We start from the raw sequence: 144,179 nt of genomic DNA, 5'->3' as shown, positions 1-144,179 counted from the left end.
CCTTTGTAATAATCAATACCAAAGGTGGAATGAAAAATAGTAAAGATGTAATTAAAAGAACTATAATTACATTTAATTGTGTGTACGTTGTCTGTAAAAGTGCAGGTACAAAATATTCAACTGAAAAATGCATGTTTATATTTTACCAGCCAAACATTTGTGGAAAAGTAGCTATTACTCAGTGTGCCATTACTTATTTCTATTGGAGATATGTGTTGGCATTTACTCCAGGGGTGGGTTCTACTTACCTTTACTACCGGTTTGCAATGGGGCCGCTCGCGTGCTCTTCTGTGCATGTGCAGAAGCATTTTGATTATGTCGGAGTCAGTGGGCAGGGCCTCCCGCCGGTTTTACTACCGGTTCTTTGGAACCAGTGCAAACCGGGGGCAACCCACCACTGATTTATTCGTACTGAAAATATATAGCTGAATAAATATAAGGACATGAACATGAGCAGTTGTCACTACAAGTTTTTCTTCTGAGTAAACATGCCGGTAAATTCCTACTTACCTTTCTTAGGCAGTCTGTCAACTGCACCTGAAATTCTATAACAATTGTGGCTTACTACCAGGAATATTTTGTTTTGTATCTTTTCAGTCTGCATCCAGCTCAAATAATACAATTGCCATATATTTTAGCACAAGTTTACCCACCTAGGATACATTTAAGAGTTTCTCCCCTGAGATGTAAAAGCTAAAATGAGATAGAGGAAAAGGAATTTGGAGGGTGCTCACTGGTTTAGTTACTCTGATACTTGCTATTTTCCCCCCATTCTTCTTTTTGCTTGTACTATTTGTATTTTGCTTTCTGCTCAGAGTTCAGGCTCATTCTGGATGTTGTCCCTCCCATCTCCGCAATGAAATTCTGCACAGACATTTCTTTTTATAGCATCTCTGTCTCTACACCTAATGGGGTATTATGCAACTACCCAGAATTAAATTTAACAAAATTTCATTACTTTCAGAGCTTTCTCTGAATATCATAATTATATGCAGTACACCACTCATGAACATAAGGCATTGAATAGGTACTAAGCATCGAGAACCTAGTCAGGCATGAAGTTCTTAGACGCTTTTGAACTTCAATTCATATCAGCCTTGTTTGCCTTGGCAAATGGTTAGGAATCATGGGAGTCCCCATTCAAAAATAATTAGAAGTCCTAACCAGAAGATGAATCACAATGTATGATTCATCGATAGTGTGACTTTCCGAATCCATTTCAGTCTGGCTTTAGATCTAATTTTGGAATTTTTGGTTACTATAGCAAATATTCCTCTCTAAGTATTGAGCCAAATCCATTTTTTTAAAATGTTCTACAGACTTCTTAGAGGTACTTTGACCGAAACAGCCTTTGGGATCAAGTAGTTTGAGTGGGAATTTAAGATATGATGTTTCAACTCTTCCTGAGCAAGGGACTAAATTTGGTATGTTGCTTATGTCTTTCCTTCCTTATGCATCCAACTGACAGGTCACACAAAGATTTGGAGTTCAGTGTTAGTAAGAAGCAAATGACACTGAATTCCCTATCTTCTTTCCCCTTGTTCTAGACAAGTCAAAAGTGTCATGAACATTTGTACCAGTAACACTGATACACTGCAAACTTTAACAAAACAAGTTTCATGCAGAGAAGAGAAAAGCACACTCATTTGGTACAGCTGATCTGAAAAAGAAATTCTTCAAAATGTGCTTGAAGTTACTCAGGGTTTTCAGTCTTCTCCAACATGAGATAGCTTTAAGAATTGAAAACAGAGAAAGGAAAGAAAAATATCTATCAATAATAATTACCATTTAGAAGTTAATATTACAATCATAAAATTGTTTTTTTTCATCCAAAATTAAAAATAGAAACCATTGCAACTTACATCAAAGTATTGGCCATATGATTAGGGTTTCTATTTTGTATCTTGTATTTACCATACGCTGCATGATGTGACCAGTGATTACTCTGCATGCACTGGTGCCACAAGCTACGTTTTCTCCTGAAGGCTGCAAATCAGGTCAACATGATAACAATGTCTAAAATGGTATAGGGCCATGATGGCGAACCTATGGCATGCGTGTCACAGGTGGCACGCAGTGCCCTCCCTGTGGGCACACAAGCCGTCACCCCAGCTCAGCTCTGCCATGCATGAGCGCATGCCTCCCACTGGTCAGCTGGTCTTCAGGTTTCTGCCGTGCATGAGTGGGGGGCAGGGCGGACGCAGGAGGGCCGTACGTGCATGTGTGGGAATGGGGCGTATGCAGGGGGCCACACACATGCGCAGGGGGCATGAGTGGGAGCCGCACACGCATTGCATTTTGGGGATGCAGGAGCCACACACGCATTGCATTTTGGGGGTGAGGGTGCACATGCATGCATTAGTGCACACATGCGCGGTTTGGACTCTTGATCTGGAAAAGGTTAGCCATCACTGGTATAGGGTATCCTGCTTGAGCCTGGGTTGGACTAGAAGACCTCCAAGGTCCCTTTCAACTCTAATGATGTTCTATGTTCTATGTCTTGTGCATTTTAGGTATTTTAGCTTATGAAGATTGAAAAGCAAGATTGTTTTGAAATGCAATGACACTAGAGCTGCATGGAAGAGCACATGACTCCATTATTAAACAGTTGCAGTTGTTTTCCATTGTCTTCCATTCAGTTCAAGATACTACCAATAGTTTTCAAATCCCTTTTTACAGTTCAATATGCTGCCGGTAATTTTCAAAGCATTTATATTTTCTTCATTAAAGATAAACATAGCCACTCACTGAATTACGTGCACTTGGGAGTTAAGTAAGTTTTAGCCTGATTAATACAATCAAAACTCTGTATACCTTTTAAATCTTACTGATCTCTAGGTTATTAAATTGTTTTCGCTCCTGTGGGGAAAGATGTTTCATGCCTTTTTGTAGTAGGGTTGAATTATTGGTTTAATTTGCTATGAGCCATATTTTCTCCTTTCCAAAGGGAAGCCAGGGAAATAAATATATAATATAAAGTGCTTAAAATCTTGACCTGGAAATAACAGAGGTTGAAATCCCTACATACCGGTAGCTATAATCTTGGCAGAGGATGTTAGTAGATCAATCATAATGATTAGTAATAACACGGCTTTTTTATTTTGGCTTAACAAATTAGGTGAGCGTCATTTGGCTTTTGGTTTAGCACGAAATGGGCACACACATCCATTCTCTCTTAGCCTAACCTATTCCACAGTTCTCTTTTTCATGCCTTTACTTTAATAATTAGCTGACTAGTTCGGCTTAGATAAATACCCTGCTAGGAATACTCTACCTAGAACCGCTCAACAAATCATTTACTCTTGGATTTGAGGTTTTTTTTGTGTGTGTTGCTGCTGCCGCCAAGTGTCCACAATTCAGAGGAGCAGCCTCTTAAATCTCCTGCCTTGCTTCTTCCTCATAGTTCAGTCTACACATGTGCACAACCAGAATGCTCAAAATATAGGCAACTAAATGCATACCTGTAACCCAATGTGTATGAATCAGATATTTTAAAAACATGATTGTTCCATTAGTGAATGGTCTTTTAATATTTGTGCCTATTTTTTGGTGTTGTGAGGCATTCTGAGAGTGGTTACCATGGAAAAGTTGCATACAGATAAAATATTTTGATGATTATATTGTGTATCAAGAGATATTATATCTTCCAAATGTAATCAGTCCAAACATAAATCTCCACTGGCTGAATCTACCAAATTGTTTGTGACATGGCAGCTTTTTTGAAATATTGTTATTCGTTTTTTAAAATACAATTTTAATAATGGTCAATACAATATTCTAAATGAATTATAGAAACCGATCCAATTTTAACTGTGGAAATCATGTTGGTATTTTGTTCATTTTGAAAACATTTTTTTCCTATTTTTAAATATATATTTTTATCAATCTTTAAAATAAGAAAGAGTTTAAGGTCTAAATGAATGCTTTTTTTTTCTATCATGATTTTTTTTTTCAACTATTACAAAAACTTTATATTATTGGGTCAAACAAAATCAGTTTTAAAAAAATGGCTATGAAATAAACATTTCAAAAAACGTTTTGAAAAAAAAGTCTTCCACTAAGTAATGAGTTCCCATGTTGTCTTTTTTTGTTGTTGTTTTCATAGAAAACAAAACAAAATACTTTTCAAATTTGGAGCCTCAGAGGAAAGTTTTCCATAACAATGATCCATTCCTCAAAAGATCAATGCCTTTAGAAACATAACCAGAAACCTTTAGTTTAATAAACAAGGTTGACTTTTCTACAATGCTGTATTTCCTTTGTGGCATATGTTAACCTTTGTTCCTTGCTTATTATTCTAGGCTACTTTCAGCCAAAACTTTTCCTTGGCTTTACTTTGCCTTTCCATATTATTTTACTCAAATGGAATTTTCAAGTTCATCTTCACGCTGTATAATTAAGGCTTGACATATATGAACAATGTATCACACTGTCAGCATGGAAGGTTCAAGCTAGCAACTGCTTTTGTAGTGAGTGCAGCAGTATCTCAGCGACCAAAGCTGCTTGAATGTTATGAATTTTGTGAAGTGGCAAAGTACAAGATGAAAGAGTTATAGGTGATGGACATTTTTAGTAGTATAGTGCATTCCTTTTATTCCAGGTATATTGGGTATTGTTTGATGTTTCAGTAGTGTACGATTTTTCTAGAAAATTATCTTGATATAGCTTTCCAAGTATTGCTAGGGTAATATCTTTTACTTTTCAGATTTTCTGGGGTGCAGCTCTTATTCGCTTTTGCCAGCAACATTTTTGACAAGAGCTGTGGAAGTCGTAAGGCAAAATTTATGAAGCACCTTTGAAGCTTCAAAGGAACAGGGAGATGGAAGTCTGGGAATAGCAATAGTAGCAGAGTGAGAGGGAGGTCAACAGGTATGTTCGCTCACTGCAAAAAGTATGGACTTTAGTTCAAGCTACCAATTGATTTAGTCCCATAGCAAGTATATGAAACAAATCAGTTTATAGCTGTATAAAAAACAATAAAAGGAATAATGGCAGAAATAGGGAGAAAAGAGAAAAGAGACTAAGACCCTGGTAGTGTTTTATTTTTCATTTTAAACTTTTGAACCTTCCTAAATATATTTAAAGCCTCATTATAGAGAGGGTCCGGCCACTATCAAGAACAATTTGTCTCCAGTTGTGGATGCTGCAACACTGGAGGTTTTTAAGAAGACCATTTGTCTGAAATAGTATAGGGCAGTGATGGCTAACCTTTTTGCCATCACGTGCCAAAAGTGGGGGGAGCGCAGGAGAGTCGTGTGCACGTGTGCCCATACCCATAATTCAATGCACCCCACCACCACCACGCATGCGCGCATGAACCCCCCACGCTCCCCTCACTTTTGGCATGCGATGACATGGTGGACCCAGTAGGCCCATTTTTCGCCCTCCCCAGGGTCCAAGAAAGCCTCTGGAGGCCGGAAACGGCCAATTTGCTGACTTCCGGTGGGACAGGAAGTCCCGTTTTTCACACTCCCTAGGCTCCAGAGGCTTTCTAGGAGCCTGGGGAGGGTGAAAATGGGCCTTCCCCCCCTCTGGAGGCCAAAAATAGCCCATTTGCCGGTGGGCCCGGAAGGCTTGAAAATCAGGTGCGTGCGCCAGAGCTGAGCTAGGGCAATGTTTGCGTGCCCACCAATATGGTTCTGTGTGCCACCTGTGGCATGCGTGCCATAGGTTCACCATCACAGGTATAGGGTTTCCTGCCTGAACAGGGGGTTGGATTAAAAGACCTCCAAGGTCCCTTCCAACTCTGTTATTTTGTTAAGAATAATTTCTGCCATAGCTGGATTAATTTGTATAAAGAAGATGGTGGGAACATTGTTTGTCAGATACCCTTTTGCACTTCCTTCATAATATCATTTAAAGCACTAGAGGTTTGTGTGTGTGTGTGCTAAGTGAACTCTGGTGCAGTTATTCTTTAAATCAGCTCTGTGCATGGAGTTGTTCTTTCCTTTCATAATGACCTTATGGCTAATGACACTGACCATGACCCTAGTTAAGATGTTGTCAGAAATGGGCTTAAGATTTGTTTTTTCTTTTCCTTCCATCCCTAAATTTGAGGATTGGCAAGGAAGGCATTTTCTAGGATTTAGGATAATCAAAGCATGTGAGTGAGCCAGATGTCTGCAATTTCTTCCTGTGCGAGACTTGCATCATTTATGTAGCACATGAAGGAGCTAATACCTAAAGTGAATGGAGCAGGGAACTTTGGGAATTTAAGGTGAAAGTTTAAGGCTTTCACTGTGCCTATGATCTTCTCCATTCCAAAAAGTGCAATAAAGAAAATGTAATTTGACGTCTTACACACACACATTCACACACACACTGGAGGATATTGGTGAGCTACATGAGATTCTTTAGTTGTACTTATTTCACCCATGATGAATATTGGCAATATAGTTCTATGGATGGTGAGTTGTATTTGTATGAAGCTTATTCTCAGACAAGAATCACCAAAGTTAAGAAATCTCATCCCACTTTCTAAATGTGCATGTTTAATTAATATATTTATAATACATGTTAACTGCTTATTGGTAGGGAGGAAGATAACTTTGGGAAACCTTCAGCAACTTCACCATGATTCCAAATAATATGGAGGGAGGGGAGGGGGGAGACAGAAAGAGAGAGAGAGAGAAGTGAAGCTTTTCCAGGTAGAATCGACCCCTTTCTTAGAACGTTGCCATCTAACTGGCCTTTCAATTGCAGTGACATTTTCAGCCAATGACTGAAGAAACAATGGCTTTTCATTTACTTTATCTGCTCGTTGGAACAATCTTGTCCCCGTTTTTCCCTTTATCCCTGCCAGTGGGGGAAAAAAAAAACCCAGAAAGCAATCAAGATAAATCATGGCACAGAGGCAAGATATGTACGCAGCAGAGACGGAGAAAGGGAGAGCTTATCTTTTGAGCAGGTGCCTGAGCTGCAGGCTAAAGGTTGTGTTTAACAAGGCCGGCCCTTTAAGACAATATGATGGGCTTTACCCCCTGCGGTTGTTGACAGTTTGATTCTTCTCTTCCAGGGCTTTTTGTGGGAAGTGTCTGCAAAAACAGCGGCAAAGCCAGGTGGCAGGGATAAGATGGGGAAAATCTAAGGCTTTTCAGTGAGACGCCCAGCTGGAAAGAGGAGACCTCCTAAACGGCTGGGTTGGGAAAGGTCTGTGCATGTGAGGAGGAAAGGTTAACTTGCAAGCATCTGAACATCATGGATTTTCTAACGTGCAATGCTTTTTAGCTTTCTGAGATCTTTTCTTCATCATTGCTTAAAATAAAAAAGTGGTCGGCACAGAAGCACAAGTGCACCTTTATGATAATTTTTTTTTAAAACCCAGTATCACTATTACATCTTCCTTCATTGCTGCCTTCTGGGATTTCAGCTTTCATCCTACTCTCAATGGGGAAGGCCACTGGGAATTTCATCTCCTCTCATTGCCACGCATTGTATTCCCTAGTTAAGCTCCCCCCTCCCTTTATCGGCAACCTTGATTTATCCATTTTAGAAAGCATAGCTACAATAAGGCTCTGTATAATAACTTTGGAAAAATGTGATCTGTAGACATTTTGCTTTTGACTGAATACTCTGAAGGTTTCGATAACAATTGAAAATAAAGATGTTAATGCAGGCTATGTCAAGAAGACGCTTTTAAAAAGACTGCACGGGACTGCAATTTTGAGGTAATTGACCAGAGTCAAACAAAACCTTTAGATTAAATTAAAAGGTGCCCCCAGTTAACTGGGCAGCAGGCTTTGTATTAGAATTATTACCAACAATCCGAATGTTAGGGGTAAAAATAGAAAACAGGACCTATATTCCAAGATTTGTTGCTCATCTTTTACTCATAAAATAAATAAGAGCTATTATGACACATACCCTTTCTTTTCTGAAATATTCATAGACCACACCAAGAAAAAATGGAATTGCTTGTTTTTATATCTTATTTATTTTAAAACACATTCCATAGGTTTAACAATCCCTAATTTATAATACGTTTTTGAAAAACTGCAGTTAACTCTACTCAGTGTAATGGGCAACTGCAATTTATGGTTTAGCACTCTATGAGATCCAGACCACTATGGCTTGTTCCACAAACCGGACTCGGTATGATAGGAGAACCTAATCAATAAATTGAAGAGACTACTATCCACAGCTAGTTATTCCTGCCTTGAGATATTAAAGGGGGTCCTATCTTACTGTGATCCTCCATTATTTTCACATGCTGTTGCCATGACAATGTTCTTGGCCCACCAGTAACACAAAAGTTTTGCTTGTCCTATTGACCTCATCCTCAAAAAGACCATGCTGGCAATAATGAAAGGGTGTTTCTAACAACACACGATTGCTTATGGACACCACTATGAGATCCCAAGATTTAGATGTACAGTAAAATCTAAGTCTCCAGTATCTAGATATGAGGCAAGTTAAGAATCAGAAACTAACTCCAAAACATTTACCAGTGAAATGTATGATTCGTGCTGAACTTAAATCTAGTAGTTCAAATATGCTTCTGCCTATGTACTTTATATTCTTTTCCTTGGGCAGAATCACTTCTTATGTGAATAATCTCTGATTTAACATTTTTTATTGGGTTATAAGATAAAATAAGATACAAAATATGAAAGTAAATAGGAAAAAGGTGGGGAGGAAGAGAGGAAAGAAAAGTGAGGGAGGATAAGAAAAAAAGAAAAAGAAACATTAACTTCCAACTCTCTGTTGCAGTAAAATAAGGCATTAGTATCAAATCACAACTTTTTGTTTTTTCCATAATAATATGGACAAGCATTGATAAAAAGATATGTCAATCTAATGAGTAAAACCCAAAATCAAAGTTTCATTCTCTTCCACTTCAAGCACAAAGTTCAGAAAGTGGTCCCCATGTGGAAATAAAAGAACTTATATTCTTTTCTTTAATCAAATAGTCAATTTTGCCATTTCAGCCAACTCCATCAACTTCTGCAGCCATTCATCCATGTTAGGAATCGAAGTGTCCTTCCATTTTTGTGCATACAACAGTCTTGCTGTTGTCAACATATATAGTAACAAAGTTCCAAATTTTTTCTCCAAACTTCAGTTGATATCAGCAAACATGAGGTGGATCTATTACCCTGTTATTATGACAAAATGCACTAGGAAAATATGTGTACAAATGGGTAGAAATGAGCAATAGTTACAGGAGAAACCAAGTAGACCAAGCTGTGCTTCTTTTCCTTCCATGTGGGCAAATTTTCCTGGAATGCTGCCTGCAAATTAAATATCGAAGCAGACATCATGATAAGGGGTAGCTACTTTTCTATGCTCTCTCCTTGGTAATGGTTAATTTTTTTTTTACTGTATTTTGTATGTACTAGAGCAGCTACCACATATTTCAATTTTCTTTCTTTCCACATGACAGTGGTTGATCGTTTTGTTTTGTTTTGTTTTGCTCAGGCTTAATTTCTGGTAAAATACTGATTTTTTATTTTAAAAAATGTTTCCTAGAAGGCACTTTTTAACTATTTTAAATCCACCTTTCCCCCTGCTTTTACCTCAAAGTGACAGGAAAGTGATAGTGTCTTCTACATTTTAAAACTTGTTTAACCATTGAATATGCCCAGAACAGCTGGAAGATTCTCCTCTATTGCCTACATTCATCTATTCCCCCTTTCTGGCTGTCCACTTATATTCACACTTAAAAAAAAAGTTAACTAATGATGTTAAATGCTTTGCCAAAGGTCCTAGCAGGTCAGTTGCAGAAGTACCATTTTGGCCTAATTAGAGCTTTTGTGGTAGCCCGGAGGCCTCCTTCATCCAGTGGCTGACAAGCTGGGAGCTGACAGCTTCAATTGGTCTCAGTGGAAAGATTGGTCTGGTCATGTTTTCTAACTGAGCCAGGTGTTCACTGAATGTGGAGGGTGGGGAGGATGGGGCCAGTCTCAAGCTCCTGTTTGATCTCTTTTGTTTTCTTTATTTTGAGATCTTCCCTTTGGCTGTACCATCTTGTGTCAAGGTCAAGAATGGCCTTCACAAAAACAGCAGTTCTGCTTATGCCTGGGCAGTCATTAGTGGAAATTCCCTTCCTCTGCCCACAAATGCAGAAATATTGGTGCAAAGACAATGTGGAAGCTCCACATTGTTTTATCTCAAGCCAACTGAAATGAATAACTTTGGAAGACAGAAGAGCCAAGCCACCCTTTAAGCCATATTAGAAACCAGGGCTGTTAAATCACATGTATATTTCTCAAAAGCCCTCTATCAATTCTGTCATGCTTCCAGGTGACTAACCAGATTCAGGGCTCCATCGGTAGCTCCTCCAGTAGCCGGGTTCGTTGTAACTGCTCAGAGTCAAAGTATCTGTCACACTGGTCCTGATATTCTTTATGAAGCAACAGAATATTCAAGGATTCTCCAGTCTCATTAATCCATACACACATTTGGGGAAGGAATGAATTGGAAAACATGATTGATTTGATTGTGTATGAGACAATTAATAAAGATTACAAGGATGGTAAAGAATACTCAATATGAGCGTGACCATTATTGCCCAGAATGCATCTGGAGAATAAAAAGCAGGGGGAGAGAGAAAGAGAAAAAAATCCCACCTAGATTGAGAATAACTGCATGAAGAGCAGTTACAGTCCTGTAGAAGTATTAGAGCAGGGGTGAAATTCAGCAGGTTCTGACAGGTTCTGGAGAACCGGTAGCGGAAATTTTGAGTAGTTTGGAGAACTGGCAAATACCACCTCTGGCTGGCTCCAGAGTGGGGTGGGAATGGAGATTTTGCAATATCCTTCCCCCAGGAGTGGGGAAGGAATGGGGATTTTGCAGTATCCTTTCCCTGGGGTGAGGTGGGAATGGAGATTTTGCAGTATGCCACGCCCACCAACCACACCCACCAAACCACAGTATGCCACGCCCACCAACCACACCCACCAAACCACACCACATCCACCAAGCCACACCCACAGTACCAGTAGTAAAAAAAATTGAATTCCACCACTGTTTTAGAGGGATTTAAAGAATCAGTTTAAAAAACTGGATGTAACGGAGAGAAAGTGTAGAAGTTTTTTGAAACAGAATGAAAAAAAAATGTTACAAGATGCTAGAGAACTAATGGGAGTTATGAAAAAGGATGCTTGATGAAGTGAAATGAAAGAGGCTATGGATAAGGGGGAAAAGCAGTGGTGGGATTCAGCCAGTTCGCACCACTTTGGGAGAACCGGTTGTTAACTTTCTGAGCAGTTTGGTGACCTGGTTGTTGGAAGTAATCATTAGGACAGAGAACCGGTTGTTAAATTATTTGAATCCCACCACTGGGGAAAAGCATGTAAAGACAATGATTGCTACAAAACTAAGGATGGGGGTGGGGGTGGGGTGGGGGGAACACTGTAACATGTATATGAAGAAGAAGTTAGCTATGAAAAAGGATTTTCCGAAGTATGTTGCATCAGAGATGGAACACAATTATATTGAAGCACAAATTGGTTTATTGAAGGAAGAATGTGGAGGCCTAAGGAAGAAGGAGGTTATAAGCCCTCTTTGTGGACTTTTGCAAATTATACTTTTATTTAATCCATTACATTACAATTATATAAATTCATTATGTGATAAACCATTGTATTCAATGTGATCAATAATGTCCCTGATTGGATTAGTTCATATGTGTGTTGAAATATATACTGAAGGGTGGAAGGAACAAAATCAGACCTCTTTACATAATGAGCCTAAGATTGTGTAAGTAAATTGTTATTTTAGCTCAGCTGCTATCTAGACACTCTGAGTGCTAATTATTAACCCTTCACAGACGGCTTCTATTGTTTTGGTTAACACTTTCACTGATCCTGTTAGTGCCTTGCTACCTTGATGCTGCTGAGAATTTGAAGTACCTGATTGCTTTGTATTGAATTTGCAATAATGTTTATTTAAGGAATGCATGTGAGTTGGGGGAGGGGGGCGGGATGTCACATTTTCTTCCATGGCTCAAAAGAAGGTAGTGAAAAAGAACAAGGATTCATTAAGATTTTTAAGAGAGGCATAGAAAATGCAGAATGATTCTAATGGATTCTAAAAACCATATTTATATACTGCATGTTCCCAGCAGGAGATAGCCCAGGGTAGTTAAAATTGTTTTGGAAGTGTGTGAAAAGGTCTAAACAGAGAAACTCCTGCAGAATAAATGCTATAAAGAGTAATAAAATTATTTAGGATGAAACCTGAAGTGAAGAGAGTAGTTTAGAGAGTAGTTTAATAGTGTAATCACTATTCAATACACTGAATAGTGGAATTGGAAAGAGTGCTATTCAAGTAGTCCTCAAGTTACAACAGTAATTGGGACTAGAATTTCCATCACTAAGCAATGCAGTCATAAAACATGACATCACATGACTGCACAGGTAGTCCTCGACTTACAACAGATCTTTAATGACTGTTCAAAGTTACAATGGCACTGAAAAATGTGACTTATCACCGTTTTTCACAGTTACAACCTTTGCAGCCTCCCCATGGTCATGTGACCAAAATTCAGACGCTTGGCAATAGGTTCATATTTGTGACGGTTGCAGTGTCCTGGGATCATGTGATTACCTTTTGCAACCTTCGGACAAATGAAGTTAATGGGGAAGCCAGGTTTATTTAACAACCGGGCTACTAACTTATCAACTGCAGTGATTCACCTAACAACTATGGCAAGAAAAGTCATAAAATGGGGCAAAACTCACTTAACAAATGTCTCACTTAACCACAGAAATTTTGGGCTCAATTGTGGTCATAAGTTGAGGGCTACCTGTATTGCTTAGTGACCACAAACTCCGCAATCTCCATTGCCATCGTTAACCAAATCCACTGGTCATTAGCTGAGGACCCACCTGTTGTGGTCCACCAGCAGCCTGCGGACCTGGCAGTGGAGTCGGACAGTGAGGAGGCTGGGGAGGACAAAGGGCCAGTCCTGGAGTCAGGGGAAGGCCCGGTCAAGGGCTCTGCATTGGAGGCAGAGATGGGGCCAGGGCCATCTGGGAGCGATGCGCAGACTACGGAGCCTCCAGAGGTGGACAGCAGAGAGGCAGAGGAACAGGAGGAGCCTGTTCCTAGTGCACGCATGCGAAGAGCTGCCAGAAGGCAAGAGCAGCTGAAGAAAAAAGGACAAATCGGGAGTAAGGCCAGAAGATGATTGGCCACCCCCATAAGGCTTAAAAGAGCAGCAATGAGCCGTTGGGTTCTTCGTAGAAAAGCAACATTGATTCCTATGCTTCTTGTCAGTGTTTCTTGAACTTTGTGGGGGTTTTGCCAAGAAAAGTCTTTGGCAGGTTGCCAAAGACATCAAAGGTTGGTGCTAAGGCCGAAGAATTTGTTTTGGACTAAAGCTGAGAATGAATTAATTCTCAGCTTTTTAATAAAATAAGTTTGTTCAGGACTGAATTGTGTTTGGTAATCACTACATGGGCCTCGGTCACACCACCACCCTAATCCAAGCCATTCTGGGTTTGCTCCCCATCAGCCCTGAGCCTTGGTAAAATAAGGGACTGCCTTCAAATCCCCACACTCACCTAATTGCCCCTGTAGCTATCTTTTTGGCCATCCTGCCTTGTGGAGTGGCAATCAGCCCCAAAATTGCATAGCTCAGCGGCTTCTTGATACACTGCAGCTTGAGGTCTGTCCCTGAACTGCAGTACCTTGGGAAGCCCAACCATTTAGCTGGGTGGTACCAAGACACAGAGTACCCAGGAAGCATCAGCTGTGTAGTAAAAAGCCACAGCTGCCCTGGGAAACCTCAGACACATCTGCCCCATCTCAACTGCAGTCAGTTTTACCACCTTGGACTTGAGATCCCTGCTGCCGTGCATCCAGCGGTGGGTTGCTACCGGTTCACCCCTGATCAGGCGAACCAGTAGCGATGGCAGTGACAGGCTCCAGCCACCTGCCCAGATGTCTCTGCGCACGCGCAGAAGCGTTGTGTGCATACACGTGCCCACAAGTGAACCAGTAGTGACAGGATTTGAAATGCACTACTGTGTGCATCCCACTGCCCTTGCTGATCTTCACCTTCTTCTTCTCACTGCTGAGGAAGCACTGCTGAGGAAGCAACAGCTGCCTTGACTCTTTGCAAGGCAGCTGTTGGCCACACTACACCATATTTGCCCTGCCCAAGCTTGGGAAGAAAGCCTCGCAGTACCTCACAAAGGGCCAGAACAGGCATGCTTGGTCAGAAATGGAAACAAGAAGATAACGGAGATCAGCTAGAATGGCAGGGACTATGGAGTGCAGGAGACCAAAAGGGCATAGATGGAGGGGAGATAAGCAGATGAGGAAAAATGAGGTGCCCCTGCAGTTGTAAATGCAAGCAGACTGCTGAGCGCTCACATTTTGATCATGTGACCATGGGAGCACGGCAATGGCCATAATTTCAGAGGATAATCGTAAGCAGATTTATTCAGCAGCATTGTAGCTTTGACCAATATGCTAAACCGATTGGTCGTAACTTGAATGTCACTGCGTTTTTGTATTTACCAGATGAGCTCTTATTTTTGAACTTTCAGACTTACCGTAGCTTGCCAAGTTCTTATCAGTAAGCTAACTGCTCATGTACACATTCTTTCACCTTTCTTCTATTTTTCTTTGTTCTCCGGCCAGGAGAGGTGGCCGAGAAAGCTTTGCCAAGATGTAATTAATTAGCTAGTAAGATGTTTTATTTTCTTTATAACAAATAAATGAGTTTTTCTTAGAAAATATATCTTCGGGTTTATTTTCTTAAAGTATACTTCAAGGAAATGGTCACGATCCATTCTCTAATCAAGGTGCAATTACCCAAAAGCAGAATGGGATTAATTGCCACCCTGACATTGAAGCCCACCTGTAATGTTAGTGTCAAAAAGTGGATGAAGTCATAAAGGCTGTGAAAATGTTGAAAAGGGGGTAGAGCTGCAGTTGTAGACGGTGTAACCAGATGATAAAATGCAGATGTAGTTTACTTCTGAAATGGCTCTGTGGCAGTAGTGCGTTTCAAATCCCATCGCTACCGGTTCGCTCGTGGATACATGCGCGCTTGTGATGCTTCTACACATGCGCAGAGACATCCAGACGGGTGGGTATAGCCTCCCGCTGTCGCTACTGGTTCACCTGACCCAGGGCGAATTGGTAGCAACCCACCACTGCTCTGTGGCTAGTTTAACATGCGTGGAGACTGCATCGAGACCGACTTCTGCCACCAATAGCCTCCCACCAGCCAGTCCGCTCACACAGAGAGGGACTCCTCAGGATGCTGTCGGCCAAGCAATGTCGGCTGGCGACACCCAGGGGGAGAGCATTCTCTGTGGGAGCTCCTGCCCTTTGGAACGAACTGCCCCCGGAAATACGCAAGATCTCCGACCTCTGTGTGTTTCGCTGTGCCCTTAAGACCCTACTGTTTTGCCAGGCAGGGCTAACTATGTAATTATTTTAAACTGAGAGTTTTAAATTGGGGGTTTTAATCCAGGCCGAAATTGTGTAATATTTTTAATAATTTTAAATTTTGATATTTGTATATTTTTTGTTTTAATAGGCTGTACACCGCCCTGAGTCCACCAGGAGAGGGCGGTATAGAAATAAAATTATTATTATTATTATTATTATTATTATTATTATTATTATTATTATTATTATTATTATCTACTGTGCTGAATGGAAAAATATGTCACTGTTCCCAAATAAATGGAAAGGTCGAAAGAGTGAATGCAGCAGGATTAATTTATTCCTGTGGTTTACAGGGTCTTTGGAAGAATTCTATTTGAAAGCAAATATACATGTTGTATACTTGATCATTTAATCATGAATTTTTGGATAAATTTATTAAAAAAAATAATTGTGATGTTACAAGTATGTTGCTTGAAAAATTTTAATGACTGCACCACTGAAAACTGTATATTTTCTTCACAAATAATCCTTAGTGGCTTGAAAGCAGCCTATCATATTTTTCATTTTCTCCTCAGAACACAGAAAAAACATTCCTGAAAGCAGAATGGGGCCCTGAAAAAGCAGAGGAAAGGATAAAAAAAAGGGCTCTGCTATATATTCCCTTCTTGCCCATCACTCTGCCTAAATCTCTAATAGCTACAGTGATTAAAAAGAACCTCCTTCATTGTTCATCTAGCGTGTCCAAGTTTGTCAATTAGTAGGCCATATGGCGACCAAGCAAATATTTTTCAAGTCTTTGATGTTCTGGAAGGATTTGTTTTTACAAATCTTAGTCTCTCCTCTACTCCCCACCCCCCCTCTCTCTCACACACACTCACACACATACTCACTCACACACACACACACTTTCCTCTCTTCTTTTGGAACCTATTCGTTGGGATCTGGAGACTCGTTTAACTCTGTCCTAGTCAAGCCACATTGAGAGAATGGGATTTTTGCCTCTTTCTTGTAGCTTTGTGGACCCACTGATTTGATAGGCTGTTTTTTCAAATGAGCTTATGTTTCTATTCAGGCTCTTGCATAGCTTGTTGAGCTAGAGTTGCTGGAAAAATACTGCTTATAGAAACTATTAGTGCCATTGTAACCTGGAAGCAGTGTCTACCTGAAACCATGTGAAATCTGCCTCCGAAATCCAGTTCAGCTATGTTTTGCAGCAGGTCTCATCCCCCTCAGGGGGAGAGTACAAGTCAAGAGAAGGGAATATAAGGACTTTTAAAGTCTTTCTATATTAAAAACATGTTAGTTAAAATCTGTTTTGGAGTCCTTTTCTAACATTCATCACCTAACTTCTCGAACCTCAGACAATTTCATCATCCACATGTTTAGATTCCCATTTGTGGAATTTGATTTATTTTGCCTAAGTAAGTAATGAGACAATCCACAAGTGGGCTTTTGAATTAGGCCCTATTTACTTTCCTATAACTGAGTAATTATAACACCTGTAAATGCTAATGTGTTGATTGATTTTGTTCTATTTCCCCAATCAAATTTGCATCAATTTATTTACAAACAAATTATTTTAATAATCTTATACTGGTGTGCATTACCCTTTTAAGAAGTTGCTAGGTATGTCACTTATTGCTAAAATACAAGTGGTCCTGACCAGGAATAAGGTCCATTCAAACTTGTGACAACTTTGAAGAGTGATATGTATCACCAGTCCAGGGGTGGGTTCTAAATTTTTTTACTACCGGTTCTGTGGGCGTGGTTGTGGGTGTGGCTTGGAGGTCATGTGACTAGGTGAGCGTGGCTAGCTGGACAGTCATTTCTGGAAGGTCCTCGCACTTACGACCCGACTCATTTGTTTGCTTTTAGCACTGATCAGCTGTAGGACAACCCTTTGAAGCCCCGCGGCAAGAGTTTAAACAGTTTTTTTCCCTCTAGTCATCAGCTGGGACTCAGGAGGCAGCAATAGATTGGGGGTGGGACCAAATAAAAGGTAAGAATAACGTGGGTGGGGAGTGGGGGATGGGTGGGCGGGGGGGGGAGAACCGGTTCGGTGACATCATATCGTCACCGCTACCGGCTCGGCCGAACCGGACCGAACTGGGAGGAACCCACCACTGCACCAGTCCTTATAACCTATCGTCACATGATTGCATTCCTGGTGCCTGACTTTTAATGATAATGCCCCAGCATCCTACAGTCACAGGGTTGCCATTTGTGATCAGCATGTTTGCGAACTTCTCACAAGGAAAATCTTGGGGAAAGCTGGCAGGAAGTTGCAAATGGTGACCATGTGATGTCCCTGCTTAACAAGGACATGGAAATAGCTTAACAATGGAAACAATGGAAACAACGGTGGCTGGAACCACCATTGTAAACATGTCACAGTTACATGATGCCATGCTTTATGGTCATTTCGCTTAGCGATGAAAATTCTGTTTGCAATTGTGGTCATCAACTAAGGATTTCCTGTATGGCATTGCCAATATTCAAAGTTTAGCATGTGTGCATCATAACGTGGATTAAAGCAGATGCAACCACACTACAAAGAGTTAAAGATAGTCCCAAACATATTTTCTTGACACCAATGAGCGCTGGGTTCATCAAAATCTTGCACAATTTATTGGAAATGATTGTGGGACAAAATAACTGACTTTATACTTCATTGGCAGTTGCACATCCCTCCCCCTCCATAATGGTTACAAAACACTGAGTGTAAAAATGCAGCCAACAGAGTTTGCATGAAAATTGCTAGGGTTAATTTGAAGTGTGATTAAGTTGACATCAAGAGAAGAAACCTCTGTGGTATATATAAAGCAGTGTATGTTTGTTGCCAAGCTGTATCATGCTCTGTTCCCCATTTTCAATAACATTAACTGTACAATGTTCAACTTCTCTTTATTGTGACTTGGGGGGGCATTTCTTTTCTGTTCTATTATTTCATCTAAAGATGCACAATATCTCTAAGCAGCCATGAAAGATTGCACAGAAAATGAAATGGTTTAGAGCAAGGAAGGGAAATCATTGAATGTTTTTCTCCCTAAAGCTACCATATCTATATGTAAGGACCAAAGCTGCGTTAAAGCTGCCTTTAAACTCCCTGCTGATTTAATGGGCACACCAATTACATTTTCTGGATATAGCAGAATAATTTGCTAAGAAAAATCTTCACTAGGAAAGTGGCTGCTTGGTGGCTTAAAAAAAAAAAGAACTTCAAAATAAATGAACAATTGATCTGTATGGGCACTAAGATATGAAATTGTTTTATCTGTCACTTCTTCCAACACTAACTTCTTAAAAGGAAAACAACAATCACAGTCAAAGGTGCTTCACTGCCTTGAAGAAAATAGAGGCAGTAAATGGGCAGTTGAATTATATGCTTCCAGTGAGCTTTTCAAGGGAAGCATTTACTGAGGGAGAAAATTGGTTGCTTTTTTTTTCTTTTATCTTATAACAAGTAAGGAATAGAGTTTGTAAAAATATGGATCACCTTCACAGATGCTTAATTTTTGTTGCATAGGAACACACAACAAATAGGTTTCAAGAAATCTGGTTGAGAAATGGTTTGGTTTTTCATTGTTTGCCACCTTTGTACAGTATAAAGTTCCTTAACAAATCTCAGTGAAACACCTAGGAGACTTAAATGATGTAGAGTTTAGTCCATTACAGAAAAAAATAGTAGTAGTACTACTACTACTAGTAGAATAGTAGTAGCAGAAGATCAAAAACTTGTGGAACAACCTGCTAAAATCTAAATTGTATTAAATAGTTTAATTTTGTTCTATTACTATTTTTTTTTCTTGGTGCTTATATGTGTAGGAAATTTTGTTTATTATATGGATTAGAATAGAAGACAAAATGAATCTAGCCAGAAAGTCACATAGAGTTTCTTCAATAAAAATTTCAGGATCTGGGTTAACAGCAGATTTTGCTTGGCTGAACTCACCACAGTTTGGATAAGTTCACACAACATGTTGGATTTGGGTTGTTTATGGTTCAGGGTTATGCTAAGAAGCATTGTATAGTATCAGGTGGGTTCTACTTACCTTTACTACTGTTTGCATCATGTCCGTGCTATAATACTATACTATAATAGTATGCAATGAAGAGGCCATGTTAAGCCTGTTCAGTATAATAAGTTGTGTGACCACATTTTGTAATTGTAGCTGTAGGATTCAAATAATACATGAAACCAGCCTCTGAGATACAGTAAGGGCTGGAGAATTAGAATGGGTTAATAAATTTCTAGCATTCTACATAATGCTGTAACTCCTGGACCAAACTGGCTCTCTTAGATTAATACACTTACATCAATACAAATTCTGTTGCTTATCCTAGGAGTTCTCGTGTCACCAAGGATAAGTGCAATAAGTAGCACATTAGTCTCAGAAATAGCCTGTTACTCATTTATTCTGCTTGCTGAAAGCTTGCTAAATATCCTGAACCTAAGTCAATGCAGACTATTCTTCATTTTTGACAGCCTATCACGTGTCTATGAGTATATGGGAAAGATTGCGCAGGTGCCTGTAAAGAGGATGAGCAAATTACATAGAGAAAGTTATGACAGGGAAGCACTCTTCTTAAACTGTACATTCCTGACCATTGCAGAACAGCCTGGGCTGACACGTGCATATTTCTATGTAAATTACAGTATAGCTGCTAAAAGATCAATTACAGCGTCTGAGATCCTCAGCTTGCCATTCAGACCAGATGGGAAACAAATGTATTTAGGATAAAGCAATGAGATTTCTCCGGCAGTTAAAACAGGGCGATCATAAATGCATGTACTTAAGATCTAAGAAGTACAATTGGGTAATGTGCATTGTATTCTCATCCTAGAAGATTTGGAGCATTAAACACTTACATCAGCCTGACTGATAAACCTGAAATGATCTTGTAAATGTTAAATCTGGTGTAATATAGCCTGGAGGTAAATAGTTGGTTTCGCAGACTTCTCTGTAGACAGGGAAGCAGCAGAGAAGGAACTCAGTCTAGTCACCTGAGGAATTACTTGTTTTAATTGAGGAACTGGCTCAGTATTTTCCATAAATAGGGGCAAAGTGATTGTGGCTGAAATTCTGCAGAACAGGAAATTGTGGTTCCTCCCTATATAGCACAGATCAAGCTGACAGTTCTCCCTTCCTGCAAGAGTTCAGAACTTGCCCCGTTTCAAAATCAGAGTTTCTACTTCAAAACTTGAAGTACCAATACCAGGGGTGAAATGCTACAGGTTCGGGTCGGTTTGCCCAAACCGATAATAAAAAAATGCTACGGGTTTGCCGAACCAGTAGTAAAAAAGTTTTTTAAAAAAGTTCTGAAGATCAGCTGAGCAATGCGCGATCATCAGAACTTTTTTAAAAAAAACTTTTTAAAGCATTTTTAACTACTGGTTCTCCGGAACTGGTAGTAAAAAATGTTTTAAAAAGGTTTAAAAAAGGTTCCGACGATCACAGCTGGGGCGTGCGAGCTTGAGAACCTTTTAAAAAACTTTTTAAAAGCATTTTTTACTACCGGTTCTCTGGTTTTTAGCCTTTAGGACAGGAGTGTCAAACTCAATTTCACTAAGGGCCACATCAAGGTTGTGTTTGACCTTGGCGGGATGGGGAGGCATGGCCAGGGGGCATGGCCAGCTTGGTGTCACTTGTGTTGGGGAGCGTCTGTGGTGGCCCGAGCACTCTGCCAGTAAAAACGGAGCTTGGGAGGGCTGTGTGTGCTCCATTTTCACTGGCAGAAGGTTGTAGGAGGCCGTCACAGCCGAAAATGAAGCTCAGGAGGGCCATGAGCTCTGTTTTCACTGATAGGGGCACCGCTGGCCAGTCCTTCATTGTTTCCAGGGCAGCCCACGGGCCAGAGCTAAGCAACCTGCGGACCAGATCCGGCCCGCGGGCCTTGAATTTGACACCCCTGCTGTAGGAGATAAAACTGAGATGAGATATGATAGCAACTTTTAGATAGCTAAGAGTTAGCATAGAGCAGAGGGAATAGCTTATTCTTCTTTATGCCGAAAGACTGGACTAGAGCCAGTGGGTTGAAATTAGCATGTTTCTATTTAGTGATGATCTTCAAACAAGCAGGATGTCTATTAGTACAAAATACTTTATTGGCCTAAAAATGCTCAAATTATGATCTGAGCATTTTATTGGTCCAAAATTCTCAAAGTGTAACCTGAGGACATGTGGGACTCCCCCTTGGGACCTGAGGACTCTCAGGGTCACAAAATCAAAATGATTTGTCAGGTCTATGTTGAAAAATAGTACAATATTAAAGTCCTATCATGTAATTGTGAGAAGCGATAGTGGCAGTGAATGTGTCATTTTTAATATGGAAAATAGCAATAAAATGTACTGCATACAAACAAAAATTTTTTTTGGAATTTTCCATAATTTGTAAAGGAGTCATGAGGGGAAAAAAGTTTAAGAACACAGAATAATAGGGTTGGAAGGGATCTTAAGACGTCTTCTAGTCCAACCCCTTGCTTGAACAGGAGATCCTATATCATTGATAGTGTACCTTTTAGACACTGAGTGCCCAAACTGCGTGCGCATGCGCAAAATGAAAGGTGTGCGTGCACAAATGCATGCATGCGCCAACATGTGTGCATACATGGACATGTGCGCTGATGTGCGTATGCGTGGACATGCATGTGTGCATGTGCTGACATGTGTGCATGCACAGCAGACACCTGAAGACCAGCTGGCTGGCAGGAGGCGTGGCATCCCAACACCGGGAGTTTGGCAAGAGGTAAGACCTTTTTCTTTTGTGAGCTTCTGTTTCGTCATTTGCAGGGAAACAGAAGCTCGCAAAAGAATTGCCACAGAGATCTGACCTGGGGCGATGGTGCGCATGCCAGCAAAGAGGGCTCTGTATGCCACCTCTAGCACGCGTGCCATAGGTTCACCATCACGGTCCTATATCATTCCAGACAAATGGATGCCCAATCTCTTCTTGAAAACCTCCACTTATGAACTGTGCTTGAATAGATCTTACATCAAGTATTGCTGACTTTTAACTCTATGATTCTTTAAAAGCATATGAAAGATTAAATATATTTACAAAAAATATATTCCATTTTTCATATCAAAGCAAATTGAAAAAAACACAAAAATCAACGTAGAACAATGTAGTGAAATCAGTGACAGAGAAAATAAACCAGGCAGGAGAATTTTTAAAAAGTAATTGCAGATTTAAAAAAATAAAAAATTAGGTTCATTGGGTCTGAGTTGTGGATGACTGGAGAGCACCAAACAAATGGTGAAAACGATTTAGAAAATTATAGTGTCCGGATATTTGGATATTTAAAATTATAGTGTCCGGATACACTTTCGGTGTGCACAGCCAAACTTAGTCTGATGCAGTGAGGAGAAACAGGTAAGATGCCCTGACCCATGCAAGACTCTTATATGAATGTGACTTACAGATTTCCACAATGGAAGAATGTAGGGTGAAGTTAACGGCACTGCCAGAGATGGCAAAATTAGCTACCCTGATTAAAGAAAAGACTTTATCTAGCCTTGTTTCTACCTGGAAACCATTTTTGAACTTTTTGCTATATTAATTTTAGGATTTCATGATTAGAATTGTTTATGATTTTAGAAAGTATAAAGTATTTTTAGATTTTAGATCAAAAGTTTAATGTATCATATTTGTAGCTGTATCGAAGAAAATTGAATTACCTTTTTCGTAATTCTTTTCTTTTTTCCTTATTTCCTTGCACTTTTATCTTCCATATTTTTTCTCTTTCTTAATTCCTCTTTTTGGTCATTAATATTTTCTTTTAGAGAAATTTAATAAAATGCATTAAAAAAATTAAACTTGTAACATCCTTTCTCAGGCTAATAGTCCTTAGATATACTGTATCATGTTACAAAGCTTACGCTTCCCAATAACATTTTTTTTCTTTCTGATATCTCTTTAGGAACATATGCAGATGCCAATCTTTTCCCAAAGGAAGTTCCATGGGAACTTCCCAGGGACACATGTATGCAGCTGAATCAAAAATTTACAAAGATCTGACTCAGGTGTGTATTTACACCTTAATTTAACTTGTTATTATCTCTTCTTTATTATTTATCAAGATGATTGATATAATTTCTCTCAAATTGCTAAATGGACAATTTATTTATTTGTTTTTATTATTATTTTATTAGTCCAATTTATATGCTGCTCTTCTCTGTAGACTCAGGGCGGCTTACAATGCATTATAGCAATAGCCTGCATACTTTATGTATATACCTGCTTATTAGGGCTTTCGCCCCCCCCAAGCGGTGTTATTATATACAAAGCTGGCTTATTGCCCCCACAATCCGGGTCCTCAATTTAATTGGAATCTTTCAAATATCAAAAAAAGTTTAAACCAGTGTTTCTCAACCTCAGCAAAAATTGAAGTCCACACACACGTCTTAAAGTTGCTGAGGTTGGAAAACACCGGTTTAAATTATTTAACCAACCCAGGAGACAATATGCATCTAGCTGATTCTGGATGACTGCATAGATAAAGGTAAAGATTCCCCTCACACATATGTGCTAGTCGTTCCCAACTCTAGGGGTGGCTGCTCATCTCCATTTCAAAGCCAAAGAGCCAGCACTCTCCGAAGACGTCTCCATGGTCATGTGGCCGGCATGACTAAATGCCAAAGGTGCACGGAACGCTGTTACCTTCCCACCAAAGGTGGTCCCTATTTTTCTACTTGCATTTTTTATGTACTTTCGAACTGCTAGGTTGGCAGAAGTTGGAATAAGTAACGGGAGCTCACCCCGTTATGTGGCACTAGGGATTCGAACCGCTGAACTGCTGACCTTTCGATCGACAAGCTCAGCATCTTAGCCACTGAGCCACTGAGTCCCTTGGATGACTGCATAGCTCTAGTTATAATTTGATGGGAGATCACAAAAAAATTTCAGCTTTGCAGGATAAACTGGAAAATTAAAAACATCCCAGAAAGCAGCAATCAAGTCATTTTCCATACTGTTGTTGGAAAAGCAACATGGACTATATGGACTATATATCTATATAGTCATCACAAGTCAAACTCAACTCAGGGACTTACTTTCAAGCTTCCTGTTAATGTGTGCATTAAAAATTGACTGCATATATTTATGCAATTCTGTAACTTTTAATTAACCAACATTATAATTTCCAGAATCAAGCTTTATTGGAAATTAACTATTATATCTGTGAGCCAATTGATGTAAAGAAACAATGTGGCATGCCTAATTTTGAAGGAACACACTGGGATACATTCTGCAGTGCTAGACAGAGTCATTCTTTCAATAACCACAGGATGGCAGTACATTGTAAAATATATAGTAGCTGGCATATGTTTGATGTTGCAGCCTAATAATATGACCATTTGTAATTTTAGAAAGGGACTACTGTTCAAGAATAATTGCTTGCTGGGAAGTTAGTACATTGGCAATTGCACAAGTTAAAATAAATATCTTTTTAAAAACAGAAAGAAAATTTACCGCATTTTTCAGAGTATAAGACGCACCGGAATATAAGACGCAGCTTAGTTTTTGGGGAGGAAAATAAGAAAAAAAAAAATCTGCCTACCAGGTATTCATCTGGCTAGCGTCCTTAGTCTGGTCAGCTTCAGCACATTAGTTTGCTGGTTTTTTTTATCCCCCTGCTTGGGGATAAAAAACAGCTTCTAAGGCACAGCTGAGAGGAAGCAGCAATGAGAAAAGCAGGCAAAGCACAGGTGGGGGGTGGAGATCGCTTCACTCGGCTAGCACCTAGTTAGGGCTGAAAAAAAGCTTCTAAAGAAAAGCTGAGAGTCGGAGCAAAGCATGGAGATCGCTTCACTTGCTAGCGCCTAGTTAAAGCACAGCAAAGAGACAAGGGAGCAGGCAAAGCTGGGAAGATCGCTCACTACTATCTCGTTAGCGCCTCGTTAGAGCTGAAAAAAAGCTTCGAAAAAACTACATTCAGAGTATAAGACGCACCCAAATTTTCAGCCTCTTTGGGGTGGGGAGGTGCGTCTTATACTCTGAAAAATACGATAGTTGGGCATCTGAATATAGACAAGCACTTAAAGCCTCTTCAGAGAGTTGCTTAAATACTATATATTTAAGATGCCATTAATATTATTCCTCATGGGACCATCAGAAGATCATTGAAATACAATTGAGGCTTGGTTTCTGTGTGTCTCGTGCCCAATTCTTCCTTTACTTACTGCTGTTGTGAACATAAATTCAAAATGCATGAGTCTCTCAAGTGTGAAGGTAATTTGTGGCCCCTGTAAAGTACTTGGAAGCCCATCCATAATTTTCTTAGCACCAGTGGGGGGTTGCTCCCAGTTCTGTCCGGTTCTTTAGAACCGGTAGTAAAAGCAGCGGGAGGCTCCGTCCACCCGCCCGAACATCATAATTGATGATCTCCGCATGTGCAGGAGCTTGCGTGCACACACGTGCTCCCATTACAAACTGGTAGTAAAGATAAGTAGAACCCACCTCTGCTTAGTACTGCAACTTTAAAGAAATAGAGACCCATTCCCAATGTTATACAGTATATGCAAAGGTTGTATACATAAGAATATGGGCATTTATAGTTGTTTTGTCTAATGTAATAAAAATGTAAACATCTCATATATTTTTGCTATGTGCATATTATCTATTGGGTTCTCATAAATTTATTTTACTTGGGAGAAGTGCTACAAGTCTATTTTATTTAAGACACAGAGAGAAAGAGAGAGGGGGGAGGGAGAGAGGGAGAGGGGTAGAGAGAGAGACAGAGGGAGGGAGGGAGGAAGAAAGAGAGAGAGAGAAAGAGAGAGGGGGAGATGCAATGGATCTTAAGACTGCTACCACAGATGTACAAAAATAGAATATACTTCTGTTGAGATTTTTTTAAACCATATTTTCCTTACGAGTTTTGGAGATCAGATATTACTAAGCTTTGCAAACAAAATATTTTGCAGCATTGGCATCTGTTTTTTGGAGTGTTATAGAACCATAGAAGCTGTGCAAAATAAGCATCATCTGATGCATAAATGCCGCTACAATCTGGGAATTACATAAAAACCCATCCATTTAGTGTTTTCTAGTAGTTCTTGGCGGTAAATTATTGTCTGAGTGAGCCTAGTATTTTTTTAATGCCATTAAACAAGCTTAAACGTTCAATAAGAAAAAATATAAGTGCTCAGAGCTTTGAAAGCATCAAGTAATAATCTATTCCTAGGGGAGATCATTTCCTGGCATTAGAATCTAGAATATGACCTTTTAACCTCAGCAACCGTCAAGTGCATTCTCTCTAGAAAATATAAGGTAAGTATAGGTAGTCCTCTAGTTACAACTACAATGGAACCCAAAAATCTATGTTGCTAAGTGAAACATTTGTTAAGGGAGTTTTGCCCCATTTTACGACTTTTCTTGCCACAGTTGTTAAGTGAATCATTGCATTTGTTAAGTTAGTAACACGGTTGTTAAGTGAATCTGGCTTCCCCATTGAATTTGCTTGTCAGGTCACAAAAGGTGATCACATGACACCAGGACACTGCAACCATCATAAATATGAACCACGCATCTGGTTGCCAAGCATCTGAATTTTGATCACATGACCATGGGAATGCTGCAGTGGTCGTAAGTGTGAAAAATGGTCATAAATCATTTTTTTTCAGTGGCTTAACTTTGAACAGTCACTAAATGAACTGGTGTAAATCAAGGACTACCTGTATGATAAATGCACATTCTTATGCATACTTCTTTAGAGGCATGCCCAATTGTTCATTGTTTGATGGGAAACATGAGTTGGGTTAATAATAATAATGTAATTCAGTCAGAACTGAAGAAGCTTCTTCGATGAGAAGTGAAACATCTTCAAGGAAGAACAAAGAAAGTCTAGTTGCCTCTTGAAAAAGCACCTTTGGGACAACCATGACCTGGATGACTGAGAATCTCCTTAGACCATTATGTAATTCAGGGTTCTAAAAAGATAAAATTGTCTACAACTCTTATTCCTCCATTCTCTCAGTATTTTAGATTTGTATCATGTTTCCTATTTTGAAAATTAAGTAGTTAAGGTTTAATCAGTGGGAAAGAATTGTATATGAGATTGTTTTAATCCTTCCTTTGAAGTCGTAAAGTCATAATAGTCCTGCAATGTTTTCTGATAGAATTTGCTAATGATTAATATTATACCCAACACAGATTTATTGCACCTTTTTGCTTAGATGAGACTAAATTTGTCTGATTAAATAAGCATATAGCAATAGTGGGAGGGAAGAAACAAAAGAATGAAAGTGGTTTCCATTTTAGTGTATAGGCAACCATATTGCCATCTTCTTGGGTTTCCCCCCCCACCCCCCGCCCTTAACTTTCCCATCTAGCCTACAGTCCTGGAATTTCTTATAAATCTTTCATGCAGATTTTTTAAAAACATGACACCTTTTTCTTATGCAGTGTTAAGAGGTCTTAGATGTCCTTTTAGGGAGAAATAGAAATGTATTAATTAGGGATTACACTAATCACCATCCTTATTGAGAATTTTCAGATTCCCAATAAAGATTAAACTGATCATGTGGTGCCTCCTAGTGGTCAATGTAACTGAAAATACCACATATAGGCTATATACATTGTTAAAATAGAGAATTTTTCTGCCCCAGGAGGCAGCTTGGAAGTAATTAAAACCTTGTATATGGGAAGATGGGCTGCCTATGTCCTTTTGATTGCCTTATTAATTTTAGCAATTTAGAAAATATAGAGTTTTTCTTAATATGAAACATATATCTTTCTCCATGAAAAAATATATTCTATCTAATAGGCAGACTGATTAGATATACTCTGGCGAAAATCTTCTATGGCCATGATTTTGATGAACACATCTTCAAAATTCATAACAGAATAGGCTTCTTTCAGAGACCATCCAAATTTAACTAGGTATTCTCACCTGTCAAATTTCTGATAAATCCCCAAAATTGAGAACGTCATGGGCTTCAGAAAGGCATCTTTAACGCTAATCAGTGATGAAAACATCATCTTGAAAACACAAATCAATACCCAGATGGATATTTAATTGAGCAAGTCAATTAAAGAAGGGTCTCTTTGAAATATTTCATCTCCCACAATCATATCTAGACTGAGATGTCTCTTCTCACCAAATGAGCTGGACCTCTGCCTGATTCCCAACTCACCTCATAGTGTTGTTGTTGGATATGTTCACTGTCTTGAGTTATTTGTAAAAATAATAAAAGTGGTATACAAACAAACAATGGTGAGAGTTGTATGAGTGAAGTTTGCTCCGGATAATCAGATTAAGCATGTGAACAAATGAATAGCACCATAAACAGCTCTGGCCAGCACAACAATGTGGATTCATAGCCTGCCTTACTTCATACATGATGTGGATCCCTCCATCACATATAGAAGTGTCTACTGATATCTATTTTTTGGGACCCAGCATTATCCTACCATTGCTCTAAGAGGGAGGGGTTCACACATGGCTTCCACCTTTGCTGTTCCAAACACCTGGAAGTCATGCATTGCCTTGTGGTTTACAGTTCTCCTGAGATACTCTGCATGCAATATGCAAAAGGACACACTATATCTTGAAGCCATTATCACCTTTAGAATAGAAAAACTACACCACATTCAGGAACTGAGCATCCAACATCCCTTCTGAATTCCAAGGAATCTCACTTGCTGTTGGATTTTCTGCTCTTTGTCTTGGATTCTTAGCCTTACATAATGCTTTCTGCCTAGGAAGAAGATACTTGGGGGTAGTGTTTGGGGACCTCTTGCATTTACTCATTTACTTTTTGCCTGTAAATGCTCCAGAACGCGGGAATACTTTCTCCTTAGTGCAACATTATGGTTTTTTTTGCTCAAACATTTCACATTGTTGTCCCAGTTAATTCTGCACTCGAAGGTTGCACAGATGACAAGGCAGAGCTAATCTTCAATGTCTTGGAAATGATCTAATGGAGCACTTACATGATTCTTGCATGAAGTTAGGTTCTTTCCATATCCTTGGTGTCATAACAAGCTTCTGAGTAAATGGAAGAAATGGCACTGCTGATGACTGATTTAAAAAAGGACAATTGCTCACAGAGGTAAAATAGATCATGACGTCTTTCTTTCTGCCTTTGGGATGTTATTCTACTCACTAACAAGTACCTGTGCCTCCCTATGTGTCAATGGACTCCTGGCCCTGCTATTGAACTTGAATCTCTTCTCGGATGGAGGTGGGCCAGAAAATGTGGTTTTATCTGCACCACACTGGTCTCTGCTATGGGAGGAAAAAATGGAGAGAGACAAACTATCTTTATGGTATGCAAATCCTACCATTGTTTTTTCCCCTCTGGCCTTGAACCTTGTACCATAACTCATTTTATGAATATTTATTCTAATTAATGTAGTAAGTTTATTATGTACATGAGCAAATTTAAAACATATCTCTTGCAAAATGTGCATTAGTATTATGGTGACTACTCTGTGATAGGAAAAAAAAACATCCTGGGTTCTCAGCATGACCTCATTCATACACTCAAACTAATCCACGCAAAACGCAACAGAATGTTTTTCTTTTCTGTGATGGAAGTGGGGGAAAATAAAGGGGAAGGAGAGAACTGAGAATAGGTAAAGAAAAAACACAGGACAAACAGAAACACAAAGAGGTAATGTAAGGTGATAAGAATTCTGATATAGTTTATTAGTGTGGCATATTTAATTGGCCACTGTCACACTATTCAATCACGTTGTCACTGTTCTCCATATATGAAAATAAAGTTGCTCCACAATATCAATGGACAACCCAAAAGCTGTAACCAAGTCAAACCAAACCTAGAATATTGATAGAATCAATGAAAACTTCTCTCCTTTAACTGTCTTCTATTTTTAATTAACCAGTACTGAACCATACAATTTTCAGATCCATAGAAAGCCTACTTTTTGAGTCAGGCGCCAACAATTTTAATTTCAGTATTATAATTTATTGGACTTCCTAAATTATTTCTTAATCTCCGCAGAGCAAAAATAAGTTTTGGAATAAAATTGGCTTTTAAAAACTATTGTAATAGCATATTTCAGAATGGTAGCATTAACTTATGGAACCATATAGTGTGTTGTTGTCATTCTTTCTAGGTAATTATTTTTCAAATTAAAACCACAGGATCAGCCTCGCTGGCACCTGGCCCTAGAACATGATAAACATCCTCTAACCTAATTGAATCATTAATAATTGTCATTCTGCAGAGTTGGAGCATAGAATCCATATGCTTTCCTGAAAGTTAAGTAATGACCCTAGTAGGGTGTCCTAAAAAGCAATATTAAAAAGTCTTACCTAAACTCACTGAATAATAAAATATATGAATGAGGGTGGGGTGTGGGGGGTGGGATAGAGACCATCCAGTTGAATTCCTGTCTGATTTTCTTACTACTTTCAGATTTTGAATTGTTTATTGGAAATGACTTACAGTGATGCTATTACTGCACACATGTCTGTAAGTTCTTCTCAACTGGCCCGTTACCTATGAGTTCTTTCTCAGAATGGGACAGTATGATTCTTGAAGAAGTATGCAGATCTGGAAAGTCCTATCTATCCATCCAAAATCACTTTTCTCCAGCTTCTCATTTAGCACTTTAATGTTTTGATTTTTGACAATGTTGCTGGACTCTGATACTCTTCCATAACTGTGATACCAAAATACATATATAGCACAGGATTGCCATTTATGGGTTATATATTTCACGAAGCTATTTGTTTCAATTCCACGGGATAATTTGCAATATTCATTTCTGAAGTAGCCAGTCACAGTGATTAAGGCATGATATCAGCCATAAACTCAGCAATGTATTTCCAGGGTACATTTGCTAAGCATGCAAATGATATCTAATCAGAATGCAGAACCAAGTCAATTTGGTTCTCAAAACTGATCAATTCTGCATGCTGAAATAATCTGCATAACTTTTTAATGTCTCATTAAAAGACATTAAAAAGTTTAATGATATGACTGGATGTTACATATCAGTTCTTGATACAATACTGCTTGACAGGTCTTTGTTGTTGTTGTTGTTGTTGTTGTTGTTGTTGTTGTTGTTGTTAAAGACAAAGAATAAATCACCAAGGGAAATATCTTCATCTTCATAATGTACTTTAGGTAAGAATATGTGAAAATTTAAATTTAAATTTAAATTTATTTTCTCATTTCACAGGATAGCAGCTCAGAATTCATGACCGTATTACAAAGCTGAAGCAAGAACTCATTTCTCCTTAAGTTTCTGTTTTACTCGGCTTAAATTAGGCTAATTAAATGGTCCATAAAGATTACAAAGTTGATAGAAAAGCTCTTTGGGTGGAGGCAGAGAGTGAGAAATTATCAACTCAATCTTTTGTAGTTTCTATTATGGGACATGAAATCTGAACTTTTATCTGTGGTGGCTTATTCTAGGAAATCCTTTCCTTATATTTTAGTATATAATCTTGTCTGTGTTGCCATGCCTCACTGTATATTTTCCAGTACATTTTACACCATATAAAATTCTCTTATTCTTATTTGTTTTCCCTTGAATCACTGAGGGCTAAGTTTCATGAGATGCTATGAGGCCATTGATTACATTCCTTTACGATAAATACTATTGATTAATTTTATTTGCCATCCTATTTTTTTGACCTCAGGATAACACACAATGGTTTCTTTCATTTCTAAAAACAATGTGAATTATGGAACAGTTGAGGGAGATGAAATAAGAGAACAGAAAGCCACCGGTGCCTAGCTGAGGATGAACTGACTGAAAACAGGTTACAGTTGTAATTATGGCCTTGTTGTGGTAAGGACAGTGAAATGGCCTCTGCCATTATTGCATCTGCAGATTGCCACCCTGTTGACATGAATCCTCTTGCATAAAGGAGGCCTAGGGACCCTTCTGTGGGGATGCGTGGAGGAATTTGTTCAACATCTGTCAGACAAAAATTGTTTGAAGATTAGGTGGATGGTAATGGGCATCTATTCTGTGGATGAAATTTAAGGTTTCACATCATTCAGATAATTAAGATTGAAAGCAACTTCTGCAGCCTGTGATTTTAAGCAGAAGAGGAGCAACTCAACTCTTCTTCAATTGCTTTTCAAAATGGTTTCCCCAATTTTTCCTTCCCCGCACTTCTTCTCATCATTCATTTGCTTCAAATATTGTTAAGATTGCTTTATACTTAAGTAACTCCCATTTGAGGGAAAAATACATTCTGCTGAATCAGGGATTGTCCCTTTGTGGGTAGAAGCCCCGCAAAAAAAAATGGGGTAGTTTCTGATGGCTGTAGGAATTGTGGCTGAGAACATCATAATGTCACTGAAGTGAAGTAGTATTTTCAGTCCATTTGAATTGGTGGTTTGAGGTGTTTGCATGATTGCCAAGGATCAATCAATCGGTAGTGATTCTGTTTATTTTCTTTCAGCCTTCTGAAATTAGTGCTTTTGTGATATACTAGATTATCAACTAGACCATGGGTGTCAAACCAGATTTCTTCAAAGGCCGAATCAGAATTGTAGTTCTCCTCCATGGGCTGGCTGGGGAGAAGGGGGGTGGGAGATGGGACGGATGTGTCCTGCAGCATCCTGCCAGCCAAAATGGAGGGTGGGGGTGCACGCACCCCCCCGGTGCCCCTTTTTTGGCCCAGACAGCCTCCTGCAGCACTTGGCCAGCCAAAACAGGGAGTGGGGGACACGTGGCTGCCCCATGCTCCATTTTGGCTGCCAGAGGCACCGCAGGCTGGTCCTTTGCTATTTCCAGGCTGGCCCTGCAGGCCAGATTTAAGCACCCCTTCAGTTTGACACCCCTGAGCTAGACTAATGAGAATTACTATACGAAATATCTAGAAAACACCATATTATGGAAGCTTTATTAGAATTGTATGAAAGAAAACCTATGTTTGGTTGGTTGAAAGTAATTTATCTTTTGTACATTTATCATATATATATATATATATATTTGTATATGTGTGTGTGTGTGTGTGTGTGTGTGTACATTTACTTATATAACTGTTGGATATTGTGTCTGTAATAGTAGCTTGAGAATCCTTTGTACAGAGATGCATATATTCAAACTGTTTCAATTTTTAAATGCCCTTGCTGAGATCAGCTGGCTTTTCAGTATTATGAATTCAAATCTTGTCTCCTTTCCAATTTAATTTGTCTCTTTTAATATGTTCTGGAATGGAGTCTCATTTTGAATGTATGTTAAAAGAAAACAGATAAATTAGAAATCTGTCTGCATTTTTTTCAGTAAATCAAATTAATTGCATTATTTGCCATGAAATAAATGCATGACTATATGCAATCTTTTAACATAAGAAGCAATACTGTTACCAACAAACAGAAAATTCAGTCATTTTCTGCCAGCAGTGAAGTATTTATATAATTTCACCACCAGTATTTATAATCCTCAAATATTCCAAACACATACACACACACATACATGCATGTCTTGACATGCTAACTGGGTTCATCGATGTGCATGCATGGTAGGCAACGCACAGAAGCAATTTCTGAGCAGGAGGTTATGCTATGTGCATTGTAATCTATGCACTGCTTTAATTTACAGACTGATTCAAGATAATCAGCATTATGAATGTGTTTTTTTGCTGATCACAAGAGGGAGCCTTGGAGCTTGTCAGTAACCCCAAATTAGTTTAATCAGAGAACATCAGACTGGAGTTACAGAACCATGGACAGCTCCCTGGACAGATCACCTTTGCTAGCATGGACTAATATTGAGCCTTATTATCTCTTCCGTATATCACTCTCCTTTCTTGAAAATTAAAAATATAAGGTGATAAGATCTCTGGCCTATAGTTTAAAATGGCCCCGTCAGGCATAATAATTCCTTTATCCACAAATATGAAAGGCTGCTGGATCTACTGGCTTTGTGCTGGGATGAGTTTGCTCCCTGACATTCTTAGAATCAGAACCAAGATCTGGCATCGCTACAGATAGCTTCTCTTTTGAATCTGGATCCTGCAGAGACTAGACCATGGCTGAATGCTAAATCAGTCATTTCTTTATAACTTGTGTTTGTCTGGAAGAAGCTAGTTGCAAACCACTTCCATACTTTTGTCAAGAAAACATAGATATATCTATGTTGTCTTTAGAAATCATGTTCAAGGGTGGATATGATGTACAATGACAGAAGCCATATGAGAAGAATAGGCATTTGCTTTGTTATGATTTTGCAGAAATATATAGGGTCCCTGACCTACTCCCCTCCCCTTCATGTTTTTTATATTTTGGGCAGTACAAGAGAAAGAATTGAAAAAACAGCAAGGGAAGAGCACTGAAAAACTCCAAAAAATCAATGAATGGGCCTGGCTCAGATAGTAAGATAACCTAAGGGTTTTAAAGGGGAAGAGTTAAGAGCCAGGAGAAAGAAGACATTGGGACGTTGAGGATGAACTGGTCCATTGGTTCTTGTTCTTCCCAGCACTCTTTTACAAACCCAATCCTCTAAGATGTCAATGTGACTTTGCAACAGATGGTGAAAACTATCACGATGCCGAAAACGAGCCGCTACACCTTAGAAACTTTTTAGAGACATTTTCACATGCTTTCCTCACCTTTCTCCTCTCCCTTCCCTCAAATTAGGGTGCTGAGCTCCCTACTTATTTAACAAGCTGTAAGTTTTAAGCTTCGTGCTTAAGAACTTAAAAGGAGTAGAATCCGAGTGTTGTGGCATGGCTGTGCCTGAGAGGGAATGGAATGGATTATTGGAGGGGGTGGGGTGGGAGATAGAACCAGCATGTGACTGTGATACAACAGGGCCACATTTGGTAAGAATACCTGAAACAATATAAGTCTGTAACTTATCTCAATTCTCAGACTGATTATGAAACAGGGTAAAACTGACTCAAAGACTCGGCTGCTAAAGAAACCAAATATTGGCAGTGTTTCTGACCGCTGGGTTTCTGCCAAACCTAGTATGGGACCCACAAAGAACTGGGTGAATTGAAAGGAAAGCAAGTACGTGTCTACCTCAAGCCTAAAGTTGAGTTTACCTTTCCCATTACCTGCCCACTCTGTAATCAAAAATGTACCGTAAGATAAGGGTGCTACTTATTAAATGTTTCTAACACTTTGGTTTTTTTAAACAAGGAAAACACAACAAAACAATAGATGCTGTAAATATATACACAGAACAGGAAAGATAGAAAACATAAAATCCTCTATTCCAGAGCAAACACGGAATGCAAATTTAAAAAAAAAAAAAAAAGCTACAGAAATGCCATTGTCTTAACATGAGTGCCAGGCCTCCCATACAATGTATTACCAGCACTATCGCTATGTATGATGACAATAGTTGATGATGGCAATCATTGGCATCAGGAATAGCACCAGCAATTAGGAATGAGGAGAGTAGGAAACAAATACAGGTGGTCCTCAATTTACAACAATTCATTCAGTGACCATTCAAAGTTACAATGGCACTGAAAAAAGTGACTTATGGCCATTTTTCATACTTACAACTATTTCAACATCCCCATGGTCATGTGATCAAAATTTAGACACTTGGCGACTGACTCATATTTATGATGGTTACATTGCCCTGGGGTCATGTGATCACCTTTTGCGATCTTCTGACAAGCAAAGTCAATGGGGAAGCCAGATTCACTTAACAACCGTGTTACTGACTCAACACACGCAGTGATTCATTTAACAACAGTGGCAAGAAAAGTCGTAAAACGGTACAAAACTCACTTAACAAATGAGCTACAGAAATTTTGGGCTCAATTTAGGTCATAAGTCAAGGACTACCTATAGTCTAATGAAACAGAAACTGAATCTATGTCAGCCACTGTGTATTTTCACATATACAGTAAGTCTGTTCAGCAGTTTATCAGGAAACATAAAAGAAATAAAATAGTAATTTCACACTTCAGTTAATCCCAGTTAGAATTCTTTCACTTATGGCCTGTCTTGAAGATTTGTGGTGGCCCAATGATTAGAATGCAGCATTGCAAGCTAATTCTGCCCACTGTCAGGAGTTCAGTTCTGATTGTCTCAAGATTGACTCAACTTTCCTCCTTTCCAAAGTCAGTAAGATAAGGACCCAGGTTGTTGGGGGCAATATGCTGACTTTGTAAACAGCTTAGAGAGGGCTGTAAAGCAGAAGTGGTATTTAAGTCTAAGTGCTATTAAAACATAACTTTGTATAGAATGGATATAGGATTTTGATTTTGTCAACCATATATTCCATTTACCCAGGTTGTCTACTAAAGATGCTGCTGTGGTTCTGTTGCTTTTGTTTCGAGACAGCATTTAGTTCCATAGTCTCAGGCTGTTTCAATTTACCAGAGTTAGTGGATTCTAGGTTCCACTGATTAAACATTGTCACCTATCAGGTTTCCAGAAGAGTACCTTCTCTGTACTAGCACTTGCCTTCTAGAATGAGGTAACCCCTGAAATACCACCTCACTAATATTTTGAATAGACCCAAAAACCAAGCCTTTGGTAAGGATGATTGACATCTCTTTCTTCCTTTTTTTTGGTTCCCATCTGGGTTTTTTTTCTCTGCCGTTTTTGTTTTGTACTGTTTTCTTATTTTTGTATAGGGTCTTGCTTTTAAATGTTTTAGCAATTAGTAAACTGCCAAGACTTGTGTGGCATATTAATAATAATATAGTAACCTCCCTCCCCCGAAAAGCAAGCAAAGCAAATAAGAACAAGACCTGGCAATAGCTAAGAAAAGAAAAGTTGAAGGGACTACAGTAATTCTAGCTGCACAAGACCAAGCCTTATAATAATGTATATAAAGCCAGAATCAAGAAGATAACAACAGAGAGCAAATGCCCCCCTCTGCAAAAAAGCTGAAGAAACAATGGACCACTTAATTAGCAGCTGCGAGAAAATCACAGAGTTTGACTACAAACAATGACATTACAAAGAAGCAATAATGGTGTGTTGTAATCTCTGCAAAAAATACCATTTGCCTGCAAGTAAGAACTAGTGGGACCACAAAATAGAGAAAGTAATTGAAAATGAGGAAACTCAAATGCTCTGGACTTTATAATTCAAACAGACAAGCATGTGCTACATAACATCCAAGACAAAACAACTGTTGATAAGAAAGACTTAATGATAACGGATGTTACCGTACTTGGAGACAGTATACGAAGATCTGCATATAGAAGTCGAAGGACTGTGGCAAAAGAAAGCAAAGATAGTATGAATAGTAATAGATACTTTTGACTGCAATCCCAAAACATATGGAGCACCACTTGAATACCATCAACAGTGACAAAATCACTGCTAGTCAATTGCAAAAGGCAGCTTTACTTGGAACAGCTTACATCCTGAGACCATTGTCTGTAGAGATTTTCAGTTATCCAGGTCATGGTTGTCCTAAAGGTGCTTTTTCAGGAAGCAACTGGACTTTCTTGGTTTTTGTTTTTCTTTCTTTTTTTTTGAAACCATAGCTTTAACACCATCAAATAACATCTGCTTAGCCCAGTTCCTGGGAAAGACTCAGTAGGTGAAAAAAAAGCCAAATCCAGTCTAAACATCTGGCAACCATAATAATATGTGATGATACCTTTAATATTATTAAACAATAATAATCTGCCTATCCCTCTTGATAGGTGGATAAAATGCCAAAACCAGTCTAAAGACAGTTGGACATGACCAATTAAACTTTTGTCATTGCTGCCATGTTGTTACACTTATCATTCTATTTTGTCAGCATATTGCCATTTGACACAAGAGGATTGGGTTAATATCCTGAACCTCCTGAGTTGGGTAGGATCAGTGTCAATTTCTTAAACAATTGGGGGGGGGGAACCCTTGCTGCTAAGCTTTCTAGAAATGTTTTATTTTTATACCCATTAGTGAGAGATATCCAACTGTGTGTTCCTGCATTATACAAAACACCTACAGTCAGGCCTGTAATTTAGGCAACTTGATTTGGAAGACATTGATTTCATCATATGACAGATAGTCAGAAAGATGCTTTTTATCCTCAGGTTCTATGTTTACATGATTATTTTGAGTCATTTAAGGGAGGAGGAACGGAAATAGCAAAAATGCTTCTACTTCCTATTATACATATTATTGGCATTTCCAAATTATATCATGTTAACATTCTGTGACAAAAGAATAGTACAGAAGAAGGAATATCTGGAAGTTTCAGCAATTAAAATACTAGAACAGAGAGTAAAAAAATTGTCCTGTTTCCTTTGCATTTGCTGTCAGATTCTAAATATATAATTGTAGCAGACTGGAGACCAGATGTTACTTCTTACTACATGGCAGCAAGAGTGAAAGAAAAGACCTGGAGCTCCATAGCGTGGCTGTCCTTATCTCCCTGGGAATTTCTCGCATAATAATGAATAGGAGGATCTCATCACCAGAGCAGCTGATGCCTAATTTAAGTGCTGAGGCTGTGTTCAATACAGAGATATTTTGTTTTGTTTTGTTTAAAGGATGGAACCATTTCTCTGTCTGGCTTCTTGCCCAATAAATCTCTCTCTTCGGTTTTTTGTGCTGCAGTGGTTCCCAGAACTTTATTTGGCAAAGGGCCTCTTTTGAAGTGCCAGGGTCCACTTCTGGAAAACAGAACATCTGAAGCACTAGTAAAGTATCATGGATCATTTGCAGACATGTTCAACTCTGCCCAAATAGCCAAGGAACTTAAGTGATACAGCTAAGTTTTCTAACAATTTGGTTTCCTCTGAGTAGACAGCATGAGCAACTTTTACATTGTTAGTCTCCGGCTGCTGACCATTAAAATAGGAATATAAAACAAAAAGTATTTTTTTTCTTTTGCTGCATAAAAATAATACTATTTTATTGCTCTTTTGTTGCATAACAATAAATACATTTTATTGCTCAGTGAATTGGTTTGTCCAGAGGCGGTATTCAGCAGGTTCTCACCAGTTCTGGAGAACCGGTAGTGGAAATTTTGAGTAGTTCTGAGAACCGGTAAATACCACCTCTGACGGGTCCCACCCCCATCTATTCTCTGCCTCCTGAGTCCCAGCTGATCGGGAGGAAATGGGAATTTTGCAGTAGCCTTCCCCTGCCACGCCCACCAAGCCATGTCACGCCCACAGAACCAGTAGTAAAAGATTTTGAATTCTACCACAGGGTTTGTCCATCACAAAAGTTGTCTCCTGTCAGAATTTAGGGACATTTTCTGATGATTAATGTTAGCATAAAATGTGAATAAACATCTGTTGACTAACTGCATATCTTTTCTACTGAACAGCTACAAACACATGGGAAGTATTTGCGCTGCAGTTATTCGGTGGTTTGATTATAGGTGACAGGAAGAAAAACTAGTGTCAGAATTCATACTTACATTTCATGAAAGTACAGTATGTTCTATATCAAGCCAGCCAACTGAATTTGCAGTATTGATCACAATGTGAACATAAACATTTATCAATGTAGAATTCAATTGTGTGCAACTAATATGCTGGAAGATGTATGGACTCTAAGGTGAGCATCCTTTGCACAGTGGATGAAGAAGCTATGGGGAAGTGGGGCAATTCATTTGAAAGCTTGTTATGGGGATCCAGATATTAATCTAATAAAATTATTCTGTGTGATAATAGTTATTCAGGTTTTTCCAACTTCTGATTACAATTTAGAAATTTCAGTGGTCCACAATAAAACTTTCATCACACTCTTATGGATAAAATAGTTGACATTTGAGGCATTTCAATTACAACAGAGACAAATTCAAATGTATCCAGTAATGTTTGCTTGTCTCTTCAGTGAGATGTTTTCATTCTGCAGAACAAAGAAAATGCATCTTCTCTGTCATGGCACCTTTCTGCTGCAATAGCTTTCCTCTAAGAATATCTATGGCTCCCACCCTTCAAATGGGTTGGCATGTCTCTGAAGACCAGGTTGTGTTCTACTTTGTGGAGCTCCCAATGATTTATTGTGAGTATGATACAGATTTGTCTGGATGGTCATGTTCCTTTTTTTTAAAAAAAAGTATGTATTCTTTTAAAAACTGTAAGCCTCACAGACTCCTTTTGAAGTCAGATGGCTTTGAATTGAACAGACATTTTTTTCCTATTTCTTTAAGCTGTAATATTTCTAAATATACTTATCTTTCTTTCCTGCATTTCATTTTGCCCTACAGCAGTCATAGGTCAGAACATAAGACTTCTATTAATATATATCAAGATTGGGCACTTTGTGTCCTACTGAAGAGTAATTTGCAGGATGCAGGTGTACAATTGCAGGTGTGCACACTGATTAGAAGAGAATCAAGTAATGGTGAATTTGAATCAACCTCTAAGTTGGGAGGGAGAAATTCCCCAGATCAAAGGAAGCTGATTTTATTTTATTTATGACATGTTAAAAATGTAGAGGAAGCAGAGAAAAGTGTAGAAAGGCAGAACCCACATAGTTTCCCCACCTCAAATGTGAATAGTTGGTTGGGCCAGAATAAAAGTGGATGCAGGTATTAGAGACACTGGTGTAGTGGTTAAAGCATCAGGCTGGAACTGGGAGACTCTTGAGTTCTAGTCTCACTGGGTTCAAAGCTAGCTGGGTGACCTTGGGGCAGTCATTGTTCTCTCAGCCCCTAGGAAGGAGGCATTGGCCAATCACTTCTCAAACACCTTGCCAAGAAAACTGCAGGCACTTTTCCAGGAAGTTGCCAGGAGTAGAAAACTGACTTGAAGGCACAAATACTTACTTTTTCTCAGGACTTTTTCCTGTGACACACTGAGCCACACTTTTTTTCCTCTTTCTGATACCTTCTTGTTTCTCTCTGAATCAGCAAGCTATGGAGAAGACAGGGGTTCCTCGACATTTTTGGAGCTGGGATGGTATTTATTCAATACATTTCTTTAAAGGACATTGTGAAATATGCTATATCCATATCTATTTTTAATATTTTTTAAACAATAAATTTGGATTTTCTACTATATTATTAATATACTCAAAGTAAAAGGAGGGAAAATATTGATGTGCCATTGTGCAATCATGATGTGTTCACCAGGAGGGATATTAGCTTTTAAAGCATTCAGAGCAAAATTAGAAATTTGCTCTTATGGTTTGCTCTGCTGGATGCCCAAATATTTGCAATGCAATTAATAAGTATCAGGTTTTACTATTTGGTTTTAATTTGCCCAACACTGTAGTTCCTTGGAGCTGGTAAATATACAGCCATTCGCACATTGGTGCGTTAAGAGTAACCAAAGCCTATGTGGCTGTGCCTTCCCCCCCCAATACCCCAAGGTCACTCTATCTCATAAAAATTGTCACCGTGCCTCTCTTGGGACTAAGTCTTCTGCAGTGGCTCAAATCCATTTGCAACATCTTGGGTGATCTTCAGAAAGGGCCCTAGGAGGTGGTTTATTTATGGCTTGAGTGTTTTTCTGTGTTCTCTTAAGGTAAGAGATCCAACGCCAGTATGTAAATTCGGACTGTTATTTTATGCAGCTATGAATTAAAGCACCATCTCGAAAGGAAATGTCAAATAAGGCGACGTGGTCTGCTGATCCTAACGTCCATACTATTCCTTGCAAGGCTCCTTGCCAAAACCCTCCTTTGTCAAAGGCGTCTTCGATTCCCTCCCAGGCTGAGTGAAAGGGGGTGGGAGGCAGGCCAGTCGCTGGCTTCAAAAGGGGAGGGGCGCTGCAGAACTTTCAGCATCCAGAGCCTTGCAGCAGGGGGGTGGGGGGAGAGAGAGAGAAGCTCGCTAGCAGCGGGGTCAAACGCTAACCTTTCCCTTCGGCTGTCTTGCACGCCAGGCGTGGGTGGAGAAGAGACGGAAAAGCGGATCGGGGCGGCAGGGGGTGGGCAAGGGGGCTTGTCTGGGCTCCTCATCAGCAGATCTGGAAAGGAAGCGATTGCAGCAGAACCGGCTCCTGCCCAATGGCTCAGACTGCTGAGTGAGAGGCGCGCTCGTGGGTTTGCTCCCCTCCCTCCTTCCCTGCTGATCTCGCCTCGCGTAATTGAAGTAGAGAGCGGAGGGCGCAGTAGACGCCTTCAGACATGGCGGGGACCGAAGGCATCGCAGCAGGTAATGGGTTTGAAGGGTCCTGCGGCGGACAGGGACGGTGGGGGGACGACGTTGCATGGGTTGGAGGGAGGCTTTGCCAGCAGGAAAAACCGCCCCGCGAAGCAATGCAGAAGATTCCTTGGAGAGGGATAGGCAAGGGATCCGGGCTTGTGGGGTGGAGCTGGGGCAGGAGCCTCTCGGCTGGCGGGTTACGCCTTGCAGGCTGTCACGAGCCTCGGAAGGAAAGCCCTCCACTCTAATGCTACAAACCCTCATCGCGCATACTAGCGGCGGGTAATCTTGCAAGGTGACTATCGAATAGAAAGGAAAGCCCGCGTGGAAAACCATACTTGGCGTCAGTATCATTTCTGCAAAAACGCCAGTTATAAAGAGATGCCCCCTACCTGGGCTGAAAAAGATACTAACGGTCTTAACTCGCGCGGTTGGCAGCGCAGAGCGCTCACGTGCACCGGCTTCTGTCCACGCACGGGCTGAGCGCACGCAAAACGTTTGGGTCCGATTTCTACATTTTGGGGCGGTTTGCGCAATACGCTTGAAGCAGAACCCAACGGGCCGAATTTACAGAAGGCGCCAAGCCGCAAAAAAACAAAACAAAAAACAAACAAACCCAAAAACCCTGCACTTAATAATGCTCAAGGCTTTATCATTTGCCAATGCGGTCGCTAGATGTGGGACCTGAAATATATTGTGCGGGCACCGGAGCGAAATGAGACGACCTGAGCAGCCCCCGCGTGTGCAATACAGTTAATAAGCGTGGGTGTGGGTGTGTGGAGAGAGACTGCTGGTTTGGGACAAAGGAAGGCCGTGAGGTTTGGTCCTTTTTCCTGAGGTAAACTTTGCCCCCGAGCGGAGAAATATTTCTGCTAGAAGCATCTTGGGGAGCTAATAAGGAAGAGAAAGGAGGTTCCACTTATCGGCAGACCTGATTAAGATTTCCAGGGTTTGGCTCTACGCGTGGTGGGGCCGCCCCCTCTTTAATTGCGGGGTGCGCAGAATTTGTAATAGAACCAATCTAGGGGATGTCCAGGCGTGGGACCCCCCCCCTTTTTAAAGCGCCTGGCGTTGCGTCCCCATTCCTCGTTGTTGGCGAGCTTCGGGCCAGGAGTTGATGCCGAAGCAATCGTCTCTTTCGACTGAGGCTGGTGCCCAGCCGTCACGCGGTCCCCGAAGGCCTGGAAGGCGATTGCAGCAGCAGATCGGGAGGTGAAATGGCTGGCGATAGGATCCAGGTGGAAAAACAATGCGGAGGAATTCGAGCTGCCGCCCCCTCCTCCCTCCCTCCGCGCGGTGGCGCGTCTCTCCAGCGAGGCTGAGCCGCGGGTGTTCCCGGCCTCTGCATCTGCTCTGCGGCTGGGCGGGGTGCGGATCGCCGGTGGCCACGGCTGCCAATGCAGCTCTTCCCGGAACCGGTGACAGCAGAGGCCGGCCGAGGAGGCGTGTCCCCCCTCTCCCTCCCAGCAAGGGCATTTAAACTATAAGGAGAGTAGCAGAGGTAACCACGAATAGGAGGTGAGAGAGGAGACCGAGAAGTAAAAGTCCCCTTTTAAAATCACAATGGAGATGCTTGTCACTATTTTTTTTTTAAACAATAGTAGCAAACAGAAAACTCCAATTCTTTAAATTTCGGAGAGGGGGTTATGAGAGTGGAATCCAAACTATTGCCAGTACTTTCTGACCCTCTTCCCTGATTTCATAGTTGTGATTGGTCAAAATAAGGTGCCGCATAGGACACCTTGGCAGTATTTTCTGAGCTCTGCAGTTTTTAAAGGGAGTAGTTGCAGCTTGGGTTCCTGCTGCTTTCAACTTTTATTTTAGTGGCCCTTAATAAAGTAGTTACAGGACAGGTGCAAATTAGGGTAGTTCATCTCTCCTCTCTCCATCAGATAGGAATAGTTTGAAGAAAAAAGAACATTCAGGAAATAGGACAAACTTGACCCTACTCAACAGTTACTTGTGTATGCAGAATGGGAGGGGGTTGGATTTCCTGGATCACTTTCTGTAGTACTTGCTCTGGGAAGTGCAAGTCAGCCATGGGTGTGGCTGTCCCCATGTTGCTTGTCACATTGGCTATTAAAATATGCCAGTTCTTCAGAACTGTGAAAAGACTAACAGCTTAGCTGTGCAATTTCCTTCACGTTGGGAATGACATGCAAAATTGAATCCTACTGTCAGTGTAGGCGACATCTACATGGGGTTGATAATAGAAGGACATAACATATAATTTAAGAACTTCTTTTCTTGAGGTCTGCAACTGAATGGTGCATTACATATAGGGTATCTGAATCAGAGACAAGAAAGAAGGGAAAAAATATCAGAGGAAAAGTGAAGAAAATACTTTAAATTGTTGCATTTTACACACTAGCACTGTGAGCGTATATTGTACAATAGCCTCTCCATTTTTAAAAAAAAATGAACAATGGCTTCCCCCCCTAAATAAGGACTTTAAAATCTCCTTTTGGTGGTAAATATTTAAAGTATGATAGAGATAGAATTTGAAAAAAATGAAAAAATTGAAAAGCAAATTCCTTTAGTTGTCATATAATGAACGTTGTATATTTTACATAAGTAGGCAACTGGCATAAATCGATGTTAAAATAAATCCCAAGTATTTAGATACATAAGTTGAATTCCTAATTTGCTCTATGAAGAGATTGTGACATCTGTGTCAGTGTGAACAATGCAGATTTTTAATATGTAAAATACCATATTGGATTCCACAAACATTATGTAGTATTACTACAATGACATCTGTGGCAGTAAAATTTGTTACAAAGGCAAACTTGCTTGAGATGAGAGCAGCAAGATGTTGCAGCAAAAATCGGCCATTAATTATGATGATGGGTCCAGGCCCTCAGCACTGCAGCCTTTTCAGCAGAAGCCTTTATAGACAGCGGAACTGATCCCTGAAACATCCAGCCTCCATGAGTTGGACCACCCCTTCTGCCTTCCTAGCCAACAGGGATTTACAGTCTCACATCTGAAGGGTGTGGCATTGGGGAAGGTTACTACCATCAGCTCCCACTGCGTTAGGTTGAATAGTGACCTATGCATGGTGGGGCAGCTGTAAGGGATGATGATGATCATGATAAGCTATTAGGGAGAATCTGTTATAGTGTTATTAAAAAGTGGTGTGATAATTCTAGGGACACATAAGACTTGTAGGTGGTCTTTGAGCAGCTGGGAAGCATCTATTCCAGCTGCAGCTGGCCTCATGGGTAGCAGTGTTCAGTGATAAAATTATTTTTTTTATGCCAAACAAACAAAACTGGTGGTTTTGATAATTTTTTTAATTTTAAGGCAGGGCTCATTTGTAAGATCCTCAAAATCTTAACCCTTGCTATATAATGGTTGTATGAAATAGGACCAAGCAGAGATTATGACATATGAGAGGAATTACACCAGCTGTGCTTAATTAAAGATAGTCAAGTTCCTAGTGACTACTCAGTTTTACTACAAAGTATTAGAAACTTCCTGGGAGTGAGAAAGGCCTGGTTTCCATTAGAACTAAGAAAGGGTTGCACCTTTGCTCTAGTTCAGGAGTGTCAAACTCGTGGCTGGATGCGTCACGTGCTGGCCCCGCCCCCGTCTGGTTTAAGTGAAGGGAAGTCCCAATATGTCACGTGATGCCGCCATGACGATGCGAGTTTGACACCCTTGCTCTAATTCATGCTTTTACTTCAGTTGAAGTAAACGCTGATAGCCAGAATCCCAGATGGTTTTTTTTTTGCTACTGTGCTTATCAAGTCTAAAGATACGGTGAAATTATTCTTGGAATGCTGAAGGGAATCCCTTTCTCCTAGGAATAATAGGGATTTTGATTAGGTGTAGCAAATATAAGATTTAGCCCGACTTACATTTTATGGCTTTGATTAGCTACGTTATTTATACAATTTATTAATTACAACTTATAATTGTAGAAATACAATTAATTTATGTGATTAATAACCTTCATGCAGAACACTCATAGTAGCTCTGTGTAAATATGCTTGGGTTTGTACCTGAAGCAGAGCTCCACTTCAAAAATGCTGAAATTTTGAACAGCTTACATATCCTATACTGTAAGTAAATGGACTTACATGCAATGAACATGTAAGAGAAAATAAAATGGAATTCTAGAAACATAGTTGCCTGTTTTGAGCCTGCCCAATCACAATGAGATCAGTCAAAGTCCTTTGCAAGTTCTTCAGTCTCATGATTAAAAATAAATCATTAAAAAAATCTCCTCTTCCCCTAACCAGGGCTGTCAAATTCGTGGCCCACAGGCCAGATGCATCACACGGTGGCCACGCCCAGTTTAGCGAAAGGGGAAAAGTTGTGATATGACATGTGACACCACCGTGACAATGCAAGTTTGACACCCCTGCTCTAACCTTTTCTTTTATACATAATTTAGGATGAGGTGGAATTTGAAATCATTTTAAATAAACAAGGCTGACTGTGGTCTGCATCCTTTGATTCTATAGGATAGGCTACTCCCAAATCTTCAGATCCAATTAACTTCAAGCTGCTTTGGGAAGAGTTTTTGTTTTGACTCAGGCATAACTTAAATTGCCAAGGCTGCCTGTTGTTTGCCCACCTGTCTGTTCTGGAAACAATATACAGTTGATCCCAGCTAAAACTGCTGACATGCAAGTCTTTGATCACGAGAATATTAAAGAAACCTGATGCTTAATCTTGGCTAGTTCTTTATTAACATGTGAAATTAAAATATTTGTCAAAATCTCATAAAGTTGCTTCAGACTTAACCCAGAACAGGGACAGAAGAGGTGGGGGCTCCACTGGCGCCCATGGGGTGGGGCAAAGGGGACAGAAGCGACATAGAACTGGTATATAACATCATAGCACTGCATGCCCCTCCCATTTTGCAACATATGTAGAGCCCAAAAGGGCAGAGCTTGCAGCTGGATGCCCTTTGGGCTCCATAATCATATACATTTGATGAGCAAATGATTAACAGGTTTGAAGAAGTAGATGTGCTGTATGTTGAGAAGATTCCTTATGTTCAAAGGGTGAGGCAGCAATGCAGTTTTCCCTTATGAGGTTTATGTTGTCTCACCTGATGGTTCTAGTAGGCAAAAGAGGTGCCTGCAGATTTGTGATATGCAGCTTAGTCATAAACATTAGTTTTATGAACAGGAATCTTTTAGCAATGTAAGATATAACTATGTGGCATCATTGACTTTAAGAAGAAGGAAGGCTATATTCTTCGTGAAGCAACTTAGAAGATGCTTTGCAGGGGGATCACATAGAAGTATAGCAACCTTTTAGAAGGTCTGGATGTGCCCAGTGATCAGCAACTTCCCCAAATCCGTGCTGTTCATTCTACCCCTGTTCCTACTGTTGCCAAAATTGACATAATTTCTGTGATGGAAGTTCTTGACCTTGAGTCTCTGTGGAACCCTGGTCATGATCTAAGTCAGGAGTCTCCAACCTTGGCAACTTTAAGCCTGGCAGACTTCAACTCCCAGAATTCCCCAGCCAGCTTTCTGGGAGTTGAAGTCCGCCAGGCTTAAAATTGCCAAAGTTGGAGACCTCTGACCTAAGTAACTTTATTTTTTTTTATACTTACATTTTTTTAGTACTTGACTTACTAAAAATTAGGTGATGGTGTTAACTCTGTTTCATTAAGAAACAAAACACTTGCAATTTCTTCCAAGATGTGTCTTCTCTGAAGAAAGTCTTGTAGTGGTCAGTGGTGGCTACTCACAGGAAAATATGCATTAGGGTGTGTCTTTAAATTTTTCATGTTGGTTTTTCCCCCCTGACAACTCAGATGTAGCTTGTTATGTGGACATCCTTAAATCTGAGTTTGTGATCGTGTGTCTTTAGCTTGGATAAAATAATATTGTGTTTGGTGCTCATAGTGTTAAGTTTCTCAAATACCAGATGCATTTTCCTATATTAAGAAACAGTTGCAGACAAATATCTTTCATCATTGTCCATGATGCAGTAGTTTCAAGAATAGATGTATTGCTGTAATATTTGGAGGAAAGGTAAGATGAAAAGCTAAGAACATTTTAAAGCCGCAACAGCCTATAAAATCTCAAAATGAAAGTGCATTATCATTGTCCATATAACAGTGGGGGAAAAAACCTATGGGTTGTATCAGCCAATTTAAGTTATCTTTAAGAAACAAGAAGATTGTAAAGAGGATAGATAATTGACCTGGAAGCTAACAGACATTAATTGGACTTTACTGTTGTTATTATGGGGGCAGAGCATTCAATCAGGATATTCTAGTCACAACATTTAAATTATCTTTTTCAGTTCACTGGGTATAATCTCATAGGTGTCTTGGAAGTGGTATTCATATATTGTGCTAAATCATGGCTTTAGCCATGGCTTGTTGAGTAAATCTTAATTGGCATATTCAGTTTCATACATTGTAGCTAATTACAAGCAAGCATATCATTTACTACAATGTATGAACTTTGCAAGAGGGAACCTGTTATCTCTACTATGTGCATAGGAGCTAGATTTTTTAAAACTATATTCAAGTAATAATATGTAAGGCGTATATATGGAGTATCTATAAAACTTACTTTTGGGGAGACATGTACAAGAACAAGCTACAAATGTTTTGTTTCTTAGTGAAACAGTGCAACACAACCACCTAAGCTTCAGTCAATCAACATCTAAAGAATTATCAGTTATCATGAAAACAATACTTGCTAGCATTTATTTATTTTATATCCTGGCATTATTATTGTTTTTTATATACGATTCATGATAGAATATTAATTCTTCTGTTCAGTTGTGTCCAATTTTAAGAAACTGGCTGGATATACTCTACAGTATTTTTGGCAAGGTTTTTCAGAAGTGGTTTGCCATTGCCTCCTTCCTAGGGCTGAAAGGAAGTGACTAGTCCAAGGTCACTCAGATAGATTTGTGCCTAAGGCAGGGCTAGAATTCATGGTCCCCTAGTTTTCTAGCCTGATGCCTTAACCACCACACCAAACAGGCCAGTGGTGAAATCTGAACCGGTTTACTACCGGTTCACTGGCTGCACATGCACAGTGCACACCATGCACCAAATGCAAGATGCATGCGTGCAGTGCACGCCAAAAGAAGCATATGGTAAGTAGAACAGCACGCGAGGGGGGGGGTAATCAGCTGTGGCATGCAATCTTTTTTTTACTTTTAAAAGCATTGCTTTTAAAAGTAAAAAAAAAAAAAGCCTCTGACGATTGCGTTGCTCAGCTGGGATCATCAGAGGCTTTTTTTAAACCTTTTAAAAGCATTTTTTCTACAACCTGAAGAGGTTGTAGAAAAAATGCTTTTAAAAGTAAAAAAAAAAAGCCTCTGATGATCACGCGGCTCAGCTGGGCGGGGGGGGGGGCAGGGATTTTTGCTACCGGTTCTCCGAACCACCCGCCACCATCGCTACCAGATCAGGTGATCCAGTCCGAACCGGGAGCATTTCACCCCTGAAACAGACTATGTGCTTGTGTATGCATGTGTGCATGGGTGTGCCTATACAGTGTATCTCAATCTACAGTGGGACCATATTGTATATCTTGAAGAGATTTAAACTTTCACCTGTGGTTGAATAATTTCCGTAATCTTTATCCATGCAGGAAATAAAATCCACTCTTGGTATCAATAACGAGAACCAATACATTATTGCTACATGAACCAGAATTATTCCAGTTTGTTCAGTGTTTTTCTTTGTGTATAGACCATTTTTGGCAGTGTGGTGGCTCAGTGGTTAAGATGCTAGGCTTGTTGGCTGGAAAGTCGGCAGCCCAGGTTTGAAACCTGAGTGACATGCGACAGGATTAACTCCTGTCCTCACGTCAATTCCTGCCGACCTAGCAGTTTGAAAGCATGCAAATGCGAGTAGTTAAATAAGTACCACTTCGGTGAGTAGGTAACAGCGCTTTGTGACATCATTCTGGCCACATGACCGTGGAAATGTCTTTGGACAGCACTGGCTCAATGACCTTGAAATAGAGGTGAGCACTGCCTCCTATAATTGGCAATGACTAACGGAATAAAATCCACAGGGACTACTTTACCTTTTTTTAAATAGAGCATTTTGGTTTTGAACTGTCATTATAAAAACTCTTACTACAAAAGGTTTCACTGAAGTCAGTGAAAGTTGAGAAAGTTTTGTTCACTTCAGTTGAAAGAATCTGGAGAAACATGCATATATAACTCACACTGAAGTACTAAGTCATTAAAGAGCAACAAGAGAAGCACTGTAAAGCTTTTTAAATGAAAAATGTTGTAAAATAAATAGAAGCCAAGAGCTGTTATGCAAAGGAAAAATGTGTTTTTGTCTTCGTGGCATTTCAAAAAACTTTTAAGTGAACCAACTTAATTTGGTTTCATATTTTGCTATACAGATGGCCGATACCTAGAAACCAAACCAGATGCATAATCGCTGTTATGCAAGCTTATTTCTTGAATGCAACTACTTTACATGGCATTTCACTAAATAGCCGCTCACCCCACTTGTTGTGATTATAGGATGTGTGATTCATTGTGGTAACCATGGAAACTCAGAGGAAACTTGCTATATTTGCTAGAATGAACTAACATAGAATACATTCTATTCCAACAAGCTCAAATCAGTTTCTTCTTTTTCAAGTGAAAATAATGCAAATGCGTAAAACTTTATTTGGAGACTTAGTTTGAAGGGGATACAATCAAATATTGGAATTAAATCACATTTCCAAGCTGAAATCAGAAAATTGAATTGTTGAATGTTATTAGGTGCCTGTGAAACAGTGGAAAATTGAATTAATTTTCTGTTGGATCATCAGAGCCAATCTCTATACCCCTAGAAAATAATAGTGACACAAGAAATATATTTTGATTTCTCAGCTCATGCTCTCACTAAATAAAAGCAAATGCTTGTAAGCTTAAGAAAAAATGGGCACCATTGTTTCTAGCATAATAGCAATTATGGAACAAGATATTTCTCCTAATTCCTATCTTAGTCAAGATGCACAATTGGAAGCCTAAAGGAAGAGTTGCATCCTCTGTTGACAGTTGCCTGACATGGTCTGAATCATTGGCATATGCTTCCTGCCCTTTGAGCCAGCAGGGCAATCCATTTGTTCTTCATCTTTTTATATTCTATTTGATTTGTTTTATTCATATTTTATGTTGCCGCATTAGCCAATATTAACAACCTTTATTTCTGCAGATAATTAAATAGTCATAAGATCCCGAGCATCTTGGAATTTAACCCAAACTCCTGAAGAAAAGAAGATGGAATGGACTCCCATACCGTATCTACTCTTAGGGGCTTAGTCAAAATGAATAGTGCAGTTTATTCATGGTTAGAAGAATGGCATTTAAATTTTAAATGACCGTGGCATTAATGACTGAAATCAGTAATGCAGAAGATTGTTATGTGCATTGCTTTGGTTATTCTCTGGCTCTGAACCAACTTGACAGTGTGAATGAATGCCCTTTTGGATGCCCGTCCTTCCTCTTTGAAAGATACAGAGTTCATTCAAACGCCCCCATTTTCTTTCAGACGCAGTTTCAACATCTGCCTATGCATCTCCAGCAAGAAGTTTAGGAGATCCAGGAATCACACCATTGTCTCCTTCTCACATTGCGGTAAGATTTTTCATCTATACAGGTAGTCCTCGACTTGCAACAGTTGATTTAGTGACCGTTCAAAGTTGCAATGGCAGTGAAAAATGCGACCTATGACCATAGTTCATACTTAACGACCCATTGTGGCATCCTCGTGGTCACGTGATGAACATTCAGATGCTTGGCTGACTCATATTTATGACAGTTGCAGTGTCCTGGGGGGGGGTCATGTGATCACTGTCTGCAACCTTCTGACAAACAATGTCAATGTCAATGGGGAAGCCAGATTCACTAACAGCCACGTTACTAATGTAACAACTGCAGTGATTCGCTTAACAACGGTGGCAAGAAAGGTCATAAAATGGCAAAATTCACTTAATGTTTCACTTTACAACAGAAATTTTGGGCTCGATTGTGATAGTAAATTGAGGGCTACCTGTATTAGCTTTCTCCAACCTAATATTTTATAAATGTATTGGATTTCAGTTCTTAAAATCCCTAGTTATGACCAAATCATCATTATCACCATCATGTACATCTATGTGGTTGCTAGGAGTCAAAGATGATTTGATGGCACATCATTATTTCAAAAACATTACAATATTATTGTTTAAAAGGTCAGCTTTGTTGGCAAATAATTTCAGTCTTCAGCTCCTGAACTGTATCAAAGGAGAATCAAATAGAGCCAGTATTGTCTACAATTCGTTCTTGAACCATCCCATTTCTGTACCTTGGACAGAAGGACTCAGATGCAAATCATGCCGAGGAGCAGACATTTCTTGTTGTGGTGGCTATTGACTTTGGCACAACTTCCAGTGGTTATGCTTACAGCTTCGCCAAGGAACCCGAATGTATTCATGTAATGAGGTGAGGATCCGTATCCTGGCCTTGGTGCTTGGAACTATATGATTAGTAGATTTTTTAATTAAGGGGACTCGAGAAATTCGGTGGTGCAGTGGTTAAGAGTGCAGTACTGCAGACTACTTCTGCTCCCTGCCGGCTGCCTGCAATTTGACAGTTCAAATCTCACCAGGCTCAAGGTTGACTGAGCCTTCCATCGTTCTGAGGTGGGTAAAATGAGGACCCAAATTGTTGGGGGGAATATGCTGACTCTGTAAACTGCTTAGAGAGGGTTGTAAAGCAGGAGTGAAATCCAGCAGGTTCTGACAGGTACTGGAGAACCAGTAGCGGAAATTTTGAGTAGTTTGGAGAACCTGGTAAATACCACCTCTGGCTGGCCCCAGAGTGGGGTGGGAATGGAGATTTTCCAATATCCTTCTCCCGGGAGTGGGAAGGGAATGGAGATTTTGCAGTATACTTCCCTGGAGTGGGGTGGGAATGGAGATTTTGCAGTATCCTTCCCCTGCCATGCCCACCAAGCCACGCCATGCCCACCAAGCCACACCCACAGAACTGGTAGTAAAAAAATTGGATTTCACCACTGCTGTAAAGCACTGTGAAGCGATATATAAGTCTTATTGCTATAAGTGCTATTAACTTAATCAACATGTAATGGACAAAGTGAAATATAAAGAGTTATTCTGTGGTAAAATTGCTGGTTTGATTAGTGCTTATTTTAACTATAGATAGGGATACCTTTTGATTTTATCTGCCTAAATTAATGTGGAAATATCTAAAAGCCACACTAAATTATTATTTCTGAGTGAGTGTAACCCAATGGAGGCAGGCAGACTTCGCAATTCCTATATTTAGGAAGAAACCTATCACAGAATCTCTGATATGTGAGGATTCCATTTCAGTGTATTGGCCCTTACACATCCTGTCTTTGCATCAAAAGACACACAGCCTATTCTGATCTTCTATAGAGCAGAATTGAGTGTCATTAGTATATAGATTATACCTATCCCCCCAAACTACTGAACGACCCAAGCAATGATATTACATGTTAATCACTATTGGAAACAAAAATGTATGTTGTAACCCACGTCACAGCTCCTAAGCCCCAGATACCCTCTTTACAAGTAGGAGTAGAATCCCTGCAATACAGTGCCCTCAACTCCGGGGAGGTTGGGCATTCAAAAACTTTCAAGAAAAACTTACATTAATCCTTCTTGCGGGTCTGTCAAAAATTTTAATGGATGCTCAGTGACCAGCCTTAAGTTAAGACCTACCTATATGCAGTCTTCTGATACTGTACCCTGAGCCTGTGTCCTTCCCAAGGGTTGGGTGGTCTGATTTCTAGATCAGGGCTGGGTCACTTGATCCAGTGTGAGAAGTCCTTGATGTACAACGTTTTGGTGAGGCAGGACTTCTTTTACGGTGACAGCACGAAACTTCCTTCTGCTTATCTCCAGACATGTCTGATGATGCATTTTCAACCAGAAGCATCAGAAATATGGAAATAAGCGATTATCTCAAGAGCACCAGTATTTCATAAAATAATCTATATACAACCACTCACGCATTAATCACGAAATCTCCAGAACCGTAAAGCCTACAAACTTGAAATTTACCATGTATGTTCCTCTTGGCTTCTAGGTGTTCACTAAGAAAGGATTTTTCGAAATGACCATCAGAGCATTAGTATTTTCTATATTATTATAGCACGCTCTGATACTAATTAGATGTTCTACTCCCCCTCCCAACTTGAAAATAACTCTGGAGAAAATGGGATAGGATAGGACAGGCTTCTGTGGGGCAAGTCTCATGGAGAGAAGGGGTTAGAAAGCCTGAGGGAGAGAAGAGGATAGGATAGGAGACATTTCTGTGGGGCAAGGCTGAGGGAGAGAAGGGGGTAGGATAGGGGAGGATTCAAGCTGTAAGTGTCGATTTATCAAGCCCGATCACATAGTTTCGTAGCGAAGCACGGGGATCCAGCTAGTAGGAAATAAAAGTATTTTTAGTTATATAGAAATGTTCAAAGGTTTTTAGAAATGAGAATTTTCCTGCAAACCAGATTTCAGACTTCTATAGTTAGAAATGGAATGGCCAATACTGTACTGCAATGTATTTCCTTTTTCTAAAAAAAATTAAAAAAAAAAAGCCTTAGAACGGCTTTTCCCCTGTGATTTGCAATTTTCCATTAATCTGAAATGAAAAATATATACAAAAGTTGTGAATTGTGAATACTGAATCAAATCTGAACATTAGTTCAAAAGTGAAAACTGGATCAGTGTGAAATACTATCAAGTAGTATTTAGCCAAACTATATGTTCAAAAAGTTCATAAAAATGAACATAAGAAATCCCAACAGTGGTTCTTGCGAGTTCTTCTTTTTCAGAATTGTATCTAGAAAGCTTTTTTAAAATAAATAAATAAAAAGAATAAAAAAGTATGGCTGTTACGGTAAGTATGGCTTATGTTTATTAAACTGTGCGTAATGTGGATAGAATTGTAAAGTCAATATTTATGTAATCAGTGTACTTTGGAAGATATTTATTACAGGAAATGTCATTTCTAGCTACATTATATTTGAGGATGTTTACATTAAAATAAAAAAAATGTTAGTTCTATCTTATTCTTTTTCATTACCCCTCACCCTTCCAGAGTTTTCTTACTTGCTTTGCACTGATCCTTTTCTACTATTAGTTTTCAATAAAATGTAAACAGGACAAAATTACTTTCTTGTCACTATTGTTAACATAGCCATAGAGAAATCAATGGAGTGGATTGGGAGATGTGTAATTGAGTGTGAAGCTTCTGGTAGGTTGTGATTGCAAAATTGTTAGTCCAAACAAAATCTCAGAGCTGGAAGGGTCAGTAAGTCAGTCTCCTCTGCTATCCTGTTCTATAAAACGTAAAACATTTCTTATAGTTCCTCTCCAAAAGAAAAACAAATACAGCTTCAAGGAGTTGCCAGCCATTCTGCCACAACAGCAGTTGTGAATGCAAGTGTCACAACCTGATTGCAATTTCTGTTATTACCTGGAATACAGATAATCATAGAAAAATCTTATTCTTCCCTCTAGCTTTAAACCTGCAGGTGAAAAGGGGAGGGAAGCAGCAAAGGAAGGAAAATTAAAATGCCCTTACTTGAAGCTCATGCTTTGTCGTGCTTTTTGTTCAGTTGTTAGGCTAACATGGAAATAAAGTAGCTTCTTTATGGTATAAAATCCTCTTGCTTTTAATGTAGAGAAACTGCTCCTTCTTAACTCCTTCACAGACGCTTCTAGTTGTTTGTGACTCTGTATCAGAGATGACAAACACTGAGGTCAAGGCAGTGGTGAAATCTAATTTTTTTCCCTACCTGTTCTGTGGATGTAGCTTGGTGGGCATAGCTATGTAGTCATGTGACTGGGGGGTGTCAAAAGACAGAAACTCACTTTAACAATATCCTGCTGGAACAAGGGGGTGGACTAGATGACCTCGAGGTCCCTTCCAGCCCTGGATTGCTGTGCTCTTTCAAGGTATCCTCGGAAGCTGCATCTAGTGCAAAGTTTGTGGTCCTTCCTTCCTCCCCTTTTTCCCTCCCTCTCTTTTTCTTTCTTTCTCTTTTCCTTCCTTCCTTCCTTCCTTCCTTCCTTCCTTCCTTCCTTCCTTCCTTCCTTCCTTCCTTCCTTCCTTCCGCAGCACCCCACCCACCCCCTGTTTTTGGCCTAGCAGGCCTCAGGAAAGCCTCCTGGGAGCAAAAACAGAACCCCCCCCCAATAAGTAGTAAAGAAATTTAAAAAGTAAAAAAAAAAATTCTGATGATCGTGCGGCACAGCTGATTGTCAGAACCTTTTTTTAAAACTTTTTTAAAGCATTTTTTACTACCTATTCCCTGAACAGGTAGTAAAAAAATGCTTTAAAAAGGTTTTTTTTAAAGAGTTCAGACTATCAGCTGTGCCTTGCGATCGTCGGAACATTTTTTTACTTTTTAAAGCATTTTTTTACTATGGGTTCAGGTGAACCAATAGCATTTTCACTACCGGTTTGGGAGAACCATCCCGAACTGGTAGCATTTCACCGGTCAAGGAGTTGAAACACACAAAAATGGGTCTGTCTTTGGGATGATAAATCTGTACAGGTTAAGTTGAGGATACTTCATTCATTTTTGAAAATAACTTCTATCAGTATAGGGTTAGGATTGAATAGAGTATGTATATAAGAACTGGGGTGAGTGATTGTATTATTAAATTATTGATTCATTGTATTTTGTCATAAAAAGGGTATAATCTCCTCCAACATATTAACTTTTTATTTTAGTATAGTACTTGTACACATTTTTAACTTTCTCATAAAATAATAGAGTTGGAAGGGGCCTTGGAAGTATTCTAGTCCAACCCTCTGCTCAAGCAGGAGACTCTATAGCATTTCAGACAAATGATTGTCCAGTCTCTTTTTGAAAGCCTCTAGTGTTGGTGCATCTACAACTTCTGAAGGCAAGTTGTTCCATTGGTTGATTGTTCTCACCGTTAGGAAATTTCTCCTTAGTTCTAGGGTTGCTTCTCTTCTTGGTTAGTTTCCATCTATTGTTTCTCATCTTGCCTTTTGGTGCTTTGGAAAATAGTTTGTCTGTCTTTGTGGGAGCCCCTCAAATATTGAAACACTGCTATCATATCTCCCCTGGTCTCTTTTTTTTCTTTAGATTAGACATACCCAATTCCTGTAACCATTCTTTGTATGTTTTAGCCTCCAGCCCCCTAATCATTCTTGTTACTCTTCTCTGCATTCTTTCCAGAGTCTCAATATCTTTTTTATATTGTGATAACCAGAATTGGATGCAGTATTCCAAGTGCGATCTTACTAAGGCTGTGTAAGGTGTTTTTTCTCACTGAAGCAAAGTAGCTTAAAAACACAATTAAGTGACTCCTAGCATATACTACCATGCTACTGATATTGTCCTTGACTTCATCAAACCATCCTAAGAACAATGCAATTAAGCCGAGTCTTGACTCCTGCTTTTTAACCTTTCCCTGTTAACATCAAAGTGCTTAACAGAGAAGAGTGACAGGGAAGACTTTATTTATAGTGCTCGAAATGCATAATAAAAAGACTGGAGGCGTTGCCAAGGTTCCTTGATGCAGAGTAGAGATGTAATATGGGAGAATTGGCTTAGGGCAGAGTTGCAGAGATAGTGATAACTAGGATGGGCCAGGCAAAAAATGTGACAAGCTGGATGAGTAAATAGGGACCACTGTTTCATCAGGTCTCAATAATTTCTCTTATCGTTTATGTATGATAAGATAGTATATAAGATAGTATAATACTATACTATCTTTGATAGTATTAAAATAAAAATGTCTGCAGAAGTAAATGGACAATACTTTGTTAATAAGCAATGCGACTATTTTTCCACCACTGGAATTTCTTAAAATACAACTCTTTTAAAATAAAACGAAATTAAGACTATAGGAAACAGGCTTATAAGAAGCTGGCTATTGCTTTGTGTAGACAAACACTCTTGATTAACAAGTAGCACTAGTTGACTAGTTTCACCTAAGTCAGGGGTCTCCAACCTTGGAGTTGAAGTCCGCCAGGCTTAAAGTTGCCAAGGTTGGAGACTCCCGACCTAAGTGACTATTTTAAGTCTTATTTGGAAATGCTTTGGATTGAACCTGGGACTGTCTGCATGCAAAGCATACAGTTTTCTGCTGAGCTATATCCTCTCTGGATAGTCCTAACTATATCTTGGTGGGAAATTTTATGGTTATACAAAGCTTCTGGTTCAACCAACATATGTATATTATGCACAATTGTGATTGCGTGTTTCAAGAGTTATCTCAAGTCAATGCAGGATTTAAACATTGGAGGGCATTGGCCTTTTGTCTTGCCTAGTGCTATTAGTCCTTGTGGTGGAGCAGGATTTGTATTCTTAACAATCAGTGTGCATTAGAGGCCTGAACTAGCCAAAATCTAGGTCAGAATCTGTTCCTTTTTTTCTAGTTATAAGAAGGTAGAAAGGACTACGGAAATCCCAACCTGAATCTGTCACAAGTTGTAGATCTTTCCTTTAGTAACATTTCACACAGTATTACTCACATTTACATCCTAAAGGAAGAAAAGAAATACAGGTTTTGCTATTATTGAATAAAAGCTGAAATTCTCTGCCAGCTGAATTTTGGGCCCTGATGTGTACAGTCTGAAGCAGAGTCTCAGAGTGCATTGGCAATTCTTAAACATTGGGACCATCCAAGTTGAGGAAGGGTTTGATAGAAAAACTCATTCACATACTAAAGATAGCTCTGTGAATCTTAGCCACAGGGTGCACCCTGTGTGCCTGACAGAGCAGCACTGAGAAGGGATTCAAAAGGTTTATTGCAGTTAAAATAAGATCAAAAATGAGTCAAAATTACAGTTATTAGGATTCCCAATCAAAACAATATTTTTTTCTTTGTTTTGATTGTACAGCTGGTGCGCAGGACTTCACAAGCAGCAATCTCAATTCAGACTCTGAATGGCACAAAATGATGCATTTTAATCTTTCTTTCTTTTTTTACCACAAGTCCCAGATTACCACGTGCCTCCACTAAAGTCTAATTCAAGATATTTGGATTTTATTATCTACAGTTATCATTTGTTAATTTAATAGACTTTTACAATTTGTGTATCCCCCCCCACAAACAAGCCATTGGGATTCTCTTTGCTCTATAATGAGCTCCTAATTACATATTGAGAAGGGAATTTCATGGGCTGAGAACAAAGGATGTTTTATTGCTAGGAGACAATTGTGCAGTGCTAATGTATTGACTCAAGAGTAAGAGGTTGTGACCAGTTAGTGTGCCCTTTTGACAAATGACCTCACCAGAAAAACCTAAGAGATTTAGCTCACTTGTGTTATTGACATTGTTAATAATAAATGGGGTGCTGCAGCAAGGAGAAAAAATAAACACTGTCACCCACAAAATATACTCATATCTATGCTCTTTATTATTTGATTCTTGAATGCAGTCTCTTGTATTAAATGTAGTTTTACATGCTGGGGCAGAACCTGGCTGCTGCAGTCCAGCTCACCTCAGTAGCGAGCAACCTTCTCTGAACCAAGAACTACTCAAAATCAAAACAACTATATTTTTTTCTCTAATAGTCAAGGGCCGTAGGGGACACTTCTTTAAAATAGGGCTCTATTATATAAAGTACTTGATGTTTTTGTTTGTAGAACATCTGAGGAAACAGGATTTACAATGCTTTGGGCAATTTGATGGATTTAATTGACACATCTGCTTTCTTCTCACACAGACCCATCATAGGAATCCACAAGTAAGACCTGACGACAGTAAGGTCCTGCTTGTGGATTGTCCGTTAGTGCTTGGGGGCACTTTGTGAGAAAAGTGGCACACTTTATACCTAACTGTTGATGGATTTTCCTCCAGAACTTCTGAATTTCAGAAGTTGTTGGTTGTTGGTTGTTGTTGTTTTTTCATCTTAGAAGGTTGTATACTAGTGGTGGGATTCAAATTTTTTTACTACCGGTTCTGTGGGCGTGGCTTGGTGGGCATGGCAGGGGAAGGAAACTGCAAAATCCCCATTTCCTCCCAATCAGCTGGGACTTGGGACGCAGAGAATAGATGGGGGTGGGGCCAGTCAGAGGTGGTATTTACCGGTTCTCTGAACTACTCAAAATTTCTGCTACCGGTTCTCCAGAACTGGTCAGAACCTGCTGAATACCACCTCAGTTGTATACTGATTTTTTTAAATAATTCCATAAAGCTACTGTGTTTGCATGGATTAAATTACGCAGGTTGAATAGGAATAGGTGTAAACTTTGATGGATTTTAAATTATTTTCTCTATGTTCTAGGCGATGGGAAGGAGGAGATCCTGGTGTGGCCAATCAGAAGACACCAACAACTATTCTTTTGACCCCAGAAAGAAAGTTCCACAGTTTTGGTTATGCGGCTCGAGATTTCTATCATGACCTAGATCCTAATGAATCAAAACACTGGCTATATTTTGAAAAATTTAAGATGAAGCTCCACACAACCAGTGTAAGTAGTGAATCCATTTTATATTCTACATAAAAATGTTCAATGTTCATTTGATATAATATACTGATATAATGTTCATATAATGTTGATATAATGTTCATTTGATATATATATATAATAATTTTGTTTTAACATACTATCCAAATAAATAAATGATATTTTTCTGCAGCATTTTTACATCTTAATTTTTTTGTACCCATTTTCTTTACAACCAGAGTTTCCACACACACAGACGCAGAGAGGAAAATACTTGTAAACTCCAGTATTCTGAAAATGTTAGGACTAAGCCCAAAAAGGACGCTGTAAAGTCCAATTGAGTCCAATTCTGTACTTAATTACATCTAATAAATAGAACTTGCCAAACTAAAGCTATAACCGTCTAACCTAATAATTATACCCTGGGAAGTTCTATGCTATGGATAAACTTTTTCCTCTAAACTTCTAGTTCAGGACTCCTAATTTTGTCTCTTATTTTGGGTTTCTCTCTGGAATATGCTGCCTCCTTCCTGGGCAGGTCTGATATGACTGCCAAGATTCTCCCCCAGCTGCACAGAAAGCCTGAGAAAAGTGAGGTTTGTGTTTCTGCCAGGTTTCCCCTCTCTGCATACAGGGGAATAGACCTCAAATCCACCATTTGCAACCTTCCCTGCTGGCTTCCCATTGACTTTCTGGGGAAGCCAGCAGAGAAGATTGCAAATAATGATCACATGATTGCAAGGCACTTAGCAATTGGTCATAAAAGTGAACTAATGGGATTGACAGACCAGTGCGACAGTTTATGGTGTCTGGAAATGCTTTACAGGTCATAACGTACCCTTTCTGAAGATGTCATGATTGCAAACCGTTCTTAAGTGATTTCTTGTAAGTTGAGGACTACATGTCTGGGCTGGAATTTCCCTGTGAACAAACCATTTATGAGTAAACTCACTGATAAATGTAGGATTTAAGCCTTAAGCCTTCATATTGCAGGTCTGTCTTTTATAAACATAATCAAGTATAAAAGAGAGATCATATTGAAATGAAAATCCAGGATAAATAGGACTGTAAAAATGCCTTCTTCAAGGAGTCATTGATAGGTGAAATGAGCATACCCATGTCCCATCCATCGCACATTTTCCATTTCAGATTCAAATAGGTGTTCATCATTAGTAATATATACAGGTAGTCTTCGACTTACAACAGTACATTTAGTGGCCGTCTAAAGTTACAACAGCAATGCGACCTTCTGACGAGCAAGGCCAATGGAGAAGCCAGATTCACTTAACAACCAAGTTACTAATTTATCAACTGCAGTGATTCACTTAACAACTGAGGCAAATCGTAAAGGTAGTAAAATGGGGGTAAAACTCACTTAACAAATGTCTCACTTAACAACAGAAATGTTGAGCTCAATTGTGGTCATAAATTGAGGACTACAATACTATAGCAAACTATAGCAAAAAAAAGGTGAGCCCATCAAATAGAAAGCTAAAGGCTTCACCCCTTTTCCTAGAAGTTCTCTGGGTCTTCGTGCCCCAGCCATAGCTACTCCTGGACTTAGCATTTTTGCATAAATCCTTCTGCCGCCAATTTGTTTTCATGGGGAGCCTTACTTTGCATATCGTCCAGCATTAGTATGTGAGACAGATAAGGCATTTATTACCTGTGCTACCTTTATGGGGATAGATAAAAAAGTGGGATAAATTTCTGTAGCTGTTTCCCCTGGTTATATAGTATCAAGGCATAACTAGCCATAATAACACTTCTCACTTTCTCTCATCTGCGCAAGAGGTAGACCAATCTCACAAGAGATGTAGTCTTCTACTTATGACCATAATGGAACCTGTCCAACCTTTTTTGTGGTAGCTATAAAATGGCATTAAGCACATCAGTATCACTATGAATGTGGTTTTGCTAAAAACTGAAAGTAAATGCCCCTTTTTGATAAAATGTGATCACGTGACTGTAGGACCAGCTTTAAATGAAGCCTAATTGCTGAGCACCGGAAGTTTGGTCATGTGACCATAGGGGCCAATAATCAGAACTTTGAATCTGAGTTGTAAGTAACTCCCAGTAGGTCCATCATAAATTTGAACGGTTACTAAGCGGCCAATCATAAGTCAAGGACTACTTATAGGAAAAGCTTTATTTTAAAACGCTCCTTTTAAATTTTAAATGTTATCATGCTGCTACTCTTCACATTCCCCAAGCAATTGCCTCAATAAAACAGATGCATCAATGAGATTTAAAAAAAAATACCAAAACAACTAAAGTACAACACAGTGTCCAGTCAGACCACCATATATAATGGTTGTACTTAATCTCAGCTCTACCTGTGATTTACTGGAGCCATCTGCATCGAGGCAGCATCACGGTAAACTTGCAAATCACAATTTAGAAGGGCAAAATAATAAAAATAAAATGACACAAACTAAAATCAGTCAGAATTGTGAGTATTAATCAGAAGGCATAATGATTGAAGCTCAGTGTTGTATTTCAAGTCAAAAAGCATGGTTTAACATTTGCTACTTAAGAACATTGTTTTCTTCTTCAGAACCTGACTCTGGAAACTGACTTGTCAGCAGCAAATGGCAAGAAAGTCAAGGCCCTTGAAATATTTGCCTATGCTCTGCAGTACTTTAAGGAACAAGCATTAAAGGTAAAAACCCCTCAGATTCTATTTCCAGCTTTTTATATTCGTAGCTGTCACAAAATGCTGTCCAACCATTTTAACCTTGCCAAATTCCAGCCTGCAGCAGTTTTTTTGATATAAACAAAGTGGAGCAGCTGTAGGAAATGTAGAAATACTGATGACGTTAAAACATCTAAACTACTTAACTCCTTCCTTCCTCACTAAGAAGACATTCCCGAAGATTCCGTCCTTGCATACAATGTTGCATACATTGATAACTTTCTTCCACAGTATTCAGTGGCAACCATTTGGTGCTGCTTCAGCATACAGTAGAACCTATGGTCAGGCATGTTTCTGACTACGACCAAATCGGGTCCGACCAAAAAAATCACAATTTTTTTTTTTTGTGGCCAATTTCCCCTTCCACACCATTTTTTTTGTAAACGCCAAATTTCCAAAATTAGGTTCGGGTCATGACCAAATCAGGTTGTGACCAAAGTTATGGAACGAATTATGGTCGTGACCAGAGGTTCTACTGTATTCAGAAAATGGTCTTAATGTGACATAATTCTTGGCATCAAATAATTTTGCTTTTATATGTTAATAATTACATGTTTGATCAGAAAGCAGAGTTGAATAAGAACCACCCAAGGATCTGATTTTTGATTGTGGGGCATTCAGAAAGGGATTTCTCCATATTCTGTCATTTGGTAAACAGAGATAAGTCCCTGAGTTGATTTGTCATCGCAAAGTTAATTGGACTATCATTCTCATAGATTCGTATCATAGGTAATGTTGTGTTCCCTCAAAGTCCTATAGAGAGCCTGCTTATCTGTTCAATGTGGTTGCTTGTTGTGACCCAAGGCTATGGGCATCTCTAATCTGTGGAGAAGCCACAAAGCCCATCTCCATGTCAGGCCATTCCCATTAGGCTAGTCTTCTTTTTTCTATTCAATTCCAGCTCTGTTGGAGTTCTCTCATAATTGTTTAAGTATAAATGCTATAGACAAAGTACAAGATAATACAATTGAAATCACTTTAATTGTGCTGTTTCTGGAAGTATTCTCAGTGAAGTATTCTGAAGCTGCAGAATTTTTGGAACTCAAACTATCCATTTCATTGGAGCACATATTTTAATGCATTGGCTTCCAAATCTTTCTTCTTTTTCATAATAAATTCTTTCTTCCCTTCCTGTTCCTAGTCCTGATTCAGAATCATGGAAGCAAAATAATTCTTGGTTGCAAAATACGTAGCACTCGGTGCCAAAGAAACATAAGAAGAGTTTCTATGGGAAATGTTGTTATAGGTAAAAAATTAAATCCATCTGTCCTGCATACCATAGCCATGATCAAAGACATGAATCTCCCCAGTTGGTTTCTAAGAAATAGGAGTGGCAGATACAATCTCAGTAAGAAAGCAATTGCTTTGACTTTGAATGATGGTTTTGCTTATGTCTATTTCCAACTCTTTACTGGCTCACAATATTTATTGAGGTTTGGAGAGGTTTTTATTTCAAGTTGATTACATGTACATGAATTTTTTCCCTCATAAAAACTGAGGTGTAAATGTTCAGCAGTGCAAATAGAATAGAAATTTTATAATTTAAAAACTATACAACAAAAATATATATAAGGAGCTCTTAGCAGATTAATATCAACTGCAGCAAATTAGTTTCAAAGCTAACCTGTCTAGATAAATGTGGCATTGCCAGCCAGTGGCAGAATAGTAGTAACCATAGAGAAGGATGCCAGTAGGAATGGGACGTAAAATAAAATGTGCTCACAGTCTCTTATGCCTTAGTCCCTTCCCATTTGGATTACTGTAATGTGCTGTACATGGAGTGGCCTTGGAAAGCATTCAGAAGTTGCAAAACGTAGTGTGGTTGATGTTGGGTACTTCTCATTGACCTCTCTATATTGAGAGCAATGTCGATTGTTGTTTGGCTTCCAGGTTTGATTTAAGGGACTATTTGACCCCATTTATTTCAGCCCTAAATGGCTCTGGACTGGGTTATCTGACAAGCTGCCTTCTTCTATAGTAATTTTCTTGTCTAATCGGATTGAATATGGCCAATGCCCTCCAGGTCTCATTTATATGAGATCATTAGAAATAGGTTTCTTTCCCATCTAGCCTACAGCTTGGGACGTGACAGATCTCCCATCCCAATATTAATCATCCCAGCCTTGCTTAATATTTTTTTTAGGTTAGCTATGAGATTTATTTCTCATATTGACAATAGGAAGAACAGTTACCAAAACAATTACAATGAACAGTGGGCAGAATACACCAGCTTCATAGAAGAGCTGAGTCAATCAATCAGAATAGATCTTGAAGGGACCTTGGTGGTCTTCTAGTCTAATCCCATGCTCAAGGAGGAGGTCCTATACAATTTGAGACAAGGGGCTATCCAGACTCTTCTTAAAAACCTCCAGTGATGAAACACCTAAAGGCAAACTGTTTCACTGGTTAATTGTTTTTCTTATTAGGAAGTTTCTCCTTAATTCAGGTCCCATCTCCCTACATTAAAAAAAGAATGAGAAAATGGAGAATAATCCTTAGATTATTGTATTGGTTAGATTTGGTTAGATTATAAAGATAAAAGATTTCTCAAACAGAAGTAGAGTTATTGCTGGAATTTGTATGTTGTAATTTTAACATTCCTTCCAGTAAAATACTATTAATCAGGCTCTGAGGTCCTTTTTCCTGGAATTAATTATTTCCTGTCCAGACTACAAGAAGGAAGGTCTGGTATCAGCTAAGGCTGGTTAGATGCTGTCACTTGAGTTGAACAATATCCAGTCACCGCAGTTCCACCCCAGCCGCATTGCAATATGGCATTGGGGGGTAGCTGACTTCTTGTCTTTGAAAAAGCTATAAAGTTAGGAGCAAAGGCACACATCAAAGGAAACTGGAGAATCTTCACAGTAACATGCTGAGTCGCATCTTGAGGAAAGACCAGATTTTAAGAAGAAAAAAAAAGATTTAATAGCATTATTTCTTAGGTATTTTTTTTTAATAGCATTGCTAGAAAGACCTTCCCTTTTCAGCTGCAAGTTTTAGATCTTATCACTGTACTGTTGGTTAACCACATATTTTTTTCCTCTCAAGGAAATGACATTACACCTTTTCATTCGTTTTCTGGAAAACAAAAAAGATACACAAAGTTGTTACCCGTGATGGAATTCCTCATCATAAATACCACCAGCAACCAATTGGACGCAGATGCCTAAAGAAAACACAGAGCTATTTTCCCTTATACATTAAGAACAGACGCTTCTGTTGTTATTTAAAAAAAAAAACCCAAGCAGTAAACGCCTACACAGGGAAAAAAATTGCAGTTAACTCCCAAGTTTTAAAATGGAAAAAAAAAGTGATTTAATTAGAATGTTTCCTTTAAATAAAGCAACCCTTTTCAATAAAGAAAGGATAATAGAATGGATAGAAGTTTACAACAAGTGTCATGAAACCTGATTAATTCTAGGAAAAGACATTTGGACCAGACTTCAGCATAATGCCATATTATATTTGTTCAATTTGGGCCTTTGTTTTGGAGAAATACTTGTCCTTCCTGAATTCTATTTTCCGACTTCCTTGATAGGATGAAATTGAAACCTTGATTTAGCTATCTAGGCAGTCCTCTGTTTCAATCAGGTTGAGTGATATTGACAGACAGACAGTGCAAGAAGCAAGAAAATAATTTCCACGGGAACCACTAAAAAGTGTTACTGAGTTTTGAAACAGCTGGTTCTAATTTTATATCTCACCACTGCATTGCTTCCAATTATTTTAGGAACTGAGTGACCAAGCTGGGTCAGAGTTTGAAAATTCTGATGTGCGATGGGTCATCACAGTGCCTGCTATCTGGAAGCAGCCTGCAAAGCAGTTTATGAGGCAAGCTGCCTACAAGGTAAGGTGAATTTTGCAGGTATAAAGAGTAACAAAGATAAGTTTGACAGAGGTATTCAGGTGTAGTACATAGTACTAAAGCAGTTTTAAATTCCAAAACATTCAGATAACATTTGGAAATATCTCAGACACTTCTTCTAATTCATTGAACTGTAATGAGGAGAAGGTACAGCACAATTGTACTTACAAGTTTCTGTTAAGTTATACAGATAGCTTAGAAAACCTGCAGTTATTTCATGATTTTGTCTAGATAGGAAGGTTGACATCAGGTGAAAATTAGCAGTCTTATCAAATTTGCAACTTCAGAAATTCCCTGGTTCATATTTTTATGATATCTAATTAGTTATCAACAATTGATTGCTTAGCAACCATTTGAAGTTTTGAAAAATGGGACTTACAACCTCGTTGCAAAGTTGTGACATCCAGGTCACCAACTCCTCCCCCCCTATTGTCATGTGACTGCATGGCATGGTGCTTGGCAACCAGCCTGCATTTATCACTATTTGCAGAACCTTACAATCCTATGATCACGATTTATCAATGGTTTTGCCAGAAATTGGTGTTTATTTCCAGTTTCCGGTAAAATCCAGCCAACAGCAAGCAATAGGGTTGCTTTATGACTGTTGGATTTACTCAATGACCATCACAAAAAAGGTTGTAAAATCAGATCTAGTCATGTGGTGGCCCACTCCACAACCAACATGACTTGCGATTGAAATTGTAGGTTTAATATAGTCATAAATCAAGGACTACCTATAAATAATAAAGAATAAAGACAGAATTGCAAAGTTCCTTTGTTTTTCTCAGCAGCACATGTGTCTCTTGGAAAAATACTAATTTTCTTCCTAATATTTTATAAATTTAGAAACTTCTGGCATTGGATCCAAGTTTGTTTTGCTTATATGATTGATGAAGATAGCCTTATTACATGGTTGTCCATTACTTTTAGTTTCATTTCCTTTTTAGACATTTAGATGCATCTGTAGAATATCATCTATTTAATTTTCATAGCTAGCTTGATGTATATAATCCCACTGTCAGTGACTTGGCATTGTACGTTTCCTAAAGGTGTTTTGGGGATTTTGATTAATCCCTAATGTATTCCAATAATTTTGAATAATTTCACCCATCACTGATGTTGAGCAACATTTTTTTCAACAATCTATCTTACAGGATTACTAATGAGGACATATCCAAATTACTTTTAAGGTTTTCAGGAAGGACACAATTGTAGGTAAAGCTCAAACATTAGAGTCTGATGTTAATCTGTCTTGTCTTTGGCCTTATGTTGGTATGCATTTGTAACCATAAAAAATAAATGAATAAAGTATTCATGTTCTATTAACAATTCCTGTGTGTGTTGCAGTGCGATGTTGTTGAAAAATGTATGCATCCATTATGTATATTTGGGACCATATTAACTAATCAATAATCAGAACAATACACACATAGGAGAAATGTATTACAAAAATAGAGAAAATAATGGTAGGCAGGGAAAATGGACATACCTGTAGTGGAAACCAAAGATGTCAGCAGACTATGGACAAAAAAAAATGAAGATGGTGACTGTGACAATGCAGTCTCTTTTCATCTTTTTATGTGCCTTCCATAGAAAAAATGGCTATCCCTCAGATAGCACTATTGCAGTGGCCATCTTGCCTTTTTTTAACCGCATCCTGGAGAAATTGAGTGGTTGCCTATGATGTATGATTTGAAGCTACTCTCTGAATCAGACAATCTCTGTACAATTAGGGCTCAAACCTATCTGGAAGCCTTCATGGGTAAAGCTTTACATATGGAGGCTTTCTTTAAGAAGTCTTTTGAAATGGGAAGCCATAACAAATTTTGATGAGAAATTTCAATCTGCCTTTTTAAAATTGCTTTATTTATTTTTTACATCTACTGAAGGGATACTTCTAAGGTCCTTCTTACAGTTTTTGAGCCAATCTAACCTAATCTTATCTGTACTTGTACCTTTGCTTTTCCTGCCTAAGTGTAAAACCTTGCTTTTCTCCTGTTCAGGGTGGCTTGGCTAGGAAAATCAACATAGAATGCCTCCCAATCCCAAACCTATATACAATAAAATAGATTTGAGATTTATAAATAGGATGAAATGAGTCATTCCTCTCCCTTTTCTCTCAAAGCTGTATAATTTGTTACTTTATCTGGTAATTTCCATGAGTCTGTTAGGCATTACTCTTTACAAGGGATAGGCATGTAAATATTTATCTCCTTCCTAATGTATTATCCAACCTTTACACACACATATACATATATATATATATCTATACCCACACACCAGAGAGGAAACTCAAAACAATGGAGTCAGCATGGAGCATGTGATTTCCCATAGTGTACATTGAAGTTATAATTAGTAAAAACCCTTCTGAAGTAAACAAACTACGAGTGGCATGGCACATCCAAAAAAATATAATGCTATTTTGGTAGATTAGGAATCAGATTGGAACAATTTCGATTTGCCTACATTTTTATTTCTGTGTGTAGTGCAAAACTTTAAGCTCAGTCTGTCTTGCCTTTCTCCTTAGTTGTAGACAAGAGGCTGAGCAAAATAAATGTATTTTCCTCCAAGTTTTGTAATGCTAAAGAAAATGACATATTCTGCTTCAAAAAAGAACCAAGGGGTCTGGCTTGGCAAAAAGGGATGGTGTTCGGATAATTTCACCTTGTTATTGAAAGTTTTTAGACAATTTTTCTCTGCTGATCAATTAGAAATGTGTTTTTCAAACTGTCAGTTTTAAGATATGTGGATTTTGATTCCTATAATTCCTCAGACTCTAGAGCATATTATGGTTCTTACTGATTCATGAGTAAATATTAGTTTATATAAGAAAGATAGAATTTTTTTAAAAAAATCATGGCAAGTAGCAATTTAAAGCTTTACCTCTTGATTGAAGAGAGGTTCATTTTCTGTCTGCAGAATATCTAAAGAAATGCATCACATTTGAAATATTAAGGGGAATGGGGAAATACATGCAAATATCCTTTGTTACAGGGGTGAAATGCTCCCGGTTGGGAGCAGATCACCCGATCCGGTAGCAGTGGCGGTGGGTGGTTTGGAGAACCGGTAGCAAAAATCCCTGCTCCCCCCCCGGCCCATGCCCAGCTGAGCTGTGCGATTATCAGAGGCTTTTTTTTTTTTTACTTTTAAAAGCATTTTTTCTACAACCTCTTTGGCTGAAGATGTTGTAGAAAAAAATGCTTTTAAAAGAAAAAAAAAAGCCTCTGACGATCAGGCAACTCAGCTGGGATCGTCAGAGCCTTTTAAAAGCATTTTTTCTACAACCTCTTCGGCTGAAGAGGTTGCAAAACAAATGCTTTTAAAAGTAAAAAAAAGCCTTTGATGATCACAGCTCAGCAGCACGATCGTCAGAGGCTTTTTTTACTTTTAAAAGCAATGCTTTTAAAAGTAAAAAAAAAAAAAGATTGCATGCCACAGCTGATCATCTCCCCCCCTCGCATGCTGTTCTACTTACCCCATGCCTCCTTTTGGCGTGCACTGCACGCACGCACCTTGCATGTGGTGCGTGGTGCGCACTGCATATGCGCAGCCAGCGAACTGGTAGTAAACCGGTTCAGATTTCACCACTGCTTTGTTAATGGAAGCAGATGGTTGTTAGTCAATGGTTTGTTGTTATCATCACTGCAAAATATTGTGGATGTGATTCTTCTGGGGATACTTCCACTAATTAATCCCCTTTGTTACATTAGTATTAATGTTTGTTTGGAGCATGTGAAGAGGGGTAAGGTTGCATCATTTTGAAGCCATAATTAATTAAAGAAGCTAATTGATCATTTTGTTAAAATGCTCGAAGCAAGAAAAGTATGTTAACAACTTCCAATTTAGACCTAATCGCGGGACTTGGATTGCACAAATAGGATTAATGGAATCTGCTCCTCCTGCATTTTCTGTGCAACATAATAACATACTAATAGATTAGGTGCTTTCCCCAGAATGAACCCTTCACTGCTACTTCTAAATAACCAGAAATATTTTAGAGCGCAAAGTAGGACTGTGGAGTTGACTAAGCTATCCAGCTCAATTAGTCAGCAAAAAATGTGTGCTATTTGTTGACAAAGAGGGATGTGCATCAGCTGAGAGTCCAGTGTGCAAGAAAAGCAAAAGTTAGCTCCTTCTGGCCTGTTTCGTAGAGCAGAATGTCTGCCCCTCCCCCTCTTTTTAAGGCATCCTAAATAAGAGGCATGCAGTTAGTGAAACGTACCATAACTGAATTTACTTGTGATGTTAAATTCCTATTTTAGATTTCAAAAAAGAATGATAGGTGGTTTAGACCAGTGGTCCCACATTTGTGACTTTGTGACTGGGGGTGGGGAAGAGTAGCGAGTAGCAGGCCGGCACATATGTGAGTGTGCATACATCGCGACTGCAAGTCAAGCTGCGCATGAGTGTGCATGCCAGCCGGCCTCTCGTGCAGCCCAATTCCAAATAGGCCCTGACCCTGTAGTGAACTGCGGCCCAGGGGTTGGGGACTAGTGGTGGGTTTCAAAAATTTTTACTACCGGTTCTGTGGGTGTGGCATGGCTTGATGGGCGTGGCTTGGTGGGCGTGGCATGGGAAAGATACTGTAAAATCTCCATTCCCACCCCACTCCAGGGGAAGGTTACTACAAAATCCCAATTTCCTCCCAATCATCTGGTACTCAGGAGGTAGAGAATAGATGGGGGCGGGGCCAGTCAGAATTTTTACTACCAGTTCTCCGAACTACTCAAAATTTCCGCTACCGGTTCTCCAGAACTGGTTAGAACCTACTGAAACCCACCTCTGGTTGGGGACCCCTTACCAACATATAATTCATTAAAATAGAAAATAATTGTAATACTTGTTTGTTTTGGGAAATGCAGGTTCAAGAAATGATTTCTCACAACAAGTAGTCCTCGATTTGCAACAGTTCATTTAGTGACTGTTCGGAAGTTACAACAGTATTGAAAACAGTGACTATACTTAAACGATCATTGCAACATCCTCATGGTCATGTGATCAAAATTCAGAAACTTGGCAACTGACTCATATTTATAGTGTCCCAGGATCATGTGATCACCTTTTGCGACATTATGACAAGCAAAGGCAATGGTAAATCCAGATTCACTGAACAAGAGTGTTACTAACTTAACAGCAATGATTCACTTAACAACTATGGCAGGAAAGGTCGTAAAATGAGGCAAAACTCACTTAACAACTATCTCACTTAGCAACATAAATTTTGGGCTCAATAGTGGCCATAAATCAAGGAGTGCCTGTATTTCCTGTAAAGCTGGGCATGGATTAATTTTTCATTACATTCTTAACGTACTTTCCAAACCAGCGTTTTCTCTCTTTAAAGCAATTTTGCTTCTGAAACCACTTTCAATGCCCATTAGAACCGTGCAAGAGTCTGGTTAGGATTTACACTTGGAATATGGCTCTAGGACAAATTAACGTCTCTTTTCTGGTACCAAGAACTGGTCCTGAAGATATATACACATCACCTCATTTTGTGCTGAAATTTCCCAAAATAGAAAATGGCAAAAACCCCAAGGGATCAACAGAAGAGGTAAATGCATATTCTACTCAAATAGCATACTTAATCCATTTCATTTCTGTTTGAACGTTCCAAAATGTTGACAAATCCTGTCGTGTTTGAATTCCTTTATGCCATATTATTTGTAATAGAGATTGTGTGTGTGTGTGTGTGCGCGCATGAAATTCATGTGCATATTTATTTGTGCTATAGTTCAATTCTTTGAATTCTGGTCACACATAACTAACTGGAAGTAATTTTCATTGAATTCTACTTGTCCATAGGCATGAATGAAAGTGCATGTGTTATTCAGTTCAGCTAGATAAAGTGGATAATTAACTCTCAATTAAACAAGGAATCATTTTATCAATCGATGGTTTTTCAATAAAAATAATATTTTTTAACAGAAGTGTTATCATTGCTGTATGTCAGGATCATATTAGCTACTAATTAACTTCTAGGTATTTAGCATTAAATGTTTAATCCAGAGGATTATGAAAAGAGTAAGGGCAAGGGAAAAAAAGAAGTTCACGCAAACACAACTAAGCTTTGCCTTTTAATCAGGATAGTACATTCTGTGGACTGAAAATGTTCGAAAACTCTGGCTTAATCCATCAAAGCAAAATGAAATTGATGTGCCAATTTTAAGATGTTTTAAACTTCTGAATGGACAAGTTCAGAGTGCTGATTTGAACCAGTAGAAGGATAATTGGCAGTGGACAAGGGTTTTGGTTGAAAAGTTACCGACGAGGTTTCTAGATTGGGCCGTGCAGTTAGTCTAATTTTAACACTCATTTAGAGGTAGAATCTCTCTTTGTGTGTGTGTGTGTGTGTGTGTGTGTGTGTGTGTGCACGCACAAACAATATATGTGTGGGTGCATCGGGTGGGTTCTACTTACCTTTGCTACCGGTTCACAACAGGGCCGCGAGCGAGCAAAGCGAGCACGATCTTCTGCACATGCACAGAAGCGTTTTGATGACGTCGGGGTCAGGCGGAACCTCCCACCAGTTTTACTACCGGTTCTATAGAACCAGTGTGAACCGGGGGCAACCCACCACTGGGGTGCATACACAAACACACACACACACACACACACACACACACACACACACACACACATGCATTATGTTACTTAGTTGGGTTATGAAACATCTATAAGCAAACAACCAACTTGAGAGATAGTGTTCATTTTTTTTTTTTAGTTTTTGAGAAGATATTATGTTTTAGAGATACATAACTATGTTGGGGATTGGTGTACTATACTTCCCCACAAAAGAGGGCTCTAGTCCACTACTTAATAAAAGGAAATTTAACCCTAGTCTTCAATTATTTTTTTAAAATTGCCAATTAGAAAACATTGTTTCAAAGTTTGTAAAGTATCTTGCCAGTCCAACATATATACCATGCAGATCATTAAAACAGGATGCTTTTTAAATTAAAAATTATACTCTGCTCTATTGCACCCATGCCACTCAAAAGCAGTTTGCAGAAAGCAATGTTATTTTAGTAAATACATGAGATATATTGTTGTGATCCAGCAGTACCTGGATGAAGCTGTCTATCTAGATCCGTACCAGTCGGGCTTCAGGGCGGGGTACAGCATGGAAACGGCATTGGTCGCATTGGTTGATGATCTCTGGAGGGCTCAGGACAGGGGTTGTTCCTCTGTCCTGGTCGTATTAGACCTCTCAGTGGCTTTTGATACTATCGACCATGGTATCATGCTGCACCGATTGGAGGGGTTGGGAGTGTGGGGCACCGTGTTGCGGTGGTTCTCCTCCTTCCTCTCTGACCGTACGTAGTTTGTGTTGGGGACAGAGGTCGACCTCGAGGTGCCTTGTTTGTGGGGTGCTGCAAGGGTCGGTCCTCTCGCCCCTTCTGTTCAACATTTATGTGAAGCCGCAGGGTGAGATCATCCGTGGTTTTGGGGTGAAGTTCCATCAGTACGCTGATGATACTCAGCTGTACATTTCCACCTCGGACCACCCCAATGATGCCCTTGACATGATGTCCCGGCGCCTGGAGGCCATGCGGATCTGGATGGGGAGAAACAAGCTCAGACTCAACCCTTCCAAGACCGAGTGGCTGTGGCTTCTGGCATTCCGATATAGCCAGCTAGCTCCATCGCTGACTATTGGGGGCGAGATCTTGGTCCCCTCAGAGAGGGCTCGCAACTTGGGTGTTCTCCTGGATGTGCAGCTGTCTTTAGAAGACCATATGACGGCTGTGGCCAGGGGAGCGTTTTATCAGGTTCGCCTGATTCACCAGTTGCGTCCCTTTCTGGACCGGGCCGCCTTGCGCACGGTCACTCATGCCCTCGTCATGTCCTGTCTGGACTACTGTAATGCTCTCTACATGGGGCTCCCCTTGAAGAGCACTAGGAGGCTCCAACTGGTCCAGAATACGGCCGTGTGGGTGATTATGGGGGCGACACAGTGCACCCATGTAACACCTCTCCTACGCGAGTTGCACTGGCTCCCGGTGGTCTTCCGGGTGCGATTCAAGGTGTTGGTTACCACCTTTAAAGTGCTCCATGGCTTAGGACCTGGGTATGTACGAGATCGCCTTCTGCCACCAATAGCCTCCCACCGGCCAATATGCTCCCACAGAGAGGGACTCCTCAGGGTGCCATCGGCCAAACAATGTTGACTGGTGACACCCAGGGGGAGAGCCTTCTCTGGGGGCACCTGCCCTCTGGAATGAACTGCCCCCGGAGATTCGCATGACCTCCGACCTCCATACTTTTCACCGTGCCCTTAAGACTCTTTTGTTCCAATAGGCCGGGCTGGCTTAGCAAATGAATTTTAAATCGGGTGTTGTAGTTTTTTAACATAAGGGCCAAATTTTATATATAGAGAGAGATTTTAAATTGTTTTTAATTTTTTGGGTATATGTTTGTTTTAATATGGTGTACACCTTCCTGAGTCCTTCGGGAGAAGGGCGGTATAGAAATTTAATAAACTAACTAAACTAACTAACTAACTGTTGGATCCAGGTTTAAAAACAGTGGCAGGAACTGGTGTTCCTTCAAAATGTCTGCGTCTCTCACTGTTGACTACATTAACTAGGGAAACAGTAGGTTTTTTACTCATTGAAAAATGAAACTTCAAATATATAGTCTTCCACTCTACTTGATCAGTTTATTGTGGTTTAAAATGATTTTTTTTTCACTCATGGAATTGAGTTTCAAAGCCCTGAAAATGGAGTGGTTGTCAGTGCTGTTAAATTATAAACAAGTGAAAAAAAAGATGTTTCTTTTGGCATGATCAATATTTTCTGATAGCTTCCAAGAAATTAAAACACATGCTGGTAAGCATGTTTATCCCCAATATCCAAAATCTGGTTTTCAAGACTGAAATATTGAGTCTAGAATATTAGAGCATATTCTTTTGAAAAAAAGAAGCTTCATTTGCATTTCTTCCTGCTGTGAAACATTTCTTTTGAAAGATTATCATGGCTCAAATAAATACATTTTAATTTTGGCTTGGTTGCATGGCCTTTTCCAATCCTTCAGATTTTTGATAATTCCATATATTATTTTCTTATCCTCATCTCGTAACTCCCACAATTGTTTTGTGCAGTTGATGGATCAAGTTAATGTAGGAAAGACAGAAAAATGCAAATTTTAAGATTAAATTTGAATTAATTAAAGTTACTGCCTCAATTTAAGAGCATTGATTCACACGGTCCTTTCAGACATTGCATAAATAGTCTTAGTAGTCCAAGTAAATCTTTTCATTCTGTTGAGTAATGATGAGATCAGATGTATTTTAAACATTTTGTACAACTTGGGCAGTTTTAATGGAAAGTCAAGTATAACTATAATAAAAAATAAATATTAGATGTTCTCTCAGAGCATAAGAGCTGAATTTAATTCAAATATGAGGCAAAAAAAGCAAAGTTTACACTGGTGGTTTTGTGCAACTTACTTTGAAAAACCTAACAAATAGATAATTTATCCAGCTGTTAATATTCTTCTTTCTTGGTACATTCTAGTTATATTAGAACATTCTTGGTACATTCTCACTATATTACATAAGCATTTCACTTACTATCTCCAGTAAAACAAAACTAAATATTTCAGTCATTCAATCAAAAAATTAACATACAATAGAGATGGGAGGGGGGGAAAAAGTCAGGCTTGGGATTACAGGTATCCTCAATTTATGACCAGTTGTTAACAAATATTGCCCCATTTTATGACCTTTCTTGCCACAGTTGTTAAGTGAATCAATGCAGTTAAGTTTGTAACACAGTTGTTAAGTGAATCTGGCTTCCCCATTGACTTTGCTTTTCAGAAAGTCACAAAAGGGGATTGCATGACCCCAGGACACTGTAACCATCACAAATGTGAGTCAAGCATCTGAATTTTGATCACCATGACCATGGGGGATGCTGCAGTGCGAAAAAAGGTCATAAGTCACTTTTTCAGTGCCATTGTAACTTCGAACGGTCACTAAATGAACTGTTTTAAGGCGAGAAATACCTATACTTTGAGCATGGTATGTACAAATAAACGAACAAATAAAATAAACTTTACAATTCCATCTCATTTCTCACAGGCAGGCATGGCCTCCCCAGAGATTCCTGAACAATTGATAATTGCCTTGGAACCAGAAGCTGCATCAATTTATTGCAGGAAGCTCCGCCTTCATCAGATGATAGACCTAAGCAGTAGAGCGCCTGTCAATGGCTACACTCCCAGTGAACCTATTGCCTCAGGTTTTACACCAGGTACCACTCTTTTAATCAGACTTTGATTTGATGATGCACTTAATTCCTGCAGCCCACCTGTTTTCTTATGGAAGTGTCTCTGTAGGTTGGTCTGAGTTTGATAATGGGGAAAACAAGAGACAGTCCCTTGCTTATGAACTTTCTCTTGGGGGATTTTGGAATTTGCATGCCAACCTATGTGGAGGTTCCAGATTTGTTTGTACCACTCCAATGAAAATGTGAACTGTGAACCGGGGACCTTTTCTTTATTGACTAGGACACAAAATGGGGAGAGGGGGGAAGGTCTGTCTTGCCTGCCCACCAGCACTGGTATCAGACCCCTTTGTCAGGATGAGGGATCCTTGCGGGAAGCTGACCTCGGAAAGGACGGGCAGAGACCCCGCTGTGCACCCATCTCCATCTCCACCGGGGCTGGTGCCCAGCCGGGTAATGGGGGGCGGGGGCGGGAAGGAATGTGGGTGCTGAAGGGCACCGCCTCTTGTTTTGGGGAGGGGCGCCGAAGGCGTCTTTCTGGAGGAAAATTCTGGGCACTTCCAGGGGTCACAAATCATGTGTGCCCAGAGCCTTCAAATAATTTTTGAGTTCTGGGTTGGTTTTATTTTTCTTCTTCTGTATTTGACAAAAAACAAAACAAAAACTGGCTGTGCAACTCAAAACACTGCAGCTCTGAGAGACATAGAACAAATTAAGGAACAGATATCAAATGAATATAAACAATTCTAACTAAAATTTAGTAAGCAATAGTGAACAGTGAACAGAAGGCAATTTTCCCACCAGGATATCCTGTTTGTTTTGTGGGCCTGTAGTCATTGCTGAAGATAAAAAACAATACAATATACTCTTCTTTTGTTTTGCAGCAAGCCTGTTTCCTTTGAGTTTTTTTTCAAATGAAAATAATCTTTAAGAAATATAATGGGAAAGGGAGACTTATGAGTACAAAGAGAGTGCCTAAAGACATTTTGGTGTATTTCTCCTCTACAGATCTGCAAAACTTAACGAGACAAATGATCTGCCTTAATGTCAGACAGATTTCTCTTATTCACAGTTATTTATGAATTAATAGCCTAACTGATAACAAAATACTGCAAAAGTACTTTCAGCAGATTTTGGTTTGCTTAATCTTTATTATATGTTTATGGGAAGCTTGCAGTAAAAGGTTTGGTTTATATAGAATTAAAAGCCTTCAACCACCACAGATGTCTACTTTGAGTCAATTTGTTGAAAGAATTACACCAAGAGCTATACCACTTTGGGGGCCATAGCTTTGATTATCAATGTATTAGTTCTAATTCATAACCGAATGATGTCTAACCCACTTCCCAGCATCTGCTTTCTGCTCCATATACATACAGCTTTGCTTTTGCTCTTGCTCTTTTATACTCAGTCATTTTCTCTCTCTGTCGCCACTAGCAAAAGAACATATTCGACGAAATCGACAGAGCCGCACATTTTTGGTTGAAAACGTCATAGGAGAAATCTGGTCCGAACTGGAGGAAGGTAGTGTCCATTCTGTTGATCTCGCTGGTTTTGCATTGCCAGCAGAATTGGGTTCTGAACAAAACTTCTGTTGTTCCTCACTGCATTAGTTCCATATCCATCCACTGCTTCCCACCATGTGGACTTGTTCTCAACACCAGATAGGTATTGGCTAAAGAATTGTAGAGTTTGGAAGTTATCCCTCCGAAGGGTTGCCCAGGTTTGCCTCTGTAATTTATATAAGGAGGTGCTGCTTTTAAAGATTGCCCTAAATTGTCAGCTGGTCTAAGACTGTGCAAGATTGTTAGCAACTTGCCTAATACAAGTCATATCATGACAGGGTTTTAATTTTTCAGTGGCTTTTAGTCAGCTTACATACACAATTCAGCATGCTTTTATTAAAGTCTTTTGCCCCACTTAAATTAATTGAGTCGTATGGTTTTCAGAAAGAGGATTTTTTTGGGTGACAGTATTTTAAAAATATTTCACCACCATCTAAAAGTATTTGTAATTTTGTTGATCTATGCATTGCTTAGAAGATTTGGACTGAACCAGACTGCAAATTCTTTAAATAAGTTATTTGCTGCTCACGCAAGATAACAACAGTGAAGCAATAGAAATTAGTTGCAGTGTTGTGTGACTCATTCAATAACTATTTATATATTTATAAATATATTATAAATTTAGAAACCACTCATCTCCCTCACAGAGGGACTCTGGGTAGTGAGTGGTGTACAAGTGAAATATAAAAACATAAAAAATGTATATAAATATTATATTAGGAGGCAAGGATAGTTAAATTCAAAGTTAAAAAGGCCAGAGAAAGGAAGGTCTTCAAGAGGCCAACCAGCCCCATGGCTGCCTGTTACTTTGGGAGCCACAAGCAAGTTGGCAGAGCCAGGCTTGAGACATTTCCGAAAGGCCAGGAAAGTGGGGGTCCACCGCATCTGTTAGGGGGGGTCAGAATGTTCCAAAGGGCAGGGGCAATGACAGACAGTCATTGACTGGATCCTGCCAGTCACAATTCTTTAGCTGATAGGTCCACAGCTTCTTTCTAGATAGTGTCCAGATTAAAAGGTTTCATATTTTGTAGTCACATTCGATTGTTAACACTGGTTGTGGCAAAAACCTTGAACCAAGATAGTGTTTCAAGAACTTTTAGCTGATGGGCTCCCCAACATACCGTCTCTGCCTGATAAGCTGGGATGGGCCATTATAATGGGACAAAGATGGTTCAAGTAACCTGGCTTCTTACCATGTAGGGTTTAAAGATCATCTTGAATTGCACCTGGAAACACCTGGAATTCAATGCAGCAGAGGTGTTACATGTGCTTTCATTGGGCGCTCAAGATTGCTTGTGTGACCTAATTTTGTACCAGCTGAAGCTTCCAGATACTCTTCAAGGATAGCCCCATAGTCCAAACAAGAGATGAACAATTGCAGAGTTGTTTAAAAGCATAATGAAAGCACAATGCTTTGGGGTGAAGGAACCACTATAAACCTATTTATCTTTATTAACTCACAGTATAAATAAGTCATTCTAGTTATCACTCTGTACATGGTTCAAGCATCAAGTGCCTAAATGTGCTGCATTCCTAATTTGCTCTCCATTTTCAAATCAGTAGCAAACTAGCTCATACAGTGAAATATATTTGTAGCTTTTGGCATAAGCTTCAGTTACATGATGATGATTATTATTATTTTTGTAAACCTCTTGTGATTTTTATGAAGTGGCTTTTAAAATAAATGCAAAATACCTATTGGGGGAGAAAAACCCAACTGTTGTTATTCTCTTTGAATTAACAGGTGACCGTTACATAGTTGTGGATGGGGGAGGAGGAACAGTTGATGTGACTGTGCACCAGATCAGGTTACCAGAAGGACACCTGAAGGAACTATACAAGGCAACAGGTAAAATAGATTCCTCACTCCTACTGTTTATAGAACATTTAATTTCTTCACTCTGAAAACAACTTGTTACAAGGTTTGCTGGAAGTCATGTAGTCTGTTCGAAAGAAACGTATCTTTGCAGAAAAGCAAAAATTGGCATTGTGGTTCCTCAACTGCTTCAAGAAATGAAGAAGAAATTATACAGTGCATTGATTCTACTATATAATTTTGTCCCTCAGGTTCATTATGAGTTTTTCTATGTTATTGAAATGAGAGTATCAGTTTATTCTAATGGGCATTTTAAATGAAGATACATAGGAACGGCTACATGTGTGTATATATTGTTCACTTGTGGTCTTCTTGACAAATGACACTTTCAAAGAACATGTAAATTATGTCGTGGGATGATTATTTTGGCTAGTCATGCACAACCTACTATACATGACTTTTATACAGATGTTGCATTCTTCTCCATGAATGAACTACCTGATGGTGCCAGGATGTCTCCCACGTAGATTTCTAGACGCAGCTTTGGGGGGATACATAGAGCTAGAACTCTGTCTCCTTGTGCACTGAGTATATAAAGGTAGCATGTTTGACCATGAACATTTTGATGGCAAAATGCTATATCCATAATTTTTCGCTGTATCATTTCTTAAATAATGTTTTCCATTAACAATATTTTATTTCTCATGCAGGAGGCCCATATGGTTCTTTAGGTGTAGACTATGAATTTGAAAAACTTCTGTGCAAAATATTTGGTGAAGATTTTATTGAACAATTTAAAATCAAGCGACCTGCTGCCTGGGTTGATCTGATGATAGCGTTTGAGTCTCGCAAGAGAGCAGCAGCTCCAGATCGGACAAATCCACTGAATATCACCCTGCCTTTTTCTTTCATTGACTACTACAAGAAGTTTCGAGGTCACAGTGTAGAACATGCCTTAAGGAAAAGCAAGTAAGTTAGAAATTAGTTAAGCTGTTCTGTGACTGTTTTTTCTGGAAATAAATCATATGGAATCACTGATACTTTTTAAAAAATAGATGTGCATAAGATTCACCATAGAACAATCCAGAACATTTCTTGTATTAGTTGCATGAAATATGAATAATTAATTCAAGTTCAACTGGACAAATTGCTGACAATATGTGAAGAAACACTAGCATATAAACAGTTTTTTCTTCTTTTCCAGCATTAAGCTTGTAAAATTGCCAAACCGAAACCTCCCTCCTTAACTAGTCCATTACAAAAAGAAAACCAGAGCTTTTTCTATCCCTTCGTTAAAATTCCATTTTGTGAAATTGCTCCATTTATCATGATGATGTAGACTGTTTATCATAGCATTTGCTAATGTAAACAATCTTAAAAGTATATAAGAAGGATGTGGGAGGTTTTTTCCTTCTATTTGGAACAATCTCCCATTAATAAGTGATAGAAAGGATGGAGTACTATGCAGGTCAATGGCAGATCTTTAGAATGTTATCTTTAGAATTTTTTAAAAGCAACAAAGGCCTCTTCTAATAGGGTAAAAAATCTTGCTCTCTGCTACAAAAATATTTCTGTTTGCACAAAATATGACACTTGAATTTCACCAACCGGCTAGGCCTTATTGTCACATGCTGTTCTGATCCAAAAGACTCACCAACTCAGAAGCAGCTCTTGAGAAAGTGAGTGTCCTTCCTTGTGCAAACAGATGTGTGTTCTGCTAATGGAAAGCCTATACTCATCTTTAAAAGCATGTCCTTGCTGTGAATGACTTTTTGTCTGTAACAAGTGGCAATCAAATCAAGATAAGAAATTCTGCCTGCCTATTTTGCAGGGAGAAGGGATGTCAGACACAGAAAACAAGTTATATTTCAGTGGCAGAATAGGCAAGAGTTTCCTGCCAGTTTTAAACAATATTTCCCTTCTAAGGAGTGTTAAGTGTAGAGGTGTACACAGGAATGTGGACTGGCCTTGCCTTAAGACTTTTCCATCTTGATGTTAAATGGAAAATGGGATTGCACAAGTGAGATTGATTCCTGACATGATAGAGCATTAACTGTTTGACCTCTGTCCCTAAAATCTTTGTTCCTACAGTGAGGTTGAAGTTGAAGAGTCAGAGCTGATGTACATCTTTGTACCCTGTTTCCCCGAAAATAAGACATCCCCTGATAATAAGCCCAACTGGGCTTTTGAGTGCATGCGCTAAAATAAGCCGCCTCCTGAAAATAAGTCTTTCCTGAAAATATTTAAACCATGAGCTGGAAATCAGGTAAGACAGCAAGAGGAATCCCATCTTGCTCCATGCACCCCAAAATAATAAGACCTCCCTGAAAATAAGGCCAAGCGCTTATTTTGGGGTTAAAAAAAATATAAGACAGAGTCTTATTTTTGGAGAAAGACGGTACTAACCTTCTACATGTAGACTTAGGTCTTTTTCCCAAATGAAATATTGATCCATCTCTTCACATTCCCTCATTCCCTACAAAAAGTTCCAAGTAATTCTTAACCTGTACAATGTTGCCTCTGTTGACTTCATGCCTATTTTCAAGAAAGTTTCTTAGAACTAGGGTAGTTTTTTTAAAAAAAGTTGCTTTCTTTGTTTTTTCAGTGTGGATTTTGTGAAGTGGTCCTCCCAAGGAATGCTGAGAATGAGTCCTGATGCAATGAATGCCCTCTTCAAACCTACAATTGACCAAATTATAGAGCATCTCAGTAGGTATTAAGGGTGTATAAGGCTTTAAAACAGTCATTAAGAGTCAGAACATTCAGAATGTATAGAATTTATCTCTTCAGGACAATTAATCCAAAATGTTTATCATATTGCACTTTTTTTAGCAGTTGTTTAGTCTAAGTATATAAGTCCTATCATAATTTCCACTGAACATACAGCCTGAAAAATACAAATTCTATATGCCAGAAATAATTATTCTTGTTTAAAGATTATCATTTCTGTAGAATTATGGTTGAGATTATAAAGTTATATATGAAGAATGTTGCCCATTTTGATTTATTTACAGTCTCCCTTCCTGAACACCTATATACTGTATAACATCCTGATCCATAAGTATCTGTATATACCCTCATAGACATGCATATACCTGTGCCTAGTGTTTTTATCAAATTGTTCTCATGAGAGATTCTTTTCTCACTGGGTCTTAGTAAATGCACTATTTTTCTCACCCCATGGATTTCTTTCTCTGCTCAGGTGAGATTTTTGAAAAACCTGAACTGACAAATGTCAAGTTCCTATTCCTTGTGGGTGGATTTGCAGAAGCCCCACTTCTACAACAAGCTGTCCAGAATGCTTTTGGTTCAAAATGCCGAATCATCATTCCTCAAGATGTGGGGCTTACCATCCTCAAAGGAGCAGTCCTCTTTGGTCTGGATCCTGCTGTCATTAAAGTGCGTCGTTCCCCCCTGACCTACGGGGTGGGAGTCCTGAATCGCTACGTGGAAGGGAAGCACCCTACTGAAAAGTTGCTAGTTAAAGATGGCACCCGTTGGTGCACCGACGTCTTCGACAAGTTTATCTCGGCTGACCAGTCCGTGGCGCTTGGGGAGACCGTGTCCCGCAGCTATACCCCTGCCAAGCCTTCTCAGCTGGTCATTGTGATCAACATCTACAGCTCGGAACACGATAATGTGAATTTCATCACTGAACCTGGAGTGAGGAAGTGTGGCACACTGCGCTTGGATCTCACAGGAAGTGAGAAATCCGTGCCAGGCCGGAGGGAAATTAAAACGCTAATGCAGTTTGGAGACACTGAGATTAAAGCCATGGCAATTGATGTTGCCACTTCTAAAAGTGTAAAAGCTGGCATTGATTTCCTAAACTACTGATATATTTTTTTCTTTTCTTTTCCATGACCCTCACCACCTATTGTTTCAATGTTCTGTTCACTGGCTGCCAAAAACATCCTGCATTTTGGCTAGATAGATAAAGCATAGAAGAAGAAAGCATCAGGATTTTTGATTATTATTATTTTTTGCTCTTGAAATTACCTATTCAGAATCTGAACATAGTTATCAGGTGCTACACAGTAAAGTGAACAACCCAAATATGTAATGAAAATTAAGCGCTGAAATATTACTGCTCTATTTATTTGGGAGATATGTCTCTTTACTTGATGTCTTTCAAATGTTCTGAATTCTAGGGACTAATATAATCTAACCTGTTATTTCTACATTTAGGGTACTTTTTTTTTTGAACTACTAAAAGTGAAATTTATAACCATGATTTGTGGTTAACAGTTTCAAAGTAGAAATATCTTTTCAGCAATTTTAAAAGATAACCTCTCTTATTTATATGATGGAGAAGGAATACTGCAATTTAAGCATGTCAAAATGCAAATGAACAGCTGCTGCAAATCAGGATTAGAAATTGAGTCTTTGTAGCACAAAACTGTTACTTCTTTATAGGATCAAATGATGTGTTGGTGGGGGTTTGCTTCTGTTCAATGAAGTTTTAAGTTGGTAAATCTGTTAGAGCTGTAATCTTACTAAAGAAATGATCCAGTAGTAACATTTGTGGGAAATGCTGAAGCAAGAAGTATACTTAATTTCTAGATAATGCCAACACATTGGAACATTATCATTGTAGGAAAGGAATTCCTCCCCCCTGTGGAGAGAAGTGACACTGCACCTGAATAATTGGCCATTTATAGTTTTAAAAACATTCAATTACAATGTTCTGTCCAATTAATTAACACCAACTTTAATTTTGCAACACTGATGCTTGCATTTCCCTCTTTTTCAATATTGAATAGAAATGCTTCCCAAAGATTAAACCAATTCTGTAAATGAGAAAGTGTCTCCACTTCCCATTTTACTGTTGGCAACCTCTGGCTTTATTTATCTATACCTCTCTCAGCCAGTTCTTGTACAAAACAAAGGGTGTGTGGTAGCAATAGTTAACCAGAGATCATCTCTATCCTCAGGTTGTAGAGCGAAAGAATCCATTTTCATTGTCTTTCTCAGCCATGCCAAACAAAGGAAAAACTTCCTGTGTTGATCCTAGAGAGTGGTATCTCATACAAGAAAAGTGATAACATTTTCCTGGGGCCAACTTAATTATTTGATAAAATAATTTATATAAATATAACTCCATAGAAGTTACTCAACGTTTCATTAAGAAAATAATATTAAATTCACAACTAGGCACAATGTCAGTTATATACCAATCCCTGCAGAATCAGATGCTCTCCCTACATCTTCCCTTTGGAATAATTGCATAAACCAGGGGTGTCAAACCTGCTTGCACCGCGGGCCATATTGTGGTGTATCACAACGTTTTTGCCTTTGTGGAGCCGGGGTGGGTGTGGCCTGCACAAGCTGTATCTGACCTATGGGCCGCCAGTTTGACAGGCCTGGCATAAACTGATGTTCAAGAAGTTGAATGTTCCTTGAAGGAAATGTACTGTCTTCAATTTAGCTCCTTGTGAGCTTCTTCCATTCTGTGACCAATAGCCTGACTTTAGCAATAGGCTCCAGGAAAAGTAACTTCTTGGCAGAGAAAAAGAAAACCCTGCAAAAAAGTAGTTGAGCTGTGTTATTTCTGACCAGAAGAGGGAGTACAGACATTATTTCTGAGATCACTTAAATGGCTTCCAAGGGACACAACAATACATTCAACCTGAGTGAAGCTTTAACTGACTTATGTCCAAGAAGGGAGAATGAAACATCAATCTTCACATAGAAACTGACTAAAACTCTAGTGCCATCTTGTCCAAACTGGTGTCATCCAGTAGTGTTGACCTGTAAATCCCAGAATTCCCAGGCAAGATAATCAGCAGCCATGTTGTATAGGATTTCTGGAAGCTACAATGTCAAAACTCCCTGAAAGCACTACATTGTGGAAGATCCCTAGCAACAGGGGGTTGCCTCTGCTCAGTCTGTCAAAAACTGCCTATGCCATGGACAAATCTTTGATGTGACTACAGATGATTTGATGAAAATACACTGCCAGCCTAGTGTGTCTTTCTAGGCTAACAACTTACAATATGAAGGCTGCTTCCAGTTGAGCACTACAATTCAGGGCTTGATAGGTAGCTAATTCCAACATGTTGGATTTGAGGCCAAATTCATGACAGCAGAAGGGTCTGTTTTGTCAGCTGGAAGCTGACACTCCCCCCCCCTCACAACACTGAAAAAACACATAGTCATCCACTGAAATCCATTATGCTTTCAAGATGTCTGAAAGCTAATTGTTTAGCTGGATCTTTTTTCCTATTAGCTATGCATGAACGAAAAGCCATAGAATCATTTTTTTCCCCTCTCAAAATCTCAGATTTCTTATTAAACACATAATTTAGGGACAAACTTTGCATCATGCAAACACTTTGATTTTCTAGGAAGAATTAAGGTCCATTTTTGCATTATATCTTAAATATTTCCTGATAGAATGAAAATAAGCTTTGATTTACTATCAGAGGAGTAGATTGGGTCATTTTAATGACAACATCTAAACTTTTTCCTCCAATAATTATTCCCTTGGAATAATTAAAGTATACATGCTGGCATTTCTTCTTTCATCCCGACTGCTGTGTTTTTAAAAGGCATTTTTTTTCCCTGTATGAGTGAATGAATGCCTTTCTGTAGCTTTCAAATAAGCAACTCCATGGGATGAGCTATGAACAAGAATTATTTGATGTATATACAATATTTAAATATTGTACAGATGTTTTCTTTCTGAAAGTGGTATTTTCTTGTACAGAATGATCTTTATCCCTGTTGATTTGCATCAGTGTTTAATTTTAAATAATATAGTTTCTTCTGTGACTTCAGTAATTACAGGCTTTTAAAGATGACAAGAGATGTAATGCACAAAGATGATCTTATAATAAGGGGAGTGGAGTGTCAGGATGTCAGACAGTACCACATTATTCTCCGTGCTACGCAAATAATAGCTTACAGACACTGCTGGATTTTTCATTATTTTTGCTTTAACAGGTACAGGCTGCCTTAATGCTATGCATCTGTGTTCTGCTTTGGATAATACCTACTCTATATAGAAAGTAGATGATCAGTTATCACATTTTCACACCAAATGAACTCCAGTTTCAAGGCATACATTTTATTTTAGTTATGTCTCTTCTGCCAGACAAAAACTGAACCACAATGAAGCATCAGGAAGGAAGGGCCCCCAGCAATGGCAGATGAGTTGAAGTTAGTACAAGCCGGTACCATCCTCTGATTACAGAAATATATCAAGCTAAGTCAGGAATCGGCTCAATATAAAATCACACATTGGATACTTTAATGCCTGGATAAGCCTCAAATGAGTGTTTCTCAATCTTGGCAAGTTTATGACAGGTGGACTTCCATCGCCCAGAATTCCCCAGGTAGCAAGCATGGGAATTGAAGTGCACCCGTCAAACTTGGCCAAGGTTGAGAAACACTGCAATAGAACCAATGGTACTTTTTCTGTATTATGAAATCTATATCCCAAATTGTGGAAACACAATTGTTGACTGAGTCACACAATTTCACTGTAACCGTACAGTGTACATACTTCCGTGTTTTCCCAAAAATAAGACCCTGTCTTATATTTTTTTGAACCTTGAAATAAGTGCTTGGCCTTATTGCCATGCACTCAAAAGCCTGATTGGACTTATTATCAGGGGATGTCTTATTTTGGGGAAAACAGGGAACATTTCATTTTTTTCTCCTACTCCCATGACTATCTACTTGCTACATCATCATAACCTCAATAGAATGCTGGTTTATGACTTAGAATTAACATAAGGGCAGAAATGATTAAAAAGTGCCACAAGTGCTTGCTGTTCATTACTGTGGCTTTAAAAGTCGTAACTTTCATGAGTGATTCTTTGAAGCTGTAACCTCCCCCCCCCCCCCAGCAGAAGCTGAAAAGGTCAGACTACTTCAAGCAATAGCAAAAAATGGCACTGGCAGGAGGTGTGAAACATTTATTTCCTTTTCAAAGTGCAGGACCCTCTTTCATAATGGAGATACAAATTTTAACCCAATACTGCACTTCAGAAATAAGCCCCCAACCCAGCAGGGCTTACTCCTGGGAAAATGGTTTTAGAACTACAGTGCTTATGACTTGTATCAGAAAAACTGGATGCAACTACGTAATTTCCATCAGCCTACTTCAGAGCAGGTTTGTTGCAGGAAGGAAAAGTTTAGGGATGTCTAAGCTATCAGCACTTTTTCCCTCAAGCTGTTGAATTGTCAGCTTGTGTGAGGAAGAAATTTCAGTCACTTCAGATCCTTCTTGCTTATTCTTTTCTTTGCACAAATGCCGTCTTGTTCTGACTTTGAGGAAGGCTGATTAGAATCACTTTCCAATCTGAATTGTTTTTCAAAGCCATAGGTTTATCAATCCACTTTTGACAAATTCATTTCCCCCTTTTACATAGCAAACCAAATTTAAAATGGATTCCTGCAACAACACCCCTTCCTTTCCAGCATATATTTATTGAAATATCCTCATTTGATTTTAGATTACTTTTCAAAGAGTTATATTTCTGGTACAGAAAGCTTGATAGGAGCAAGGTTTATTTTTGTTACAAACTTTTATTTTCCCTAAACAAAAGTGCATGCATAGCAAGCATCTGTACTCCTCTGTCTTCATGAATCAAGCTATCAACAAATTAGCTACTATTCCAGGTCTAAAGTACTATATTCCTACATTATTGAGAAGCCACATACTTGTGATGCAAGGTGTTAACGTGTCGCTTGCGGGAGGCCAGAGGTCCTTTAATTTCTGCATAAAGATTTGTTCCTTTTTAAAAAATGGATTACAATAATCTTAAAGTTAACCAGTTGTTTAGCAGTGCAGAGCTTACATGAAAATATTGCCTTTCGATGGAGAGACATGTAAGATTCTGAACTGATTAATGCCTCAATGTGCTTTGTTTCATATGCCTGCAGCCAATGAAGGGAGATAACTCGTGGAGGGCTGCTATGCTTGCAAGATATATAGTATAGCCAACAAACCACTTCAGCTATAATCCTGCCAACAGAAGTACAAATATATTGGCTGATTTGCTCTTTTGGGGCTTGTGCTACTTTTAGTTATATATATATATATATATATAAAGCTTTCGACAGTTTTTAGAATATATATACACATGGATACACAAACAAATATAGAATGCCACTGATATAAGATTCAGGTTTTGGGAAAATAATTTTCTTCCCTGCTGTCACCTCCGCCCTAAACTGAACATAATTTTGCTGGATGTTCTCTCTGCCACTCAGGTTCCACCCTCCCCTTCCTAAAATAATAGTGGAAATAGGATAGATGTTTAATGGAACAGTTTAGAAATAGAATATGTAATCCTGTGACAACTTCAGGCTTTATTATGAAGCACTAGGTTACACTTAAAATAAATGGTAAATAAATACTTATTTATAGGTAGAATTTATCCTGTCTTAAATTGGTAGAAACCATCAAAATGCAAGTAGGAAATTGGAAGTTTCCAAATTATAAACTCTTATCTACCATCTGCTGCAGTAATGGGTTTCAATTTCGTTCGCGACTGGTTTGGTTGTGGGTGCGCGCGTGATACTTCTGCGCATGCACAGATGTCCGGGTGGAGCCTCCCGCCACCACTGCTACCAGTTAGCCTGATCCGGGCCAAACCGGTAGCAACCCACCACTGATCTGCTGGTTTCTTGCAAATGGACAAGATGTTGACTGTGTGAAAAGACACAGGTTCAAGTCCACTCTAAGCCACAGAAATGTGTGGGTAACTTTGGGCCAAATGCTTTCTTACAGTCCAGCTGATCTCATGGAGTTGTTGTCAGGAGGGAGAAAAATGGAGTCTCAAGTGCACCACTTTGAGTTCCTGGAGAAAAGGCAGGATATAAGAAGAAACATAAATGAAGTTATTTAGTAAAATAATTTAGTAAAAATGTTGTAAAAGGAAAGCTTGTTCTACTGATAAAATCTTCACCCTGAACAGCAACATTTCTCTGTTTTCAGTAGAAGTTTCTGTTAAGGCAAAATCTTAAGAAATCTGGAAACTAGAAAACTTGTCAATCAAATCTGGGCTTGCTAAAAGAGATCTCTGCTATTTGGAGAAGCAAATATATCAATATGTTACAAGATCTACTTTTCAAACAAGGATTGTGTAATTATTATGGCAAATTGCAATATTTATGGGGGGAAAAAATCCAGGGTACTTTTGTGTAGGTTGTGGAGCATAAGGCCCATATATACATCTATGGTTGGATAGCTTCTAAAAGTTTATAAAAACAATCTGGTCCGTGTGATTTCATTGACTGCCGGCCTTGTTCCAGATTCTTAAATACCACTAAATTCTGAAGATTAGTTTATTACATTCACATCTGAAAACTACTGTTCAAAATTTCAAATAAATTAGTAAATCATGTTGGAAGTCATGTTTTGTGTTATTTTTAAGGCTTCTTGTGTAAAAGTTATTTTCTGTTCAGTGGAGTTTACAATATTCTTTAAGCTTGCAAGTATTTTCAGATACTTTTCACTGTTTTGCTTTGTCTAATGTTTCATTACTACATATTTGCAACCGGATATTCCAAATTTATTTTTGAAATATACTAAACACTGTGAAATGACCTTACATAAGATACAAAAGAGGAAAAAAGCCCACCCTGAATCCAGAATCAAAGCCTATGGCTCTTCCTTAGCATTTTTGCTCTCCAGAGGACTTCCCTTGGAAATTCTCATTTCTTCTAATAATATCCAACTTTCCTGAAAATTACATTTTTTTTTTCAAATTAGAGCGGCAAAATCCAACATGCTTACTCTGAAGTAATCACCATGTTTAATGGTCCTTGCTACCAATAAGCAACACCCTACAATCATGATCTTTCCAAATAAAGGTGGACTTCATGCCGACCATGAATCGTGGCTCTAAAATCCCATCAGCCTGATAGTGTCACGTCCAATATATATACTCTCGTGCGGAACTACTATATTCTTGAAAAAAACCTGAATCCTTCCCGTTTCAGTTTTTAGTGAAAGGTTGCCTTAATCTAGATCTGGGATGCAATTTAGTTTACCGGAGTAATATTTGGGAAACTCCAGATTCAAATTGGCAACTAAATACGTCTGCGAAAGACAATATTCCCATTTTCCTCCTTGCTTAGGATCAGGGTCGTTGGAGCATCAAAGGCAAGCGGTCGATTTGAAAAACTGACCACCAGCGAAAAGAAGCGCATTTCTTCCTCTTTCTTCCTGCCCGATCCCTTTACTCGCACCCCCTACTACGGCTACGCTGCCTGTTCCCGAGTATTATTAAACTCCGGAAGTCTCCCTCCCACCGGTTGTAAAGTTCATGCAGGCTGAGGTCATAATGCCGTGGGATGGTGGCCGGCTATCTTGACCTCTTCTGGGAGGGGCGGGAGAGACTCGGCGGAGGAGCGGCGTGGTTGGCAGAGATTCATACTATCGTGGTAAACTCCTCATTCCTCGCGGGTTCCTTGCAAAATTGAAACGGGGGGGAGGGGGAGGATCCCACTACCGCTTTCCCGCTCACAACACTTCTTAACGGAAGGCGTCTGGTTGTTTCGCTTTCTCTGACCGCTTTTTCTTTCTCTGACTCGCAAGTTTGCTTTTGCGGGAATGCGCTTCTTAGAGAGTAGACCTCTTATTATTTTTAATTTATTATTTTTTTTCTCTCATCGTTTCTCTCTCTTCTGATATTCCGCATTAAGAAAGTTATGGGAAAGCCGTAAAAGCCAACGAAATCTGGGCAATTGGAAGCTGACGGGCTTCTATTGGGAGAGATGGGTGATTCTAGGTGGTCTGAAGAGTTTTATTGGTTTTTAGAATGGTGAGCTCGAGGAGAGTTTGCTTACTAGAAGCCATGTTACAACCCTTTAGTTAACACGGTGTGGCACATTTAAAGGCAGGAAAGGACTACCAGATACGAACGAACCCTGGAAAGTTGGGTTGTTGTTTTGTGGGCTGATTTTGGATAGCTCCTAAGCTCACCCAAAGGTAATTTTTCAGGAGGCAACTGAACTTTCTTGTTTTTTTCTTTTGAAGACGTTTCGCTTCTCATGCAAGAAGCTTCTTCAGCTCTGACAGGATAGTGGGGAATGAAAGTATTCCCAACATGGAAGAAATTTTACAGCGAAACTTTTTCTTTTTCTTCAAGAGAAAAAACAAGAAAGTCCAGTTGCCTCTTGAAAAAGCACCTTTGGGACAACCAAGAGCCTTGGTGGCACAGCAGACTAAAGTGCTACTAAGTAGCATCAGCTGCCTGCAATTACTGCAAGTTCAAATCTCACCAGGCTCAAGGTTGAAATCAGCCTTCCATCCTTTCGAGGTAGGTAAAATGAGGACCCGGATTGTGGGGGCAATAAGCTGACTTTGCATAAAAAAGAACACCGCTTGGGGGCCCTGAAATCCCTACTAAAGTATGAAGGCTATTGCTTAACACATTGTAAGCCGCCCTGAGTTTCCGGAAAAGGGCGGCATATAAATCGAACCAATAAATAAATAATAAATAAATAAACCATGACCTGGATAACTGAGAATCTCTACAGACTCCTAAACTAACCTTGGCTGCTCTTATAAGCTTAATCCTTAAGAGATCTGTGTTTGCTTGGATGAAGAAAAAATAAATCCAGCTCTTTAGAAATCCCAGGGCTGTTGGTTTCACTGGACAGTTGAAAAATAAATGTCCTATAAAAAGGCAAAATCACTTCTGTTGTGCTGCCAAAAAAAGCAACATGGATGTAGTCAACAGGAATAGACCTTGACTTGAGGGTCCCCGTGACCTTAAGAAATTGCACAAACACTTCTTTTATAGAAAGGATAGTAGGTCCTTGTTACCATCGTTCTAGGGAGGGTTTTCTTATCCCTGACATTTGCCGTCCTTCCTGAACTGTTTTGAATCTGCTTTGGAAGGCTTATTTCTCATAATTGGTGCCTATATCCATGGAGATGGACTTCATGACATTAAGATACAGAAGTGATTGAAGAGTTTGACAAACTGGAAGTAATATATTTTAAGTAAACTGGCCTTAGTGGAATTAAAGTATGGATGCCACACTGAGCATTTGCTTTCTGTCATCGTAGCTGGAAAAAGCATGACAGCATTTCGGCGGCAAGTAGATGAATATCATCCGTTGATACCAGGATACACAGGTAAAAAATTTACATCTTTGGCCACTTCCGGCCACTAAACATAAAGAGGAAGCCAATGATCAACTTTCTCAGCTCGATCGCTTTGTTACTGTTTAATATATTGGTGTACCAATAACAAACAAAATTATAATTTTTATTAGCATTCTAAAGCTAAAAAGAAAGCCACACATTGTGGAAAGGATGTTATGTTTAACCAGTGGCACTTTATCTATATACGACAAATTCTTGTGCCTTATAACCTTCAACTGGGCAAAAGAGTCTATCGAAAGGCAAAACTTTTTCAACTAAGGTACCAGAAAAATGGCTAATTTACAGAATGTATCCAAAATATGGGAGCCATGACTTGAATTGAAATTTGGCAAATGTTATAAAATATTTGTGACAGAATTATCATAAGGTATTTTATGACATAATACAAAATGTCATAAAACATTTCCTGTGGTTAACTGCTGAAGTTGACTGTGCTATACAGTTCAACATGAAATACTTTCAAGGCAAGCTATATCTCTGGATATCTCCCTGAATTTTTAAGAACTGTTCCGGTACAGCTAGTCCTAGACCACAATTGAGCCCAAAATTTCTGTTGTTAAGTCAGACATTTGTTAAGTGAATTTTGCCCCATTTTACGACCTTTCTTACCAGTTGTTGAGTGAATCACTAGTTCAAAGGTGGGTTTCAGCAGGTTCTGACCAGTTCTAGAGAACCGGTAGTGGAAATTTTGAGTAGTTTGGAGAACCGGTAGTGGAAAATTTGAGGAGTTCAGAGAACCAATAAATACCATCTCTGATTGGCCCCGTCCCAGTGGTGGGTTCCTCCCAGTTCTGCCTGGTTCCGCCGAGCCGGTAGCGGTGATGATATGAAATAACGATATGAGATAGCAAAGCTGGCTGGGGAATTCTGGGAGTTGAAGTCCTCCAGACTTAAAGTTGCCAAGGTTGGAGACCCCTGCTCTAGCCAATTTGGTAATCTGGCACTCTAATTTGCAATTGAATATGTTCCTTCTGGATTAAAATTAGGTTCCATCCCCCATCTATACCCAGAGTTATTTAAATGCTCAGGTTGTAGATGAATCAATTTCTAGAAAGAAATAGTAAAGATAGCAGTGCCTAAATTGATGCGTTCCAGATGAATTAACCTTCTGTATCCCAGGATTCATAATCACCCCAACCTGCAATTATTGTAGAGGAGTGTTACTATTTATGGAGCTAATATCGTCTGGATACCATCAATATTACATTCTTCTTTGCTGACAGTTTCATTTGAAATTTCAAGGTTTAACTCCTTTTTCATTTTCATATCTCAAATACAGAAAGACCCATCTTCCTTTCTGTAGCTCCATTTTAAGGACCTCCTGTTGTCAATCCACCTTGCCCCTAAGTAAAGGTCCTGTAGCATTTGTAGGACAGCTTTGAATACTCAGTGGCATGCACCAGACTTTAATCTTTGCCTTGTGCTAGGAATAATAATTTATGTTATGGGGATGGGTGGGAGAAATATAATGATCAAATGTTATGAATATAATCGCCTGGCAAGAGATGGCAAAATAATATAATTTTGAAAGATATAGCCCCAGAGCTAAACATTCTGTATTATAACCCAACAAATGATCTATCATTAGATTAACTAATTAGGTTAACTAATAGGGTTATAATGAAGTAGCTGCTTCCAAGGGTACAAACTCCTTAAATAGGATGGATGGCCATTGGTTGGTTAGGGAAGCAATAGTACAAGAATTTTGCTTTAAGTGTTGGATTAGATTAGGGGTCTCAAACTCGTGGCGTCATGTGATGTATCGGGATTCCCTCCCCTTCACTAAACTGGGCAGGAGTGGAGCCAGCATGTGACGCAACCGGCCTGCGGGCAGTGAGTTTGATACCCCTGGATTAGATCATTGATTCCGAGCTTTAATATGTAGGAATTCTGGGAATTGAAGTCTTAAAAGTTGCCGAATTTAGAGACCCCTGTCCTAGATATATAAACATGAAAAGTCCAGGCTATCCTATTTTGAAGGTTTCTGAATGGCGCCTGACTACATTTCTTTGCTTTTTCTAGGATACATCCCTCTCCGATTCTATCGTGTTGGAACTAGCTTTGGAAATGATTCTGTGTGGTGTGTTAATACCTTTCGTGATATTACAGACAGAAATAATGACCAGGAAGCTGAACTGAGGCATACAGCAGCCACCGCGCCACAGCTACCACCTATTTCCACTAATGAAGAAATGTTAAATATACTTGATGACTATAATTGCAAACATCATCCAAATGTGATGGGTACAGTATGCATCATTTATAATAATTTGAATGTATTTAATTCCTTTTAATTGCCATTGCACTCTAGCATTATTGACAAATAATTGCATCTTTAGTTGTTTTGATTATTGAGTACAGCAGAATCCAGATTATTTGGTTTTTTGTGGAATGGGCAAAAGGCTGTTGGGAGTCTGTTAAAGGACTTCTCTCTGAAAAACTTCTAGCATAGCTTATGTTTAGATTTGCAAACAGATCTGGCAATATTGAATATTTAAGATGTGATATAATTCAAGCAAGTCACAGTAAAAGTAAGTAATATATAATAAGTTTGGACCAAAACAATATTTAAATAGGAGTGAAACATGAACTCAATGATTTTAAAATTATTGTCACTTGAAGAGTGAGGTCAAACAGGAGAAGAAATATTCTCATTTTAAAAATAGGCTAACCCTTAGAAGATGCAACTTGGTAGAAGTAAAAAAGCTAAAAAAATAAAAAAGCAGAATAAACTTCCATAGTATTTGAGTTAATCTGCAAAATACAGATTAGGCATTCTCTGGGCATATTTGATTCAGTTGTATTTTGTGATTTGGACACCTAGAGTCTTCAAGACTTACAAGTCAGTCTAAATTCTGAAAAGCATAACCATGCCAAATGGAATATTTCTTGTACTAGGAATGAATAAAGTAATCTTGACTTTGCAATAAAAGATGAAGAATAGGATGCAAAGCTGGCTGGGGAATTCTGGGAGTTGAAGTCCGCCAGGCTTAAAGTTGCCAAGGTTGGAGACCTCTGATCTACTCTGTATCTGATCGGCTTATTCTCAGTATATAATAGATTGATTATCTTTCCCAAAGTACTCATATTTTCCAAACTGTTGCATTTCTGGTTTCTTTCTAGGAGAGCATGGGGGGTGGGAATCACATTTGAGCTTTTGGCTTTTCGGTGTATTTCCTTCTTTATTCATTCCAACTAGAAATGCATTCTGGAGGCTTAAGTAGGAAAGAGCTTTTTACTACAAGAAATAGTGACAAAAAGAGTGCTCTTTGTTCATTTTATTTTTTCCCGAATATTGAAGCTTAAGGCTGAATGGCAAAGGTCAGTGTTTTATCACAGATGCCAAATTCTGTAGGGTTTGTTTTTTTTATTGCTCTACCGAAGGGACCTCATGGCTGTTATCCACAATGGAAGGAGACACTGGATGGGCTATGTGTCCTTGATGAATTGTAGTGATGAATAGGATAACAAATTTCTCATTGAGAGAGAGGTACGAGGAGTATTTCTCCAGTGTCAAGTCCTTTGATGTTTTCTTTTTCCTCTTTAAATTATGTGCAAGACTGGAAACATAAAGTATGGCAAAGGGCTCTAATAACCGTGCTATTTCAGATAGGGAGCCATATCTATTGGCTTCTCTCTGTGATTCTATGTGAACTTGCTTCATGTCCTCTAAAAAGCTCAGCTGGAGAACTAGAAAAGGTACATGAGCCGTGGTGGTGCAATGGTTAGAATGAAGTATTGTGAGTTACTTCTGCTGACTGCTGGCTGACTGCAGTTTGACAGTTTGATCCTGACCGGCTCAAGGTTGACTCAGCCTTCCATCCTTCCAAAGTTGGTAATATGAGGACCCAGATTGTTGGGAGTGATAGGCTGACTCTGTAAATTGCTTAGAGAGGGCTGTAAAGCACTGTGAAGCGGTATATAAGTCTAAGTCTAAATGCTATTGCTACATTGCAAATTTAGAATCAATTTTCCCCAATTGAGGTTCTACTATTATATGATTTTTATAAATGGGGCATAACAGTTTCTCTGGTCAGAGTTCATTCCTTTCCTATCAGGTTTACTACATTTCCTGATATCAGAACATCAGTCAGTGAATACTCTGTGGTCAGTAGATATCCTTAGTTTTTAGATTGTCTAAGAGATTAAATATTGTCTAGCAGATATTAGCTCTACTAGGTAGGTCAGACCAGATAGTCAACTACGTAGGAAGAGTAAAACTATTTTTCTCGAGATTGGCTATAACGGAATCTTCCATGTCTAATAGTGCTATACCAGTGATGGCTAACTTTTTCGGGACCATGTGCCCAAACCCCAAAACACAATGTGTGCGCCCCCTCGTGCATGTGCCCCACCCCCCCACGTTTGTGTGCATCTCCCACATGCACGGCAGAGACCCAATGACCAGCTGGCCAGTGGGAGGCGTGCATGCATGGCACAGCTTAACTGGGGCAACGGCTTGCATGGCCCCCCACATGACCCCTCACATGCAGATGCCCCCCACATGTGCCCCGCTCCGATGCATGCATGCCACCCCCTCATGCGCCCCCTGCATGTGCAGCAGAGACCCAATAACCAGCTGGCTGTTGGGAGGCATGAACACATGCGCAGCAGAGCTGCCACCTGTGGTACGCATGCCATAAGTTCGCCATTACAGTGCTATACCTTCTCCTCTTTCTTATATTCCAGTGAATTCAGGAGGTCTCTGCCTGAGCCAAATCTGAACGTTATCTTAATAATTTTCCATCTCCTTTTCCCTAGGTAACAATTCCTGCGTATTTCTGTCAAGGTCATCTTCCTAACTCTTTACAGCAGCCTTCCCTATGCTAGCAATTTTCAAATATGTAGACACCTCCATAAATTTCCCCAACCAATATATGTTTTCTTACAGCAAGTTGCATGCCAGCCACTTGTAACAAAGCTAGACAGCTTACATCGATAAAACATTCATGGCTTTCCAGAATGACAGGAGAAAAGGAATCAACCTGGCCTTATAGAGAATACTATTAGAGAGTGCAGGAGATGTAGTACTATTGGGCTTGTGTGCCTTTAGAATCTTGGTTGGAGGAGAATTCACAGACTTCTTGCCTGGCCCGAGGAGCACAGGGAGATTCAATTCAGAGGAGATGGTCCTGCAGGTGACAACGCAAAAACGTATCCTTTGCTGAAAATCCTGAGACTTTGAGATCACAGAACTGGAGCACTGGGAAGATTCTTCTAAAGAATTATTTTAGGTTAAGCAAAGCTTAGAATTCCTTCAAAATTTATTCTTCCTTTTGGTATCTAGGAAGTGATTTTTAATCTGCTGCTTTTCATCTCTGTCTGGAAAAAAATTGGGTCTTGTAAACCACATGGGTAGATGTTGGGGGCAAGGATGAGCCACCCCTGCTCTATGGTAGGCTCTTAGCAAGCTATTTAAGGGAAGATTTACTGAAATGCTAGGGAATAAACCAAAACATGGATCAGTTTCTTTCTGTATTTCAATTATGGTTAATGTTAGACCTGGTTTTCATCCCCAACCAACACCATTTGGAATCCATGTCAGCCTCCCTTAGCTTATCAATAATACTTCTTTTGGTCATTTTGCAGGGCCTGTGGAGACCAAAAGAAGCCTCCTTGAACCACCAATACCAGGGTGGGGTGGCTTTGTGCCTAGATCCAGGGTCACAGAATTTGGTCATGGAGTACGCTATCATGTAATGGCAGAAAATTGCTACCGAGATTTTAAAAACTTGAGTAGAAGCAAAGAAGATTCTGCTGGGAAAGATCCCACGTATGTTCACTTTGAGATGTTTAAGAGGTGTCCGTTGCTGCTCTGCCTTGATAGCATTTTGACAGAACAGTATTTGTTAATGGATCAGGAATCAAGTTTGGAAATATAATGTTAATAAATATATAAATTACATGTAATGAGGCTTTAAAGCCACAAATGGACTTAAAATGGACCATGGGTTGGTCTTTTGTAATGGTCTATTATTATCATAATAGTGGTATAGTGGTTAGGGCACCAGGCTAGAAATTGGGAGACTTTGAGCCCCATTTCTACATTTGGCATGAACCCAGATGGCCAATTCTGGGCCAGTCATTCTCTCTTGGTAAGCAGTGGTGACCACTTCCAAAAATGTTGCCAGGAAAACTTTCAAGAACCTGTCCAGGTGGTCACCAGAAGACTGACTCAAAGGCAAAGGCAACAAACAAATAAATAAATGGAATCAATGTAGAGTATCCTGCCTCTCAGCCTCAGCTGTAGTAAGAAAGCCAAATATTTCTGGCAACCGAGCCTAGCCAAACTAGTATTTATTATTATTTATTATTAAGATAAGAAATTCAGTAGGAATGAAGCTATTTTGTCTCAGCATGGGTGATTATTTCTGCCAGATAACTCTTAAAAATTCTAGGATAAAAGGATGATAGTCTGCCATGAATTTGGATTTTTGTTTTTAAACAATAGAGTATGAGAAGAAAACTATTAGGAAAAAATAGGAGAAGACCCAACCGGGGGGGGGGGAAGGGGGGGAGAGGAATGTCTGTCTGTCTGTCTGTCTGTCTGTCTGTCTGTCTGTCTGTCTATCTATCTATCTATCTATCTATCTATCTATCTATCTATCTATCACTGTAAAACTGCTACCGTATTGATATATATTCTATTCTTTTCTATTTTAGGAAAGAAGTCCCTGTAACCAAAGATTCACGACAACAGAGATTTTATAGGCCTGAAGGAATGATGCCCAAGTACACTGGCCATATCCCACGTAAGGGTTCAGATTTTATTCTTTGAAACCATGAAACTTACTAATTCTTTGAAGTAACTGCAGCCTCTTCTAAGACTACATGGATGCCTCTCCTGCAGCTGCAGGAGAATATTAGGGAAAGATCCCTTGGTTGAAGAAATTACAGGCATGAGTCTCCTTCCCTGTGCCAAAGCACTTTTGGCCTTCAGGAATGCTATAATTCTAGCCAGCAAAGGCAGAGTTATGGGGGAGGGATGTTATGCTTCAATAAGTATAAATCAGAACTGGAAAGTAGAGGTGAATAACTGACAGCATGCAGCAGAAAACATCAGTCTACAATAGGGATGGGAAGCTGTGGCCCCTCATGACTTGTGAACTTCAACACTCAGAATTCCTAGATCCCAGAATTGGAAGTCCACAGGTCATAAAGGGGACATAGTTATCCATCCCAGTCTATCAGTTGTACCACAAAGTTGCTAAAGGAGTTGATTTAAATTTGTAACCTGAATGTTTAACATTCAAGTGTGCTCAACTTAAAGCAGAACAATGACAATAAGCGACAATATTCTAACTCCTCAAGACGAATATAAAATAGCAGATGAAATATTTCTGCCAGTAGCTAAATAAATAGCTGAATAAATTGAAAAAAAATCTAGACTAGCTAGCTTGAATGATAAAATTAGAACTGTTTCTGCAAGAAATAAATTAGTTTTTATAGCTTCAGATTTCATAAGTAACAAAATTGATTATGAAATTCATCTGGCAGCATAGACACCCATACAGAGTTTAGTATGTTGCAACTGATACCAAAGAAAAGCATAATGAAAATTTCTCTCCCATAGCAATATGGTGGGATCAAGCTTTTCAACATTAGAATTTTGGTAATTTGGTTCTGTTCTTCCCTAAAGAATTGATAAAACAGTTTCCATTCCCTCAATGACTGTTGGTTGAGCTTGTGGAGATATAAATGAAGGGGCGTTTAATATCAGGAAGACTGCAAATTGATAATTTAATTTGTGCAGTGAGATGCCAAATTGGTTGTGCATGTTCGTGTCGGAAACACCTAAGGCACTTCTGGGTTGAAAGAATTAGTCAGTGACATCACCGTTGCCCGTGGGGGCTCCTTTCATGTCCCTATTAATTGTCTATTGCAGGGGTGTCAAACTCGATTTCATTGAGGGCTGCATCAGGATTGTGTTTGATTTCAGAGGGCTGGGTGGGCGTGGCCAGCTCGACGTTACTCATGTCAGGGCGCTTGTAGTGACCTGAGTGCTCTTCCAGCAAAAATGGAGCTGGGAGGGCTGCACCCGGCCATCCTGAGCACTGTTTTTGCTGGCAAGGGTTGCAGGAGGCCATCTCAGTCGAAAATGGAGCTCAGGAGGGCCACATGTGGCCCTCCAGAGCTCCATTTTCACTGGCAGAGACACTGCGGGCCAGTCCTTCAGTGTTTCCAGGGCAGCCTCATGAGCCAGATCTAAGCATCCCGCAGGCCTTGAGTTTGACGCCCCTAATCTATTGTTTCCTTCACTGCCAAGCACTGGGCTCCTAAGTACTGATAAGCTGATGATAAATCAGGACACTTGTTGACTGACAAAGAGCTAGTTTCTCAGGCTTCAATAATTTCCTTGGTTATTGTTGTACCTGCACGGCCAACAATCTTATTTCAATATTTCAGCAAATTTGTTTTTCAAACTATTGTGCAACTGTGGTAAGAAGGTTTGCATCTACTTGAATGTCTTTCATTCTTTTAGCGTGAAGATGCAGTCCTTTTAGAAAAGCTAAAGTCTAAGCCTGTGCAGTACTTTAAGTCTTTTGGCCCCAAAATATGTATTTGAAACAGAATCCAATCTTTTACGATGGAGTTCCTACAGAGCAGTGCTTCTTAATCTCAGACTTTTAAGGTGTATGGACTTCACTACCACAACATTATTCACCATCAATTATGCTGAAGTTTACCCATCTTAAAGGCCATGAGGTTGAGAAACATGGCTATAGAACATGATAAGATGTAATAACTGCCTTCTTTTTGTTGTAACAGTTAATGTATTAATCCAGCCATTTTGCCAGCCAAGAGTGTCCACCCTAGAGAAGAATAAAATTAAAGACCGTATGTTGTAAAATATATTAAACAAAGTATGTGTGTTTTGCAGACGAACGCTCTGGCCTTGGAAGAACATTTGGAAATATATGCAGAAGTTGCTCTGTGTGCAAACACACAGACGTGAACTATGGTGCTTATCTTAGTAAGAAACGCAAAATGGAAAAAGGTCAAGAGCACATCAAAGAACACAAGGAAACCTTAATTGCATAATATTTGAACTGTATCATTAGATGATTAAAATGAACATTAATGTCTGGAATGGGGCTATTTAAAAACTTTCTCTCTTTGACCAATCATGTGGAAGTGTACAAGTATTTAAACATGTAGTATTTCTTATCTGTTTGCAAAAGAGTTATTGTGCTAGGAGAGAACTATAACATGACATATACTGTAGACTGAGAAGTCACATCAATTGGAGGAAATGAATGATTTCAGGGGCATCTTCAATGAAGAAGAGGCTTTGAGGATATATGGAGAAAACGCAGTTGTCTTTGGGTTTAAGGAAGCATAAAAACTGTAAGGTGTCAACAAGTAAAGAATTCAAAAGAGATTTTAAACATTGAGATGACGTTCTGCAAAGATGAGATAGCCACCACTTCCAAATAGATTAGTTGAAGTTTTGAAATAAAGAGTAAAATATTGAGAGTTGTTTTAAAAATAATTGACAAGAGTATTGTCCCAGTTTTTCTGGTGGCAGCCATGGTCACTGGAAACCAAGAAGAAAGAAAGTTACTTTCACATACAATGAAATTTCAATCTGTTTTAAAAGAGAACAATTGTAAGTTTAAAGCAGAAGATGAGAGGTGTTTGTTCGTTCATTGTTTACCAGGCATTTCAGTGGGACTGATTTTGCTCTTAAAAGTTCTCCATAATTGTATTTATATTTATTTATGCTTAACAAAAAAGACACCTTGGTGAAGTTACCTACACAGACGATTGTTCCAGAGTTACTGCATTTTGAGAAAAAAATATATATTTAAAGAAATAGTTTATTATCCTGCTGTTGAACATTGGGTGTTTTGCTATTAAGGTGTAAATATTGAGCAGGGGCTATTTTTAATATAACTACTTTAATATTTGAGCAGTTTATATAATATTTTTCCATTTTAAAGTACTTTTCTGTGTTGATAGAGATCAAATAATTATGTCATGCTGTTTGTTTAAAGTGCAATATATGAAATATTTATGTACATATTAAAATTATCTAGTTAATTACTATTCTACAGTTGACCCTACAATTTCTGCCAGCATTCCTTCTACATAATGGTCAGCGGATTTCAGACTTAGACTTTCCTTTGATTTTTAACACTGCGATGTTCACCAACCATACTTAGACATAATATGGGAAATACATGCAAAGCACATGCTGATGCATTCCAGATAGGTATATAGACCAGACTGAAAGCTTATTTTGTGCACACACACAAAATCTAAGTCTCTGTTTTCCCCAACTTCACTTAAAAGGGATGATATAGTAAAACTGCTCGTTAGATAAACATCAGTCAGTCCCTGCCAATCACCAATTTACCAGCTTCTCCAATCCAAGTGCCCTCAGTATGTGGGCCCAAATTCACAGAATTTTTAGCAATAGCTTCCCTCTTCTAGCAATGTCTACTAAGTCCACACATCTTTTGGGGTGATATATGAGGTGATAAAGCAACATTCTCCAATCTTGTGCCCTCAGGGTGACTGAAGTCATTCCAAATGCCAGTGATCCCCAAGCAGAATGTTTTAATTTGGAAAGGAGAGGGAATTGTATTTGACTTGCTTGGAGAGCACCAGGGGTGAGGAAAAATTGTGTTAAAAGTTTTGTGAAGAGATGTTAGCATAATAATAAATAAGTGCCTAACTTAATTACACTCTGGAAGGTTCTCCCCCCCCTTTTGCATTTGATTGCATGGTACCTTGTCGAGCATTTCAGTTTCTGAATATTTCAGTTAAACTGTTAACCTTTACACTTAAATTTTTCTCCTCAGCCTATAATTTATATGGTCTGCCGTCAGAAAAGGGAGGTAGATTAGATGGCATCTGCTATACTGCAAACTATAATTATTAACAGTGTTTTGCATTACAAATGCACCCTTCAAATCCCTTCTCAGAAGACAGGTAGAGCTCCTTTGAAGCATAGGTAAGACCCACACTGGGACTACTTCAGTCTGTCTTCCTCAGAAAGAGGTGTTTGTCTGGGAGAGAAGTCCTGCTGAGTGGTTCAAATGGGTTGAAATACTAGATTACATGTGAGAAGTTTGGAGTTGCATTCTGCAAATTAAAAAGAAAAAACCTCCCAAAGAAATTGCTGCCAAGCTGAGAAGACTACAGGTAGGTCTCGAGTTACGATCACAAATGAGTCCAAAATTTCTGTTTGTTAAGGTAAATTGTGCCCCGTTTTATGACCTTTCTTGTCTTTAGTTGTTAAGTGAATCACTGCAGTTGATAAGTTAGTAACCTAGGGGTTAAGTGAATCTGTCCTCCCCATGGACTTTGCTTGTCAGAAGGTCACAAAAGGTGATCCCATGACCCTGGGACGCAGCAACGGTCATAAGTATGAAACAGTTGCCACGTTTCTGAATTTTGATCACATGATTATGGGGATACTGGAAAGGTCGTAACTGAAAAATGGTTCATAAGTCACTTTTTAAAAATGCCATAACTTTGAACAGTTACTAACAAACTTGTAAGTTGAGGGCTACCTGTAATTTTAGCCTGTAATTTTCACTTACTCATTGACCACCATTATCTACATAAAAGAAATGGTCCAATCCGGACCTCCCATCTGGAAACAGATAATATAGTATTGAGGAATGTGTAAATCAACACATTATTGTAAGATATCATCATAACGCAAATGTTCAGCAAGGGAAAATCAATGCAAAAAGAATAGAGGTAAAGCAGACTTACCAAAGTACAGGCCGTATTTGGATGCACATATGATAACTTAATAAATGGCTTAGAAATAGGGGCTTTGACTATGTTTCCCTACCCATTGAACAAAGAAAGCTCTTAGCCATAATTTATGGTTTCAATTTAGAGCTTGAGAACAAACTAATATTAAAGCAGAATTACAGGTAATCCTTGAGTTATAACAGTTCATTTAGTGACCGACCAAAGTTACAATGGCATTGAAAAAGTGACTTATGATCTTTTTCACACCATCACACCGTTCAGCATCCGCATGGCCATGTGACCAAAATTCATGTGCTTGGCAACTGACTCATATTTATGATGGTTGGAGTGTCCTGGGGTCATGTGATCACCTCTGACAAGCAAAGTCAATGGGGAAGCCAGATTCACTTAACAACCGTGTTACTTAAAAACAGTGATTTACTTAACAACTGTGACAAGATTGTAAAATGCGGCAAAATTCACTTAAGAACTGTCTCACTTAGCATCAGAAATGTTGGGCTCAATTGTCATAAATCAAGGATTACCTGTAGTTGTTCTGATGTGGGCGGAGCTATCCTTTGTCATAGGATAGCTTAAAACAAATGGGAAACCAAAAGCTAATAAATTTCCTGCCATCGGTTTGTGTGTGATGGAAGGAAAAAGCTTATAACCTTTTTCAGCTTGCTATGAGGGACTAAAACAGTTTCAATATTTACTTGGTTTAAAGGCGATAGAAAGTTTACTTTTAGATCATATTGTCAAAATTAATAACCTGTTTGATATGATTTTACCTAGCATTGGAGAGATGGAAAAGTCCTTTGTTAATAGAGGGTTTTCTTTTCTTTTTTGTTCCCCTTTGCTAGTCCTAGGATATTAAATCCTAGCGAATATAGCCCTGCACCAAGGAGATGCATTACAGATTTTGGTCTAAACTACCCCAGTCCTGTGTTTCATTATAGAAGTGTCAGGGTGTTTTCAAATGTTGATAGCAAAAGCTGCATTTTTCTGCCAAACTCTATTGAACAGGCTACATCAGTTTCACAAGTCAAATGTCTCTTAATTGATACGATGCTGATCACAAACTTTGCTATGAATAGTACAGTGTTAAAGTCTGAAAAGACCCATCAATCTTACATGCACTTTGAGCATATTTTGTTGCAAATAGCATCCTAATTGATAGGCCTGATTATATGGCGAGGAGCCTAATTTATATATCACAAACTGCAGTCCTTTTGTTATTGAGGAAGTTGACACCTTTACAAGAGAACAATATATGTCAACCAAAATATATACCAATTAGGCCTTAGTGAGACAGTGAAATGAATGATTTCAGAATATGCTGTATTTACAAATAATATACGGTTTACAGCCACTTGCATTTCAAACAGCAGTTCTCTTTGTTGCTACTATTTTAAAACTGTAAGCATTGAAAAAGGTCACAAAAATATGTCCATTAGCACTGAAAGCCAGGAAAATGGACAATAATTTGGTGTTCATTTAACTTTGCATTTGATGGGATAGCTGTGAAATGTAGTTTGCTTAAACACTACCCAACAAAGTGATTGGTGCTTCACTTCATTATTAAAAGAGGGTGTTTGATGGAAACCCATTGTTAACTATGAATGCACTGATGTGGTGAGTAGTCATACAAAGCAGTTGTAAGCATGGAGCAAGCAAGAAGTTGCTTACCTCTTCCAGTTTCAAATCTTTCCTAGAATAGAACATTATCTTTTTAAAATTTTTTACTTGATTCCATTACCAAAACCAAAGACTGTTTGGAAATTAAAGGCCAAGATTAGCAAGGTGTGCATTCAAGTTAGCTGTGGAATGGGACAACTTGCTGCAGCCAACTTGCCATGGCCAACTCACCATGGCCAACTCGCCACATCCAACTGGCTGCAGGACTGCTTGCCATGGCCAACTCACCGTGGGACAGTTTGTCTCAGAACAAGAGTTACACTATTATCGAAGAAATGGTGGAATATAATAATTAAAGAAAGGATGCCAAAGAAGGGACAAAATCAAAAGGGAATGACATAAATTCAAATATTTGTTTAATCATTTTAAATAATTAAATTGAATTGTTGAATTGTTCCACAGCTAGTTGGCCAGGGCGAGTTGTCTGTGGTAAATTGGCCGTGGTGAGTTGGCTGTGGTGAGTTAGCCATGGCAAATTGCCCGTGGTGAATTGGCCAGGGTGAATTGGCTGTGGCGAGTTGTCAGAAGAGGTTGAACTTGGAACCACACTAGGATAGATTCATGTGCAATTTATATCCAAATATCCAGTAAGAATAACTTTTCCAAATAAGACAATGATCTGAGATTAGTATTGCTGATATATATTTATTTTTTCTCACACAGCCAAGAAATGTTTTAAGTCCATGGAAAAAGAAAAGCATAACATTCTAAGTACATATCACATACTTTTTATCATGCAAGTTGTCTTCGGTCTGGGTGCACAGAGCTAGCACTAAACCCGAGGACCTTATTTTAGAAATAAGATTAAGAGGTGGCCTACCTTGAACCCCCTTAGCTATTACTTTCCTTTCACCCTTTAGATACAGTGATGGATGCTCTTCTTTCACCACTACTAAGCAAAGGTGCAATTGCAAGTTCACTTCACTTTTACCCAGGACTTAGTGAGTCTTTTCTCTTTGTCTAATGCAATATAATAATTTGGACCAGTCCTGTATGCTGACAAAATATCTGGATAACCTCTAATTTTACTTGGACACAGAAGCACCAATGCTCCTAAGGTTTTGCATGTCATTTTCTTACTAGAGTGACAACAACTGTATCCTTTGGCATAATGGGAGCAAGGGCACCAAAGGAAAAGAGCTCCTATACCTTTAAAATTAAAATCCCCTTGTACCATCACTTTGGCATAAGAATATATAAGGTGCTTGAGATGTTATTTTTTTTATTAAGAGTTGCACAAAAGCTTTCTGCATTTCAAGATCAGCATGGTGTGAGTGTTTGCAGCACATCTTCTCTTACAGTTTCACTGCCGCAGAAATGGAATCTGGAAAGTTTTTAAAAAAGCAAGCATTAATGTATACATTTTGATATCACTGTTGCATTAGCATAAACTTTAGAAATTTTGTATCATCGAATCTCAAGAAATATAATTAATTCAAAATCACATTTGAGGCATTTTATATGGTGTACAATAAAATGGTATACGATTAGTTTTGTACCTTTGTTTTAATAACTTTTGTACTTAGTACAAAATTATAAAAGAAAGAAAAGTGAGTAAGAGTAAGAAAAATTGCTGATTTTTAATATTCAAAGAAGATATTTGTGGCTACAACTCTGTGCCCATCGATGTAGAAGTAAAAGTCTATACTTAAAATGGATTGTAATCAATCAGACGGTTATGCCTGCTTTTTTGCTGATCCCCCATCAAACTCTGTCACGGGTTCAAACTCTGTTACAATCTTCTCACACACCCAAGGCACCCGATTCACACAATTCAACAAAAGAACTTTTATCAAGATCAACTATGTTAGGATTCTGATCAACAAGACCTTAAATAGACTTGACTTTTTCCCCATGGTTTTCAGTGTGTCTCCTTTACATACAACTTTGTCTAACTCAGTGTAAAGGAAATTAGCTCTGAGGAACACAGTGAGGAAGGACCATTCATTTAAGTATCCAAATTAAGGAAAAGCTGGGTCCAATGGCAATAACCAATTCTGCCCTGGCACCTCCTCCTCTTCCTTATTGCAGAATGTTAGACTCTCATTCTCCAGTGAGATGAGCCTCATTCCCAAAACGTATACATGCCACTAGGCATCATGGCTGCAGAAAAAGTAGCTGGTACATCTAGCCAATGGGTGAAACTGAGGGACAGTGAGAACATAAGCAATGAACAGTGAGAGAGTGTGGAATCGAACAGCTGAGCCCTGCTCCTAGAAATCATGAACTCTCAATTCTACTTGAACCTGCTGGGCATCCAACTTTTCCTTGACAAAGAGAAGGAATTTCACGAGAAATTGATTGAGCTAGATAACACACCTCTGCATCTGTATCCAGACACATACAGCTTTTTGTAATATGATAAGAAATATGCTGAATCTGGCTATGGGCCAATTTACTTTAGCATTCTTTTCAACTCTGGTCAAACAGATGCATTGATGACTTCTTTTTTTTTTTTTTTTTGCAGTTCTTGTATAGAATCGGCTATTTATAATAGGCTGCTTATTATATAGGAGTTGTGCAATAATCAAACTTAATAGTCACTGATCACCCTTCTCTCAATGAATTTGTAGAATGTTCTTTTTAAACCAGTGTAAATTAGTGTCCATCATGATAGCTGAGAGTTTCAACCATGTTTGTCCTACTAAACTAGCTTTAGAATAATTTGGTACGTACTGTATAAAAACATACAAGCTATTATGTAAACCTTATGTAAGGCCCACATATGTACTGGTAGGACATACATTTTGTAAGTTTAATTTGTAATTAGTAAGTATGCTTCTTTTATTACTTGTTCTTGAACTAGTGAGGGTATACATACACATTCCCAGTTTCTCCATCTTGTACCGTAATCTTTGTTGCTCCTAGTCGGGGCAAAGTTGGATTTATGATAATGTTGTTCCAAAGAAATTTAACCTTAGTAATGGTTCCAACCTTAAGTTCTACATCTATTAGGTTCGTATGAATCTCACCAGGTCTGAGCCGCCCCCTTAAAATCAAAACAACATAAAACAGATAAAGTCATTTCATTACTTTTTTATATTTATACATACATGCATCTATTTTATTCCAGTCTGCACCTGGATCTTTGCTGCTCCCAGTTTGGGAAAAGTTGAGTTAATGATATCATTGCCCTACTTTTTTTAATGTAAGTTATTTTTGAGACATCAGTTTCGAAATCCACAATATATATACGGTATATTTTCAATTTTCATTAGTATTAATATTCTATGCTTTGTATGAGATATTTACTTTAACCAAGACCTTTTCTTAGTTGACCTATCTACTGAGGTTATAGTTTCTGTGAAGTTTACCAAAACGATGATGGCCCAAATGGTTTGTATAAATTTAGTACATCTGAAAGAAGAACATCTGAAAGAATACAGGACTCAAAAATTTATTTAGTAGTATATAGATTTGCATATGAATATATTGCAGTACGGTTTTTCCCCTTGATAACCTGCAAGAGTCAGATTAAATGCAATCTAAATGGAAATAATTACCTGTCATAACCATTTAATACATCCCAGTTAGTAAAACTACTTTCTGGTACTATAACATGTTATTGGCTCAGCTAAATATTAGTGAAGTAGCAAGTGACATATTTGTCTAATTATAATACAGCTTGTAATCCAAACAGTCATAGCAAATGACAAGTGGAAACTTAAAAGCATAATAATTTGGAAAATGTAAATTTAAAAATCCTTAGGAGAAAATGACAGTCATAAACACGAAGATACTAAAATGGAAATGCAATGTGCTTAAAATAATTTTTGAGAGAAATCCTTAAATAATTGAAGATCAAGTGGAGATAAATTGAATTAAACTTCCTGTAATTTTCAACCATCTGGAATACCAGAAATTATGGGAGCTGTAATCTCAACTTTTTGAAAGGACAATTTATGGCAGGGTTAATCTTATAAAAATATCATTTGAATATTTTTTTTAAAATGAAATCCAGAACAAATTTGACATGCATAATTCTATATAGTACATGAATAAATCAGAATCCAGATTCTATTTTTATTATCTGGCAAGATGGAGAATCCAATTTTAACTCATGATTTCAATATCTTTTGTTGATTTCTTTGAGAGATACTTCTAGATTGCCAGCTAATGATATATTTTGTCATATGTCACTTCTTGGTCTTAATGTTAAGAACATATTTTGTTCTTAGGGTTTTAATAATTTAGAGTTAGGTGAGTAGCACAAGGTTTTAGAATTTTTTAAATTTCATTGCTACTATTGAAGTGGTTGTAATTTCATTCCGTTATTTTATACATGTTTGCAACGGAAATAAATATTTGATTTTTTTAAAAGAAGAAGTGTTAGGTTAATACAGGAAAGTCATCAATAGACAATAAGTGAAAATACTGTCTGAAAGCATTTTACATTAAACTACAGGTTGTCTTCATTTAGTGACTGTCTCATTTAATAACCATTCACAGTTATGATAGGGATGAAAAGGTAGTTTTAGGATCAATCCTTGCATTTACAACCTTCACAGGTCTCTAAGGCAAAAAAAGAAAAGAAAAGCTGAAGATCTCAAGCATAATCATGGTTTTACTTAGTGACCACTTTGCTTAACAATCAAGTTGCCAGTCCTGATTGTGATCACTAAACGAAGACTACCTGTATCTATAGTGGAAATATAGATTAGGATTATTTATTGTTTTTATCAGTTTTCTTCATTAGAGAAGTAAATGTACACAGTCAAGGTATTATTATAGCAGAAAATTATGGCCCACATACTTGCATTTCATTTTTGTTGTACTAGTGTACTTGGCTAAATGCAGTTTGCTTTCTTGCAAAAAGGTTGGATTATAATAGAGTATATTGAATCTAAATTTAAGCAATGAATAAACTACCCTCCAAAATATTCTTGAAGATAGGGAACTATTTTTTAAAATTCTGTGGTGTTAAAAAAATGTGCATATTGTTCTTTATCTTATTTTTAAAAGAAATAGTTTAGATACACCTCTCAGATGAGGAAAGAACATCAGAAAAGTGAAAATAACAAGTATAAAATTCTACATTTAGATGTGGTAATTCTCAAAACTTACTTGAAAATTTCATATTGCCTTGTGTTCCCTCCACTCCCATACAGGGCAATATTTATGTTTCCCCAGACGCTGCTTCTTCCAGACAGTGTGACTGATGACTTGTATCTCCAACCTACACACCACCATTTGTGAGAATTTGGTTTTAGTCAAGCAAGTTTCTAGTACTAATAAAATTGACTGTATATAATAAACTCACAAAATAAGCTGCACTTTGAAGACCCAAAACATCAACTAGCTGGAATCAGGAGGGAATACCCTATTTTATTATTCACATGCAACAAAAATAGTTTTCCAGAATCCATGTATTTTATTACATATCCAAAATGTATGAAATCTGCTCATAATCTAGATTCCCCACAAGTAATGTCACAAAATAGCTTCAATGTAGCGTGGAGGTAGAAAAGCTGTAATATAATATCAGTCGTCACATCATATTCTCCCCCTCCCCCCTCTTCCTCCTCCTCCTCCTCCTCCTCCTCCTCCTCCTCCTCCTCCTCCTCCTCCTCCTCCTCTCTTCAATTTCAGATAGTGTCACTGCAAAACCCGCTGAAGGTAAAAATGTAGATACAGTAACTGAAGATTAAATCAGAGCCTTTATGTTGTTCCATGAAGCTGATAGGTTTTTGCTCAGCCTTGTGGTCTCTTATGAAGTTAAAAGACAGGCTCCTGAGCACTGTTTGCATTCATTTTTTCAATGAACCTTAGACTAGGGTTGGGGGGGCAGCTTCCCTAATTTTGCTTCATGCCTCTGTAAGAGGCATAGAGCATCACCCCAATTCTACCTCTTAAAGTAATTGCATAAGCAGATATTCAGCACTTCATCTATAACTGCTCCTTGCCGATACATCTGATAGCTTCCTAACTGATGTCTATGAAGATTCTCAGTCATCCAAGCCATGACTGTGGTCAAGAAGCAACTGGACATTCTGTGTTTGTTTGTTTGTTTAAACGTTTTGCTTCTTATCCAAGAGCTTTTTCAGGTCTGACTGGATGATGAGGAATGGAAGGATTTACATTCCTTGCAGACAGTTAGCCATTTGTATTCTTTTAGAGAGTTGTTGAGAACACTTGGAGATTTATCTGTGTCCTCAGGGTCACCTGAGTAATGCAAATGGATGTGGAGCCTTCTTGGAACTGCTGAAAATTCCAAGTTCTTGAAGGCTCCACATCCATTTGCATCACTAAGATGACCCCAGAGGATACAGATAAACCTCCAAGTGGCCTCAATGACTCTCTAAAAGAATGCAAATGACCAGTTGTCTGCAAGCAATATAAATCCTTCCATTCCCCACCATCCAGTCAGAGCTGAGGAAGCTTCTTGGATGAGAAGCAAAACGTCTTCAAAGAAAAACAAGAAAGTCCAGTTATATCTTGAAAAGCAACTTTGAGACTTCCTACCTGATGTTTAGCGATCTAATCTGCAGAAAAAAACATATAACATGGCTAGCTTTCATGGCTAGGGAAGAGCTAATGTTAGACATTCATCTTCTCTCCCAGGAACAGGAGAGGCCAAGCAAATTCTCTGTCTGTCTGTCTGTCTGTCTGTCTGTCTGTCTGTCTCTCTCTCTCTCTCTCTCTCCCCGCCCCATTTTTATCCAAACCAATCTTGGTTATGCATCTGGGAGGTAATATGGTTTTCTCCTCTCACAGTGGTAAAAGTACTTATGTGTGTGTGTGTGTGTGTGTGTGTATACACAAGTATATGCAAACACCAACATCCACAGTTGCAAGAAGACAAACATTAATAGTTTCCAATTCCCAGCCCCGCGCTTACGGGTAAAATTTTTGGCTTCTCCAGTGTTCAAATAAAGCTTAGTAAATTGAGAAGTGATACTGTCTTTAAATCGATCTGCATAATGACCCATAGGAGGACATCCAACTGCTGGACAGGGGAAGCAGCTGCCCTAATAAAAACATATAGAGAGGAAAATATTCAATCCTGTTCATTTTCTTTACGTTTGTTGCTAATTATGCTGTCTTTTTCTTTTCCTGTCCTTTGTACTACTAAATGAGTAGTAATTTTCCTTGTTCAAGACAATAAATTTTATGCCATGTTACAAGAGATATATATTTGTGTATTTATTTTTTTAAAAAAACATAATCAGATTATTAAACACTCTCCCTTTTCAGCTGTACAAACTTTAAATGTATCCTGAAAGTTCAAAATTCAGCATAATTCATCTTTTCTAAACCTTCATTATTCTTCACCTCTATCAATTGAGAATGTCTCTCATCACCAAGTTTACATTTTGTCCAGCTGTGACAATGTTTACATACTATTAATGCAAACAAAGTCATATTATATATTAGAGCTGTTCATTGTAAGCCTGCAAATGGCACCTAGATACCTTAAATCATTTCCAATTTCTTATATGTTTGTGTGGCTGCCCTGTACAGCTGATTCTGGAAAAGAGGCCCTTGGTTTGTAATGTTCCCAACTGATGCAAAATGCCTATCCAAATCCATGCATACCCCAAATCACATTTTAAATCTTTGAATCCAGATCTCTGCAGAGCTGAATTATGGCATTCTTGCCTTGGATCTTGACAAAAAAAAAATAACATGACACTTAACTTAAGTGTTTAATAAAGCCTACAACCCCTTTTCAAAAAGAGTGCCAAAAGTGTTAGGTAATTATTGAAGAACTATCTACAGTTCAAACTAACTTGCCCATGTACATTCTGTTTCTAGTTTGATGGTTTTTCAGTTAATTCATTCCTGGACTAAGAATGTGGAAAGATCTGTCACAAAGAGAATGGAATTTAGTATTTTCTTTTTCTTAGCAACTTCTCAAAGAAGATGATTTTTTCCTAGGCTCATGTGGTGACAAACCAATTTGATTTGAGGGGATTCTGAGAGATGCAATGTGCATACTCTTCCCATGCCCCAAATCATATTTCCATTCTCAGAATCCAGGTTTCTGCACAGCCCTCAAAATAAAAATGATATTTATATTCATATAATTTGGCTGTACACATCTGAGGCTCAAATCTGGATGCTCGCACCTCCTGTTGTTCACTCTGCCAAATAACTGATCATCTTAGTTTGCAATGCATCCAATTGGACAACCCATAAATTGCCCCTTGACTGCCAAATCGGGATTAAACATGCAATTTTGCATTTGTGTTGAGAGCAGGTGCAAATTGCAGTTAGCCATTTTAGCCATAATTGTAAATTACACTTTGCTGGAAAAAAAAGAGAAAGTCACTGATTAAGCAATACCCATAAGGACTGGAGAAGGGCAAAGCAGAAGAGAGATCATGGGAACAGAAGCTCTTGTAAACTGATGGTCTCATATATTTTTTTTAATCCCTTGTATGCTGCGCCAAAGAAAAAAGTTAAAACACTATAGTCTTCTATTAATATTTTGGGATGATGCAAATAACATACTTTTTCAAATAAGTTGTATGCTCCACAAGGGTAACCCAAAAATCCATCTGGAAATATAATGCTATCTGAATAATACTTATAGCTCCGTAGGTGGTTACAGGCCACAAAGTCACGGGTCCCTATGGAGCAGAAAGAAATGTTAGAGGCTATACTTCTTGACTCTTCCTATCAAGTGCTTTAAAGAAGATTAAATTAACACTTACCTCCTTAGTTCCCGAGCAAGGCCATTCTCTCAACTTTTTTCATCACTTTATTACCTTTGCCAAATGTTGAAACATTTCTTTAAAACCTTTCCATGAGAGGTTGGACATGTATAATACTTTGGTTGGGAGAAGTGCAGTCAAAAGATCAGTAGCAGTTACTAAAAGTAGTAGTTTAAAGAAGAAGCATTCTTGAAATTGATATTTAATGAATTAAAAGAGATAGATTGAGTGAAGTAGCCCATTTTGAATGTATTAAATTATCCTATTAGTAGTATACTATGTTAGTAGTAATGAAAGTTATAGTGAACAATTAATTGCATGATTAGTGCTTCTAAATATTAGACTTCTGGAGCTACCCTGTTTTAGAAACTTTTCATTTTTTTTACTATGTTCTCCAATCCAGTATATATATATCACTTAATAATTAAGATAGTTTTATGCTAACAAAGGAAAGATTTTTTGACAATTCTACACCTACTTACTGTCTTTGATTTACCAGAACAGTCATGATTTGGGAAGAACATTGTGCCTGAAAATGCTCCAGGAAGTCTCACATGTGAGGATAAGCAATATAGACAGCAGACTGGCACATGGATTGGGTTGTCCCTGAGAATAAAGCTCATTTCAGGAGGTTCCCCAATTAGCCAGATGTGATGTGTCCATGAACTTTCTCACCACTGGATAAAGAAGTTGTCAGCAAGAGATTGGGGGAAGAACAGTCAAAGTATAAATCTGAAACTGTTAAAACAGGATGCTAGAAGCTGTAGTGTGCTCTGAGATTTAAGAGAACTTAAATGTTTAAGTCAACAGATAACAGATTAATAGAGTTGAAAGGGATCTTATAGATCATCTGATCCAACCCCCTGCCTAAGCAGGAGACCCTACATCAGTTCTGACAAATGGCAGTCCAATCTTCTCTTGAAAGTCTCAGGTGATGAAGCTCCCACAACTTCCGAAGGCAAGCTTGTCAGATATAAATGCCTTATTCTCCAATGTGTAAATAGTGTACAGACAGGGTATCAGGGGTTAACTTATTCTTCACTTCTTAATGTATTCATAATTCACCACTCCCACATATAGCTCCACCCATTGTATATATAAGGAGCTACCTACACCATTTCCCCTGCTTCTATCTGTGAATATTCAGTGAATATAGAATGCCTAATGTAAATAAAAGAATATATAGTTAAATCTTTAACTCTTGTTGATCTTATTGAGTCTGATCCTGAAAATATTGCAACAAATTGGTAGCAGAGGATGGTTGATTGACTCAATAAAAAAAGCTTTAAAATGTCTAAGAAAGATAGGCCCAACACCAGGGCCTACAGCAAAGAAATGGAAACGGAACAAGAAATAATCAACGAATCCACAAATGCAATTTCGAGAGAATCCGAAGAATACACCACTGAAGACGAAGAAATAATTGATGACCAGGAGGAAATCGAAATAGAAAATAACGAACTCAGGTCAGAGATATTAAAACTATTAAAAAGCCAGAAGAATGATGAAAGCCTCATCGCGAACCTCCAAGATATGCTAAAGAACAGCGGAGCAGCGAGAGAGAAAAACATCACCAACGAAAAACCCAAAGATCCAAAAATAGTGAGTAATATGACTGCGGAGAAAATCATTACAAAGAAGAAAAACGATGATCCCGCGCAAAAATTTGAATGGCGGCCATCTTGGTTTCAACCGGCCTCCAAGATGAACGAAGAAGAGCCAATCAGCAAGCTCAATTCAAAATTTCTGGCGCGAAAAATATTATCGGACAACGAAAACGAAAAGGAAGATTCAAACACCTCAGAAGAATCAGAACCAGAAAGCGAGGAAGATCCAACAAAACACCAAATAAAATCAGCGATGAAAACGCTCTTTGCTGCATTTGGGCCAAAACTGAAAATTACTAAAAAGACACCAAAAAAGCGAACGAGCAAGCCAATGCCTCAAGACCTGCCCGCTCCCATCCTGACTACTAGAGCGCTGACGCCGGAACCCAGAGAGCCCTGCCGATACCGCCCTACGCCGCAGACCGAAGCAAGCACCAACGCTTTCAATAGAAGAGGAAGAACAGCCACCGTCGCCAGAACCCCCAAAGTCGAACCAGAGACCGACTCATCTGAAGAGGAGCAGAGCGAGCGGGCCGCAATGAGGAGAACCTTCCACGACGACGCCGAAGAAGAAATGGGCAACGCGCATGCGCGAAACTACGCTGACGATCCGGGAAGACATGAACAGGAGAGAAGATCATGCAGACTCGTAGCGAGCATCCCCATGCCGTTTTGCAATTTTCTGCATTTACGAGACCACGGACTACCTCAGGTTGTAAGTAATGGACCCAATAATGTCGGAAATTTACCCAGTGACTTCCCAAAACTAAGGGTTGATGGCATTAATTTACAAGAATGGTATCAACAGCTCCAGGTTGTCTTCATGAAGGAAAACTTACTGTTTTTTATCACTAGTCCCCCAAAAAGACCTTGGACACTAAAAATAGATTGTTTACACCATAGAGCTTTTTTCTTAATAATATCTAGTGTGTCTCCTGCAATGTATCACAGCATTAAGCCAAATTTGACTGTTTCAGAAATTATTCAATGCATGTTTAATTTGTTTCACAGTGACAGTGTAGCCACCACCACAAGGATATCTAAAGACTTCTTTTCATCTAGGATAAAACCAGGGGTTTCCATAAGTGAACATTTAATATCTTTGAACAAAATAAGGGCTGAACTGCATTTGAGGGGGGAAGTGATTTCAGACCAAACAATGAAAAGTGTCATTATCAACTCACTTGACCCATCATGGGACAATTTTATGTCACATTTAGACACAATCAATCTAGGGTATTTATCCATAGAAAGTCTATCTAACAAATTGATAACAGAAGATAATTCTAGAAGGAATCGTTCTAACAATCACACAGAACATAAACCATATAGGAAAGTAGCTTTCCAAGAAAAATATAGTGGAACATTTAAATGTCATAATTGTGGATCCAGGGAACACAATAGAAGAGATTGCCCAAAATTCTTAAAAGAAAGATATAGATCAGAATACAGAAACAAATACGATTATAGACAGCCTTCCATAGAAAGGCATAGATATAGGAGCCCACCAAATCACAGAGAGAATAGAGGGGGCAGAGACAATTCAAAGGATAGAAAGTCTGGTTCACTGAATGGATTAAATAAACAAGACAACACTAACACACAACAAAGTGAGAACAATAATTGGCTTATTGATTCTGGAGCAACTAATCACACCACTAATAACAAAAGTATATTGTCTTCATTTGCAGAAGATAAATTTGTAATTAAGGTAGCTAACCAAGAAAAGGTTCAAGTATTAGGTAGAGGAAATGTAACCTTGCCTGGTTTAGGAAAAATAGAGGGGGTATTACTAATACCTGAAATACCTCATAACATATTAAGTGCCATAAAACTAAGCAGAGATTCTGACATTAACATTGTCTTTTCAAAAGGAAAGGCAACTTTGGAAAAGAATAAAATAAATGTAGGCACTGTGGTGACTAAAGGAGGACTACCTTACCTAATAACAAAAGAGAAATGGTTACATAACATTGATTCAAATATGGAAGATTGTATTGAAATAGATGATGAGAATGTTAGCAACAGTGACAATGATGAATGTAAAATATCTCATGATCACACAGATGCACACAACGATAAGAAGCCAAAGATAGGTAAACCAATTCATGATGAGTGTGCTCACATATTGCATAGGAAGTTAGGACATGCCAGTTTTCCTGTAGTGCAAAAAATGACTGAACACGCAGAAGGTGTTAAAATAAAGAATTGTGAAAATTATCTGGAATGCTCAGTATGTAAATCTACAAAACTAAAAACTAGTCCCAGGCCAAGAAAATCTACCAGATCAACTAACAAAATTTTTGATTTAGTACACATGGACTTAGTTGGTCCATTAACTCCATCAATCACTTATAGGAAACGTTACTTCCTGACAATAGTGGACGATTATAGCCGCTATGGATTTGTTTACACATTAAAACACAAAGATGAAACATTTCAAAAATTTAAAGAATTTTACAAACGCATAGAAACACAACACAACATCAAAATAAAACAAATTATGACAGACAGAGGATGCGAATTCATGTCTAAAGAATTCTCACAATGGTTAAAAGACAAAGGAATGTTACATTACACATCTAGTCCATTTTCTCCGTTCCAAAACGGGATTGCAGAGAGAAAAAATTCCACATTACAAACCATGATTAGATGCACATTGGAAGATGCTGGCTTAAGCAAACAATTCTGGTCGGAAGCCTTACATTATTCAAATTACACACAAAATAGAACATGGTCCAGCATTATAAATAAGACACCATATGAAGTGATGTATAATAGAAAACCAAAATTAGCACACATGCATATATTTGGAGTCACAGCAGACGTACACATACCTAAACAATTAAGAAGAAAGGGAGAAAATGTGTCCAGGAGACTCAGATTTATGGGATATGAGACTGGCACTAAAGGATACAGATTCATTGATAGTAACAACAAATTTATAGTCTCCAGAACAGCTGTGTTCCATGAACAAGCTAACTGGTCTAAATTACATCTTAATGAGATATTCCCAAATAAACATGAAGATACAAAATCTCATGAGAAAGGGACTATAGAAAAACAAAATATCAACAAATATAAAAACAAAACCAAAACTTGGACAAATAGCCAACTCAAAATAAAGACAGATACACTAACAAAAAAGGAAGCAAGATATTTGCATGATAACGATAGTAAACCCGAGAAAATCATTAGAAACACCAGAAATCAAATGCCAAATAAATACAAGGATTATGTAATGCACATGAATGGTGAACCAACAACACCCAATACATACGAGGAAGTGTTAAAACTTCCTCACGAAGAAAAAGAAAAATGGGAATTAGCAATGAAGAAAGAGATGGAAAGTTTACAAGGACTAAATGTATTTACACCTGCATCTGCACCTAAAGATAAGACAATTATTGGTACCAGATGGATATATAAAATTAAGAATTTAGAGGGAGGAAATACTCTATACAAAGCTAGATTGGTTGCACAGGGTTATGCACAGAAATATCCAGAGGACTATACTGACACGTATTCCCCCACTGTAAGAACAGAGAGTGTCAAAACAGCTCTAGTGGTAGCTTCAGCACTCAATCTAGATGTATTCCAATATGACATACAGACTGCGTACCTACACGCAAAATTAGATAAAGAAATATACGTGAGAGCACCTCATAGTCCATACACAAACAGAAATGAGACTTGGTTGTTAAACAAGAGTTTATACGGGCTAAAACAATCTGGTAAACGGTGGTATGATTGTTTAGTAAAAGTACTTAAGACCATGGACTTCAACGCTACCACTGCTGATAATTGTTTCTTTGTCAAGAGGGATGATGATTACATTGAATTTGTATTGATTTATGTGGATGACATTTTATACATAGGAAAACATAAAGAAAGAAGAGAAACTTTTGTAACTAAACTAAATGAACATTTCTCATTGAAATCTTTAGGCAAGGTAAACAAATACCTTGGTGTCCAAATTAATAAGACAAAAAGGGGATTCAAACTTACCCAGAGAGATAAGATCATAGATCTTTTAAATAAATGCAACTTAAACAATGCCAAACCTTGTGATACCCCTATGCAAACTGACTTTCTAAGGAATTCTGATGAGTCTTCTCCCGAGTTCAAGGACAATACATTCTATAGATCAATCATAGGTTCACTCCTTTACATATCTAATTGGACTAGACCGGACATCGCTTTACCACTCAATTTATTATCTAGGCATGTCAGCAAACCAACAATGTACCACTGGGAAGCTGTTAAAAGAATTTTAAGATATTTAAAAAGTACACTAGACTTTTGTTTAATATTAGAACCTAATGATATTAAAGAACCAAAGCTTACGTGTTATGCAGATGCAGATTGGGCTGGAGACACCTCATGCAGAAAAAGCACATCCGGTTATGTATTTCTCTTAAATGACTGTCCAGTTTACTGGTACACTGGTAAACAAGAACTAGTGGCTACTTCAACAACAGAAGCGGAATATGTTTGTTTATCCAAGGCCGCAAATAATCTTGTATGGTTTAATGATTTAATTTCAGATGTCTGGAAAAAACCTGCTCTGCCTTTTGTTATGCATGAAGACAATAAAGCAGCCATTGAAATATCTAGGTCTGATGCCATTGGACAAAGATCCAGACATATAGATATAAAATTTAAACATGTGAGACAATTATCTCAGGATGGATTTATTAAAGCGGTGCATTGCGACACTTCAGAACAATTAGCTGATATATTAACGAAGCCTTTACCTTCTAAACAGCATAAATACTTAACCTCTAAGTTGTATGTTTTGTATTGTCCTGAATCTGAATGTAACTGGTGTTGTATAACGAATCGGCATTTAGAGGGGGATTTGTCAGATATAAATGCCTTATTCTCCAATGTGTAAATAGTGTACAGACAGGGTATCAGGGGTTAACTTATTCTTCACTTCTTAATGTATTCATAATTCACCACTCCCACATATAGCTCCACCCATTGTATATATAAGGAGCTACCTACACCATTTCCCCTGCTTCTATCTGTGAATATTCAGTGAATATAGAATGCCTAATGTAAATAAAAGAATATATAGTTAAATCTTTAACTCTTGTTGATCTTATTGAGTCTGATCCTGAAAATATTGCAACAAAGCTGTTCCATTGGTTGATCATAAACAGTATTTTATTGTCAAAATCATATTCTTGCATATAATTACAGTACAATGAAAGCCATTAAAATGTGTTAAGATTCTCATATTTGGAAAAATGCAGAGATAAGGAAACACAGATGACTTTTGTGAAAGATATGTTCTAAATTCCATGGCTGGATTCATAATGTAAGGTGGCATATAGGAATTAGGCTGAACGTGGAAATGCAGCGAACTTTAAAAGCTTCTGAGTGCTCAAAGGTTTTGGGTCAAGTCTTTCCAAATCCCTGATCACCAGAAGAGTTAAGACAGAACAATTTCTTTCAGAGAGTTTGGTGCTGTTAATCAAAGTGTCAACCAACTGGCGAATAGCAAAATATCTAAGAAATATACATGAACATTTCAAAACCCAGTTATGGAATCCACTGCAGTGTTTTAGACTTGGGAGAGGGCTATATTAATTGATGCATTTGGTACTGGTTTTGTGAGAGTGAGTCATTTAGGAATGGTAAATGTGGGTTGTGGGGTTTGAACAACAACAAAAAGGTCTTTATTTGAGAGCCAAATAAATTGGCAGGTATACATTTGTTACTTAGCGATTAGGTTAGCTAACTCTGAAGTTTTCTTCTGGGTTTGAAAAATTGTTTAGTAATTGAAGTTGTTTCATAGCAATGTATTTATTTGCTCTATTTTATTGTACTTCATCATTTCTGGGAGCCTTACAAATAAATGAAAAATATCAGTCACAAAGCACAGTTAGAACATACTAGTTCAAGCTATGCTGTTTATTGTTTGCTGGAATCAATCTTTAGTGCATCTATTATCCTTTCAAGCCTTTAGCATTTTAGGATTATTAACAATCTGACAAGGTGCATAACATTTTCCAGGAGGTAAAACTGGCTTAAGAAACCTCAACCTACTCATTCAATGATGAGAGTAAGAAACTTGTTCCAAAATAGAAAGGGGATGCTTTGAAAGTCTACTGGGCTGTGGATAAAATCATTTTTATTCTGCTGGGATTTTGATAAAAGTGGGACAAACATCTAATGATAATTATATTAGAAATATTTAAATAAGAGGCAGAAATCAAACTGGTTTCATAGCTGTACAGTGTATTTCATTACTTATTTGATTTTTATTTGGATTTTATCCTCTCTTGATTATTGTTTTTCCAGGCAGTGAACATACTAAATTTCCTTCTTCCTCCATTTTTCCCCCATAACAACAATCCAATTTAGTACGTCTGAAGACAAATACATAAAATATGTAAATAAATATTAATTGAATTATTTTTTGTATATGTCTATGTATAGACTGAGAGCAAGTTTTGCATTTCTGTACTATAGCTGAATATTTCTTTGCAGAGATGATACCTACCTTCCCAAATGCCATCAAGATCCACTATTTGTGAAAGAGGATTTTTCTGACATCCTGGCATTTCTTCTCCTCCATTTGGATAAAAATCAAGATGTCCAATTGCTTGACTCATCCCAAACCCTGAAAATTGATAAGAAGTAGTGTTATGCTTGAATAGATTCATGCTTGTCTCTCACATATTATGTACTACAGTATTCTGTAGTCAGCTTACCTAAGTTTGGAATCACTGGTGCTGAATCAGTATGAATCACGTCAACAAACTCAGCATCGTTTTTGTCCAATCTGATCTCAGGTGGAGTTCCTTGAAAGTAAGGTTGAGCAGGGTCTAGTCCTGTAATGGTATAAACGTTAAATATATGATTTAAAGAGGAGATGATGATTTCTGGACTAATTATGTAGTTATAATGATTTAAGTCCTGATCAACCCTAATTCCTGTCAACACAAAATTGTCAAAGAATGCCCCTAGTAGTATTATTTGAAATCAGTTCATAATTTAATAAACCTTTGTAGCTAGAAAGTCTTGTAGGACCTATTGGCCATTAAGAGAAACACTAAGGATTTTTTCCATTTAATTTTTATATAATCACTATGCTTGTTTTATTAAATGCAAGTAAAAAAATGCTGTGAGAAAAATAATAATAATGAAAATTCATTTCCACAAGAGCAAAAACAGTAATTAACACAACTTAGTTAAAACAGTTTCTAACTTTTTAAATGCAGTTGTTGGCTAAAAGGAAAAACAAAAAAAAAATATGGTATGAAAAATTATACTATATAATGTAGCATCTAAAATATGTATGTTAGAAAATGCTCAATATAAAAATAAATTCCATTTGCAATAAATACAAGTTGGAAAGAATCACAATAGTCCATATGCGTGACATTATACGTGAAATAGTCATGGATAAAAAATAAACTTATTTCCTTTCTCCAAAGTCTAGCTTCAGTCTAAAAAAACTTAAGAAATATGCAAAGGAAGACAAAAGGGCTAGTGTGAAAGACTGTAAATGGTTAATTTCTCAGCAGATAGTGCAAGGAATTTTAAAACAGGCTTGTCCAAAAGGGAGTTTCCAGAGCAAGGATATATAAAAAAGCAACAAGATATACAAATTCTGGACACCAATAGGAATATTCTGAAGAGATCTAGAAATACAGAATTCCTATTGAGAAATTCAGCTACAGGGACTGGGAAGAATGAATTTATTTATTTATTTATTTATTTATTATTTATTTATTTATTTATTTAATTTGTCAACAAGTACAAGGAAACAAGTAACAGTATAGACATAGACATGGACACATATAAAAGGAAATAAATAAGCAAAACATAGCCATAAACACATAAAATGAGTACATATAAATGGGAACAGTAGGACAGGGATGGTAGGCACACTGGTGTCCTTATGCATGCCCCCTATAATTAGAGTATAAATTATGATAAAATACTTTGGTTAGAACTTTGCTTTAAAAGGCCATGCAAATTTCTTTATGATGTTGCCTTATTGTTTGAGAAGCAAGATAATAATCAAAGAGCAAGTAAGACAAAATAGTCTGTGTAAACATAGTTTCCATTTGCTCTCTCAGGTCATTTCTTTCATCTAGGATGCTCATTTTAATTGTATTTAAACCTTTTGCCTTTGTACCATGTATAATAGAAAATCTCATTAATTAACAGCACAACCTATCATACGAGACAGGGTAATCCTCTTAATCTTATGGATGCTATTCTACAGAAAACATGGAGGAATATAAAGATATATAAGTATGCATATATTAAATGTAGCCTCATTCTCACATTCACTTTCTCAATTCAGTGAAATTATTTACAGTAGTTCTTTAGAGTATGTGCCATCTTAGATTTAGATTCAGCAATGCTTTCCTACTAATAGGTGCTACATTGCATCAACCTACCAGAGATTCTTCCAATTCCTTTTATTTTTCTTCCCAGCTCAGCAGCTGCATGTGCCCCAAGGCTATGGCCAATGAAATGTACCATAGAAGGAGAGTATCCATATTTCTCCTAATGATAAAAGCAGTTGTAAAGGAACATCATATATTTTGTTATCTCTGTAAGTGTATTTCTGTGACTTCCAATTCCAGTCATGTTTTACCTTTCCTAAGTCATAGATGGCAGTAGTTTCACAAAACCTCAATTGATTGTGAGCTAGCTCTAAAATAAAGTACTTAAACAATTTTTGGTGTGACTAAAATGCAAACCATTTACCAAATCTCCGCCAAATCATCATACAGACAGTTGCATTTTAATTTGAGTCCAAAGTTACAAAACAAGGCTATACTTAATTTAATTAAGTTTATAAATTGCCCAACTCTATTAAAAGTCTAGAGCTACCAGATTAATTCTTCTCATTGTTATCTGTATGTAGCATATGAGTCCTGGCTATGAAGTGCCCTGACAAATGGGAATCTGCATAAAGACAGATTTCAATTAGGTCAGAGTATTCCATCTCTGATTTGCTCTTCTTGCAATGTAACTAATATGCAGTTTTGGACAGACCAAGCAAGATGTAGAAGGGTCTGAGATGACTGCCGAAATATAGCCACTCCCATATGTTCACATATAATACAGATTAGTTTGAACTTGATAGCCAAATCTGGCCCTTGGTTCTGCCTTGGTTTACCTTCCCAATAAGCAACATGGTAGGAAGATCATTTAAAAGCAATTTATTAGGGTATCCTGATAAAGTGGGATCTCCCTATGAAAAAGAGAACCCCAAGACCAATCTTATATTTCTTTTTATAGTTAGCACAACAAAGAAGAATGAAAGAGAAAAGTTGGTTGGTCAAGATCAGAGTAACTCCTCCTTGCACAGGAAATCAACTACAAAACTTCTTTGAAGTTAGTTAACCAGATGCCAATAGACACTAAGAAACTTCTTATCAGGAGATAGTATTCAGCCATCCTTCTGTAATTTATCTTTTCAGTTTAGGAATATTAGAAGGTATCTAATCAATCCATACATACACCCATAGGATAAAAGTTTTCCTACATTCCAATTATAATGAACCTGAACACTATTTTAAAAGAGAGAAAATAAGACAAATTAAAATACAAAATAACTGTGTTAGTTAACAAATTACAAAATCCATGTCATGTGCCCCTCAACTGACAATTGCACCCATTTCAATGCAGGCAATAAATTTGCATTGTAAGCCTAGTTTGGGCTGAGGCGGGTGGGCAGATATCTACCATGACATGTATAGCTTATCGTTCAACCCTTCTAATCATGGCCTTATTCACCGTAGTTATAGATGTCTGAAGAACTACTCATATGATTCTAAAGCTGTTACATGGCAGAAGTGGCACAAATACTGTGTAATTTTTTTTTGAAGCCATGTTATTTTGAAAGAAATTCTCCGTAGGGCAATTAATAACAGCAATGAAAAGCTGCCTTTCTAAACAATATGAACATTTTTGCTTTGAATTTTAAACACCTCTGCATCTTTAATATAAATCTCATACAAGCTGCACTTAGAGATTTATCCAATATGCGTCCCCTCTGCTTAAGTTCAAGAGCATATCCTCTAACAAAAGCTCTTGGTATAATTGCAACACTTTATATTTACAGCTGAATTCAGGGTTATTTCCTGTCAAAATACAGTAAATATTATTATTATTATTATTATTATTATTATTATTATTATTATTATTATTTATTTATTTATTTATTTATTTATTTATTTAGTATACCGCCCTTCTCCCGAAGGACTCGGGGCGGTGAACAGTCAGCAGATAAAATACAGAAAATACAAAAATTAAAACAATATTAAAAACCAATTAAAATAATTTGGCCCACAGTTAAAACACCCCCATATTAAAAAAACCCATAATTTAGCAATTGAAAATTAAAGTTAAATATCCATAAATAAAATTAAAGTTAAATATCCACAATGATTTGCTGTAGATGTTATCAACCCTTATTCTCTCCAACAAAGTATGTTCCTAATAATTAAATTTTAACAATTTACAGGTAGTCCTCAACTTACCACCATAATTGAGCCCAAAATTTCTGTTACTAAATTAAACATTTGTTAAGTGAGTTTTGCCTTATTTTACGACCTTTCTTGCTGCAGTTGTTAAATGAAGCACTGCAGTTGTTAAATTAGTAACATGGTTGTTAAGTGAATCTGGCTTCCCCATTGACTTTTCTTGTCAGAAGGTCGCAAAAGGGGATCACATGATCCCCGGGCACAGCAGCTGTCATAAATACAAGTCAGTTGCCAAGCATCTGAATTTTGATCATATGACCATGGGAAGGATGCAATGCTAAGTGTGAAAAACGGTCATAAGTCACTTTTTTTCAGTGATGTCATAACTTTGATTGGTCACTAAATGAATTATTGTAAGTCAAGGACTACCTGTAGGATAATGTGAGATAATGAAATACTTTCGAAATAGTATCAATATTGTTGTTTAGCCATAAACAGAAACTTAAAGCCCTCCGTTATTTGTAAGATTTATAACCATGAACTAATGACTGAAAACTCATTTACCTTAAGGATGTTTACAAAATAAGCCACTTCACTCCCTACCACACGGATGTTGTTAGCTGCCTGGGTATATGCACATCTGGAACCTTTGACCCAATCTATGCAAATGCAATTGACATCTTCCACCTGAAGCATTCTCTGCAAACAGATACAAAAATAAAATTGAGGGAAATGCTGGGGCCACCACACACCCTGAATTCTCGTTGATCCCGGCTCCAGTGGTCAGGATTGGGTAATGCCATGATCCAGTTATTGATTGAGTCTGCATAGCTGAGAAGCTCCTCCCCTTTGATCTGCTTCCCAGCTTTCTGACTCAATCCGGTTGAGAAAGGCACGTTTGAGCCTTGCTCTGGCAAAAATTTCCCTTTTGCCTCCAGTTTATTTCTAGCTCCCAGACCTCTTGGTTGAGCTCCCAGCGCGAAGGGGTTCACACCCGAGACCGCTGGAAGCCAAAAGAAAATTCTTTTGGCTGTGAGGACTGCTGGTTCCCGGCTGGTTGAGCCTGGTCCTCACTTCTGCGTGGAGGCCTATTCCCTCTACCGCTGCAGCCTTCGTGGCTGGAACCTCTTGCCTGGCCAGGCTGAGGTATCTCTGATAGCTATCGGGGATCAGATAGCTGTAATACCGCTGCTGCTGGTAAAGCATCAGAAAACAACGAGCTTGCAGAGTGCTGGATTGACATCGGAGCCTTCCTTCGTTTGGGACAGCGCAGCGGCGGAGCGGCTTGAATCCACAGCCCTTGCTCCGTGGGTGGATCAGATAGCCTGATCTTCTCCCAGGCTCCTGGAATTGCTTGTAAGTAAAGGGGGGGGGAGTTTGTTCCCCTTTTTAAACGTTTTTTGTTTCTCCTGGGGCCAAATTAAGTTCCGGCGGCCATTTTAGAATTCCGGTGGCCATTTTGGGACAGCCTCATGGCATTAGAGGCCTAACCAGAACTTCAGGCCTGCCTTAATTCTCTACCTTGCCCTTTATTACAGCACTATTGGAGGCCTATTCTTCTAATAAAAGGATTTACAGGCCCTTCAGATGGCTTCCCAAAGGCCTGCCAGAACATCCAAGCACCCCCCACAACAGGAGGAATTCAGCTCCTCTGACCCGGTGCCTGCCAAGAGAAGCAGGAAGACCCACCATACTTCCAAGGGGCCCAAGCCCTCCCAATCTGCAGCTATGTCAAAGGAAGAGCTCAAGCGCCACAAGGCTATTGAAAAGGCCATCCAGAAGGCCATTCAAGCAGCTTCCTTACAGGAGAAAGTATCTCTTAGCCCCCATCCCTCTAGGGTGGTGACACCTTCAGCTAGCACTGTACCTCCTCCCACAGGCCCAGAACCTGCTGCTTCCCCTGCCCAGCTGCAGGGGGTAGATAACCCAGGGCAGGCTCTCTCCCCTGCCTTATCACCAGATAGGGACTCTCCCTTGCCTGAAGGGTTGAAGGAAGTTAACACAGCCTTATTTGGGCCCCAACCTGAGGTTTCTTCTGCCCCTTCGCAGCCCCAGGGGATTCCTGTACAGGTTTCCACACCCTTGGCTCCCCCTGCCCCGGCCCCTGAGCCCCAAATAGCTCCAAACCTGGCTTCCTTTATCCGAGAGGCCATTAGGATGGGTGTTAGGGAAGAAATGCAGAGGACCTCTTCATGGGTGTCCAGCCATTCTTTTTCACAGGTGGATGTTGAGGGCTCTATTCTCTCTGTAGCAGAGGCAGACCCTCAGGGTCTTGAGTCCCCTGCCCAGGCCGAGTCCACTGATCATTCTGATAAGGAATCCATATCCGCCCCTGATCCTATGGATCAGGATTTGTCTGAGGACGAAGACTTAGGCCCCGACCAACCAGCATTTGTGGGGCTCTTTAAGCCCCAGCTCTTTCGTTCCCTACTCCACAAGGCCAAGGCCATTACTGGTTTGGGCTCTTCTCAGGCCTCATCTGTCAACACGGGGGAGGGTCCATCCTCATCTATACCCCTCTTTGAAGTACCTACCATTGAATCTGAAGAAATCCCGGGCCCCAAGATTTTTCGGGATGTTTTACAACGCCAATGGGCGGCTCCGGCGTCTGGCCCCAGTCCCAATGTCTTAGACAGACGTTTATATAATTTGGCTCCTGAATTATCTTCTCTCCTGCAGGTCCCTTCTGTGGACCAGCCTGTGGCAGAACTATCTGCCCCCACTAATTTGACAGGGCCACCTGAGGAAGGCCTACGCCCGGAAGATAGGCGCCTGGAACATTCCCTTGTTAGATCTCACCAGGCCACTGCCTCGTCGGTCAAGGCCTCCTTTGCCGCCTCCTTTTATAACCGGGCCTCAATTTGTGGCTCCGCCAACTCCAGGCCAGGCTCCCTGTCTCCGATTTAAGGGCCCAGCAGGACATAAGCAAAATCATTGCAGCCCTAGATTTTTCAGCGGATGCAACTTTAAATTCTTCCCGCTTCGCTGCTAAGGCCATTGGCTCTTCCATAGCTGCCCGGCATCTACTCTGGCTTCGCCAATGGCAAGCCGACGCCAAATCTAAATGGCGTCTAGCATCTTCCCCCTTCGAAGGGCCCAAGCTCTTTGGAGCCCCTCTGGAGCCTCTCCTCATAGAGTCCAAGGACAAACCCCGTATTCTACCCAGCTTGTCTCGGCGTTCCGACTTCAGGTCTCAATCTAATTTCCGCCCTTTCAGGCCTTCAGATGGGGGTTTCTCTGGGAGCCGTCGCCAACGGTTCCCCCCACCTAGGCAATTTAGACCCCAGGACCGCCAAGGTCCTCCCCCTAGAGGTCAGTCCAGACGGCCCTTTCGAGGGAGCAGGGGGCGGGGGTTCTGTAGATCACGCTGACGGCTTGGCCCAGCTTCCCATTGGAGGCCGCCTGGCTTCCTTCGCCAGCCAGTGGGCAGCTACCTCGTCGGACACCTGGGTCAGGGAGACCATCAGCTCTGGCCTCTCTCTCGAATTCCTCTCCACCCCCCCAGAGAGATTTCTTCGCTGTCCCGTCTCCCGGAACAGATCCTCCCGGCTCCTGGTGGCATCAGCCATTCGTCACTTGTTGGTCATCCGAGCCATCGAGCCGGTGCCCCAGGAGCAGCTCGAACAAGGCTTCTATTCACGCTTGTTCGTTATCCGGAAGTCTTCAGGGGGATGGCGAGTGATACTAGATCTCAAATCCCTGAACCGCCGGATAGTGTACCGGCAGTTCAAGATGCAGTCCCTCCAGACCATCTTGGAGGGCATCAGACTTGGAGACTACCTCTCGTCAATCGACCTGACGGAGGCATACCTCCATGTACCCATCCTCCCCGCCCACCACAGGTTTCTCCGCTTCTGTTTCCTGAGCCAGCATTATCAGTACAGGGCTCTTCCATTCGGCCTCTCATCGGCCCCCAGGGTATTCATGAAATTGATGGCCGCCATCGCGGCCCTCCTCAGGTCCATCCCCATCCGGATGCAATTCTACCTGGACGACCTTCTGGTCCAGTCAGTCTCGGAGAGTCAGGCCCTTCAAGATCTCTCAACGACTCTCAGAGTCCTGGAATCCCACGGATTCTCTATCAATCGGACCAAGAGCCATCTGGTCCCGGCCACGCGTCTCCAACACCTGGGGGCGATCATCGACACGAGTCTATGCAAGGTCTACCTTTCCCAGGATTGCCTGGCCAGCCTGCGGTCTCTGGTCAGGACAGTGAAGGCAGGGAGGGGCTCTTCCCTGGCTTCGCTCTCCCAACTCCTGGGAAAGATGGTCTCTTGCATCGGCATAGTTCCCTGGGCACGTCTTCACTGCAGGGATCTGCAGTGGTTCCTCCTACCTTACCAGAAACGGGGGATGGGGTCCTCCCTCCGGCGGGTCCATCTTCCTCCCAAGGTGCTCCAGTCCCTCGATTGGTGGTCCTCGGGAGCTCTTCTCCAGGGGCGGGAGTTCAGGGTTCCTCAGTGTCTTATACTGACTACAGACACCAGCCTTCATGGCTGGGGGGCCCACCTATCCTCCTCCCTCGCCCAGGGTCGATGGACCCAGGCGGATTTAAAGCACAACATAAACTGGCTGGAACTCCGGGCCATCCACCTGGCCCTACGAGTCTTTGCCCCCGAGGTTCAGGACAAGCATGTCCTGGTCAGAACGGACAACGTGGCCGCCAAGGCCCACGTGAACCGCTTGGGAGGGACCCGCTCTCGGCATCTCATGGAGGAAGCCGAGAGACTGGGCTCCTGGGCGGAGTTGCACCTAAGGTCATTGAGGGCAACTCACATCTCGGGGGTGGAGAACTCTCAGGCGGATTGGTTGAGCAGGACCACGGTGGACCCCGGGGAGTGGACCCTGGAACCTGCTCTCTTTCGGGAGATCACATCTCGCATGGGAGTTCCAGTCCTGGACCTCTTCGCCACACGGAGCAATCGACAGACCCAGAGGTTCTTCGCACGGTTTCCGGAACCAGGAGCAGAGGCCGTGGATGCTCTACACAGCGTCTGGCCTCCCGGCCTTCTATACGCCTTCCCTCCTCTTCCCATCGTGGCCAAGGTCATCAGGAAGATGTTACAAGAGAAGGCGGAGCTGCTGCTAATTGCCCCCCATTGGCCTCGCAGGCCTTGGTTCGCGGACCTGAAGGCTCTCTTGGTTCGGCCTCCCTGGCGCCTTCCCCCGGACAAAGTCATCCTTCGCCAGGGTTCACTTCTTCATCCGGACGCAGCATGGCTGCAGCTAACCGCCTGGCGATTGAGCGGCGTCTGCTGAGCTCCCGGCGTCTTCCTCCCAGAGTCGCCGCCACCATCCAGGCAGCCCGTAGACCCTTGACTACTCGCATATACGACTCCACCTGGAGGACCTTTTCATCTTGGTGCGACAGCCACTCCATCATTTCTACGGCAGCCTCTACGGAGCAGGTGCTCATCTATCTGCAGGATCGTCTTGACTCAGGTTTGGCACCCAACACACTCCGCAGGCAAGTAGCCGCTCTCTCCTCTATCCTTTGCTGTGGCTCCCGGACCTCCCTATCCTCCCGCCCTCTAGTTAGGCAGTTCCTCAGGGGGGCCTCCAATATTCGCCCGGCCCCTCTTCATAGATATCCTACCTGGGATCTTCCCCGGGTCCTAGAAGCTCTTACCAGAGCTCCGTTTGAGCCCCTAAGGGAAGTTGGGCTTCGTTTTCTCTCTTATAAGGTAGCCTTCCTCCTGGCCATTCCTTTGGCCAGGAGGATCTCCGATTTGGCGGCCCTTTCAGCTCGGGAGGACTTATGTATCTTTCACCCCGACAGGGTGGTCCTCAGATTGGACCCCACCTTTCTTCCCAAGATCAATTCTCCTTACCATAGGTCCTTGGAATTAGTGCTCCCTGACTTCTGCCCCAATCCCGTCCACGCCCGAGAAAGAGCGTGGCATACCCTGGACGTCAGTCGGGCCCTTCGCATCTACCTGCGACGGACCTCCTCCCTACGCCAGTCGGAATCTCTCCTGGTCTCATTTCAACCTTCTTCCCTCGGCAGGAAAGTTTCATCGGCCACTCTGGGCCGTTGGATTCGGGCTACCATCGCCAAGGCGTATGAAGTCCTCTCCCTTCTGGTGCCTCGGCACATTACAGCCCATTCCACGCGTAGCGCTGCCACTTCAGCGGCGTGGGCCACCCAGGCATCCTTAGACGAAGTCTGCAGGGCTGCCGCCTGGACTTCCCCCACTCCCTTCATCAGACACTATCGTCTCGATCGGTTCGCCTCGGCCGAGGCGGCCTTCGGTCGTAGGGTGCTCCAACAGGTGCTCCGGGTTCCTTCCCCACCTGCTCGGGCTAGTCCCTCCCTTTGGGTTCTGCTTGGGCATGTCCCAATCCTGACCACTGGAGCCGGGATCAACGAGAATGGGCGTTGACTTACCTGAACGCTTCTTCTCGTTGTTCCGGCTACAGTGGTCAGCCCCTCCCTGTCTGGGCCCTCATAGGTGGGAAGTTTTCTGTGGATCTGTCTCTTTCCTTGTTTTACAGCTCAAAGTGCCTGTCTGCGTCGTCGTCTTTCATCAGAAAGCTGGGAAGCAGATCAAAGGGGAGGAGCTTCTCAGCTATGCAGACTCAATCAATAACTGGATCATGGCATTACCCAATCCTGACCACTGTAGCCGGAACAACGAGAAGAAGCGTTCAGGTAAGTCAACGCCCATTCTCTTTAGGACCTATAAACAGATTTCCTCAAGACTTTTCCTTCCAGATATTCGGAGAGGTAGTTCTAACTCTCAATTTTTCCAGATGTCCGTAGATGTACTGCTGAAATGCAAGATAAAATTGCCACTTTAAGTGGCAAACAGGAAATGGAAGACGATTGGTCTGGGCCTTAACCTGTCACTATGTGGTCCTCTGCTCCTTCCATATTTTTCATGCCCCCTTTTTGTACCTAGGTACCCATCTGTACCTAGTTTTTCTCACTGTTGCTTGGACATCTCTCTAAAGACTGGCATGGAGGAGGAGAATTTTGACAAGAGTGGTACTTGGAAGGAGTGATGCTGATATTAGCAACTCTGCACATAAGTCAGATGCAGAAATGGAAGGGCAACTTCAAGTGTAGTGTGCCAAATAGCAGTGCCACTTGAATCAAACAGTGAGTCCTTTGGAGCTACTTCAGCTAGCAAATCTGGGAGTTATAGTCTGATACACAATTGACAGACATTGGCTTGGGAAAATATGTGTTGGATATTCTTCTTTGCCATTTATTGTATACAAGTATCATAGATATTTGGGCTTTTAATGTCACCATTTTTCATCATTGTGTTCTTTTACATTGTTCGGGGCAGCTGAAAGGCAGATGTGCTTCATTTAAAATGATAGCCTCCTATACCCCAAAAGCAAGTATCTTAAAGACTTTCATAGACCTCAAATATATTTAGAAAGAAAAAACCTATGAGTATAATTTGCTAAAAACAGTCCAATGAGGATTGAGCATGCTGAGTGACAATGCCATATTGAAAGGATCTTGGAGAAGCTAAGAAAAAAGAATGGAGTAGAGCAGGGGTGTCCAACCTTGGCCACTTTAAGAATTCTGGGAGTTGAAGTCCACAGTCAAAGTAGATTAGGCACCTTTGGAAAAGAGTATCCTGAGAAATATTATGGCCGACTTCTTGGAACTCTGAGCAGAAGCATTTCACATTGCAAAATTTGGTGGGATCCTCTTGTCATATTGCGTAAGGAAGTCAAGCCACATATTGGAGTTTCTCTTAACAGAAAACTCTAGCTCCTTGTGTGAATATTATGTGAATATTATTTTAAGTTTTAGGAATTAAAGGATCGGGACAACCTAGTATGATTTCATGGATCTTGCCTGCAATGACTTTTAAACCTTCCAGTTTGATCACTATGGCAAACCAATTCTGAAATTCACTCTTAACTATAAGTTCTTAGAGGTGGTCCTCATTTAACGACACTTGCTCAGTGATCATTTGAATTTACGATGGCAATGAACTAGTGATAGTTAGGATCAGACTTTGTACTTATGGAACTGCCACTGCTAAGCAATTTTTTTTAAATGACTGCATTGATTAACAATGGAGTTTCAGATCTCAGTGATATAGCTAAATGAGGTCTGCTTGTATTTTCTTTTCTTTAATTGTTCCAGCAGGCACATCTATGTCACACAGAAGTGATGCTTTTCCTAGTTATCTGTCTGGGTATTAAGAGATTTCCAAACGAAGGCATAATATAAATGTTTTAGTTTGCTGTACCTTGCACATATCTGATAGCCACCTCTCTTCCCCCTGGTCTATGAATCCATGGGTGATGAAACGGGTTATTTTGCTGGCATTGAAGTTGGAGTAGTCAATTGTTTCTGGATTAATTGCAGTGATTTCCTGTAAAAATATAAAAATCTACATAAATATTAGATAGAGAACGACAGAGAGAGGGAGAGAAAGACACAGAGAGAGAGACAGAGAGACACACACACACATACACATACACAGAGACGGAGAGGGCATTTGTTTTTTTCTCTACTCTTAAGCATTGTCACAACTGAAACAATTTCACTTCATTCATGAGCACCTTGGGAATATGAATATTTCATGCATTAGATAGTTAAGTATGGATGGAGATTTATGGATCCATTATTAATATTACCCACCTAATTCTTGAACAACCAAAGTATTGCAAATATATATGTTGTAAATTAATTTTCAATTTTCTGCAGCACTAATATACTTTCTTTTTCTCAGTGCGACATCAGAGTTGTTGTCTACAAGAGTATTTTCTGGTGTCTCAGACCATAATTGAATCCATTAATAAATATAATGAGAGTATTTATTTCAGATGCTGTTCCAATAACATTATCAACTACTATAAGTCTTCTCATTTTTTTCCTAGATGGTATTTAAATATATGACTTTATTAAAATGTCTATGTTTTATAAAGCAGATGCAAAAAGAGTTAAATAATGTTGCTTATAGATATTCTCTAAATGGATTTGTTGTTTGAAATACTCTAAGGCATGTACATAGTCACACTATTATTTATGCTATGGAGTCCTTTGTGCGCTCTGAGCTTGCTTGTTTGTATGCAAACATTTCTTTACACAACTAGGTAACATAATCAGTGCTAGTGAGTGTGGGGTTTGCTTCTTGTTTCTACACAATAGCTTGCCCTGCCACAGTTGGTGGGGCTTTGGTTTTCTGCTTGGTAGTTCCTTGATTAGAGAATTGTATTGTTTTCTGATTATTGCTTATTATTATAATTAACAATTTATTATATTATTGGTTATGTTTCACGGAAAACTGATAATGAAAAAATGAAAAAGGTAGATGGGAAACTCTTGAACTCTTATCCAAGATAACAATCACCATAATTATATAAAGTTTTTAAGAGAATAAAATCTGAACTTCATTCTTTTTATGCACTTCACGCTTTACTCATTGAATCAAATACATTACAAATCTCTCATCTGGAACAAGTATAATAAATTATATTATTAAAGGCATCAAGGTAAAAAAAGGTAAAGATTCAATGAATCAACTATTTTAAAGATATACTGGATATTGGTTGTATATTACTAAACCACATTTTAGACCTGCATAGATTGGATGTGCAGATCTACCTGGGTCATCTAGGAGAACTTAATCCACAAAGAGTTTGATAAATAATAACCAATATCTTGCCTTGAAGTCAGAAATACATTGGTAACTAATATAGCTGTACTAAAATTGACCTTATCGTACTCTTTGGATATTGGAAAACCAGCAAGGTTACATCTGCAATTCTAGATAAGGTAGCCCCATGTAGAGCAAACAGCAGAGGTTAGACAGATGTGATTGCATTTTTGAAAGTGTACAAGGAACCCACCACTATTTGAAGAACTATGCTAGCAAGTAAGGGAAGACAGCAGAAAACATACTCTTTCTGTGGAAACACAGTGTAACCCAGATGTACACATCTGAATTGCCAGTATGTGTTCATTTTCTGCTTATAAACTGTAGATAGTAAAAAGAATAAGGATATATAATGGATATACATTTATGCTTTGGGGAGAGAAGTCTCCCTCCCCTTTTTAAAAAAGTTATATACAAATATTTAGTCATTATTTATGCTGCCATTCATATATTTATGCTGTCACTCAACAGCTAGCCATATCCTTCTGGGATTCAAACCTGGGCTTGCTTGCATATTAGGCAGATGTATTAATCTCTAAGCCACAGGTTCTCCTTGCTTTTTCAGCTTGTACCAGGGAATATTATACTAGTTGCAGTGGTGGGTTGCCCCCGGTTCGGACCAGTTCTATAGAACCAGTAGTAAAACCGGCGGGAGGCTCCGCCCACTGACCCTGACGTCATCAGAAGCGATCTGTGCATGTGTGATCCTGTTGCAAACCGGTAGTAAAGGTAAGTAGAACCCACCCCTGACTAGTCTCCCTTTATTTCTTTGTCAGTAAATATAAATTTAACACAAAATAGTTTGTTGTGAAAGCGACTGCCTGAGGGCTCCTGGATTGGGGCTGAAAGGAGAAAAGGAAGCAGTATGCTCCTTTCCATATTTGGGTAGACCAGGTTGCTTTGATAGAAAACCCATTTAATCTTCCCTGGTACAAGCTGACAAAGCGAAGAGAACCTGTGGCTTAGAGGTTAATACATCTGCCTAATATGCAAGCAAGCTCAGGTTTGAATCCCAGAAGGGCATGGCTAGCTGATGAGAGCTAAATAGCTTGAAATAGATCTATACTAGTCTCCTTTTATTTCTTTGTCAGTAAATACAAATTATATATAATTTGTCCAAAATGTTTTCAAATTCAACTAAAGGAGGATAGATCTCACCTGAAAGTTGTCATAGTTCTTTTTAGTATACAGAAGAAAGCGCGTATTTATTTCTTGAGGTGTCCAAGGAAGTCGTGCAATGGGACGTTCCACTGTTCCAGACCATGGGATATCATCAGTAAAGCAGCCCAGGCGGTCGTAGCAAACTTCTTTGCCTGTTATATATGTGTCAGATAATTAAGACATGAGTAACTGAAGCAAAAGTTCATATTCTACTGTCTATAGCATATCTTCTCTGGTAATGATGTCAGCAGCGTATCCATTCCTTTATCTAACTACGTAGTCATTCATTTTCTCCATGTTTTCTTTGTCATTTGGGAACTCTTCTGAAGTCAATATGGTTTAATCTAACCTTGAGTAAAAAGACTTCTGAAAGCAATTTGCAAACTGTATGGGAAGGAGGTAGGTCTCTACTTCACTTTGATATGTGGATTAATTTCTGCTGCATGAAAATCAGTTTTATTTGCAAGGAATTATATCACTTGAAATCCATTTTGGCTAGGTTTTCTCTGTTTTTCCCTGCCCATCGGTAAGAGAGGAGCATGGATAATCAATTCTGGAAATGCATAAATGAACAAACCCTGCAAAAGGATTAGAATTCTAGTAACATTTCTACTTGGGATTACAGGAAAGGAAATTTGGAATCCCAAAACCAAGCTTGACATTTAATGGTTCACAATACAATTCCCTTGACATTTCAGCTGATACAAAACACAGATAAACCAACAGTAGTTTGGAGTTGTTACATAAAACAATCAGATCTTACCTTTAACTGCAATGAGCAGTAAAAGCAGCGTGGTCCAAAAGACAAGCATCTAAAATATTTTTAAAAACAAAGAGAGAGAAAGCAGATGAATGGGTATTAAGAATAATTTATACTAATTTTTAACTTACATCTAAGGTAGTTATAGCAAATAATGAAAATATAGCAACTAAAGAATTTTACTTGATGAAATAAGATGTGACTTACTGCTTAGCCTTTGCTTGAATTCCAGACAAAGGTTTAAGCTAAACATGCCTGGCTCTTTTATAAAGTGCCACATCCTTGAGGGTTATTCATGAAAGTAAACAGGTATGTTTCAGATTAAGGTTATCATAAATACACAAAGCTTACAATCATATAGTGAAAATGGAAACTAGGTGAGCAAATCATTGAGGCATTTTTGGTGGTACTTCTAGAACAAATGCTTAGTTAAAAGTTATTCTTGAAGCCTTATTTCTCTATGTAGTAATTTTAAAGGCAATAAAATCCTTTATATTACATTCCTTGATCACCAAGTATTAAATAATATGAGTAAATTAAGTATATGAAAAGGAAGGAAAAGAATCCAAACGCATGCTTTCAGTAACTCTAATATACATTTCATAATCTAAACAGGAATATAGCTGAAATATTTTTATTGGATCTCAATAGTTGCCGGTTCTTACTTTCTCATTAAAAGTTGTAAAATTTGAGTGTAAGTATAAACTAAATATATTATTTAATGCAATGTTTCTTAACCTTAGTGACTTTAAGATGAGTGGACTTTAGTTCCCAAAATTCAGGCTGACTGACTTGAAGTCCACCCATCTTAAAGTTGGAATGGGACAACTCACCCCGGCCATCTTGCCACGGCCAAATCACTACTGGAAAACTCACGGCATCCAACTTGCCACAAGACATCCTATTGCAGGATAATTCAAGAGAGGGACAAGTAGAATTGCAGCAAACTTCACCTTCAATGACTTCTAACTTGAGAAGGTTCAAACCTAAAGCAAGACAAGGCCTGATGCAATTCATTTGTCCCTCTCTTGAGTGATCTTGAGTTGAATTGTCCCACAGCGAGTTGGCCAGGGCACATTGGCCAGTGCAAGTTGGCTAGACTGAGTTGGCCATGCCGAGTTGTCTTAGACCAGGGGTGTCAAACTCGATTTCATTGAGGGCCACATCATGGTTGTGTTTGACCTCAGGGAGCTGGATGGGCATGGCCAGCATGGGTATGGCCAATTCAACATCACTCATGTCAGGGTCATCTATTATGGCCCCGGCAGGGCTGAAGGGATCCATTGTCTCCACCATAGGAAGGCAAGACCAGGGAGAGCTCTGTTTTCGACTGCAACAGCCTCCCTCTGCCAGCAAACATGGAACTCCATTTTCGCTGACAGAGGCACCATGGGCTGGTCCTTCGCTGTTTCTAGGGCAGCCCTGTGGGCCAGATCTAAGCACCCCACAGGCCAGATCCGGCCCATGTACCTTGAGTTTGACACCCCTGTCTTAGATCCTCTTGAAGTTGCTCAGGTCAAGAAACACTGATTTAATGTATGTTGCTGTTGTTATAGTTTCTTTGCTCTGTTAAGATGTTCCTCCAATTGACAGACAATGAGCAACTTCATTTTTATCACTAGATACCATTCTTTGCAACTTCCTTCCCCACTTGGAGGGACAAATAGATTTCAGGCACGAAATCTTATTACTGTCATTTTCCAGGTTAGTTTTCATTGCATCCGGCACAACTGTGATTCTATTCAATGTTAAGGCTGTACCCAGCAGCCTAAATGGGCAAGGAGATAAATGTGGGAGGGTGGCTAAGAATAGTAACCAATCCAGACACACACGGAGCCGAGATGTTAATTAAAGTGAAATGTATTGCTATATTCAAACTAGTACCACCACAACCGTTTTTATTATAATGGCCTATTCCTAGCGTGAATACTTAAGTATAAGCCTAACTAAACAAACCAATCCAGCTCCTCTTTTGAAATGTTAGTTAGTCTTCTTTTCACTTTCCTGGGAGAAAAAGGGGCAGAGTGAAATGGAGTGGATGGGAAGAAAGCCAAAAGGCGCACAGTTTTTTCCTAAACCAATCTAGCAAGCTTTGGAATAGTATTTAGAGCAGGGCTGCCTTGCTAACAAAGCTGATTTTGTTCCTTGTCAGTTTCTCCTTCCAGCAGCTTCACTTGAAATCTTTGTCAGACAACTGTGGATTTTCTTCAATCCTCTTACCAGTCTGCAGCTGTCAACCTTCTTGGTGTCCTCAGCTCATCCAGTTGATTCTTTCACCAACAGAAGACCAGTGTCTTTCAAACTTGGCAACTTGAAGATGTGTGAACCTCAGCTATGACCTGAAAGAATTTTCCTCTTGACTGCAGCCTAACTATTCTGGTTCTTATACACTCAGATTATATGAGCCAGATTACAAGAATTCCTAGGACTTTTTTAAAAATAAATGACTCCATGGCTTTGGCTTTTTACCTATTGGGAAGAAAACATTTGACCTTGACATTTATGATGCTGTAAAGAACCTTTTCCCCCTATCACAGCAGTTCATTCTGCCACACTAAGAAGAATCATGGGCCTCTTCTGAAAAAAAAAAAAAACTAGAGCCTTAACTGCTCCAAAACCATTTGGAATAACAGCATGACATCTTGCTCTTCTGAGCCACAGCTACCTATGGCATGCGCTCACAGTGTAATATGTGGCATTTCAAGTTCTGCTGACTTTTCCACAATGAAAATGCTGCATTGGGCTCATTAGAAAATGCTCTAAATGCAGGCCTTGATGTGCTGCATTCACTGAGGTGTGCCCAACAAAAGGCATGAAAATAATGCTGGCACTATAATCCCTCAGAAATGAAGAGATATAGATCCATGTTTTATATGGTCAAATTTTAACTTAAAACCTATAGGTGTTTTATTTATTTATTTATTTGTATTCTGCCTTTATTACATAATAATTATTTTATTATTATAACTCTCCAGCTGTGGTAATCCTCTCCTAAAGTTATCAGATAGGTTGAACATATAATTTTAGGTTCTAAAGAAGGTGTAGACAAGTTAGAAATATGATTTATGTCATGAACCAAACTTCATCCATTATGTACTTGCTTATGAAAGTGTAAAAGGGAAAAATGTGTACTGTGACATGACACACACACACCTTTCTTCGGTCTGTGTTGTGGTGGGGGTCAGGCACCCATGGATATAACTTGAGAAAAGTTATTTTAAAAGCAGTAATAGAGACAATCCTGTGGATGTTTATTTGACACGCATCCTGTTAAACTTTGCAAAAATTGAGTAAAATTGGATATGTCTGATGTAATGTTGTCCATGCAATATAAGAGGCAGTATACAAACAAAAGGCATACCCACAAACTAGTAAAATGTTAACTTTGGAATAAAAGGATCAATACACCTCCAGGGATTCTTTCTTCAAAGGCTTTTATTTCACCACTGAGGTTTAGTAAAACATCATACAACAAAAGCAGTATGCTATACCTATATTTCCCTGCACATTTTAGCTCTTCATTTCTCTATGTGTGAAAACACAAAAGGGCATCACCTGTGTACACAAAAATGAAGCTGCCAAGGTTGTCCGAAAGTTATTAGCAGATTTTGGAGAGCATTCAGGGTCTGCACCATCTGCTTGATGACAGATGGTTCTAAATGCCAATACCAGGGAAAATCCTAGGAAAATAATAATCAAGCAGTCGGTTTGCAAGCACTTATAAATGATGACCTGAAACCAGCATGGTTTTGCTAAAAAAAAATGTGTGCCTGACAAACATTATTGTTTTCTTTGATAGTGTGAATAGGTTAGCGAACCAACAGAATGTTGCAGATGTAGTATACTTAGATTTCATCAAGTTGGCTATAAACTCTGTTTGTAAAACTGAAACAATATGGAATGGATGGTCCACTGTTAGATGGATTCATAGGTGGCTGAATAATCATAGTCAATGCATGGTGCTTAATGGGTCTATGTCCATATGGAGGGAAGTGTGCAGTGGGATACCAGTATGCTGCACTGGTCAGATCACACTTGAAACATTGTGCCCTGTTCTGGTTGCCACAATACAATAAGGTCAGTGAGAAATGGAAAGAGTGCAGAGGATGGTAAAGATGATCATGGGACTTGGAGACTAAATCCCACAAAGACCATTTAGGATATGTTTAACCTAAAGAAAAAAAGGCTAAGGAAAGAAATGATAGCCCTCCATTAAATAAAGGGAAGTTACAAGGAAGAGGTTGTGGATTTATTCTACATAGTACCAGAGGATAGGATAAGAACCAACAGATGGAAGCTTTACAGTGAGAGATCCAAACTTGAGATAAGGAGAAACTTCCTGCTCTTTAAGCAATGGGAGAGCCTGCCTCCTGAAGTAGTGACTGCTAGTAAAATGTTAACTCTGAACTACTTGAATGTGAGGGTGACTGTGCTCCGTCATCAGAAGGTGTTTTTGGTTTTAAAGG

The 144,179-nt window shown here is 39.1% G+C and overlaps 3 protein-coding genes and 1 long non-coding RNA gene across 7 annotated transcripts; 2 read left to right on the top strand and 2 right to left on the bottom strand.

Annotated features, from left to right (window-relative positions):
* Positions 1 to 41,918: 41,918 nt before the first annotated feature.
* Positions 41,919 to 91,252, top strand: HSPA12A (heat shock protein family A (Hsp70) member 12A). Of its 2 annotated transcripts, none has more exons than XM_034440218.3 (12): positions 41,919 to 42,321; positions 51,812 to 51,897; positions 52,616 to 52,743; positions 60,559 to 60,745; positions 63,279 to 63,383; positions 67,147 to 67,263; positions 77,363 to 77,534; positions 78,945 to 79,031; positions 80,817 to 80,921; positions 81,599 to 81,857; positions 83,494 to 83,597; positions 84,091 to 91,252. In XM_034440218.3, exons 1-12 carry the CDS (start codon positions 42,294 to 42,296, stop codon positions 84,723 to 84,725), a joined length of 2,013 nt encoding a protein of 670 aa, XP_034296109.1. In that variant the 5' UTR covers positions 41,919 to 42,293; the 3' UTR covers positions 84,726 to 91,252. The 2 variants fall into 2 exon arrangements, with proteins under 2 accessions (XP_034296109.1, XP_034296110.1); XM_034440219.3 differs by having other exon boundaries at positions 41,922 to 42,321; positions 52,619 to 52,743.
* On the bottom strand, positions 90,190 to 92,273 carry LOC117678735 (uncharacterized). The gene is made up of 2 exons (XR_004595101.3): positions 91,639 to 92,273; positions 90,190 to 90,700 (listed from the first exon to the last, which is right to left on the bottom strand). It is a non-coding gene; the product is annotated as an uncharacterized LOC117678735 (long non-coding RNA).
* Positions 92,164 to 103,111, top strand: SPMIP5 (sperm microtubule inner protein 5). 3 transcript variants are annotated; one of them, XM_087872931.1, is made up of 6 exons: positions 92,164 to 92,288; positions 93,922 to 93,990; positions 96,130 to 96,264; positions 99,610 to 99,793; positions 100,684 to 100,772; positions 102,902 to 103,111. In XM_087872931.1, the coding sequence occupies exons 2-6, from the start codon at positions 93,933 to 93,935 to the stop codon at positions 103,060 to 103,062; spliced, it is 627 nt and encodes a 208-aa protein (XP_087729057.1). In that variant the 5' UTR covers positions 92,164 to 92,288; positions 93,922 to 93,932; the 3' UTR covers positions 103,063 to 103,111. The 3 variants fall into 3 exon arrangements, with proteins under 3 accessions (XP_087729057.1, XP_034296111.1, XP_087729056.1); XM_034440220.3 differs by having other exon boundaries at positions 96,043 to 96,264; XM_087872930.1 differs by lacking the exons at positions 92,164 to 92,288; positions 93,922 to 93,990 and adding an exon at positions 94,465 to 94,484 and having other exon boundaries at positions 96,043 to 96,264.
* A 4,951-nt stretch (positions 103,112 to 108,062) lies between these two features.
* Positions 108,063 to 139,151, bottom strand: LOC117678844 (pancreatic triacylglycerol lipase-like). Its single transcript, XM_060682960.2, is given in 11 exon segments — positions 108,063 to 108,757; positions 110,255 to 110,422; positions 112,498 to 112,609; positions 114,272 to 114,401; positions 115,888 to 116,006; positions 124,212 to 124,331; positions 124,423 to 124,542; positions 126,124 to 126,232; positions 128,725 to 128,859; positions 136,380 to 136,505; positions 138,951 to 139,151. Coding segments are annotated over 11 exon segments (1,389 nt in total). The 5' UTR covers positions 139,137 to 139,151; the 3' UTR covers positions 108,063 to 108,693.
* Positions 139,152 to 144,179: the final 5,028 nt, after the last annotated feature.

The sequence above is a fragment of the Pantherophis guttatus genome, chromosome 6 (assembly GCF_059756535.1).
Source record: "Pantherophis guttatus breed Tessera chromosome 6, ASM5975653v1, whole genome shotgun sequence".
Lineage (NCBI taxonomy): Eukaryota > Metazoa > Chordata > Lepidosauria > Squamata > Colubridae > Pantherophis > Pantherophis guttatus.
The sequence above is the reverse complement of the archived record's forward strand: the minus strand, read 5'-3'. Positions and strand labels throughout refer to the sequence as shown.

Excerpts from the sequence above, each read along its gene's own strand:
- HSPA12A (XM_034440218.3), top strand. The coding sequence starts at position 42,294 with ATGGCGGGGACCGAAGGCATCGCAGCAG. Across the intron at positions 77,535-78,944 it reads TGCCTCAGGTTTTACACCAG|CAAAAGAACATATTCGACGA; the intron begins GTACCACTCTTT and ends TGTCGCCACTAG. Across the intron at positions 81,858-83,493 it reads CATGCCTTAAGGAAAAGCAA|TGTGGATTTTGTGAAGTGGT; the intron begins GTAAGTTAGAAA and ends TTGTTTTTTCAG.
- SPMIP5 (XM_034440220.3), top strand. The coding sequence starts at position 93,933 with ATGACAGCATTTCGGCGGCAAGTAGATGAATATCATCCGTTGATACCA. Across the intron at positions 96,265-99,609 it reads ACATCATCCAAATGTGATGG|GGCCTGTGGAGACCAAAAGA; the intron begins GTACAGTATGCA and ends GTCATTTTGCAG. Across the intron at positions 100,773-102,901 it reads GTACACTGGCCATATCCCAC|ACGAACGCTCTGGCCTTGGA; the intron begins GTAAGGGTTCAG and ends TGTGTTTTGCAG.